The following is a 138,760-nucleotide window of genomic DNA, read 5'->3' on the forward strand; positions in this document are numbered from 1 at the left end:
TTGTGGCAGCCTTTTGGTGCCGAAAGCCTCATTTGCCGCATCATGCATAGCAGTTCTCAGGTTCTTCCAGGCTTCTCCTGTCCATGCTGCCAGTGGCAATTTTCTTCTCGAATGAATTCCTAAATGTTGCAACATTTTCTGCACATTTCATGTATGCAGTATTTAAACATGACTTATCTTTTTGTTTTGAGACCAAATCCCATTTGGGCATGCTCATCTGTGCTAAGACAAGGGAGTGATTGGTGTCGCCATCAGCAGTATGATACATCCTGGAACACCTGACTCTGGAACAGCAGTATGATACATCCTGGAACACAATGTCTCTTGACCTGACCAGGGCCAGATCCAGCTGGTGCCACTGATTGGAATGTGGATTCCTCCATGTCACTCACTGCTGAACCATGTGTTTGCTATGCACAGCCCATGCTGATGCCACAGTTCAAGAACTCGCTGTTTTCATTGACTTTGACGATGCCAAAGCAGCTGATTGCATTGGCATCGGATGAAGTCGAAGATTTGAATTCCGGTTTTGGGTTTTCTGTACTATCCTTGCTAGTATATTAATACTGACAGCTGACACTGGACCCCATGCTGAGTTTCACAAAAGTAGTGTCATCAGTGTGCCCTGGCTGTGCTTCAACATCAAGTCAATTACATTTTCCACTCAGACAGTAGTTATTTTTCATTTTGCAGAATAGGTGATTGATGAGCTTATTGAACTAGTCTGTGTTATTTTATTGGAATTACAATTTTTATGCCAGCCATGGTTACCATCTTGAAAATAATGGTGATCATCTTGAATTGTGAGGTAGAAGGAAGCTTCTGGGCAATTCTACAGTTCCAAATTAGAATTCTGCACCATAAAAATGTATGATTTGTCACCAACATCATCCCTATCAGACTAGTCTACTAAAATTTATTGCAATTACAATTTTCATACCAGTTATGGCTGCCAGCTTGAAAAATGGCAGCCATCTTGAATTTTCAGTGACTTGCATGTATTAACCAAATGGCAGTTCCCAAGAATGTATGTTAACTAAATTCACTTAATTTTGGCCTCAATATCATAGTACATCCATCACTGATGAGAAAATTGATCTGCAAACAGTTGTCATTTTGAAAAATGGCTGCTATGGGTAATATATTGAAAATTCATGATGGCTCAATATTTAATTTTTTTGAATGCCTTTGGCTATAAGTGTACTAAATTATTTGCTTTTATCACAAATTGCACAGTTGTTATCTGCACCACTAAAATAGATAACAACACACACACACACACACACACACACACACACACACACACACACACACACACACTTATATAGATAAAGTAATCAGACTGGTTAATAAATGCCAAGCTTCATTACTTTACAACATGGGCTCAAATTTAAAAACAGTTTGTGTTTTGTGGCCTAAATCTTAAAGTACTGGAGTGGTGGACAAAGGAAAACCTTGGTCCAGTTTTGGAAAAGATGCTGGCTGATGTACCATTGGTGACAGAGGTTGTAGATCTTTCAAAAGAATTAAAATATTGGCTAGGGGGACTAAGGATTGGCAGAGTGTACTAGTTAGAGAATTGAAAGTGTGGATAAGGATTCTCAGGAACGAGGTCTCATGGATAAATTTGGGAGAGGCAGCAGCTCCTGGAGCAGGTGTAGGACCCCAACCGAATGGCTGATCAAACTTACAGTATAAAGGCAAAAACAATGGAAGAAATAATAACAGGTGCCATGTGGCCAGGAAACTAGTGCTTTCTGGGAAAACAGAGATAATACATGACCTGTGACCCTTACATGACCCATTTGGCTACTGGTTTGATTCCCTGGACCAGCAGGAATGGATGAAATGACCTTGGGCAAAGCACCTAACCCTCAATTGCTCGCTGGGTGGGGTGCGTCATGGTCTCTGGATAAGAGCATCTGCTAAATACCTGCAATGCAATTTTCTGGTGTCATCCTTGGACATATTGGACATTCCAGTCAATGGTACTTTCACCTTTGCTCACTCAGTGAGATGCCAGAGAAGAGGGAAACATACTGGTGCACTCATTTGCCTCCACCGGTGTGAACTTTGCACTCTGCTAGCTGTGATATTTCTCTCCAATGTGCACTCAGTATGCAATAAACTGTAGGAACTCCAGCTGACGCTGGGGAGAAACAGAGACATTTCTTTATCTTCTATTTTATGCTTCATGGAGACATGGCTATGTGGATTCATACCGGACTCTGCGTTGCAGCTGGTACGTTTCCAACTTCTCAGAGCAGACCGTAACACAGATCTCTCTGGCAAAATGAATGGTGGCAGAATCTGTTTTGATGTAAACAGTGGCTGGTGCAGTGATGTGTTAGTGATCCTGCACTAAGTCAAGTCAAGTTTATTTTTATAGCGCTTTTAACAATAGACATTTGTCGCAAAGCAGCTTTACAGAATTTTAATTACTTTAAACATGAGCTAATTTTATATCCCTAATCTATCCCCAATGAGCAAACCTATGGTGACAGTGGCAAGGAAAAACTCCCTCAGACAACATGAGGAAGAAACCTTGAGAGGAACCAGACTCAAAAGGGAACCCATCCTCATCTGGGTAAAATCAGACAATGTGATTATAACAGTTTTAACAGTTTTAACATGAAGTCTGTTTTGTTGATGTTATAACTCTTCATTGATGAACACTTGAGTGCAAAACTGTTCATGACAACTGCAGTCCTAAAGTTAGCAAGTCAACTGTAGTCCTCAGCCATAAAAGCATTACTGTAAGTATCCAGAGCATCTTCCAAGTGTGACTTTCAACTGTCCATATGGGGCTGCCCTCCAGAGGAGCGATGTGATGAGACTCCGACCAGACATAGGGCATCAGGATGGATCAGGCAGGTCCGAGGAGCAGAAGAGATCAGCATCTCAATCTCAGGATTGACATGTAACTCAGAGGGACAGACAGAGGGAGGGGGGAGAAAGAGAGAGAAAACACAGGGTGTTAGGTATGCCCAATGTCACCTGATGAGTAGGAACAATATACATTTTGCACTGAGTGCAAGCAGGGACTCCGGCAAAACAATGACAGCATAACTAAAAGGGGAGAGCCAGAAGGTAACACAGACATGAGGGTGCCCTGAGACATAAAGCAGCCAGCCACTACACCGTCAACAAACTCCAGTGAGCAAGTGAGTGGGGGACTGACAGCATCCATTCATCCCAGTTTACCAAAACACTCTATGCCTGAGGACCCTCCAGATCTACACCTTTACCTCATAAACACCATTAACAAAAGGCTTGACTAAACAGATATATTTTCAGCCTAGACTTAAATGCTGAGACTGTGTCTGGGTCCCAAACACTACTTGGAAGGCTGTTCCATAACTGTGGGGATTTATAAGAGAAGGCTCTGCCCCCGATGTAGCCTTCACTATACGAGGTACCAGCAGATAGCCTGCACCTTTTGATCTAAGTAGGCATGGCAGGTCATAAAGAACCAGAAGTTCACTCACGTACTGTGGTGCAAGAACATTCAGTGCTTTAAAGGTCAATAGTAGAATTTTATAAACAACACAAAGTTTGGGAGCCAGTGCAGTGTGGATAAGATAGGGGTGATGTGGTCATATCTCCGAGTTCTAGTAAGGACTCTTGCTGCTGCATTTTGAACTAACTGGAGCTTGGTTTATGCACTTATTGGAACATCCAGACAGTAAGGCATTACAATAATCCAACCTTGAGGTAACATAAGCATGAACTAGTTTTTCCACATCATGTACTGACATTAAATTTCTTATCTTAGCAATATTCCTGAGATGAAAGAAAGTTATCCGGGTAATGTTATTGATGTGAGTTTCAAATGAAAGACTGGGGTCAATAATTACCCTGAGGTCTTTTACTGCTACACGCGAAGAAACAGAAAGGCCATTCAGAGTTACTGTGGAATCAGAAAACCTACTTCTAGCTGCATGTGGTCCTAGTACAAGTACTTCTGTCTTGTCAGAGTTAAGTAGAAGGAAGTTAATAAGCATCCAGTGTCTAATGTCCTTCACACATTCCTCAATTCTATTAAGCTGGTGTCTCTCATCCAGTTTTGCAGAAACATACAACTGTGTGTCATCAGCATAACAGTGGAAACTAATACCATGCTTATGAATAATATCACCCAGAGGTAACATATACAGTATAAAGAAAAAAGCAGTGGGCCTAAGACAGAACCTTGTGGAACACCAAACTTTACTTCAGTATGTCTTGAAAAATCACCATTTATATCAACACACTGATAGCGATCAGTTAAATAAGAGCTGAGCTAGGAGAGGGCTGTTCCCTTAACTCCCACAACATTTTCTAGTCTATCCAGAAGAATGGAATGATCAGTGGTATCAAATGCTGCACTAAGGTCAAGCAACACAAGCAGTGAGACACAGCCCTGATCAGATGCCAAGAGTAGGTCATTTACTACTTTAATCAGAGCTGTCTCTGTGCTATGATGAGGTCTAAATCCTGACTGATATATTTCATGGATGTTATTCCTATGTAAATATGAGCATAACTGCTGTGCCAAAGCTTTTTCTAGGATCTTGGAGATAAAGGGGAGGTTTGATATTGGCTGATAATTGGACAGCTGACAGGAATCAAGGTCAGGTTTTTTAATCAGGGGCTTGATAACTAAGTTTAAAGGATTTGGGTACATAGCCAATCCTAAGAGAAGAATTTATTATTTTTAGAAGCAGTTCAATTACTTCAGGTATTATCTGTTTGAATAGATATGTAGGTAAGGGATCTAGTACACAAGTTGAGGCTTTTGATGTGGAGATGAATGAAAGTAGTTTGATTTCTCTAAGGGGAGTAAAACATTCTAATTGCTGATCTGATACAGTTATATTGTTAACCACAGGGTCACTTAAGTTGTCTGAGCTTAAATTAGTAGTTTGAATTTTTTGTTGGATATTTTCAATTTTGTCATTGAAAAAATTCATGAAGTCGTTGCTACTATATACTACAGGTGTGCATGTGTCTAGTCAAGTCAAGTTTATTTGTATAGCACTTTTAACAATAAACATTGTCACAAAGCAGCTTTACAGAATTTGAACGACTTAAAATATAAGCTAATTTTATCCCTAATCTATCCCCAGTGAGCACGCCTGTGGTGACGGTGGCAAAGAAAAACTCCCTCAGACAACATGAGGAAGAAACCTCGAGAGGAACCAGAATCAAAAGGGAACCCATCCTCATTTGGGCAACAACAGACAACATGACTATAACATTAACAGTCCTAACATAAAGTCAGCTTCACTGATGCTATAAACCCCCCACCGACGGAAACCCAAGCGCAAAACCGTTCATGACAACTGCAGTCCCAAAGTCAGCAAGTCAACTGCATTCCTAAAGTCAGCAAGTCATCTACAGTCCCCAGCCACAAAAGCACCACTGCAAGAGTCCAGAGCATCCTCCAGGCATGACCCTCAACTGTCCACATGGGGCTGCCCTCCACAGGAGCGATGCGATGAGACTCTAACCAGACACAGGGCACCAGGATGGATCAGGCAGGTCCGAGGAGCAGAAGAGGTCAGCATCTCGATCCCAGGACCAACATGTAACTCAGAGGGACAGATTTTTTTTTTTGGGGGGGGAGAAAATAAATAAATAAATAAATAAATAACACAGGTTATTAGGGATGCCCAATGTCACCTCAATAAGTAGGAACAGTATACATATAGCACTGAGTACAAGCAGGGACTCCGGCAACTAACTATGACAGCATAACTAAAAGGAGAGAGCCAGAAGGTAACACAGGCATGAGGGAGCCCCGGGACATAAAGCAGCCAGCCACTACACCGTCAACAAACTCGAGTGAGCAAGTGAGTGGGGGACTGACAGCATCCATACATCCCAGTTTTACCAAAACACTCTATGTCTGAGGACCCTCCAGATCTACACCTTTACCTCATAAACACCATTAACAAAAGGCTTGACTAAACAGATATGTTTTCAGCCTAGACTTAAATGCTGAGACTGTGTCTGATTCCCGAACACTATTTGGAAGGCTGTTCCATAACTGTGGGGCTTTGTAAGAAAAGGCTCTGTCCCCTGATGTAGCCTTCACTATGCAAGGTACCAGCAGATAGCCTGCACCTTTTGATCTAAGTAGGCGTGGTGGGTCATAAAGGACCAAAAGTTCACTCAGGTACTGTGGTGCGAGACCATTCAGTGCTTTAAAGGTCAATAGTAGTATTTTATAATCAATACAAAATTTGATTGGGAGCCAATGCAGTGTGGATAAGACAGGGGTGATGTGGTCATATTTTCTAGTTCTAGTAAGGACACTTGCTGCTGCATTTTGAACTAACTGGAGCTTGTTTATGCACTTATTGGAACATCCAGACAGTAAGGCATTACAGTAATCCAACCTGGAGGTAATGAAAGCATGAACTAGTTTTGCCGCATCATGTAGTGACATTAAATTTCTTATCTTAGCAATATTTCTGAGATGAAAGAAAGCTATCTGGGTAATGTTATCAATGTGAGTTTCGAATGAAAGACTGGAGTCAATAATCACTCTGAGGTCTTTTACTGCTGCATGTGAAGAAACAGAAAGGCCATTCAGAGTTACTGTGTAATCAGAAAACTTACTTCTAGCTGCATGTGGTTCTTGTACAAGTACTTCAGTCTTGTCAGAGTTAAGCAGAAGGAAATTAATAAGCATCCAGTGTCTAATGTCCTTTATAAATTCCTCAATTCTATTAAGGTGGTGTCTCTCAGTTTGCAGAAACATACAACTGTGTGTCATCAGCATAACAGTGGAAACTAATACAATATTTACGAATAATATCACCCAGGGGTAACATATATAAAGAAAAAAGCAGTTGGCCTAAGACAGAACCTTGTGGAACACCAAACTTTACCTCAGTACATCTAGAAATATCACCATTTACATCAACATACTGATAGCGATCAGTTAAATAAGACCTGAGCCAGGAGAGGGCCAGTCCCTTAACTCCCACAACATTTTCTAGTCTATCCAGCAGAATGGAATGATCAATGGTATCAAATGCTGCACTAAGGTCAAGGAACACAAGCAGCGAGACCCAGCCCTGATCAGACACCAACAGTAGGTCATTTACTACTTTAACCAGAGCTGTCTCTGTGATATGAGGAGGTCTAAATCCTGACTGATACATTTCATGGATGTGATTCCGATGTAAATATGAGCATAACTGCTGTGCCACAGCTTTTTCAAGGATCTTGGAGATAAAGGAGAGGTTTGATATTGGCCGGTAATTGGACAGGTGACAGGGATCAAGGTCAGATTTTTTAATCAGGGGTTTGATAACTGCTAGTTTAAAGGATTTGGGTACATAGCCAATCCTAAGAGAAGAATTTATTATTTTTAGAAGCGGTTCAATTACTTCAGGTATTATCTGTTTGAATAGACATGTAGGTAAGGGATCTAGTACACAAGTTGAGGCTTTTGATGCCGAGATTAATGAAAGTAATTCAGTTTATTTTAGGGGAGTAAAACATTCTAATTGATGATCTGATACAGTTATATTGTTAACTACAGGGTCACCTATTTTGTCTGACCTTAAATTAGTAGTTTGGATTTTTTGTTGGATATTCTCAATTTTGGGCGGCACGGTGGTGTAGTGGTTAGCACTGTCGCCTCACAGCAAGAAGGTCTGCGTTCGAGCCCCGTGGCCGACGAGGGCCTTTCTGTGCGGAGTTTACATGTTCTCCTCGTGTCCGCGTGGGTTTCCTCCAGGTGTTCCGGTTTCCCCCACAGTCCAAAGACATGCAGGTTAGGTTAACTGGTGACTCTAAATTGACCGTAGGTTTGAATGTGAGTGTGAATGGTTGTCTGTGTCTATGTGTCAGCCCTGTGATGACCTGGTGACTTGTCCAGGGTGTACCCCGCCTTTCGCCCATAGTCAGCTGGGATAGGCTCCAGCTTGCCTGCGACCCTGTAGAACAGGATAAAGGCAAGGCAAGGCAAGGCAAGTTTATTTATATAGCACATTTCATACACAGTGGCAGTTCAATGTGCTTTACAGAAGTAAAAGCAGAACAGTAAACAATAGAAAATAAAATTACATAAAATAATTGGGGAAGAAAAATAATAAGAATTAAACAATAGTAGAAATAAAATAATAAAATGAAATAAAGTTCAAAAAAGGAATCAACCTTGAGATTAATTATTATTATGGGTTTAACTCATAAAGCGCGCTCTTCCCGTGGCTCTTCCACGAGGATCACCAAAAATCGTCCCGCAGACAAAATCTATGAGGATCACCAAATAAAATCGTCCCACAGACAAAATCTACGAGGATCACCAAAAATCGTCCCGCAGACAAAATCTACGAGGATCACATAAAGCGCGCTCTTCCCGTGGCTCTTCCACGAGGATCACCAAAAATCGTCCCGCAGACAAAATCTACGAGGATCACCAAATAAAATCGTCCCGCAGACAAAATCTACGAGGATCACAGTAACAAAGAATTAAAGTAAAAGTAAAATCATTAAAATCCAAGATTAAAAAGAAATTAAAATAAAGAAAGTAAAATCATTAAAATCAAAATTAAAAGAAATTATGTTAAAGGAAATTAATTACTTAGGTAAAAATTAATCAAGTGAAAGCATCTGAAAACAGCTTTGTCTTGAGCCTGGATTTAAAACTAACAACAGTAGGAGCATTTTTGATATCATCTGGAAGTTGGTTCCAAAGCTTAGCAGCATAGCAACTAAAGGCTGCTTCACCACACTCCGTTTTGACAGCTGGTATTACTAGCAAGTTTTTCTCTTGTGATCTTAGAGACCTAGTTGGTGCATATAATTGAAACATATCCAGTAGGTAGCTGGGTCCCATCCCATTTAATGTTTTAAATAGAAGAAGTAGTGCTTTAAAGTCAATTCTGTAGCTCACTGGGAGCCAGTGCAGAGACCTTAGGATTGGAGTGATATGGACTACCCTTTTTGTTCTTGTAAGAACCCTTGCTTCTGCATTTTGAATTAGTTGAAGCTCTCTGATGGTCTTTTTTGGAAGACCTGTGAAAAGGCTATTGCAGTAATCAACCCTACTGGAGATGAAAGCATGAATAAGTTTTTCTAGATCATGTTTTGGCATGAGACCCCTGAGTTTAGAAATGTTTTTTAGGTGATAGAATGCAGACTTTTTTACCACTTTCATATGACTGTTGAAGTTAAGTTCGCTGTCAATAAGGACACCAAGGTTTTTGACAGTATCCTTTGATTTTAGCCCCTTAGTTTCAAGAACAGTGGCAATCCTAAGCCTTTCCTCCTTTTTGCTAAATATAATTGCTTCAGTTTTATCTGCGTTCAGCTGAAGAAAATTGTGAGACATCCATTTGTTAATTTGGTCAATGCATCTATGAAGAGACTCAAAAGGGGCATAGTCATTAGGTGACATAGCTAAGTAAAGCTGAGTGTCATCTGCATAGCTATGGAAGTTTATTGAGTTATTCTTAATAATTTGTCCAAGTGGGAGCATATAAAGGTTGAATAGTAATGGTCCCAGGATTGAGCCCTGGGGAACCCCACAGTTCAAGGACACGGGTGATGAACTGTGGCCTCCAATGGCCACATAAAAAAATCTTTGTTGTAGGTAAGATTTTAACCAGTTGATTACTATACCAGTAAATCCAACCCAATGCTCCAGTCGATGTAACAGTATGGAATGATCTACCGTGTCAAATGCAGCACTTAAGTCTAAAAGCATCAAGACTGATGTTTTAGCAGCATCAGAATTAAGACGTAGGTCATTCATGACTTTAGTAAGAGCTGTTTCAGTGCTATGATTGGCACGAAAACCTGACTGAAACTTATCAAAACATCCGTTTAATGTCGGGAAGGCAGTTAATTGATTAAAAACAATTTTTTCAATTATTTTACCAACGAATGGCAAATTGGATATGGGCCTGTAGTTGTTGAATACTGAGACATCCAGGTTATTCTTTTTCAGTAGGGGTTTTACAACTGCTTTTTTCAGAGATGAGGGAAACATGCCAGTTCGTAAGGAGGTGTTGATAATCTGAAGTACCTCATCTGATATTAGGTGAAGAACAGATTTGAAAAAGACTGTAGGTAAAATGTCCAGTTCAGATGTGGAGGAGCTGAGACTTTGTACTGTTTTTCTCAGTCTCAACATCAATTAAACTAAATGTTGACATTGTATTATGACCCCCTCTCTCGTTATCCAATGGTTCCAGATTTTGAAGTGTTTGCACCTGTGTGGCTATATTCATACGTATTTTATCAATCTTTCCTTTGAAAAAAGATGCAAAGTCGTTGCATGTATTAACTGAGAGAAATTCAGAAGGCATTTGTTTTGATGGGTTTGTTAGCTTTTCAACTGTAGAAAATAGCATACGGGCATTGTTGATATTCCTATTAATAATGTCAGCAAAAAAAGACTGTCTTGCTTTAGAAATTTCTAAGTTGTATTTACATAACATCCCTTTGTAGATTTGATAATGAATCTGGAGTTTAGATTTACGCCATTTTCTTTCAGACTTTCTACATTCCCTCTTTAACATTTTAACTGTTGGATTTAGTTTCCAGGGTGCTTTTCCTTTGTCTATGACTCTTTTGGTTTTTAAAGGAGCAATAGCATCCATAATATGATTCATTCTTGAATTAAAAATTTCCATTAGATCATCTGCACAATCTGAAGATTGACATGGGAGTTCTGAGAGTGCCTGCTCAAAAAGAGCTGCTGTGCCATTGGTAATTGCCCTCTTTTTTACAGTCACATACTTGTTTTGAAAGTGAGGGGAAATGGAAACATCAAAGAAAACACAGAAATGATCAGATATACCCAGGTCCATGACACTAGTAGATACATTAAGACCCTTAGTGATGACAAGGTCGAGGGTGTGGCCATGGGAGTGTGTTGGCCCTTGTACATGTTGTGTTAGGTTGAAGGCATCAATCAGTGTAAGAAATTCATTTGCATATGTGTTATCTGGATTATCAACATGGAAATTAAAATCCCCAGAAATAATAAGATTGTCAAACTCTAAACAAATATTTGACAACAGTTCCCCAAACTCCTCTAGGAACAGTGGTGCAGAAAGTCTTGGTGGTCTGTAAATAGTCAACACTAATATGTTAGAAGAACATTTTAGGATTGCACTTAGGTATTCAAAAGATGTAAAATCACCAAGAGTTGTATGTTTGTACTGAAAACATGCCTTGTATATATTTGCTATTCCTCCTCCCCGTTTATTGGCTCTTCCAACACTCATGAAATCAAAGAGTGGGGGAGTTGCTTCAATAAGAGTAATAGAGCTACTTGATTGTTCAAGCCAAGTTTCAGTAAGAAGCATAAAATCCAGTTTGTGTGTACCGATGAAGTCATTAATTAAAAAAGGCTTATTAAGTGATCTTACATTCTGAAGAGCTAGTTTTACAGTGAATGTGGGGAAAATTTCCACAGAAGCGTTCTGTGGTTGTTTTGGAACTGGAAGGAGATTTGACGAGTTTACCCCATTGATAGGATGAATTAGAACACCTCTCCTTCTTGTTAGCACAGGAATAGAAAAGTACGTCATGGGTCCCAGCTTATTTTCAAAACTACCATCTGGACCCAGATTATATCAGTTCGTTCCAACATGTAGGTCTTCACTGCTGCTGGTGAACTGTAGCTGTGCACATGGTCCTTGAGTCTTATCTGTAATCACAGGGGGAGGTGGTGCCCTCTGTTTCTTGGGTGCTGTGGCAGTTGGATATATCATTAGAGATTTTGGGGTACACAAGGCCTGACCATGAGACAGCTCTGTGTACGGTACTTGATTTGAGTGTCCTCTTGGGCTTGCCAAAGACACTCGGCTTAAAGACAATAGTCTCTCCATTTTCTCAGGAAAACACAGTCTGGGGGGTGAAGGAGATACAGAGGGGCTTGGGGTTACATCCACTGCTGTTGTTGGTGATTGCCTATTGCCAGTCTCAGGAGGTTGTGGTGATGCTTGTTTATCTGATTGTCTTTCTGATAGTTCTGCCAGCTTACCCGTTAGCTCAGATATCATGTTGCTAGCCTTGGAAAGTGACGGGGATGTGTGTGGTGATAGATCCACCCTCTGATCATTTTCCTGAACTGTATTGGGGGCAGATGAGTCAGCATGATCCTCTGTAGTTGCTGGGGGCTTAGTTGCCTTCGTTGATGACAAGGAGTTTTGCTTGAATCTATCAGAGTGAGCATTAGTCCCGTTTCTTTCTGCCTGCAGATTCACTGCTTGAGTTTGAACCTCAACAGTGTGTTTCCGTACTGTTTTTGAGCCTTTGTTGATGTCCCTGGGAGGTTCAGTTTGTTCTCAAACAGAGTTCGTATCAGTGTTGTTAGCTCCTTTCATTGCAGCTACAGAGCGCTTATCAGAGAGTGTACCCAAGGTCGGCATGGAATGGTGGACAGAGTGTTGATAATAGTCTGCCAAGACTTTGGCACCAGTCCAGCTGAGTCCTGTGCTATTTGGGCTGAAAAAGGCTTTGCGTTTCCAGAAAAGGTTAAAGTTGTCAATAAAATTAATGCCAGAGGAAAAACATGTCTTTGCAAGCCAGGTGTTGAGACTGAGCAGTCGGGAAAACCCGTAATTGCCGATCACAGATCCTGGTAATGGACCACTGATAAAAAAAAAAGGCATTCCAAGTCCGTTTAGGGCAGAAAAAAGGTCTTTGAAAGATTTCCTCACAGTGAGCTGTTCCCTGAAAACATCATTTGCTCCAACATGCACAATAATGCGTTTAATTGATTTGTAGTTTGACAGCATTTTTGAAATGTTGTCTGTAGTCTCTGAGATGGAAGCGTGAGGAAAACAGCACACAACCATGGACTCCCCTCCAATATTTTCCACAGTGAAATCACCCACAACAAGGGTTGTAGGATTAACAGGTGTTGGCGGCTGCTTTCTACCTCTACTGCGAGCTTTATTTTTGTTATTCAAATTCTGGCACTTTCTAGGAACTACTGGTTCCATGTCTGTAAGGCACTGAAATCTGTTCTGGAGTGTAATGGGCTGTGTATATCTGTAGTTTTCAGCCTGGTGGTATTCATAGACTGTAGGTTTGACAGCATCAGACCGCAACGGAGTTGAAGTTAATGCCCTTTTGTTTTTGGGTCTAGCACCTTGTCTTTTCCAGCAATCAGTACTCACATTTTGCTTTGTGAAGTCAACCGATTCATCCAAGTTCCCATCATTCAGATGCTGAACATTCCCCGCATTCCCTTTAGCGGTATCGGCTGCTGGACTCCCTTCAATCCTTAATAGATGGGCATTAATCATAGATTCCAGGCTAGAAATTCTTTTTTCAAGCTCAGTCCATTTGTTACTAGAGTTCCTTGGTTTCCCCATTTTGCTATAATCCAGTCTTCTGTGTCACTTGCTTTGTCTAACTTCTAGGTTATCTTGTTGAATGTAAGTAAAAAGAAAGCAAATTAAAAAAAATAGAGAAATAGTGAAAAAAGCAGAAAAGAGGAGTTCAAGCAGGAGCAAAGCAGAAAGCGTCCTACTCGCTTGAGTAGGAGGAGCAAAAAAAAAGCGGCTAGAGATAATGAGATGAGATGAGATAATAATAATGGGGCGGCACGGTGATGTAGTGGTGTGGCAGCGGGGGCGTGGTCAAGCGCCAGTCTGTGACAGGAGGGTGGAGCCAGGGAAGGTGAGTGGCAGAATCGCTACACCTGACTGTAATTAACCTGTGTTTTCCCAGTAACCGCTCCCTATTTAAGGAGGCAGAGAGAGAGGAGAGGGAGCGCAACCCGGGACGAGATTACAGTGTGTGTGTGTTTGTGTGTTATGCCGCATACGAAAAACGGGCGATTAGACTGAAAAGTTGTTTAATAAAAGCCCCCTCTGTATCTCAAGCATTGTCCTGCCATCTTCTGTGCTCCACCCACACTCGATACGTGCTACAGTGGTGCTGAAACCAGGGATTAAGGTGGAGCACCAATGCAGCAGCCCCATGGAATCCTCCCCGTTCGCGGACTTGGTCCACGTCCTCGTCACGGCTCAGCAGAGCCAGCACCAGGCACTTGTCATGCTCCGAAAGGAGCAGGAGCGCCGCTTCGAAGCCCTGGTGCTGGCCCAGCAGGAAGATCGAGAGGCGTTCCGGCGTCTCCTCGCGTCGGCGGGGTCCACCAGCGCCCCGGCCACGGGCCCTTCTCCCCTCATCTTGACCAAGATGGGCCTGCAGGATGACCCCGAGGCTTTCATCACATTGTTTGAGCAGGTCGCCGAAGCCTCGGGGTGGCCGATGGAGCAGCGCGCGGCGCGCCTCCTCCCCCTCCTGATGGGAGAGGCACAGCTGGCCTCACTACAGCTCCCCGCCGACCGCAGGCTGGCCTACGCCGACCTTCACCGGGCTGTCCTCCTGCGCGTGGGGCGCACACCGGAGCAGCAGCGCCAGCGCTTCCGCGCGCTGCGGATGGAGGAAGTCGGCAGCCCGTTCGCGTTCAGCCAGCAGCTCCGGGACGCCTGCTGGCGGTGGCTGAGGGCCAAAGATCACGACGCCGAGGGAATCATCGACCAGGTGGCGCTGGAACAGTTCATCGCCCGCTTACCAGCTGGAACCGCAGAGTGGGTCCAGTGCCACCGCCCGGCGTCGCTGTATCAGGCCGTGGGACTGGCGGAGGATCATCTGGCGGCTGTTCCGGCGGCAGGACAGCGGATGACATCATCTTCTCTCTCCTCTTCTCTCTCTCTTTCTCCCCCCCCTCCTCCCGTGTCCCATCCTAGCCCCGTTCCCCCACCGCAGAGGCGGGGGCCGGCTCCACCCCAGCCGGCCCGCCGCACCCGTGGTGCCCTCCCATTTCTGCCTTCTGTGTCTGTCTCTTCTCCCCCCTCAGGTGAGTGAGCCCCAGAACACAGCTGCAGAGAGAAGGCCCGGGCTGGTTTGCTGGCGCTGCGGGGAACCGGGCCACCTGCAGCAACAGTGTGCAGTGATGGAAGTGGGGGCAGTGGTGCGGATCCCCGACGCGCCAGAGGCTGCCCTCGATCGGGCCGGAGCATATTGCATACCGGTAAGTGTACAAGGGGCTACATATCAGGCGTTGGTGGATTCGGGTTGCAATCAGACCTCGATCCGCCAAAGCCTGGTGCAAGATGAGGTATTGGGGGGAGCACAAGGGGTGAAGGTGTTGTGTGTGCACGGGGATATTCACAGCTACCCGTTGGTGTCGGTCCACATACATTTCAGAGGGGAAAAATCGATAGTGAAGACGGCGGTTAATCCTTGCCTTACCCACTCTTTGATCTTGGGGACTGATTGGCTGGGATTTCGGGGTTTAATGGCATGCCAAGTAAAGAGTGGGTCCTGCCGGTTAACAGGGGAGGGTCCCGGTGTCGCTTTGGCTGGAGCTGTGGTCGCAGAGCCGTCTACATCATCTCCACGACAGAGTGAGGAGCCACCAGCCCCTCCTCTTTCTATTGGGGAATCCCTCGCGGATTTCCCACTGGAACAATCGCAAGACGAGACTGTGCGACACGCGTTTGACCAAGTGAGAGTAATCGATGGTCAGACACTCCAGCCGAACGCCACCCCGTCCTTCCCCTATTTTTCCATTTTGAAGGATAGGTTATACCGAGTGACGCAGGACACTCAGACGAAAGAGCGAGTCACCCAATTGTTAATTCCAAAGATCCGCCGGGAATTGGTATTTCAGGCGGCTCACTTTAATCCCATGGCTGGATACCTCGGGCAGGATAAGACACTCGCCCGGATAATGGCCCGATTCTATTGGCCGGGGATTCGCGGCGACGTCCGTAAGTGGTGTACGGTGTGCCGCGAATGCCAGTTAGTAAATCCAGCGGCCATTCCAAAAGTGCCCTTGCGCCCCCTACCATTAATCGAGACCCCGTTCGAAAGAATTGGGATGGATCTCGTCGGGCCATTAGATCGGTCAACATGAGGGTACCGCTTTATATTGGTTCTGGTGGACTATGCAACGCGATACCCGGAAGCGGTGCCTCTTCGCAATATCTCAGCATGCAGTATTGCGGAGGCCCTCTTCCACGTCATCTCCCAGGTTGGAATCCCGAAAGAGATTCTGACTGACCAAGGCACCTCGTTTATGTCACGAACACTGAGCGAACTGTATGGGCTACTGGGTATTAAGCCGATCCGCACCAGTGTTTATCACCCACAGACGGACGGTTTAGTTGAACGGTTCAATCGCACCCTCAAGAATATTATCAAAAAATTCCTAAGTGAGGACGCACGTAACTGGGATAAGTGGCTTGAACCCTTGTTGTTTGCAGTGCGAGAGGTCCCCCAAGCCTCCACAGGGTTCTCCCCATTTGAATTATTATATGGGCGTAAGCCGTGCAGCATCTTAGATGTACTGCGGGAAAATTGGGAAGAGGGACCTTCACAGAGCAAAAACGAAATTCAGTACGTTATGGATCTGCGTGCAAAACTCCACATGCTCACCCACCTAACTCAGGAGAATTTGCGGCAGGCCCAGGAATGGCAAGCCCGCCTGTACAACAAGGGCACGCGCCTTAGAGAGTTCACTCCGGGAGATAAGGTACTCGTCCTGTTGCCCATGTCGAGCTCCAAATTAATCGCCAAGTGGCAAGGACCCTTTGAGGTCACACGGCGAGTCGGGGACGTCGACTATGAGGTTAGGCGAACGGACAGGGAGGGGGCACTACAGATCTACCACCTCAATCTGCTGAAACTCTGGAATGAGGAGGTCCCCATGGCATTGGTGTCGGTAGTTCCGGAGAAGGCGGAGCTGGGGCCGGAGGTCCAAAAGGGGTCATTAGCATCACGTACCTCTCCGGTCCCCTGTGGAGACCACCTCTCCCTGACCCAACTCATGGAGGTCGCCCAGTTGCAGGCCGAGTTTTCGGATGTGTTCTCGCCCCTGCCCGGTCGCACTAACCTCATAGAACACCACATAGAGACGCCCCGGGGGTGGTAGTGTGGAGTCGTCCTTATAGATTACCCGAACACAAAAAAAAGGTGGTTCGGGAAGAACTTCAGGCCATGCTCGAAATGGGCATCGTCGAGGAGTCCCACAGTGACTGGAGCAGCCCGGTGGTCTTGGTTCCCAAGGCCGACGGCTCGGTCTGGTTCTGTGTGGACTATAGAAAAGTCAATGCGGTGTCTAAATTCGACGCGTACCCAATGCCTCGTATTGATGAGCTGCTCGATCGACTAGGCACGGCTCGCTTTTACTCGACACTGGATTTGACGAAGGGATATTGGCAGATCCCCTTGACTCCATTATCCGGGGAAAAAACGGCCTTTTCCACACCGTTCGGCTTACACCAGTTCGTCACACTTCCGTTTGGGCTGTTTGGGGCGCCCGCTACGTTTCAGCGGCTGATGGACCGGGTCCTCCGGCCCCACGCCATCTATGCCGCCGCTTACCTAGACGATATCATCATTTATAGTAATGATTGGCAGCGGCACCTACAACACCTGAGGGCCGTCCTTAGGTCGCTGAGGCGGGCGGGACTCACTGCCAACCCGAAGAAGTGTGCGATTGGGCGGGTGGAAGTACGGTATCTGGGCTTCCACTTGGGCAACGGACAGGTGCGTCCCCAAATTAATAAGACAGCAGCGATTGCGGCCTGCCCGAGGCCCAAGACCAAAAAGGGGGTGAGACAGTTCCTGGGGCTGGCTGGCTACTATCGTAGGTTGATACCCAATTATTTGGACGTCACCAGCCCGCTGACTGACCTCACTAAAAAGGGGGCGCCAGATCCGCTCCAGTGGATGGAGCAGTGCCAGCGGGCTTTCTCTGAGGTAAAGGCTGCACTGTGTGGGGGGCCACTTTTACACTCCCCTGACTTCTCTCTCCCTTTTTTGTTGCAGACCGATGCGTCAGACAGAGGGCTGGGGGCCGTTTTGTCCCAGCAGGTGGAGGGGGAGGACCGCCCAGTCCTATACATCAGCCGGAAGCTGTCAGTGTGTGAGGGGCGCTACAGCACAATTGAGAAGGAGTGCCTGGCGATCAAGTGGGCGGTCCTTGCCCTCCGTTACTACCTGCTGGGGCGCTCTTTCACCCTCTGTTCAAACCACGCGCCCCTCCAGTGGCTCCACCGCATGAAGGATGCCAACGCGCGGATCACCCGTTGGTATCTGGCACTCCAACCCTTCAACTTCAAGGTGGTCCACAGGCCGGGGGCGCAGATGGTCGTGGCGGACTTCCTCTCCCGTCAAGGGGGGGGGAGTCGGCTGCGGGCCGGACGGGTGCCCGGCCTGAGTCGGGCGGTGGGGGTATGTGGCAGCGGGGGCGTGGTCAAGCGCCGGTCTGTGACAGGAGGGTGGAGCCAGGGAAGGTGAGTGGCAGAATCGCTACACCTGACTGTAATTAACCTGTGTTTGTGTGTGTTTTCCCAGTAACCGCTCCCTATTTAAGGAGGCAGAGAGAGAGGAGAGGGAGCGCAACCCGGGACGAGATTACAGTGTGTGTGTTTGTGTGTTATGCCGCATATGAGAAACGGGCAATTAGACTGAAAAGTTGTTTAATAAAAGCCCCCTCTGTATCTCAAGTGTTGTCCTGCCGTCTTCTGTGCTCCACCCACACTCAATACGCGCTACAAGTGGTTAGCGCTGTCGCCTCACGGCAAGAAGGTCCAGGTTCGAGCCCCGTGGCCGACGAGGGCCTTTCTGTGTGGACTTTGCATGTTCTCCCCGTGTCCATGTGGGTTTCCTCCGGGTGCGCCGGTTTCCCCCACAGTCCAAAGACATGCAGGTTAGGTTAACTGGTGACTCTAAATTGACCGTAGGTGTGAATGTGAGTGTGAATGGTTGTCTGTGTCTATGTGTCTGCCCTGTGATGACCTGGTGACTTGTCCAGGGTGTACCCCGCCTTTCGCACGTAGTCAGCTGGGATAGGCTCCAGCTTGCCTGCAACCCTGTAGAACAGGATAAAGAGGCTAGAGATAATGAGATGAGATTCTCAATTTTGTCATTAAAAGAATTCATGAAATCATTGCTACTACATACTACAGGTATGCATGTGTCTATAGTGGACTTATTCCTGGTTAATTTTGCTGCAGTATAAATAGGAATCTAGGATTATTTTTTTTATCTTCTATTAGGGAGGGGAGATATGTTGATCTAGCAGCACTAAGAGCTTTTCTATACTTCAGGAAGCTCTCCTTCCACGCTAATTTGAACATTACCAATTTTCTTTGATGCCATTTACGTTCCAATTTTCGAGTGGTCTGTTTTAATGTGCGAGTGTCATCATTATACCAGGGTGCTAATTTTTTGTCTCTGACCATTTTCCTTTCAAGAGGAGCTACATTATCTAAGGTATGGCAGAATGTTGACTCTAAGCATTCAGTTGCCTGATCAAGTTCTGCAGGGGCTGACAGTGACCCAATCAAAGTTGATAACTCTGGGAGATCATTTATAAAGCTCTGTGCAGTAGTTGACGTGAACGTACGTTTAATACAGTAGCGTGGTGAGGTGCATATATTATTACTCAGACATAGTTTGAATGAGATGAGATAATGATCTGAGATAACTTCAGACTGTGGAAGTATGACTATATTTTCTACGTTTAACCCGAATGTTAGTATTAGATTGCGGGTGTGACCACCATTATGGGTCGATCCTGTGACATTCTGATTAATCCCTACTGAATCTAAAATGGACACAAACGCTGTTTTCAAAGGGTCTTCTGGGTTATCAAAGTGAATATTAAAATCTCTGACAACTAAAGCTTTGTCTAAGGAAATAACCAGACCTGAGATAAAATCTGCAAATTCAGAAAGAAACTCAGAATATTGCCCCGGGGGCCTGTAAATAATAAGTAACGGAATTAACTGGGTAGACCTATTTTCCGAGGCTACATACACTATATTAGTATGAAGAACTTCAAATGTATTAAATTTATAACCAGGTTTTTGTGTTACACCTAGATAATCATTATAAATAATTGTAACGCCTCCTCCTCTGCCAGTTAGATGAGGCTGGTGTATATAACTGTATCCAGGAGGACTCGATTCATTTAATGCTATATACAGTGGTGCTTGAAAGTTTGTGAACCCTTTAGAATTTTCTCTATTTCTGCATAGATATGACCTAAAATGTCATCAGATTTTCACACAAGTCCAAAAAGTAGATAAAGAGAACCCAGTTAAACAAACGAGACAAAAATATTATACTTGGTCATTTATTTATTGAGGAAAACGATCCAATATTACATATCTGTGAGTGGCAAAAGTATGTGAACCTCTAAGATTAGCAGTTAATTTGAAGGTGAAATTAGAGTCAGGTGTTTTCACTCAATGGGATGACAATCAGGTGTGAGTGGGCACCCTGTTTTATTTCAAGAACAGGGATCTATCAAAGTCTGATCTTCACAACACATGTTTTTGTAAGTGTATCATGGCATGAACAAAGGAGATTTCTGAGAACCTCAGAAAAAGCATTGTTGCTCATCAGGCTGGAAAAGGTTACAAAACCATCTCTAAAGAGTTTGGACTCCACCAATCCACAGTCAGACAGATTGTGTAGAAACAAACAAATTCAAGACCATTGTTACCCTCCCCAGGAGTAGTTGACCAACAAAGATCACTCCAAGGGCAAGGCGTGTCATAGTCGACGAGGTCACAAAGGACCCCAGGGTAACTTCTAAGCAACTGAAAGTTTCTCTCACATTGACTAATGTTAATGTTCACGAGTCCACCATCAGGAGAACACTGAACATCAATGGTGTGCATGGCAGCGTTGCAAGGAGAAAGCCACTGCTCTCCAAAAAGAACATTGCTGCTCGTCTGCAGTTTGCTAAAGATCATGTGGACAAGCCAGAAGGCTATTGGAAAAATGTTTTGTGGACGGATGAGACCAAAATAGAACTTTTTGGTTTAAATGAGAAGCGTTATGTTTGGAGAAAGGAAAACACTGTATTCCAGCATAAGAACCTTATCCCATTGGTGAAACATGGTGGTGGTAGTATCATGGTTTGGGCCTGTTTTGCTGCATCTGGGCCAGGACGGCTTGCCATCATTGATGGAACAATGAATTCTGAATTATACCAGCAAATTCTAAAGGAAAATGTCAGGCCATCTGTCCATGAATTGAATCTCAAGAGAAGGTGGGTCATGCAGAAAGACAATGACCCTAAGCACACAAGTCGTTCTACCAAAGAATGATTAAAGAAGAATAAAGTTAATGCTTTGGAATGGCCAAGTCAAAGTCCTGACCTTAACCCAATCGAAATGTTGTGGAAGGACCTGAAGCGAGCAGTTCATGTGAGGAAACCCACCAAAAACCTAGAGTTGAAGCTGCTCTGTATGGAGGAATGGGCTAAAATTCCTCCAAGCCGGTGTGCAGGACTGATCAACAGTTACTGGAAATGTTTAGTTGCAGTTATTGCTGCACAAGGGGGTCACACCAGATACTGAAAGCAAAGGTCCACATACTTTTGCCACTCACAGATATGCAATATTGGATCATTTTCTTCAATAAATAAATAACCAAGTATAATATTTTTGTCTCATTTATTTAACTGGGTTCTCTTTATCTACTTTTAGGACGTGTGAAAATCTGATAATGTTTTAGGTCATATTTACGCAGAAATAGAGAAAATTCTAAAGGATTCACAAACTTTCAAGCACCACTGTATTCATTTGGCTTAATCCATGTTTCAATTAAACAAAGTACATTAACCTCCTGATCAGTAATAAGTTCATTAACCATTAGCGCTTTAGATGTAAGAGATCTAATATTTAATAGCCCCACCTTTAGATCAAAGGTGCTGGCAGCGGCTGTACAGTCAGTATGATCCAATTTTATATTGATTAGGTTACTGGAACAAACTCTCTGAATATTTCTACCTTTTTGTTTCACTCAAGGAACAGACACAGTCTAGATGCACTGGACCCTGAGTGATGACTCTGTGCTGCTAACAGACAGTCGGTTTAGCCTGTTCATCTGCTCCCTGGCCTTGGCTCTGGATTGTCAGAAATTAACTAGGCCTGTTCTGAGACTTTGACCTATGCTGCAGGAAATGAGAGCAGCACCTTCCCGAGTGGGATGGATACCGTCCCGCCCTAACAGGCCAGCAGTGCCCTCAAAATTAGCCCAATTATCTATAAAGCCCACACTGTTTTCAGAGCACCACCTGGACAACCAGCAGTTCAGTGACCATAACCTGCTGTAAGCTACATCGCCACGCCGCATTGGGATGGGGCCAGAGCACACTACAGCATCGGACATCAACTTCACTAATTTAAACACCTCTGCAAAGTTACTCTTAGTAACCTCAGACTGACGAAGGCATATATCATTAGCTCCTGCATGGATAACTATCTTTAGGTTAGGTTAGGTTTCTTTATTAGTCTCCACCAAGGAGAAATTTGTCTTAGAGACAGGGTGGTTGCAGCACCATAAAAAGACAAAAAAGACAAAACACCAAAAAAAAAAACCCCAGATAAAAGTAATGTGCAATACGTTACCAGTGAGACATACAAAAGACAGGGATATATGTAAGGTACAGAGACATTGGATGTCCTAACCCACTGCCCCTGTCCCATCAAGACCATACCATCCCTCCCTCCAGCACTCCCACACCACTCCCATCACCCCCCCACCCCACCCACCACCCCATCCTCCAACCATAAACACATTCATACTATAATAAATATCTAAAATTACATTCATTCCATAATTAAAAAAAAAAAATTATAAGAGCAAGGATACATTCATTCATGCATACCCCCCACCCAACTAACACCCTCACAGTCATTACTTCATTTCATCACCAACTGCGGTACAATCCCTAACTAAAGAGGTCCATTTTGTCCCACTCAATCCCCTTCCTTCCCTGTTTATTCAGTAGTTTAATAGACTGGGGTATAAAGGAATGTTTGTAACGATTGTGTTTACACAGAGGGAGTCTAAATCTCCTCCCAGAGTTCAAAAGGATATTCTCCATTCAGTACATGATCACAATCTGATGCAATGACATTCGCCTGTCTAATAGTGGCCTGCTCAAAGAGCTCCTGTGGATTAAGGGGGGGTGTCACCCCCATAATCCTGCCTGCAGTTTTGATGAGGCTTGAGATTTCCGCCCTGTGCTTTACTGTTAAATTGCCAAACCAGCAGGAATGCCATAACGAAGAACAGACTCAATTGTAGCTCTGTAGAAAATTAACATTATGTTTTTACATACTCCAAAGGCTCTGAGTCTGCGCAGAAAATGAAGACGCTGGTGGATTCTCGTACAAACATTAGTCACCTGGGTGTGCCAGCTAAGGTCGCTGTCTATATGCACCCCCAGGTACTTAAAAGTGCTCACCTGATCAATGGCCTGGCCATGTATAGCCACTGTGCCCTGGCCACAGAGGGATTTGGGATCTAGCACCATCTCTACTGTCTTTTTTGTGTTAATATGTAAGAAATGTGAATCACACCACTTAAACTTATCTAGTGCTGTTTGGTGAATGTTCAAATCACCATGTTTCGTGAGGAGGCTAAGAATAACAGTGTCTCGTCTCGTCTCGTCTCGTCTCGTCTTCTTCCGCTTTATCCGGGACCGGGTCGCGGAGGCAGCAGTCTAAGCAGGGAAGCCCAAACTTCCCTTTCCCCAGACACCTCGGCCAGCTCCTCGGGAAGAACACCGAGGCGTTCCCAGGCCAGCCGAGAGACATAGTCCCTCCAGCGTGTCCTGGGTCTTCCCCGGGGCCTCCTCCCGGGGGGACATGCCTGGAACACCTCCCCAGGGAGGCGTCCAGGAGGCATCCGAAAAAGATGCCCGAGCCACCTCAGCTGATTCCTCTCGATGTGGAGCAGCAGCGGCTCTACTCCGAGCTCCTCCCGAGTGACTGTGCTTCTCACCCTATCTCTAAGGGAGCGCCCAGCCACCCTGCGAAGGAAACTCATTTCGGCCGCTTGTATCCGCGATCTTGTCCTTTCGGTCATTACCCAAAGCTCATGACCATAGGTGAGAGTCGGAACGTAGATCGACCGGTAAATTGAGAGCTTCGCCTTTTGGCTCAGCTCCTTCTTCACCACAACGGACCGGTAAAGCGACCGCATCACTGCGGAGGCTGCACCGATCCGCCTGTCGATCTCACGCTCCATCCTTCCCTCACTCGTGAACAAGATCCCGAGATACTTAAACTCCTCCACTTGAGGCAGAACTTCTCCACCAACCTGGAGAGGGCAAGCCACCCTTTTCCGGTCGAGAACCATGGCCTCGGACTTGGAGGTGCTGATTCTCATCCCAGCCGCTTCACACTCGACTGCAAACCGCCCCAGTGCATGCTGAAGGTCCTGGTTTGAAGAAGCCAACAGGACAACATCATCCGCAAAAAGCAGAGATGAAATCCTGTGGTTCCCAAACAGGATTCCTTCTGGCCCCTGGCTGCGCCTAGAAATTCTGTCCATAAAAATTATGAACAGAACCGGTGACAAAGGGCAGCCCTGCCGGAGTCCAACATGCACTGGGAACAGGTCTGACTTACTGCCGGCAATGCGAACCAGACTCCTGCTCCGTTCGTACAGGGACCGGACAGCCCTTAGCAAAGAGCCCCGAACCCCATACTCCCGAAGCACCCCCCACAGAATACTACGGGGGACACGGTCGAATGCCTTCTCCAGATCCACAAAGCACATGTGGACTGGTTGGGCAAACTCCCATGAACCCTCGAGCACCCTATGAAGGGTATAGAGCTGGTCCAGTGTTCCGCGACCAGGACGAAAACCGCATTGTTCCTCCTGGATCCGAGGTTCGACTATTGGTCGAATTCTCCTCTCCAGTACCCTGGAGTAAACCTTCCCTGGGAGGCTGAGAAGTGTGATTCCCCTATAATTGGGGCACACTCTCCGGTCCCCTTTCTTAAAAAGAGGGACCACCACCCCAGTCTGCCACTCCAGAGGCACTGTCCCTGACCGCCACGCGATGTTGCAGAGGCGTGTCAACCAAGACAGCCCCACAACATCCAGAGACTTGAGATACTCAGGGCGGATCTCATCCACCCCCGGTGCCTTGCCACCGAGGAGCTTGCAAACCACCTCAGTGACTTCGGCTTGGGTAATGGACGAGTCCACCTCTGAGTCATCAGCCTCAGTCTCCTCAGTGGAAGACATGACGGTGGGATTGAGGAGATCCTCAAAGTATTCCTTCCACCGCCCGACAATGTCCCCAGTCGAGGTCAACAGCTCCCCACCCGCACTGTAAACAGTGTTGGCAGAGTACTGCTTCCCCCTCCTGAGGCGCCGGACGGTTTGCCAGAATTTCTTCGAGGCCGACCGATAGTCCTTCTCCATGGCCTCCCCGAACTCCTCCCAGTTCCGAGTTTTTGCCTCCGCAACTGCCCGAGCTGCAGCACGCCTGGCCTGCCGATACCCGTCAGCTGCCTCGGGAGTCCTGGAGGTTAACATGGCCCGATAGGACTCCTTCTTCAGCTTGACGGCATCCCTTACTTCTGGTGTCCACCACCGGGTTCGGGGATTGCCGCCACGACAGGCACCGGAGACCTTGCGGCCACAGCTCTGAACAGCTGCGTCCACAATGGAGGTAGAGAACATGGTCCACTCAGACTCAATGTCCCCCGCCTCCCTCGGAAGCTGGGAAAAGCTCTCCCGGAGGTGGGAGTTAAAGACCTCCCCGACAGAGTGCTCGGCCAGACGTTCCCAGCAGACCCTCACCATACGTTTGGGCCTGCCAGGTCTGTCCAGCTTCCTCCTCCGCCAGCGGATCCAACTCACCACCAGGTGGTGATCAGTTGACAGCTCAGCCCCTCTCTTCACCCGAGTGTCCAAGACATAGGGCCGGAGATCAGATGAAACGACTACAAGGTCTATCATTGACCTCCGACCTAAGGTGTCCTGGTGCCACGTGCACTTATGGACACCCCTATGCTCGAACATGGTGTTCGTTATGGACAAACCATGACTAGCACAGAAGTCCAATAACAAAACACCACTCGGGTTCAGATCGGGGAGGCCGTTCCTCCCAACCACGCCCCTCCAGGTGTCACTGTCATCTCCCACGTGAGCATTGAAGTCCCCCAGTAACACAATGACAGAATAACAGTGTCATCTGAGAATTTAACAATGTACTGATTTGGCCCAAGACTCACACAATCATTGGTGTACAAGGTGAACAAAAAAGGTGAGCTGACGCAACCCTGGGGCGTGCCAATACTGCATGACGTCATATCAGACAACGTAGAATTAAACTTGACCTGTTGTGGTCTATTTGATAAGAAAGAATAATACCACCTAATTAAAAACGGATTTACATTCAGCTGATTTAACTTTTCAAGAAGAATGTGTGGCTGGATAAGATTAAAAGCGGAACTAAAATCAACAAAAAGAAGTCTGACATATCCAGTGGGATTTTCAAGATTTTTAAGCACCAGATGCATTATTGTTGCTATAGCATCGCCTGTGCTGCGATTCTCGGTGTAGGCAAACTGATATTTATCAAGGGCAGGTTGCACATCTGTGCGAAGTTTCCCTATCATTATTTTCTCAAATAATTTAAAAACGTTTGAGGTGATGGCCATGGGCCGGTAGTCACTATCCTCTTGAGGACTAGCCTTTTTAGGAATGGGTAAAATAATGGAAGTCCTCCATAGCTTTGGTGTCCTATTGAGGTATTTCACCTGACGTCACAGGGTCACGTGACGCCCCGGTGTCCGCCATTTTGAACATCAAGCTACATACTAACGCTGCAGACAGAGAGGGAGAACCAGCTTGAAAAAAAACGTGTTACAGACACCTAGAATAGATTAATTTGTCAATAAGCACTCTATAAATAACCATGGTGTTTGCTTGTTGTGCTGTGGGCTGCCACAACAGACAGGGACAGCGTGCAGGACGCTCCTTTTACCGGTTTCTAGTGATGGGAATTTCGGCTCTTTTTCGGGAGCCGACTCTTTTGGCTCTTCTTACTATAAGGAGCCGGCTCTTTCGGCTCCCCAACTCAGCTCCCACCGAAGAGCCGGCTCCCGTCGTTCACTTCAAAGAGCCGGCTCTTTGAACCGGATCGTTCGCAACCGACATATGACTACCGGTTTCCTACTGACCCAGACAAGAGGGCCAAATGGATTGCAGCTGTGAAAAGACAGGATTGGGAGCCAACAGAGTACTCCAGACTTTGCAGTGATCATTTCATTTCAGGTTAGTTTATCAGTTAACGCAATTTTGATAAAATATATAGCAAAAAGTAAATGGGTCAGTGTTTGTTAACCCATCTGAGCAGTGAAACAAGGCATTGTTAATTTGTCTAGGGTTGCATGTAGCAGACATCAGACATAAAATGCAATAACAGAGGCTAGAAAGAAACGGGACACAGAAATAAATAAACAGGGCTCCATACCAAGGCTGGGTACAGTGTTTGTGATAAAAGACAGATCCAATTTAACATGAATCACAGCTTACTTTCTTGTTAAAATGTGCAAAGGTCTCCACCACCTCATACCGCCTTGCACTGAAGGACTTAAGCGTGCCGTCCAAAATGGCTGCGTCACGTGACTTGGTCACGTGGGTGAAATACCTCAATAGGAGTCAATAGATAACTGAAATAGTTTTTGCCAAGCTGGAGATAATTTGTCCGCAAAAGACTTCAGAATAAAGGCAGACAAGCCGTCTGGCCCTGTAGCCTTCTTAGTATTAATACATTTAAACATCATAACTACCGTTTCCAGCTGAATTTCAATCCTATGCACATTGAGGTCACACACCACATTTTTCAAAACATCGGCACATTCTGCACTATTGTCCACATTAAAACGCATATAAAAATTATTCAGTTCGTTTGCCCTAGCCCTTTCATTGAGAGCAGACAAGGGCTTCCTTTTTGCAGTCATATTTGCCATTTGTCTGATCAAGTCCCACAACTTCTTTGCATTGCATTCCGCCAAGTCTTGTTCTGCGCGCTCCTTGTGTTGCTGCTGCGCTGTTCTTATGTGAAAGTTCAGATCCTTTTGGGCCGCTCGAATTGCAACCTTGTCCCCCACCTTAAAAGCAGCTTTCTTTCTTTTGATACACTGGTTAATGTCATTGTTAAAATACGGTTTGTTGTTGGGATACCGTTTAACAGTTTTGGACGGTATGACAGCATCAATACAAAAATTGATATAATCAGTGATAGTGCGACGGAATCTATCTATATCCGTGTCTTTGAGGAAAACGTCCCAGTCAGTGCAGAGAAAGCATCCCTTTAATTCCTCCGATTTTTCACTTGTCCATAGCTTAAAGTCCCATTCCACCATTGGATGTATTCTTTGGCATAAAATACAATATATTTTATGACAACATGACTAGACAGAGAAGTCTTTGCGCTTCAAAATGATATATCAAACATAATTTTTTGACAACGACAAGTATATTAATTTTGCGACCAAAGTCACCTACCCTTTTAATTTTCGCGCGGTAGTGAAACGTGATGTCATCGGCAGGTTCCCCTTCTTGTGTACCACGTGTCGGTCTATTTTTAGACCAGGAAACCCCCAAAGTGAGAGAGTCATTTCTCCTTGTATATGGGGGCCAAAAAAATTGCGAAAAATTTTGAGTTAATCTTTCAGTTAGCTAGATTTATTGGTATTAGCTAGATTTATTAGTATTATTTTTATCACGTTCTATCCGCCATTGCTGATAATGTGTGCCACGTCACACGTCATGTGGTACACAAGAAGGGGAACCTGCCGATGACATCACGCGCAGAAATTAAAAGGGTAGGTGACTTTGGTCGCAAAATTAATATACTTGTCGTTGTCAAAAAATTATGTTTGATATATCATTTTGAAGCTAAAAGATGTCTCTATCTAGTGATACCATTTATATATGTTGTCAAAATATATTGTATTTTATGCCAAAGAATACATCCAATGGTGGAATGGCACTTTAATCATGTGTATTTCGGGTTTAGTTGATTTGAATACAGAGCGGTATGTGGGCAGCAGGTGAATTACATTATGATCTGAGTCCTTAAATGATGGTCTGACAGGTGACAGGTTTGAGAACCTGTGCTTGCCTAGGACCCTAAGATTACCTGCTATGTCCAGTGCCCTGGCTCCTGGTATACACCTGACTAAAGCTGCTGGTGCCCCTAAAGGTTGAGCTAATTTCACATGCCGTATGATAGAGTCCCCTATAATCAGAGCTCTTTCAGGTTTCTCAGTGGGTGCATCACTGAGGAGAGCAAACCTGTTTGACACGTGAAGTGGAGAGGAGTGGTGCTCCCATGGACAAGCCTCTGTGGTAGTTTTGGCTCTACATTTATGCTGCCGAGTCATTACCCCACTGTGAGAGCTCTAATGCCAGAGTTGGGAGATTACTAACTCCACCTAGGGCATCCAGACTTTCCCCTGCAGAAACTACACTGTTCTCATTCTCACTAGCCCTCTCTAAAGTCTGGATACGCACCTCCAAAACTGCAATCTTCTCCATCAGAGAGCTAACTAATCTGCACTTATCACAAATAAAGCTATCACTAGTGAAGGAGGAAGAATGACTAAACATCCTGCACTCAGCACACTGAACAAGCTGAAGGTGTGCTATAATGAAAGGATTCACGTACCTTAACTGAGGATCTGTTGATATTAAAGCAGATCCGATGTGGATGGCCTCCACTTGTGGTCTTTATGCAGGAGGAGAAAAAAAGAAAGCTTCCAGTCTTTGCATTCTTTCAAAAAAATTTTAATTGCAGAAAAGGGAAAGTGAAAGTACAATAAAAATTAAAAGGATACTGGAAAATTATTTGTAGAGAAAATAAAAAAGATTTGTGATTAATGCCAACACTTGCAGAAAAAAGACTCATCACAAACAACTCAGAAACCAGGAAGTACATCGCACAGAATGAACATGCGCCAACTCTCATACTCGCACCAACTGTACAAACACCAACTGTACAACACCACTGTTCTCCCAACCTGAAATCCATCCATCATCCATAACCACTTATCCTGGAGCAATCTGGAGCCTATCCCAGCTGACTATGGGTGAAAGGCAGGGTACACCCTGGACAAGTCACCAAATCATTGCAGGGCTGACACATAGAGACAAACAACCATTCGCACCTATGGTCAAATTAGAGCCACCAATTAGCCTAACCTGCATGTCTTTGGACTGTGGGGGAAACTGGAGCACCTAGAGGAAACCCATGCAGATACGGGGAGAACATGTAAACTCCACATAAAAAGGCCCCCGTCAGCCGCTTGGCTCAAACCCAGAACATTCTTGCTGTGAGGCAACAGTGCTAACCACTACACCACTGTGCTGCCCTGACCTGAAATCCTTTTTCATTAAATTGTAAACCCTTCTATTCTCACCATGAGTTCACTTTATTCATCCTGGTTGGTGTTTACATTCCATCATAGGCCAACATGCAGGATGCACAATGCATGCTGGCTGACCAGATCCTGGGTGTGGAGCAGACTACCCTGGACTCTCTAGTTATTATCCTCAGTGGCTTTAATAAAGGTAACTTAAACCATGAACTACCCAAATACAAACAGTTTCTTTAATGCCAGACCAGGAAGGTGAATAGTTTGGATCATTGCTATACTACGGTCAACAATGCCTATGACATTGCCCCCCACACTGCACTGGGCCACTCTGACCAGGTCATGGTTCACCTGATTCCTGTATACAGTCAGAAATTAAAGCTGAGGAAACCTGTACAGAGGACATCAAAGAAGTGGAGTAATAAGGCTGCGGAGAATCTTCAGGTGTGCTTGGAAACCAGGATGTGTTCAGGACTGCTACCAACAGTCTGGATCATTTCACAGAGGCTGTGACATTCTACATCAGCTTCTGTGAGGACTGCTGTGTACCATCATGCATCAGGGTGAGTTACACCCCGGTTCACAGATAAGATCAGACAGCTAAAGTTGCAAAAGGAAGAATCATTCAGGAGTGGGGACAGGGACTGATTTAGGCTACATCCACACGACAACGGCAAGGAGATGTTATTTAAAAATATATCGCGTCCAAATGGGCAACGATCAGTAAAATATCAGGTCCATATGACAACGCAACGCTTGCTGAAAACGATGCAATACACATGCCACACCTCTAGGGGCGCTGTAAGATGGTCCCTTCGGAGACACCAGAACAATAGAAGAAGTAAGGACGCATGCGCATAAACTATTGTGCGCGAGACTTCATATTAGCCACAAAGTCAGGAAAATCTGTTCGTAAAATTACATTATAATGACCAAATACAATGAAAAGTATTTTTCCAGTCTCACCTGTGAAAGGTAATCCCATGTGATCTCATTTGGATGGCAAACCTGTTGGTACAGTTAAACGCAGCTAATCTTTATTCTCCGCTTTGACCTATCCAATATGGCGATGAGGATGACGTATGATTCTACGTGGAAGGCGGCGTCTTTAATGGTCCGGAATAAATTGAATGCTACGCATTGATGGATTAATTTGCTCTTCTACGCCCTTTTTGAGGAATGAATTGTAGGACTTAAACCAATATCCGAAGAGGTGAGATCACTCCTTTTTTTCCCTATTTTTGCTGGCGGGATTGACTCTGCCCTAAGGGCAGAGTCTCTCTCTCTCTCTCACTTTGCACCATTACACAATAAATATTCACAGTGAAAATATTTTGTAAGCGCGTTTCATGAACCAAGTTATAGGATTTGTTGACAACTCGCATCGAGTTCGTTACACTTCTACCCGGCGTGAAGCACTGACAGTCATGTGGTTGTGACGTCATCATAAACAAATACGTTCTACTCATCCAGATGACTTCGCAACAGCAACGTTGCCAGATCTTTCCACTCTGGAACCCGTTCTCAAAAAGATTGCGTTTTGGGCACCCAAAACACCGGTGCCGTGTGGACGCCAGGCCTAAACAATAAACAATTGTATCGGAGTCACCTGAATCCGTTGCCGTGTGGACAGGGCCTTAGAGAGTCAAGGAACAGGCTTAGCAAGGTGGTGAGAAAAGCTAAATGACTGTACTTGGAGAAAGTCCAACACCAGTTCTCAGCCAATGACTCTACGTCTGTTTGGAAAGGGCTCAGACAGATCATAAATTACAAACCTACAGCCTTCCATTCTATTAACGACTTGCACCTGGCCAAGCAACTGAAAAAGTTCTACTGTTGCTTTGAAAGACAACCGGTCTATCCTGATATTATCCCCTGTGACTCCACACACCAGCTCCTACCCCCCACCTCCTCCTCCAGCTCAACTACTGCTGGGACCTTTTTACAACTTCACACCTTGGAGGATCCCACCACCATAATCACAACTCTCTCCATTCTGGAGAGGGACATTAACAGCCTCTTTAAGAATCTGAACCCCTGCAGTGCAGCATGTCCCAACTCTGTCTCTCCATCCACCCTGAAGCACTGTGCTGATCAGCTGTCTCCAGTGTTCACAGACATCTACAACACCTCACTGGAGACATGTCATGTGCCAGCCTGCTTCAAGGCCTCCACCATTATCCCCATCACCAAAAATACCAAGGCTCACAGGACTAAATGATTACATACCCATCACCCTGACTTCTGTGGTTATGAAATCTTTTGAGTGGCTTGTGCTTTCCCATCTTAAAGCCATCACTGATGCACTCCTGGATCCCTTGTAGGTCACCTACAGAGCCAACAAATCTGCAGATCTGTTAGGACCAAAATCTGGCCCTCTATTTCATCTTCCAGCACCCAGACTCCCCTGGAACCTATGCTAGGATCCTGTTTGTGGACTTCAGTTCCATCTTCAACACTTTCATCCTGGCTTTTCTGCAGGACAAACTCTCCCACCTAAGTGTTCCTGACTCCACATACAGCTGGATCACTGACTTCCTGTCTGACAGGAAGGAACACATAACATGTGACACTGGGGAAACATGTCTCTGACTCCTGGACCATCACCATCAGATCCCCCCAAGGCTGTGTCCTCTCTCCTCTGAGCCATTCCACCAAATCGGTGCCATTGCCTAGAAAATTATATGTATAAATGCACATAAAAATGTACTTTAAAATACACTTCCTTATTACGCAGAATGTCCTGCACATTGATCTGATTTCAAATTTAAGATATATAATTGTAAGGATTAATAAAAACTACCTAAAACACTGAAAAATAGCATGTGTTACCTGTCCCCGCACTCTAACTTTATGCTTAACTATGAAATATTATGATTAAAATCCTTCAGAAACAGTATTTCTTTTACACTGTTGTGTGACTCCGTATCCTATCCATGGTTTAAATATATTTTTTTCATAAGAAATCCACAATATCTTAGTTAAAGTACACATTTTAGTTGTGTCCCTGGGTTTTCACTCAGTCCTGTTACCCAAACATATTACCCCATCTGACAAATTTGGAACATTCCATAAATCACATGCTCAACAGGAAGTTACATCAGTTGTGTCTTCTGAAGGCCATGGGAAGACCAAAAGTTAGTTCTCTCATTTACTTTTCTGTATACTTGATGATTTTTTAACTTTGACTGATAAGGTCAAAGTCAACATACTGTCCTGTTACTTAAATTATTTCTTAGATGATATTTGTTTAGGGGCGGCATGGTGGTGTAGTGGTTAGCACTGTCGCCTCACAGCAAGAAGGTCCAGGTTCGAGCCCCATGGACGGCGAGGGCCTTTCTGTGCTGAGTTTGCATATTGTCGGCGTGGGTTTCCTCCAGGTGCTCCAGTTTCCCCCACAGTCCAAAGACATGCAGGTTAGGTTAACTGGTGACTCTAAATTGACCGTGAGTGTGAATGGTTGTCTGTGTCTATATGTCAGCCCTGTGATGACCTGGTGACTTGTCCAGGGTGTACCCCGCCTTTCGCCCGTAGTCAGCTGGGATAGGCTCCAGCTTGCCTGCAACCCTGTAGAACAGGATAAAGAGCCTAGAGATGATGAGATATTTGTTTATTTTAAAAATACAGATTTTTGGTAAATCACTAGAATGTGCTAAGTGTGGTCATGCTATTAGCGATGACGCCATGTGGCTTAATTCCATGTATTAGCTAATCCTAGGCTAAAAACTCAGTCCTGTTACTTTCAGAGTTGTGGTAACAGGACTGAAAAAAATGCAGCCATCTTTGACTTCCAAACCTTGTAACGTACCAATACACATTTTGAATAGTCAAATATGTGTGTTATTATAATCAGTGTTGAAAAGTTATAACAAATTAAGTTTAATTTGGGAGTGGTACAACAAGCAAATGGCACCCATTCAGTGGAATGTGCCCTCTACTCTTCTCCCTGTACACCAACAGCTGCACCTCCAGTCATCTGTCTGTCAAACTCCTGAAGTTCACAGATGACACCACCCTCATTGGACTCACCTCTGATGAGGATCAGTTTGCCTACAGGTGGAAGATTGACCATCTGGTGTCCTGGTACAGACAGAACAACTTGGAGTTCAATTTTGTAAAGACAGTTGAGATGATTTTAAACTTCAAGAGGAGCTCTGCCACACCATCCTCCATCACCCTGGTTAACTCCCCAGTAACCTCTGTGGAGTATTTTCACTTCCTAGGCATGACCATCACTCAGGACCTCAAGTGGGAGATAAATATCTGCTCTCTCACCAAGAAAGCACAATGATGCCAAGGATGTTCTTCCTATGGCAGTTGAAGAAGTTCATTCTGCCAAAGTCAATGATGGTACATTTTTACACCACCATTATCAAGTCCATCCTCATCTCTTCCATCACCATCTGATATGCTACTGCCACTGCCAAGGAAAAGAGCAGACTGCAGTGTATTATTTGCTCTGCCGAGCGGATGATCAATTTCAATCTTCCATCTCTTCAGAACCTACATGAGTTCAGGACCCTGAGGAGGGCAGGAAGGATTGTGGCCAACCCCTCCCACCCTGGACACAAACTTTTTCAGACACTCGCCTCTGGTAGGAGGTTGCGGTCCATTAGGACCAAAACCTCATGCCATAAGGCCAGCTTTTCCCCCACTGCAGTTAGCCTCATTAATAAGGTTAGAGACCCCCACTGACTCTAAATTCACTCTCAATGCATAACATTAATGCGCTTCCTCTCTGGACTGCTATTTGCAGATTTCATGGTCATGTCATGCCATCTTCATTCTGTGAACTTTTATTGCACATTCAGGCACACATTGTACAGTTGGTTATTTAAATAACCCATTGCACATACTCTCTTCTTCTCACACATTTCATGTCATGACTCTTCAACTTCATCCTGTGAGCTATTATTGCACATTCCGGGACATACATTACAGCTGGGACTTTTAATTAATCCATGCACATACTCTTTAAATATGTCTCATTTTCCAATTGTATATTTTAGATCTACATATTTTTATTCTATTCATATTACTACTTTTTGTCTCTTACTAAATTCTTTTCTCTTAACTGATCATGCACCGACCACGAAAGCAAATTCCGTGTGTGTGAGAACGTACTTGGGAATGAACTCAATTCTGATTCTGAAGGAGATAGCACAAGAGGAGCTGGGGAGAAAGCAGATAATGAGATATTACATTAGATTACAGGCATTTAGCAGATGCAGACAAGCTTGTTGAGATGATGCAAGGAGGAGAAGGTAGAGAATGGGGGTGGTTATCTTGGCCGTTTTCAAGAAGTTAGAGAAGCATTCTAGCAAGAATAGGAATGGTATTGGGAACTATTCTGGCCATAATGGTACTGGTAGTGTGTTGCGTGCTCCTTTTAAGTGAAGTATTGTTTCGGAAAGCAACGACAACATTGATAGGGGAATGTGTGACAATGTCAGTGAACCAAGAGGAAAAGGCCATATATGAAGAAGTAAAGATTGAGGATAGAACATGTATAAAACAATGCATGAGATAATTTTTGCATATAGTAATCATTTAGCCAAAATGTGCCTTTATTTAGCCAGTAGAACAATGTAACTATGGTCATGTATGCTGTATTTTTTTCTTTTTCTGAATGGGTAACCATGTGCTTGGTGGCATGGTGATGTACTGTTAAGTACTGTTGCCTCATAGCAAGAAGGTTATGGATTCGAGCCCAGCAGCCAATAGGGGCCTTTCTGTTGCCCCTTTTCCACCAAAGCAGTTCCAGGGCTGGTTCGGGGCCAGTGCTTAGTTTGGAACCGGGTTTTCTGTTTCCACTGACAAAGAACTGGCTCTGGGGCCAGAAAAAAACGGTTCCAGGCTAGCACCAACTCTCTGCTGGGCCAGAAGAAAGAACTGCTTACATCGGGGGGGGGGGGGGGGAGTTGTTAAGACCAACAACAATAACAAGACCGCGAAAGATCGCCATTTTTAAGTGGTGAGAAGCAGCAGCTGTACAAACGCGAAGTCATCCATTATTATTATCGTTGTTGTTGCTGCTGCTGCTTCTTCCGTGTTGTTTTTTCTTTGATATTCGCGCTAAGGTTTATGTAAACATAGCGCTATAACTGACGTATACAGCGACGTAATGACGTATACAGCGACGTAATGACGTGGCTCCGCTTAGCGCTGCAAGCTATGGAAAAGCAAACTGGTTCTCAGCTGGCTCGCAAGTTGAAAGAGTTGTGAACCAGCAGCAGCACTGGCCCTGAACCAGCCCTGGAACTGATTTGGTGGAAAAGGGGTATGTGTGGAGTTTGCATGTTCTCCCTGTGTCTGTGCGGGTCCCCTCTGGGTGTTCCAATTTCCCCCACTGTCTAAAGACATGCAGTTAGGTTAACTGGCTACTCTAAATTGTCCATAGGTGTGTGTGTGTGTGTGTGTGTGTGTGTGTGTGTGTGTGTGTGTGTGTGTGTGTGTGTGTGAATGATTGAGAGGAGAAAACCTCTATGATAATTTGGTAGAAGGCAATGGGAAACCACTACTATAACGTTCCCTAGAAACTGATGGATGTCAGAGATGGACCTGCCATGAGGCAGAACAAGAACCATGTGCCTATAAGTTGCATTTTACTCCACATGTGAAATTACTGATGAAGTGTCAGTTACCAAAACAAGTGTGGTGTGGTGTAGAAAAATACAAAAAGAAGAGTGTAATTTCATATGTCTGACATCACTTAGAGGAGGATGAGTTTCATTCTGAGCCAGGATTCTCACAAAGTTTCTCCCTCAAGATTGAATTGGCACAAAGAGGGGATTTTTTCCTGCGCAAAGGCAGGGGCCCAATCTTTGAGCTCTCGGCGCATGCAGGAAACATCGCGAAAATAAACGCCAACGGAGTGAAGGGGATTTGGTGAAATTCTACCGTGGGCTTTTTGTGTGGAAGTGTATTAATGTGTTTGAGTTGAAAGTTTGCAGGTTGTCGCGCCGGACGGGATTCGATACCGCGACACTTCTACATGGGGATCTGGTGAACTGTGTATATTAATAGTAATGCTTTCCCATGTTCATGTTAATTGTTTGATGGTAATAATAAAGTGGCACAGACACAATATGCTGGTTTTTTTTAGCTGCTACAACTGTTGACTTAGGATGATACACAGGATACAGTAACTTTATAGTAGACCTAATAGGGAGAGGTGTTTCTCCTTATATTAGTAGAATTACTACTAAAAGTTTGCCAATAATAATTATCTTCATATAGTCAGTCCATTTAATGTTCAGGTTGTTTGATGGTGAAGTTAAGTGCACAAAGACAGTAACACAATATGTGGTGTATTTTGTATGATAAAGGTTTTTTTTTTTTATGATGATACACAGGCCGAGACAAATACATCTGAGTGCAATCAATCACTTTTAATGTATCTGAAATTGGACAGTAAAAAACAAGATATGAAACATCAAGTTTAAAAACCAAGCATGTATTTAATCACTCACACAAACCAATGTACAATTTACAGAGAGAAATGTGCATGAGTAAAGGGGGAAGGTTGTCAGGAAAACTATGTACATGTAAAAACTACATAATATATGTGGTATATACACACACACACACAAACACACTATATACAAGCAATAGCAGCAGAACTTATACACACACTATATACATATTGTACAATAGAAGAACTACTTTTGAGCTCTCTGTTCTTCCAACCACTCTTCAACAGACTTGCCACCTGAGGCCTGGGAACAGAAAGTCGCGCTCCCAAAGCGACTATGCCCATACTCTTTAGTCTTGGGTTTGCCACATTGGCTACACATGTTATATGTCGCACCCCTTACATATTTTCTTTTCTCCGCACTACCACTGGCCTCTTCAGTGGCTCGCCGACGCCTGTTCCTCTCTGTGTACCGTGAAACAGGAGGTGGTGGGCCAGCGGGAGGAGGCGGCGGGCCAGCGGGCGGAGGTGGCGCAGGTACAGATGGGGCTGCACCAGGTGTTGAGGCAGCCAAAGTCGTGGCTGGGAGCTGGAGAAAGGGAACAGGTGGTGCAGGAACAGTCATTGCTGGGAGCTGTACCAATGTGAAGGGAGTTGGCACTGGCAGTGCACTGGTGCCTAATGTTGCAGGGAGAGGAAAAACAGGTGGTGGGGTGGGGGCAATTGGACGGTCTTGGCGTAGCAGAGGAGCCCGGCCCTCCAGATTCGGGGGGAACACAAATTCATGTCGTTGCCCAGATGATGCAGGAGGGACGATCAGTTTTTCCTGCGGCTGCGGAAGCTGGGCAGGGGCGACGGGAATTTGGGGTGCTGGAGTCAGTCCCTGAGTGAGTGTACTCATCTCCTGACCTTTCAGCCGCTGTTGAAACCTGAAATGAGAGAGTTTGTGGGAGGGTCATTTGTGTGTTCATGGGACAATTATGAGACCATTATTGTGTAAATTTGAGGGAAATCAATAAAAAAGGGGGAGACCTTAGCCTTGGCTCAGTGAGGTAGGCGGCATCTCGCAGGTCCACCAGGTAAGCAGCCAGCTCTTGCACTTTGTCCCACCCAGGAATGCCATCCGGTCCAACGACGACGCCCTAAATAAAAAAAAATTAAAAAGTATTCATTAGTAGTGGTAAATGTAAAATGTAGTAACATTAACTTGGAATTGAAATATCTGTTAGTGTCTTACCTGAGCCCCTGAAGTGGCAGCAGCAGTAGCAGCAGGGTGCAGTCCTTGACCCGACGTGGACGGAACGGCGGCAGCAGCAACTGGACACTGACCTCCACCCGTGGACGTGGACGGCAGTTCTGGTAGAGGTGGTGGTGAAGGTGCCCGACGCCTTGTGGTTGAGGGCCTCCTTTCAATGTCATGGTCATCGTCAGTCAGCACAGGAACTGTGATGTCCTCTGTCTCCTCCTCAAAGCCTTCATCCTCAATGTCCTCATCATCAATGTCCTCCACCAGCTGGTCCTCGGTTGTGGAGCGTTGGAGTAAGTGATATGCCAGTCTGGCTGTACAGGTACTCCATGGCCAACAATTCACCTATGAAAAGTAAAACAGAAAAACAGAAAATTGTTCATATTCAAGTAATACATTAAAATGTAACTATATGATACACTGCCTGAGGTAATTTTGTCCTTTTTGAATAAGTGATCAGTGCTAACCTGTGTAGACTCCAGGACTGCGGTACTGCTCATCCCAACGTTTTCCCAGAACGGCTTGGCTGAGCCGATCCACGGCCTCCTGCAGAACACTGCCGTAGGTGCGCATGGAAGTGTGTGCTTGAACAGAGTCCTTCATTCTGTCCTCGTTCCAGCGCATCAGTCCTTCCAGAAGATACGCCTGGAAATGCGAGGCGCTGGCACTGGTTCCTGATGGATAAATACATGAACACAAAAAAAGTCAGGACCCCAGGTCACAGAATTATATGCCATGCTCCTCCTGTTATAACACAATTTCCATTACAACCAGACATACATTACAAAAGGAGTGTTACACTCACATCACAAGTGAGAAATAATGTGGAGGAGGCATGGAGCCAGTTCACTTATTTTACTTTTAGTTAGCAGAGCTGTGAACTGGCTGCGGTGGCCAACATCCAGCTGGGCCAAGATATCCTCAGACCACGCAGGATATTTCTTGGAGCACCGCTTGCACTCCAGGTACTCAGTTGCAAGGTCATACCACCCGTCTATGTCCAGGACCTTGCGCACGGTCCTATACAGTCCGGCTGCTGTAAGGCTGTACTTTTGGCATGATGGACGCACGCAGACTAGTGGGTACCTCCACAAACAGCCCGTGTCTCCTGTTGCCTGCGCTTGAGCCTGAAGCTCTTTCTTCTTGGCGTATTTCTCCACTTCTCCAGGCAACTCTTTAATGTGCGATGTGTACTGAAGCAACAGTTGCTTATTTTCTGACAGAGGGTTTGGGAGTGCTGTTTCATTGGAAATGCTATGCAGCAAGGCTAATGCGTAGCCAAGCGAGTTCTCCAGATGCCAAATGAATCTCTGACCCTGGTATTTACCAAACTGTAGCAGACAGTGAGCCAACACCAAAAACTGGTCAGATGGATCTCCCCCATTGCTCCTGACAAAGTTGGATGCCTCCTTCAGTACCTCCTCTTTGGGTTGGGCCCTTGCAGACACTTTGTTTTCCACGCGGTTGGCCTCGCTTGTGGGTGCCATGAGGAGCCGGGCTGATGTGGCTGACTGCCGACGGAAAACTGGATACGCATGCATTTTCTGAAAGAAAGTGAACATAGGCTGTTAGCTGTAGTCATCTTCAAAACAACTATACTATACTACAATAAATGTATTACGCCATGTAATTTAATTTAATGTCATTTCTACTGATTACTTGTCTACCCTTACTCTTAAAATAGCTGGACCTGTATGGGGTAGTAGTAAATCATGTAATGATTTAACCAGCTGGCATGCATTCTATTTAAGTGTTTAAGCACATTCCTCATTGAATCGGCTAAACCATGGTCGGTTTTAAAACAAATAAACCGTTTTGAGTACATACAAATACATTTCAGTACGCAGTTTGCCTTTTACATTTAATCGGTTTAGTCTGATTAAACAAATGCGACAATTTCCCCCTTCCTCATACAAGTAAGCCAGATTTCAGGTGGGCAGGCTGTTTGTTTGACCATTTAACCCGTTTTCACCAGAAATGAAGCACAACAACAAATTTTAAACCGTTTGGGTTTAATATCTTTTCGTATAAGTAAGAGATTTCCTTTACAGCCACCTACGTTAATGGTAGTCAATTACCACAGGCAGGTGTATCACGAAACTTTACGAATTTTACGCTCAGCATTTTATGTAAAATCAAGAATCAGTAGCGACTACATTTCTCCGTATCATCCACCAAAAATCTCAAAGTTACATATACATTTACCGAGGAGAAATGCAAGTCCACCTACCTCGTTGAATCGCTGTGATGTTCCGATCACGAATGACAAGAGAAAGAGCGGGCAGGGCCTAAAGTAAGCCCATGGGAGGCAACCTCATTGGTCAAAAGTAAGCCCACTGGCCCAAAGTAAGCCCATGGGAGGCAACCTCATTGGTCAAAAGTAAGCCCATGTCGGACCTGATTGGCCACTGTGGGCTTACTTTGGGCTTACTTTAGCGGTAACAGTGAGACACAGTAGGCGCAACAGAGCTGGTCGCCGGCTAAGCTGAAGCCAGTGGGTAGCTCAGAATGGACCAATGCTATATGACATTGGTATGGACCAGACTGATAGTAATAAGAGTTATGTGCATCTTCACCTTATATATATATATATATATATATATATATATATATATATATATATATATATATATATATTTAATATACTGGTACTCATATATCCTTAGTTGTAGGCCTATCTATGATGAATAAAATTTAGATAAAGTTTGGTTGTAGACTTATGTTTCTGAGGCTCATATTTATACTTTACTGTTCACTGGTATGCATTTTACTATTTTGTTACATTTATATTGTAATGTAACTCGTAAGCTGTTGCAAACTGTGGGTGGTAAAAGAGAGCAATTGGACTTGCTTGAAGATTCTTGAAGACGTTTCACCTCTCATCCGAAAGGCTTCTTTAGTTCTGTCTGACTAATAGAGAGTATCAGGTATTTATCCTCTCATGGATGAAAAGCAATCCTAAGGTGTCGTTGAGTCATCCTGTTGGTGTGGGTCACTGGGGGCTGGATGTGAAGGCCTCGAGAGTCGTTGGGGTGATCAATGGATTGCTGGTTCTCTCTGTCCTCCTGTGAGTCACTGAAAACAGCTGGGTTTTGGTGTGCATTCAGTTGTCTGGGAAGTGTGCCAAGGACTGCATTGTAGGTGGCTGATAAATGATGTCTTAGACTCCCACCTCTGTTCAGTGATAGCCGTTCCAGGTTGACAAAAATGGCTTCTTTAACTCCTTCCTCATACCAATGATCATCTCTGGCTAAAATGTGTACGTTGCAATCCTGAAATGAGTGTCCTTTGTTGTTAAGATGAAGATAGACAGCAGAGTCCTGGCCTGAGGAACTGGCTCTCCTGTGTTGAGCCATGTGCCTGTGAAGCCGTTGTTTTGTTTCCCCAATATACGAGACCATGCATTCCTCACTGCACACAATTCATTGGGGAATATATTGGGGAAACAAAACAACTGCTTCACAGGTGCATGGCTCAACACAGGAGAGCCAGTTCCTCAGGCCAGGGCTCTGCTGTCTATCTTCATCTTAACAACAAAGGACACTCATTTCAGGATTGCAATGTATGCGTTTTAGCCAGAGAGGATTGTTGGTATGAGCAAGGAGTTAAAGAAGCCATTTTTGTCAACCTGGAACGGCCATCACTGAACAGACATGGGGTCTAAGACATCATTTATCAGCCATCTACAATGCAGTCCTTGGCACACTTCCCAGACAACTGAATGCACACCAAAATCCAGCTGTTTTCAATGACTCACAGGAGGACAGAGAGAACCAGCAATCCATTGATCACCCCAACGACTCTCGAGGCTGTTCACACCCAGCCCCCAGTGACCCACACCAACAGGATGACTCAATGACACCTTAGGATTGCTTTTCATGCATGAGAGGATAAACACCTGATACTCCCTATTAGTTAGACAAAACTGAAGAAGCCTTTCGGATGAGAGGTGAAACATCTTCAAGAATCTTCAAGCAAGTCCAATTGCTCTCTTTTACCACCCACAGTTTACTATGACCTGGATGACTGATGCCCCTTTTCCACCAAAGCAGTTCCAGGGCTGGTTCGGGGCCAGTGCTTAGTTTGGAACGGGGTTTTCTGTTTCCACTGACAAAGAACTGACTCTGGGGCCAGAAAAAAATGGTTCCAGGCTAGCACCAACTCTTTGCTGGGCCAGAGGAAAGAACCGCTTACGTCAGTGTGGGGGGCGGAGTTGTTAAGACCAACAACAATAGCAAGACCGCGAAAGGTCGCCATTTTTAAGCGACGAGAAGCAGCAGCTGTACAAACACGAAGTCATCCATTATTATTGTTGTTGTTGTTGCTGCTGCTTCTTCTTCTCCGTGTTGTTGTTGCTTCGATGTTCGCGCCAAGGTTTATGCAAACGCAGCGATGTAACTGACGTATACAGCGATGTAACTGACGTATACAGCGATGTAATGACGTGGCTCCCCTTAGCACCCTGAGCTATGGAAAAGCAAACTGGTTCTCAGTTGGCTCGCAAGTTGAACGAGTTGTGAACCAGCACCAGCACTGGCCCCAAACCAGCCCTGGAACTGATTTGGTGGAAAAGGGGTATGAGAATCTTCACAGACAAGCTGTTGCAAAGTATTTACTCAAGTAGAATGGATGAGCAATGTAATGTGCTACCAGGTACTTGCAAGGAAATTAATGATAGGGTGGAGCTTTTCTCCAATAGAAGAAGAAATCTTTATTTGTCACATGCACACTTCAAGCACAGTGAAATTCATCCTCTGCATTTAACGCATCTGAAGCAGTGAACACACACACCCAGAGCAGTGGGCAGCCACACCAGAGCCCCCGGGGAGCAGTCAGGGGTCAGGTACCTTGCTCAAGGGCACCTCAGCCCAAGGCTGCCCCACATAAACCTAACTGCATGTCTTTGGATTGTGGGGGAAAATCGGAGCACGTGGAGGAAGCCCACGCAGACACGGGGAGAACAAGCAAACTCCACACAGAAAGGCCCTCACCAGCCATGGGTTCAAACCCAGAACCTTCTTGCTGTGAGGCAACCGTGCTAACCACTACACCACCGTACCGCCTAATAATTAGGCAAAAAGAGAAAAATTGGAGTTTTTCAGCCACCACAGCCCCTGTTTAGGTATTGTTGTTGTTATTGGTTGTACCATATTAACGTTGTGATTAAGCTTAAACTGAGCTATGCTGTGTATTATAAAAAGGTGTACCCAATCTGTTTCCTGGAGGTGTTATGACTTAACAAGTCATAAAGGGGGAAATGTGGAAGGAAAATTAGGGAAAAATATAACACCAAAAAGCAAATATTGTTAGAAGGCATATATTTTTATATCAGTTAAATATCAAGAAATTATAAGGGAAGAAAAAGAAAGGGAAAAAAGCATAGTTCACATGAGAACGAGTTATAATGGAAGGAGGGGAGAGTTGTTTCTCATGTGAAAAAAGCATAGTAGCAGGTATGATTGACAGAAAATAACTACAGAAAGTTGTAATGGTGGGAAAAGCTTGAAACATGAGCATGGGATAAGATGTGAAAATACTAGATAATGGTGGAAAACAAGTGAAATAGAGAAGGGGATGTTGATTAGAAACTACTGAAACAGCATCTAGAAAACAGGAGGGGTCACCAAGAAAATAAAAAAAAGAAGGTAACCAGCAATTGACAGTTCAGTTCGTTTTTGTTTGCTGTGCATTTTGCTTTCAGTAATTCTCTGTACAAGCCTTCATCTGGATGAACATTTTGTTGTACTTTGAATTCTGCCTTGCAGCAATAAATCTATGTTTTTCTGCCACCAAGAAGACTTCAACCTTATTTTATTTCAGTGAATAGTTTAACTTTTATAATTTAATTTAATCATTGAATTGATAGTGATCATTGAGTAAGAGCCATTGAGACCAACCTTGACCTTCCCTTTCAAGATGACCTCTACAACCTGCTGACCATGTGGTTAAAGTCTTGCAAGCTTCTCTGGTTGTCTTTTGAATCTCTGGACAACTTTGATGTCAAGACAGAATGGCATGGGCAGATGCCAGCTCCAACTGGGACCACACCACCATTACAGATCCCACAGTGAAGCCAAATGGTTTCAACCTCCCCTGCAAGCAGTGGCAAACACTGAACTGCATATGCACCCTTCACATAAGAACAGAACACTGTCTGCATAAATGGGGGATGGCAGACAGCTCTGCCTGTGACTGTGGCCACCAAGACCAGACAATTCATCACATTGTGAATGATTTGTTACATACAGAGTTTCACTGGGGGATTCAACAAACTGAACAGAACAACCGATGCTGCCCTTGCCTGGATATCTTCCCTGGATTTGGCTTTGTAGATTTTGTAGTTTGTGTACATTGGGGGCAGCACGGTGGTGTAGTGGTTAGCACTATTGCCTCACAGCAAGAAGGTTCCAGGTTCGAGCCCAGTGGCTGATGGGGGCCTTTCTGTGTGGAGTTTGCATGTTCTCCCTGTGTCTGCATGAGTTTCCTCCGGGTGCTCCGGTTTCCCCCATAGTCCAAAGGTTAACTGGTGACTCTAAATTGTCCATAGGTGTGAATATGTGTGTGAATGGTTGCTTCCTAAGCCCAGGAATGGGAGGGTTGCAGCAGGAAGGGCATCTGGCATAAAAATATGCTCCAATTAACATGACATGGATCAATAGGGTCCACATGGACCCCGATCTGGCAACAGTGCTGGACAAGAATTTCAAATTCAAATTTCGAAGTGTTTATTGTCATATGCGCAGTAATGAACATGTCCTCTTGCACAATGAAATTCTTAGTTTGCCATCCACCATGAATGCCAAATTGCAACAATAACTAGGTGGAAGAAATAATACAAAGTAAAGGCAATATAGTGCAAAATAAAAGCAAAAAAAAAAAACCCAGTATGGTACAAAATAATGGTAATGTAGTGCAAAATAGGCAGTATAATAAAAAAAGGTAATGATAGAATGTAGCAGCGAAAAAGGGCAGTAGTGTGCAAATATGTGCAAACAAATGTAAACAGATGTAAACAGTCAAAGACAGTTTACAGGGAGATAGTCCATGGTTATAAATTCCTGTCAGCTGTTCAAGAGTCTGATGGCAGTGGGAAAGAAAGAGTTCTTTAATCTGACAGTCCTGCATTTCACACTTCTGTACCTCTGGCCTGAGGGTAGAAGTGTGAACAGTCCATGCTGGGGGTGGGTGGAGTCTTTGAGGATGGAGGCAGCTATCCTGTGGACTCTGCGGTGGTAGATGCTCTGCAGAGAGGGCAATGGAGTTCTGGTGATCCTCTCAGTAGTCTTCTTCACTCTCTGCAGGCATTTGCGGTCCATAGCCGTAGTGCTGCCATACCACACAGTGATGCAGTTGGTCAGGATGCTCTCAATCACGCAGCTGTAGAAGTTGCTGAGGATCTTGGGTGACATATCAAACTTCCTCAGCCTCCTCAGAAAGTACAGCCACTGTTAAGCCTTCCTAACCAGCTGTGTGGTGTTAGGTATCCACGTGAGGTCCTCACTAATGTGAACACCCAGCTGCTCACCCTCTCCACCTCAAACTCCCAGATGAACAGTGGCCGATGAGATCTCCTCTCCTTCCTCATGTCCACTATCATCTCCTTTGTCTTGTCCATGTTGAGGGTGAGGTTGTTGTCCTCACACCATGACACCAGACTGGCCACCTCCCTCCTGTAGGCCGTTTTGTCTCTGCCAGTGACATGTCCTATCACTGTGGTGTCATCTACGAACTTCAGGATGATGTCTTTGTGGGAGGCGACACAGTCATGGGTGAACAGGGTGTAGAGGATGGGGCCAAGAACGCATCCCTGTGGGGTGACAATGTTTGTGATAATGCTGGCTGAAGTCCTATTACCAATCCTGATAGTCTGGGGCCTGCCAATCAGGAAGTCAAGGAGCCAGTCACAGAGAGTGGGGTGCAAACCAAGTGTGGACAGTTTATGGGTGAGTTTGTGTGGGATGACCGTGTTGAAGGCAGAGCTGTAGTCAACAAAGAGCATCCTGATGTAGGAGTCTTTGTTTTCCAGGTGGAAGAGGGTATAATGGAGGGCAGCAGCGATGGCATCTGAGGTGGACCTGTAGGCATACTGCAGGGGGTCCAGTATACTGCTCTGAATGTGGGCCAGTACCACTCTCTCAAAGTACTTTGAGATGATTGGAGTGAGTGCTATTGCCCTGTAATCATTCAGGCAGGTGGGTGGGCTCTTCTTGGGAAGAGGGACGATGGTTGTGGTCTTGTAGCAGGAGGGAGCAGTGCTCTGGCTGAGAGAAAGGTTGAAGATAGCGGTGAAAACATCAGCCAGCTCATTGGCACATACTCTGAGGGCCCACCTAAGGATGTTGTCTGGTCCTGCTGCCTTCCTGGGGTTGATCTTCCTCAGAGCTTTGTGTACCTGGCCTGATGAGACTGTTGGTGGGGAGGAGGGGGGTTGGGTGGTCCAGGTGTGTGTGTGCCTCCTCTCTGTGCTGCAGCTGGAGGTCTCAAAGCAGGTGTAGAAAGTGTTGAGGTCATCCGGCAGGCTGTCTTTGGAGCTGATGGTGCTGGTGGTGGTCCTGTAGTCTGTGATGTACTGCAGGCCTTGCCACATCTGCCCGGGGTCAGCAGTAGAATAGAAGCTGTCCAGCTTCTCTCTCTACTGCCTCTTGGCCACTGTAATGGCTTTCCTCAGTCCATACTTCACCGCTTTGTAATCCATTTCATTGCCTGATCTAAATGCAAGAGAGCGAGCATGCAACATATGTCATACCTGACTGTTTACCCAGGGCTTTTGGTTGGGGAACTTCCTGATCTGTATGGTGAGCATGATGTTGCAGACACATGCGCTGATGTACCCAGTCACATACTCAGCATAGTTCTGTATGCTGACAGAAGAGTCCTCCAAAGTGGCTGCAGCTTTAAACACATCCCAGTCTGTCTGAGCAAAACAGTTGTAAGAATATAATCCTGAATACTCCTAAACCTACTCTTGTAAATGCGCGGCCCAAGGGTGACTGTCGTTTAGTGTAGCAGTTTAGGGTTTACTTTAGGCCAGCTACAATACGTGCTGCTCTGTACATTTTGCACTTCCACATGTTCTGTTCCCGTTTCATATCCTGATTTTGTCTATGTTTTTGTGTGAAACATCCTGTTAAGACTGTGCATAACTCTTGTGTGACCTTGATACTGAGTGTGCAAAGCACATTCTGTAATTTTCCACTGCTGATACTCCCTGCGAGGAGTGTATATATAACGCCCCGACGCAGCTGCGCGTTGGGCACGGCTGAGAATAAACCAGATTGATTTAACTCGTGTGGTTTGTCCTCCTTTGTCCCAGGAGTACTCCTTGGTAACGCATCTGAACAGCACGCAGCGCAATCCTAACAATTTGGTGACCCCGACGTGATACTCTCAATCAGGTAAGACATGTTTGATTGACTACCTGGTTGGCAGTAGCTCCGTAGCGCCCTAAGGAGGGCTTTGTTTTCCCTGGTTCGAGTCCAGGAAGAGCGCGCTATAGAAATTTGGATAAATATCTGCTGTTTGTTTCTGTTCAGATCCGTTTGCTTTACTGTACAATGGGGGGCTCGTATCCTAAACCTGAGGTCACAGACACCCCGGCGGAATGGATGAATAAGTGCGGTTTAGGCTATTACGTTACGCCGTGGCTGGACAATTTGGCTGGGTGGACGGAGGCAAATCCTCAGATTCCATCGTATCCCCGTGATGGGACGTTTAATCCAGGCTTCCTTGCTTCAGCGCACCATATGATTTACGAAAGCTTAGGCGATCCGGATTGGGATCGCCCTTATATGCGCGCAGGGTATGGTAAATGGTTTGACATGAAGAAGGTATGGGATAAATCAAAGGGTGTTTACACCCCGAGACCTGTTTTAAAGGCTATTCCAAATGTTAAATCTCTCTTTTAGCTCTCCTCGTAACGCGGAGCTCCCTCTTGTGCCTCTGTGTCTGGCAGGAAGGGAGTATCCGTTTCTACTTGATACTGGGGCCACTATGTCCTCAGTAGGGAGGGATTATGAGGGTCCTTTATCTAGACGGTTTGTTAGCTCTGTGGGGATAGAAGGGGTTCCTTTTGACTCTAGTTGTACACCACCCTTACCTGTCATCTGCACTCTGGACCCTTCATTGCGTTTTTCACACTCTTTCATTTTTATGCCAGAGTGCCCCTTTAATCTTTTAGGTCGCGACCTCATGAGTCTTCTCGGACTCTCGATCTCCTTTAGCGGCTCACACATGATTGTTGATACCCCGGACGGTGCTCCGCCTGATGTTTTTGCCCTATCCAGTTCTGTGCTGCCACATACAGTCGGAGGAAAATGTTTGTACACCCTTTGGAATTTTTTACATTTCTGCCTAAATTGGTCATAAAACATCGCCTGAACTCTCCAGCAATCTTAAGAATGAACAAACAGTGTCTGCTTGAACTAAAACCACTCAAACAATTACGTTATCATATTTTTATTGGCCATAAGATGGAAATATTGACAGGATAGGGAGGCATAAGTAAGTACACCCTTAGCTAAGGCTCATCCAAGAGCTAATTAGACTAATTAGATGATTAAACAATTTGACTCAGGTGTGAGCCAACCTGATGTCCAATCACTGAGGTGTGTCGTAAGCTACCCACCCCACTGGAAAACCAGTTAAAAGGTGTGTTTTGATGAGAGGCATGTTCTGTGCATCATGCCTCACTCAAAGGAGCTGTCTGAAGACTTAAGACACAAAATAATTTATTTGTATAAAGCTAAAAAGGGTTACAAAACCATCTCTAAGACCCTTGGTGTTCATGTGTCTACAATTAGAAAAATTGTGTATAAATGGAGACAATCTGGAACGGTTGTTACTCTGCCAAGGAGTGGCCGCCCTGCGAAGATCACTCCAAAGGCACTGCGAGTCATCATCAATGAGGTAAAAAAGAATCCAAGAGTGTCCGCTGAAGACTTGAGGAAATCACTGAAACATGCAGACATCTCTGTGGACACATCTACTATAAGAAAGACACTGAACAAGAATGGGATTCATGGGAGAAGGCCACGGAGGAAGCCATTGCTGTCCAGAAAGAACATTTCTGCTCATTTGGAGTTCGCGAAAAAGCATTTGAATGCTCCTCAGCACCACTGGAAAAACATATTGTGGTCTGATGAAACCAAAGTTGAATTGTTTGGGGGGGAACACACCACATCATGTGTGGAGGAAAGTCGGTACAGCACACCATCAGCAAAACCTCATCCCCACCGTCAAGTATGGCGGCGGTAGCATCATGGTGTGGGGGTGCTTTGCTGCCTCTGGGCCTGGACAACTGGCTATAATCAATGGGAAAATGAATTCTCAAGTATATCAAGATATTTTGCAGAAAAACCTGAGGCAATCTGTCAAAAAGTTGAAACTCAAGAGAGGATGGGTCCTGCAACAGGACAATGACCCTAAACACAGAAGCAGGTCGACATTAGAATGGTTTCAGAAGAACAAAATTCACGTTCTGGAAAGGCCCAGTCAAAGCCCCGACCTCAAACCAATCGAGATGTTGTGGCATGACCTCAAGAAAGCCATCCATTCCAGGCATCCCAGGAATCTTGCTGAATTACAACAGTTTTGCAAAGAGGAATGGTGCAAGATTTCTCCTGATCGTTGTGCCCGTCTAGTCTGCAACTACAGGAAACGTCTGGTTGAAGTTTTTGCAGCCAGAGGAGGGTCAACCAGCTACTAAATCAAAGGGTGTACTTACTTATGCCTCCCTATCCTGTGAATAATTCCATCTTATGGTCAATAAAAATATGATAAAACGCAAATGTTTGGGTGGTTTTAGTTCAAGCAGATACTGTTTGTTCATTCTTAAGATTGCTGGAGAGTTCAGATGATGTTTTATGACCAATTTAGGCAGAAATGTAAAAAATTCCAAAGGGTGTACAAACATTTTCCTCCGACTGTAACATTCTTAACACTGCTTGTACGTCCCAAGCTCCTTCCCCTGTTCTCTCTGCTCTTCCTAACACCCTGTGGGTGGATCATAAGGACGATGTGGGCTCTGTGAGCTGCTCTCCGTATGAAGCTGTTATTAAACACTCTACACCTGTTTATGTTAAACAATACCCTCTGTCTCCTAGTAAGCTCAATGGTATTGACAATATTCTAAAATCTCTTTTGCAGCAAGGTGTCGTGGTTCCTTGTGTCAGCCCGTATAACACCCCAGTGAACCCGGTCCCAAAACCGGATGGCACATGGCGCCTCACTCAAGACCTACGTAAAATAAATGAACTCATCGTTCCCGTGGCTCCAGTGGTCCCTGACGTTCCTTCTCTTATGTCTTCTATTCCGTGTGACCATGCTTATTTCTCTGTGATTGATTTGTGCTCTGCCTTTTACAGTGTTCCTGTGGGCCATGAGACTCAGCCCCTGTTTGCTTTCACACACAGGGGAAGACAATACACGTGGACGCGGTTGCCACAGGGTTTCATTGACTCACCGGCGGTCTTCACTGCCGTATTGCGGGACGCGCTGGCTGATCTCTGTCTTCCCCGGGGCTCCATGGTGCTCCAGTACGCGGATGATCTCCTGGTAACGGCGGAGGATCAAGACGCTTGTGCTGCCGCCACATTGTCTCTCCTCACACTCCTGGCGCAGAAGGGTTTCAAGGTCTCCCGCACGAAGTTGCAGTTTTGCCTCACAACTGTTCGCTACTTGGGACATGACCTCTCCCAGGGTTCCAGGAGGCTTAGCCCGGAACGCGTTCAAGTCATTATGGACACTCAGGTGCCTGCAACCAAGCACGCTCTCATGGCATTTCTGGGCCTCATCAATTACTGTCGTCAATGGATCCCTGACTGTTCAATCTATGACAAGTGTTTGCGTTCAGCTATAAGTCACTCAGATCCTTTGACTCAGCCCCTGGTCTGGACTGAGGACATGCTAATGGCCTTCAAGGCTCTGAAGCAAGCTTTGTGCTCCGCCCCTGCTCTCGGGCTGCCGAACTATCGTTTGCCGTTTCACCTGTATGTGTGCAATCAGAAGGGGACCGCCTCTGGGGTGCTGGCTCAGGAGCACGGGGGGGGGCATGCGACCTTGCGCGTTTCTATCTAAAACTCTTGACGCTGTGGCACAAGGGCTTCCTGGCTGTCTTAGGGCTGTTGCTGCGTGTGCTCTCATGGTCACGGACGCTGAAAAACTTGTTTTGTTGCATCCGCTCATTTTACACACTTCACATGACGTCGTGTACATTCTGCGGAATCTTAGCACTCAGCATTTGTCTGCTCAGTGTCGCTCTGGCTATGAGTTTATTCTTTTGGCCACAGAGCATCTCACTGTTAAGCCCTCCTCGTCGTTTGATTCTGTCGCCCACGCTCTTCAGCGTCTTCTTAACTCACAGGATGACGATGTTGCGTTTGACTCACATGACTGTCTTTCTAATATCGTTTTTGAGACTAGCATCCGCCCAGACTTACACTCCACCCCTCTTTCCACAGGCGATTCTCTTTTTGTAGATGGTTCCTGTTCCCGCCCTGCGGATGGTGTGTTCCTGTGTGGTTACTCTGTTTGTCGCCTCCCTGATGAAATTGTTGAAGCTCATTCTTTGCCTTTTTCTTCTGCTCAGGCTGCGGAGCTCTATGCTTTGACTCGCGCGTGTATTTTGGCTCAAGACACAGACGTTACTATTTACACCGACTCACGCTACGCTTTTGGCGTGGCGCACGACTTCGGCCGCATTTGGGCGTCTCGGGGGTTTACGACAGCCGACGGTAAGCCCATTTCTCATTCTTCACTTGTTACTGATTTAATCACCGCCTGTCTCCTTCCGTGCACGTTGGCCATTGTTAAGACACGCGCGCACACAAGAGGGGACTCATTTGAAGTAAAGGGCAATTCATTCGCTGATCGAGTCGCTAAAGCTGCAGCCGCATCCGGTGTCCTGCCTCCAGGCTTTAATTGCGCTTTAGTTTCTACTGATCGCATGGTTAGCGCTGTCTTACCTGACATAGATCTCATTTCTATCCAGGCCTCGGCCTCTGTGGCAGATACGCAGTTCTGGGACGCCCAGGGCGCGACAGAGAAGAGTGGCGTTTTGCTTGACGCACAGGGCCGTCTTTGTTTACCTCGTCACTGTACTCCCTTTCTCGTCCGCGAGTTCCATGGTCCCACTCATCGCGGCCGAAGAGGGGTAGTGGAGGATATGAACAGAACATTCTGCATCAATAATTTGCGCACAGACGCACACAACATTCTGGACAAGTGTTTAACGTGCGCCCAGAATAATCTATCTAAACCAGGCGCGGTACATCAGCACCTTCCCATACCCGACACGCCTTTCCAAGAATGGCAGATCGACTTCACTCACATGCCAAAGCAGGGCCCGTTCAAATACCTTTTGGTCATGATTGACAAATTTTCACGGTGGATTGAGGCTTTCCCGTGTAGCAAAGAGAACGCCCGAACAGCAGTGAACAAACTTACACAGGAAATTATCCCACGTTACGGTCTTCCGGTAGGAATTGACTCTGATAAGGGAACGCCGTTCACCTCTAAGGTAACGTAGGAGCTATGTAAAGACCTCAAGATCAACTGGCGTTTTCATATCCCATACCATCCACAGTCCTCTGGCATTGTGGAGCGCGCGAATAGAACAATTAAGGGTAAGTTGCGTAAGGCTATGCAAGACGCAGGCACGAAAAATTGGGTCCAAGTTTTACCGTTGGTCCTCGCTGATATGCGCATGACTGCTCAGGTCGCTCTCGACAATTTATCTCCGTACGAGCTTGTCATGGGACGCCCCTTTCCTGTCCCTTGGCGTAGAGGCATGCAGGTTATAGGAACGGGTGATCTTGAAGTACATCTCAGCGAGTACGCGGTGGGTCTCATGCGGGTGCTGGATGAGTATTGGGCGAGAGTAAATTCCAAAAAGCCTCCCATTCCAGAGGCACACACTCACCCCTTTGAGGTAGGGGACAGAGTTTTAGTAAAGAGATTTGCTAAACTAAACGCTCCCATGGAGGAGTCACCCTACAGTGGGCCCACCGATGTACTCGCTGTAACTCGCACGGCTGTGCTAACGGACCTTTTTCCACAGTGGATCCATGCCAGCAGAATAAAGAAGGCTCCAATGTAATAGAAATCTATATTGTTGATGCTTAACAGACTTTTGTGTTTCAGAAAGTTGCTGTGACAATAGCTGACGGCCTTTTCAGGGATCCCCTTCCAGCATCTGGAGCAATCCAGTTTCGGCTGATCTACAAAGAGGGGATGGTTGGTGAGTCTTGCAAAGTTCTGGGCTGAAGAGTCTGAAATGCACGGGAGCCTGTGACATTTTTCGCCGTCTGCACCCTGTGAGCATTAGAGAACAAAGTCAGTGACCAGTATGACTTTCTTCATCATCATGCTGATCTCAACGCTTGGGGCAGGGTTACCCGCACAAGCAATACACCGGGACCCAAGGGATAACGAGTTTTGGAAATATGTAAACTTCACTGTAAAAACATCAATGAATATGAGTAAACCCTGCTATGTGTGTTCTTTGTTACCCCATGACAGCAGCGCTCCTTTTCCGGTCCGAATAGCCCCGTCTAACTACTCTGAGGTTAATATGACATGGCTCAGCCTGTGGCCCTCGTATACTCAAACTAAGGTTTTCCTGACAGACAATACAGACCCAGAGGTAAGGTTGTCAATACACTGGGATACCTCTATGAATTATTCAGTATGCTTTCATCGATATGAAGGTAACGGTACGGAAGTAGACCGAGAGGCGTTCAATCACTGTAGTCTTTCGAACCCAACCGTATGTATCCGGAAAAATGTTTCTTCCCCCTGGCAGAAAGGTCTACCAGGCTGCCGTTGTCAATATACCTTTAACCTGAAACAGGACACGGCGGGACGTACCATGTTTAATTCTGACTACCCGATCTGGCTACCAGATTGGTATTGGGATTGCGACCGGGGTAAGTTGTGGTCTTACCTTCCCTCTCTTCAACGTGGCCTGTGTGCCCTGGTTCAGGTCCAGCATGCATTTACTGTTGTGCCCGTCCCTGAGGTTCTCAATACGGGCCGAAGGCGGCGATCCGTAGACGACGATTTTTTCCCGCCTTGTGAACATCAATTAGAAAGCAAATGGAATAAATTTTGGCAATCGTTGGTCCCACAATACGGTCTAACACAGGTATGGAACCAACTAGAAGTAACTCACTATCGTCTTGCTACCTTTGTTAATGCTACTAACGCCGCTATGGAAGGCATCTGCGTCGAACTAACGGCGCTGCGCTTAATGACAACCCAGAATCGAATGGCTTTAGACATACTTCTCGCTAAAGAGGGCGGTGTTTGTGCAATGATAGGCGACTCTTGCTGTACCTTCGTTCCTAATAAGGACGACGAAAGCTTCGGGGAGATTGCAAAACAATTAGGAAAGATGCGACAGGTAGCTCACGATTTACATATGGACGAGCAAGCTAGCTCGCCCTGGGGATGGGGGTGGTTGCACGTTTTGTTCGGAGGTCTGGCTCCTTATATCTCTATGATCATTCCCGTTGTGTTTATTGGCCTTCTGGTGTGCCTGTGTGGCCCGTTTCTTTTCCGTTGCTGCATGGATCGTATATATAATATGATGATCTCGCACACAGGTTATGTCCCTGTGTCGGCCACGACTGGGGTGTGAATAATACTCTGGGCTTGCGTCAGAGTATTAAAGAGGGGATTGTAAGAATATAATCCTGAATACTCCTAAACCTACTCTTGTAAATGCGCGGCCCAAGGGTGACTGTCGTTTAGTGTAGCAGTTTAGGGTTTACTTTAGGCCAGCTACAATACGTGCTGCTCTGTACATTTTGCACTTCCACATGTTCTGTTCCCGTTTCATATCCTGATTTTGTCTATGTTTTTGTGTGAAACATCCTGTTAAGACTGTGCATAACTCTTGTGTGACCTTGATACTGAGTGTGCAAAGCACATTCTGTAATTTTCCACTGCTGATACTCCCTGCGAGGAGTGTATATATAACGCCCCGACGCAGCCGCGCGTTGGGCACGGCTGAGAATAAACCAGATTGATTTAACTCGTGTGGTTTGTCCTCCTTTGTCCCAGGAGTACTCCTTGGTAACGCATCTGAACAGCACGCAGCGCAATCCTAACAACAGTCCTGAAGGGTGCTCTCAGTCTCTGGGCTCCAGAGTTTGACTTGTTTGGTGACAGGGTTTGTTTATTTTAGTTTTTGTCTCTAGGCCAGGTACAGGAACAAAGAGATGTGGTCCGAGTGTCTGAAGTGGGGGCGAGATGCAGCCCTGTATGCACCGCATATGTTGCTGTAAACATGGTCCAGTGTGTTCTTATCATGGGTGAGGATGTCCACATGTTGATAATAGTTAGGGAATACAGTCCGTAAATTGCACTGATTAAAGTCGCCGGCGATGATAAAAACAGCGTTGGGATGAGCCGTCTCTAACACGCTGATGTCATTATGTAGTTTGCTGAGTGCTGCCATGAAGTTAGCTCGTGGGGGGATATAAACAGTGGCTAAAAACACAGCAGTGAATTCCCTTGGTAGATAATAGGGGCGGCATTTCAGCAGTAACAGCTCCACATCTGGCAAACAGTGCTTATAGACAGTCTGTATATCTCCACATCAAGAGTTGTTAATAAACACACACACTCCACCCCCTCTAGCCTTACTGGAGGCTGCGGTCTGGTCTCCTCGGTGTACTGAGTGAGTTTGTAGCTGAATGGCACATTCTGGGACTTTGTCTGAGAGCCAGGTCTTGGTGAAAATTAGAGCGTAGCACTCTTATTTCCTGCTGTGCTGTGATTCTGGCTCTTATCTCATCCAGTTTGTTTTCCAGAGACCACACGTTGGCTAGCAGGAGGCTGGGTAGTGGTGGTCGGCTAGTGCAAGCTTTTAGCCTAACATGGAGCCCCCCCCGCCTCGCTTGCATCACTGTCTCCGGAGAACTCTCCTAGGGTCAGCTTGCTCACTTGGGCTCGGTGCTTCAGGGCCTTCCTGGGGCTGGCTGCGGGAGCGAACAATGAGTTGTAGCTCTGGTGGTATAAAACCAGTAAATTCCAAATGGCTGTGTATGTTAGCGATGTCCAGCAGTGCCTGTCTGTTATATGTTAGCAGTGCAAGACATTTGTGCACTGCAGAAAAAACAGAAAATACACAAAAAAGAAGAAAAAGCCGGCATTCAAGAGCGGAGCGAGCAAACACATCTGCCTCGAGGGGAGCCATGTTCTAGAAGATGATGTAGTTTGTATACATCATACAAAAGAAGAAGAAGATTGAGTCAGGGCAACAGTGCATCAGAGACACCATCTTGTCTCCACGACACTATCTTATTGATATGTCTTTTCTCTTATCTTTATTTTCATATTCGATATTGAGATAGGGCGGCACGGTGGTGTAGTGGTTAGCGCTGCCGCCTCACAGCAAGAAGGTCCGGGTTCGAGCCCCGTGGCCGGCAAGGGCCTTTCTGTGCAGAGTTTGCATGTTCTGCCCGTGTCCGCGTGGGCTTCCTCTGGGTGCTCCGGTTTCCCCCACAGTCCAAAGACATGCAGGTTAGGTTAACTGGTAACTCTAAATTGACCGTGAATGTGAATGGTTGTCTATTGGCCCTTTTCCACTACCCTTTTTCAGCTCACTTCAGCCCGACACGGCTCGCGTTTCGACTACCAAAAACCAGCACGACTCAGCTCGTTTCAGCCCTGCTTAGCCCCTAAAACTCGCACCGTTTTGGAGTGGGGCTGAAGCGAGCCAAAGCGAGCCGAGTGAGGTTGGGGGCGTGAGCAGACACTCCCCTGTGCACTGATTGGTGAGGAGGAGTGTCCTCACATGCCCACACACGCCCCGCGAGTGCGCTGGGATCTGTAAACACCGCAAACCCGGAAGGAGAAGAATTACGAATTACGAGAATTTCTGAAGCCTTATGCGCCTCGCCTCATCTATACGCTTGTAAGAATATAATCCTGAATACTCCTAAACCTACTCTTGTAAATGCGCGGCCCAAGGGTGACTGTCGTGTAGTGTAGCAGTTTAGGGTTAACTTTAGGCCAGCTATAATACGCGCTGCTCTGTACATTTTGTACTTTTCATATGTTCTGTTCCTGTTTCATATCCTGATTTTGTCTATGTTTTTGTGTGAAACATCTTGTTGAACTGTGCATAACTCTTGTGACCTTGATTGAGTGTGCAAAGCACATTCCATAATTTTCCACTGCTGATACTCCCTATGAAGAGTGTATATATAAAGCCCCGACGCAGCTGCGCGTTGGGGGCATGACTGAGAATAAACCAGATTGATTTAACTCATGTGGTTCGCTCTCTTCTTGTCCTCGGAGATCTCCTGGTAACGCATCTGAACAGCACGCAGCGCAATCCTAACAATTTGGTGACCCCGACGTGATACTCTCAATCAGGTAAGACATGTTTGATTGACTACCTGGTTGGAAGTAGTTCCGTAGTGCCCTAAGGAGGGCTTTGTTTTCCCTGGTTCGAGTCCAGGAAGAGCGCGCTATAGAAATTTGTGTAGTGCCCTAAGGAGGGCTTTGTTTTCCCTGGTTCGAGTCCAGGAAGAGCGCGCTATAGAAATTTAGATAAATATCTGCTGTTTGTTTCTGTTCAGATCCGTTTGCTTTACTGTACGATGGGGGGCTCGTATCCTAAACCTGAGGTCACAGACACCCCGGCGGAATGGATGAATAAGTGTGGTTTAGGCTATTACGTTACGCCGTGGCTGGACAATTTGGCTGGGTGGACGGAGGCAAATCCTCAGATTCCATCGTATCCCCGTGATGGGACGTTTAATCCAGGCTTCCTTGCTTCAGCGCACCGTATGATTTATGAAAGCTTAGGCGATCCGGATTGGGACCGCCCTTATATGCGCGCAGGGTATGATAAATGGTTTGACATGAAGAAGGTATGGGATAAATCAAAGGGTGTTTACACCCCGAGACCTGTTTTAAAGGCTATTCCAAAACCAAGACCAACGCCTGTTACTAAAGAGGCGGCCGTCTCTTTACCCTCGTCGTCCGCCGATTTAGAAGCACAAACTAAAGTTCCACCCGCCCCTGCCGTTTCCAAGAAAGGCAAGGGTCCCAAGGGGAATAATGGGGAAGATCACGATGAGGAAGAGGGGGGCGACGATGACTGGAATGATCCTGATGACGTGGGCCCAGACGCGGGCTCCAGACCATTTCCCCCAGGCAACGTAGCATGTGTCTGGAAAGTGAAGCGCAGTGGGATTGATGTGGAGCCCCCGTCGCCATCAGCCCTTAAAGATATAATTTCCCTGCTCCCTTCGCCCGACAAACCGCTTCTTTTTGTCGACATGTTAATTAAGGCATCCCGTAACTGTCAGTTAACTGGTGCTGACTATAGGTTTATATTACAGAATCAATTAGGGGACTCATATGATGAGGAGCGTTTGCTCGAAATAGTCGATGTGTTGCAAGCTAGAAATGACGTCGCTATGAATATAAAGGAAGAAATAGCTCCGGCTCAGGAAGGTGGCCGTCCGCGTCAGCGCACCGTGTCGACATTTTTTTGGAGGGACACACCGAATGCTTTGCAGCTCCTGCGTGAGCAGTTAACTAGGTATTTCTCCGCCTGATGTTTTTGCCCTATCCAGTTCTGTGCTGCCACATAACATTCTGAACGCTGCTTGTACGTCCCAAGCTCTTTCCCCTGTTCTCTCTGCTCTTCCTAACACCCTGTGGGCGGATCATAAGGACGATGTGGGCTCTGTGAGCTGCTCTCCGTATGAAGCTGTTATTAAACACTCTACACCTGTTTATGTTAAACAATACCCTCTGTCTCCTAGTAAGCTCGATGGTATTGACAATATTCTACAATCTCTTTTGCAGCAAGGTGTCGTGGTTCCTTGTGTCAGCCCGTATAACACCCCAGTGAACCCGGTCCCAAAACCGGATGGCACATGGCGCCTCACTCAAGATCTACGTAAAATAAATGAACTCATCGTTCCCGTGGCTCCAGTGGTCCCTGACGTTCCTTCTCTTATGTCTTCTATTCCGTGTGACCATGCTTATTTCTCTGTGATTGATTTGTGCTCTGCCTTTTACAGTGTTCCTGTGGGCCATGAGACTCAGCCCCTGTTTGCTTTCACACACAGGGGAAGACAATACACGTGGACGCGGTTGCCACAGGGTTTCATTGACTCACCGGCGGTCTTCACTGCCGTATTGCGGGACGCGCTGGCTGATCTCTGTCTTCCCCGGGGCTCCACGGTGCTCCAGTACGCGGATGATCTCCTGGTAACGGCGGAGGATCAAGACGCTTGTGCTGCCGCCACATTGTCTCTCCTCACACTCCTGGCGCAGAAGGGTTTCAAGGTCTCCCGCACGAAGTTGCAGTTTTGCCTCACAACTGTTCGCTACTTGGGACATGACCTCTCCCAGGGTTCCAGGAGGCTTAGCCCGGAACGCGTTCAAGTCATTATGGACACTCAGGTACCTGCAACCAAGCACGCTCTCATGGCATTTCTGGGCCTCATCAATTACTGTCGTCAATGGATCCCTGACTGTTCAATCTATGACAAGTGTTTGCGTTCAGCTATAAGTCACTCAGATCCTTTGACTCAGCCCCTGGTCTGGACTGAGGACATGCTAACGGCCTTCAAGGCTCTGAAGCAAGCTTTGTGCTCCGCCCCTGCTCTCGGGCTGCCGAACTATCGTTTGCCGTTTCACCTGTATGTGTGCAATCAGAAGGGGACCGCCTCTGGGGTGCTGGCTCAGGAGCACGGGGGGGGCATGCGACCTTGCGCGTTTCTGTCTAAAACTCTTGACGCTGTGGCACAAGGGCTTCCTGGCTGTCTTAGGGCTGTTGCTGCGTGTGCTCTCATGGTCACGGACGCTGAAAAACTTGTTTTGTCGCATCCGCTCATTTTACACACTTCACATGACATCGTGTACATTCTGCGGAATCTTAGCACTCAGCATTTGTCTGCTCAGCGTCGCTCTGGCTATGAGTTTATTCTTTTGGCCACAGAGCATCTCACTGTTAAGCCCTCCTCGTCGTTTGATTCTGTCGCCCACGCTCTTCAGCGTCTTCTTAACTCACAGGATGACGATGTTGCGTTTGACTCACATGACTGTCTTTCTAATATCGTTTTTGAGACTAGCATCCGCCCAGATTTACACTCCACCCCTCTTTCCACAGGCGATTCTCTTTTTGTAGATGGTTCCTGTTCCCGCCCTGCGGATGGTGTGTTCCTATGTGGTTACTCTGTTTGTCGCCTCCCTGATGAAATTGTTGAAGCTCATTCTTTGCCTTTTTCTTCTGCTCAGGCTGCGGAGCTCTATGCTTTGACTTGCGCGTGTATTTTGGCTCAAGACACAGACGTTACTATTTACACCGACTCACGCTACGCTTTCGGCGTGGCGCACGACTTCGGCCGCATTTGGGCGTCTCGGGGGTTTACGACAGCCGACGGTAAGCCCATTTCTCATTCTTCACTTGTTACTGATTTAATCACCGCCTGTCTCCTTCCGTGCACGTTGGCCATTGTTAAGACACGCGCGCACACAAGAGGGGACTCATTTGAAGTAAAGGGCAATTCATTCGCTGATCGAGTCGCTAAAGCTGCAGCCGCATCCGGTGTCCTGCCTCCAGGCTTTAATTGCGCTTTAGTTTCTACTGATCGCATGGTTAGCGCTGTCTTACCTGACATAGATCTCATTTCTATCCAGGCCTCGGCCTCTGTGGCAGATACGCAGTTCTGGGACGCCCAGGGCGCGACAGAGAAGAGCGGCGTTTTGCTTGACGCACAGGGCCGTCTTTGTTTACCTCGTCACTGTACTGCCTTTCTCGTCCGCGAGTTCCATGGTCCCACTCATCGCGGCCGAAGAGGGGTAGTGGAGGATATGAACAGAACATTCTGCATCAATAATTTGCACACAGACGCACACAACATTCTGGACAAGTGTTTAACGTGCGCCCAGAATAATCTATCTAAACCAGGCGCGGTACATCAGCACCTTCCCATACCCGACACGCCTTTCCAAGAATGGCAGATCGACTTCACTCACATGCCAAAGCAGGGCCCGTTCAAATACCTTTTGGTCATGATTGACAAATTTTCACGGTGGATTGAGGCTTTCCCGTGTAGCAAAGAGAACGCCCGAACAGCAGTGAACAAACTTACACAGGAAATTATCCCACGTTACCGTCTTCCGGTAGGAATTGACTCTGATAAGGGAACGCCGTTCACCTCTAAGGTAACGCAGGAGCTATGTAAAGACCTCAAGATCAATTGGCGTTTTCATATCCCATACCATCCACAGTCCTCTGGCATTGTGGAGCGCGCGAATAGAACAATTAAGGGTAAGTTGCGTAAGGCTATGCAAGACGCAGGCACGAAAAATTGGGTCCAAGTTTTACCGTTGGTCCTCGCTGATATGCGCATGACTGCTCAGGTCGCTCTCGACAATTTATCTCCGTACGAGCTCGTCATGGGACGCCCCTTTCCTGTCCCTTGGCGTAGAGGCATGCAGGTTATAGGAACGGGTGATCTTGAAGTACATTTCAGCGAGTACGCGGTGGGTCTCATGCGGGTGCTGGATGAGTATTGGGCGAGAGTAAATTCCAAAAAGCCTCCCATTCCAGAGGCACACACTCACCCCTTTGAGGTAGGGGACAGAGTTTTAGTAAAGAGATTCGCTAAACTAAACGCTCCCATGGAGGAGTCACCCTACAGTGGGCCCACCAATGTACTCGCTGTAACTCGCACGGCTGTGCTAACGGACCTTTTTCCACAGTGGATCCATGCCAGCAGAATAAAGAAGGCTCCAATGTAATAGAAATCTATATTGTTGATGCTTAACAGACTTTTGTGTTTCAGAAAGTTGCTGTGACAATAGCTGACGGCCTTTTCAGGGATCCCCTTCCAGCATCTGGAGCAATCCAGTTTCGGCTGATCTACAAAGAGGGGATGGTTGGTGAGTCTTGCAAAGTTCTGGGCTGAAGAGTCTGAAAAGCACGGGAGCCTGTGACATTTTTCGCCGTCTGCACCCTGTGAGCATTAGAGAACAAAGTCAGTGACCAGTATGACTTTCTTCATCATCGTGCTGATCTCAACGCTTGGGGCAGGGTTACCCGCACAAGCAATACACCGGGACCCAAGGGATAACGAGTTTTGGAAATATATAAACTTCACTGTAAAAACATCAATGAATATGAGTAAACCTTGTTATGTGTGTTCTTTGTTACCCCATGACAGCAGCGATCCTTTTCCGGTCCGAATAGCCCCGTCTAACTACTCTAAGGTTAATATGACATGGCTCAGCCTGTGGCCCTCGTATACTCAAACTAAGGTTTTCCTGACAGACAATACAGACCCAGAGGTAAGGTTGTCAACATATCTTTAACCTGAAACGGGACACGGCGGGACGTACCATGTTTAATTCTGACTACCCGATCTGGCTACCAGATTGGTATTGGGATTGCGACCGGGGTAAGTTGTGGTCTTACCTTCCCTCTCTTCAACGCGGCCTGTGTGCCCTGGTTCAGGTCCAGCATGCATTTACTGTTGTGCCCGTCCCTGAGGTTCTCAATACGGGCCGAAGGCGGCGATCCGTAGACGACGATTTTTTCCCGCCTTGTGAACATCAATTAGAAAGCAAATGGAATAAATTTTGGCAATCGTTGGTCCCACAATACGGTCTAACACAGGTATGGAACCAACTAGAAGTAACTCACTATCGTCTTGCTACCTTTGTTAATGCTACTAACGCCGCTATGGAAGGCATCCGCGTCGAACTAACGGCGCTGCGCTTAATGACAACCTAGAATCGAATGGCTTTAGACATACTTCTCGCTAAAGAGGGCGGTGTTTGTGCAATGATAGGCGACTCTTGCTGTACCTTCGTTCCTAATAAGGACGACGAAAGCTTCGGGGAGATTGCAAAACAATTAAGAAAGATGCGACAGGTAGCTCACGATTTACATATGGACGAGCAAGCTAGCTCGCCCTGGGGATGGGGGTGGTTGCACGTTTTGTTCGGAAATCTGGCTCCTTATATCTCTATGATCATTCCCGTTGTGTTTATTGGCCTTCTGGTGTGCCTGTGTGGCCCGTTTCTTTTCCGTTGTTGCATGGATCGTATATATAATATGATGATCTCGCACACAGGTTATGTCCCTGTGTCGGCCAAGACTGGGGTGTGAATAATACTCTGGGCTTGCGTCAGAGTATTAAAGAGGGGATTGTAAGAATATAATCCTGAATACTCCTAAACCTACTCTTGTAAATGCGCGGCCCAAGGGTGACTGTCGTGTAGTGTAGCAGTTTAGGGTTAACTTTAGGCCAGCTATAATACGCGCTGCTCTGTACATTTTGTACTTTTCATATGTTCTGTTCCTGTTTCATATCCTGATTTTGTCTATGTTTTTGTGTGAAACATCTTGTTGAACTGTGCATAACTCTTGTGACCTTGATTGAGTGTGCAAAGCACATTCCATAATTTTCCACTGCTGATACTCCCTATGAAGAGTGTATATATAAAGCCCCGACGCAGCTGCGCGTTGGGGGCACGACTGAGAATAAACCAGATTGATTTAACTCATGTGGTTCGCTCTCTTCTTGTCCTCGGAGATCTCCTGGTAACGCATCTGAACAGCACGCAGCGCAATCCTAACAACGCTCTTGCCAGTATCTGTCCGCGTTGTCGGTGACAACAAGCCACAGCACCAAGACCAGCAACACTAACGACTCCATGTCCTCCATGTTTATTGTTTACTATCCGGGTCGTGAGACTACCGCTTAAAAGCTCACTGATGTCACTGTTTGCGCTGCTTAACGACATCACCTGACGTCCACCCACTTTCGCTAACTCCACCCAATGTGTCCACCCACTTCCAGCCAGCACGGTTCAGCGCGGTTGTAGTCGAAATGCAACTCCAACAGCCCCGCTCAGCCCGACTCAGCACGGCACGGCTCAGCCCAACTCAGCCGCGTTTGTAGTGGAAAAGCGGCATATGTGTCAGCCGTGTGATGTCCTGGCGACTTGTCCAGGGTGTACCCCGCCTTTCACCCGTAGTCAGCTGGGATAGGCTCCAGCTTGCCTGCGACCCTGTAGAACAGGATAAAGCAGCTGAGATAATGAGATGAGATGAGATATCGAGGTAATCCAAAGGTACCAGAAAGTAATCAGGCTACATTAGTTTAGTGATACTTAAATTAAGTTACTGAATTCTTTTTTAACAGGTAATTAGGAATTGTATTGGGACACATTTCCAAAGTTACCCTCCCAAGCCTGTCTGTGATCCACCGTCTGTTCAGTTGTTTCAAAGATAGGTTTCGTTTATGTTCAAATTAAAAGCCCGAACGCATTCGGATTGGTTGTGACGTCACGTGGTGGGCGGGGATATAGCACGGACCTTGCAAGCAGCCCGAGAGATGCTGCTGTTTTAAAAGTGAAAGACACAACGGGGACCAGAGATTTTGTGTGTGTGTGTGTAGGACACGAGCTGGATTATGCTTTTACCTGGACTGTAAGATAAAGCGGAGTTTGTAAGTAAACGACACATTTATTTATTTATTGATTGATTGATTTAAACGCGACTGCACGAGCCCCCCCCAGCCGCGTGCCGCACCTACTGTGCAGATGTGTATGCGGGAGGACAGATGTGCGGTTTGATCTGATCACTGTTCACGCGTTTCTGAAAGTACTGAATGAACTCATAACGCCGCGCACTGACAGGAAACTGTAGTGTGAAAACATTTCACATCTGTAGAATGTTTACTGCGGTAGTATTATCACCATGCGTACACACACACACACACACACACACACACACACAGAGCGCGAGAGAGAGATTTTGGTGACGTTTGTGGTGATTTTATATGCATATATGTAATCACACACACACACCTTGATGTAATCACACAATAATTTATTTTATATGATGATTGTATTTCGATTCAGAGCCAGTCATGTTAATTTTCAGTAAAGAGTTAGTGAAGTTGATTTTACTTAAAAAGAAATTACAAATAGATTGGCTAAAGCATTATATGGTTATAGAACCTTGAAACATGTGATAAACCAGAATAACCTTGAACCAGAATAAAGTCTTGTTTCGGTGAATATTTTTTTAGTTAGCTCAGGGAGGCCTTGGACATTTTGGAGGAGTGAGACTGGAATGTATCCTCTTATTAGATAGTGCAGTATGGCCTGGAAATTTTGGAGGAGCAAGACCTGGAAGTACCTTTAAAAAAAAAAAGACATCAGTGCCACGCTGGAAATATTGGTGGAAACGAGGTCTTGAATGTTGAGATGTGTGAACCAATCAGTATTCATTATACTTATCAAACTTTATGTGAGAACACTATAAAAATGAATGATTTGTGACTTGGAGTCAGATCACTCTGCAGATTGACTCGGCTTTTGTTAATCGATTTAATAAACTTTTCTGTAAACTGCTGGACTTTAAATTATTTTTGCATAGGAGAGTTTCCATGACACGTTCACACTGCAGAGATGTTTCATGATATAATACACAATGGGACATGATTGTTTTTCTGTAAAGGCATCTCATCTCGTTATCTCTAGCTGCTTTATCCTGTTCTACAGGGTCGCAGGCAAGCTGGAGCCTATCCCAGCTGACTACAGGCGAAAGGCGGGGTACACCCTGGACAAGTTGCCAGGTCATCACAGGGCTGACACAGACAACCATTCACACCTACGGTCAATTTAGAGTCACCAGTTAACCTAACCTGCATGTCTTTGGACTGTGGGGGAAACCGGAGCACACCCACACAGTGAACATGCAAACTCCGCACAGAAAGACCCTCGTCGGCCACGGGGCTCGAACCTGGACCTTCTTGCTGTGAGGCGACAGCGCTAACCACTACACCACCGTGCCACCCCTCTGTAAAGGCATGTGTTTTATAATTATTATTTATTACAGAACAAAACGTCATACTTTTTATCCATTTATGGTTACAGTTAATGGTTTAGTACATCTATGAAACAAGTTAGTCATGTTTTCCAGTTCTCACTTAAGTTATAGAGGGCTACCGCGTGACGTCACCGCCGTACCGCAAGATTTTGTTAGGGCACCATATTGGAAGACCAAGTACATACATATATACATACATACATACTCACAATATAAAACAAACTACGAGCGAGAGTGAAGTGACACGATGGCTGATAATTCTGGTTATGTGAGTACATTACCAGCTGCAGAAAGGGCACGGTATGTGGAGAAACTGGCTGTGATTGATGGGTTTGACCCATATGATAAGACTCGGGGCAAGGGAGAATGGAAACATAAGGAGGACCTGACACCAATTCTGCCATCTGTTTGCTACCCAGACATTGTAAACATTCATATAATAATCAGTGCAGATTAAATGAAATTCTCCACTATCATGTTAAAAAAATTATAGCACTTGACCACTATTGCAATCTGTATTCATGCTGTTATGGATTTTTTTTTTTTATTTCATAATTTATTTTTAATTTACTACTTATCTGTTTTTATTTATATATCTTTGAATTATTTGGACATGGGGAAAACTATATTTAAAATCCAAAGAGGGATGGAGGGAGGAAAATTAAAACAAAAGAAAGAAATGAAATATATAACATAAATGTGATAAAATTAAGGATGTTTTTATTCAGTAGACATTTAAAAAAATGTTCTACAACACTCTAGCCTAGTGACTTACCAGTAACAAAATGGTCTGAACATATTCTGTACTGTTGTAGACTTGAAGTATTCAGATCCGCTCTGCATAAAGCAGCTAAAGCCGCTTTTCCACTACCAACGCGGCTGAGTTGGGCTGAGCCGTGCCGTGCTGAGTTGGGCTGAGTCGAGCTGAGCGGGGCTGTTGGAGTTGCATTTCGACTACAACCGCGCTGAACCGTGCTGGCTGGAAGTGGGTGGACACATTGGGTGGAGTTAGCGAAAGTGGGTGGACGTCACGTGATGTCATTAGGCGGCGCAAACAGTGACATCAGTGACCTTTTAAGCGGTAGTCTCACGACCCGGATAGTAAACAATAAACATGGAGGACATGGAGTCATTAGTGTTGCTGGTCTTGGTGCTGTGGCTTGTTGTCACCGACAACGCCAACAGATACTGGCAAGAGCGTATAGATGAGGCAAGGTGCATAAGGCTTCAGAAATTCTCGTAATTCGTAATTCTTCTTCTTCTGGGTTTACGGTGTTTACAGATCCCAGCGTGCTCGCGGGGCGTGTGTGGGCATGTGAGGACACTCCTCCTCACCAATCAGTGCACAGGGGAGTGTCTCCTCACGCCCCTAGCCCCACTTGGCTCGGTTTGGCTCGCTTCAGCCCTACTCCAAAACCGTGCGAGTTTTGGGTGCTGAGTAGGGCTGAAGCGAGCTGAGTCGTGCTGCTCTGAGGTAGTCGAAACGCGAGCCGTGTCGGGCTGAAGTGAGCTGAAGTGAGCTGAAAAAGGATAGTGGAAAAGGGCCATAAATACTCTCTCTGTCTCCTGGCAGAAAGCTCCTTGGTTTGCTCCCCTTGTGTCTCAATCACAGCTGGTATTCTGTAGAAAGACTTCTTTTCACCTTTCCCATCAGCTTTGTTAGAACACCCTAACACAGCACAAAAGTTTACCATTGTAGATGAACTTGGTTTTTGATGAACCAAGTGCCTCATGGGTTCACATACCGCGCGCTGCCGTTATTTCCCCCTAATCATGAGTTTGTTGGTCTTCCAATATGGCGCAGGGTTTGTTTACTTCCGGTTTCGGGTGACGTCAGTGCAAGGGGTCTGTACCTGCGATAACCTGGTGACTTGTCCAGGGTGTACCCCGCCTCTCACCCATAGTCAGCTGGGATAGGCTCCAGCTTGCCTGCAACCCTGCACAGGATAAGCGGTTACGGATAATGGCTGGATGGATGTCGTTGAGAAATTGCAAAATGTAAACTCCTCTGTCCTGAAGATGTCTGAAAACTGAAAGTTACAGCTTTACCTCTGACTGTTACAATGTGCTGACACTGAAGACTCCTTCCACAAATGTTAAATAAACAGAAAAGCTCACCATAGCAATGATTACACATGCCTATATTCCGCTTATGTGGTGCATCCAACATTCAAGGTACTGTGAATGAGCTGTTACAATACTAGTGCATCTCAAACAATTGGAATATCATGAAAAAGTAAAATTTTTTCTTAATTTATTTCAAAAAGGTAAACTTTTATATATTCTATATTCATTACATGAGGTGAACTATTTCAAGCCTTTTTTGTTTTAATTTTGATGATTATGGCTTATAGCTCATGAAAGTCAGAAAGCCAGTGTCTCAGATAATTAAAATATTTCCTAAATTCAATCCAAAAAGGATTTACAATCCAGAAATGTCCAACTTCTGAAAAGTGTGTTCATTTACACACTCAGTACTTGGTTGGGGCTCCTTTCCCATGAATTACTGCATTACTAGGGCGTGGCATTGATGCGATCAGCCTGTGGCACTGCTGAGGTGTTATTGAAGGCCAGGTTACTTTGATAGCAGCCTTCAGCTCGTCTGTATTTTTGGGTCAGGGGTTTCTCATCTTCCTCTTGACAATAGCCTGTAGATTTTCTCTGGGGTTCAGGTCAGGTGAGTTGGCTGGTCAGTTAAGCACAGTAATATCATGGTCAGCAAACCATTTCATAGTAGTTTTGGTACTGTGGGCAGGTGCTCAGTCCTGCTGGAAAAGGAAATCAGCATCTCCATAAAGCTTGTGAGCAGATGGAACCATAAAGTGCTCTAAAATGTCCTGGTAGACATTGCATTGACTTTGGACTTGATAAAACACAGTTGAGATAATTGCTGGGCAGCACGGTGGTGTAAGTGGTTAGCACGGTCACCTCACAGCAAGAAGGTTCTGGGTTTGAGCCCAGCGGCCGGCGGGGGCTTTTCTGTGCAGAGTTTGCATGTTCTCCCCGTGTCTGCGTGGGTTTCCTCCAGGTGCTCTGGTTTCTCCCACAGTTCAAAGACATGCAGTTAGGTTAATATGGGATGGCCTTGGGCTGAGGTGCCCTTGAGCAAGGCACCTAACTCCCAACTGCTCCCCGGGCGCTGTTAGCATGGCTGCCCACTGCTCTGGGTATGTGTGTGTGCTCATTGCTCACGTGTGTGTGCTGTGCATGTGTGTGTTCACTGCTTCAGATGGGTTAAATGCAGAGAGGAATTTCACAAGTGTGTGATGAATAAAGTTCTTCTTTCTTTCTTTCTTTCTTTCTTTCTTTCTTTCCCAATACCAGCAGATGACATGGCACACCCCAAATCAACATAGACTGTGGAAACTGCACACTGGACTTCAAACACCTTGGGTTCTGTGCCTCTCCACTCTTCTTCCAGACTCTAGGACCTTGATTTCCAATGAAATGCAAAATTTACTTTCATCTGAAAAGAGGACTTTGGATCACTGTGCAACAGTCCAGTTCTTTCTCTCTTTAGCCCAGGTAAGATGCTTCTGATGTTGTCTTTGGTTCAGGAGTGGCTTGATATTAGGAATGTGACAGTTGTAGCCCCTTTCCTGAAGAAGTCTGTGTGTGGTGGCTCTTGATGCACTGGCATCAGCCTCAGTCCACTCCTTGTGAAGCTCTCCAAAGTTCTTGAATTGACTTTTCTTGACAGTCTTCTCAAGGCTGCGGTCATCCCCATTGCTTGTGCACCTTTTCCAGCCAGCCTTTTCAGCAATGACCTTCTGTGGCTTACCCTCCTTGTGGAGGGTGTCAATGATCGTCTTCTGAACAACTGGCAAGTCAGCAGTCTTCCCCATGATTGTGGTTGCATGAAAAGAAAAATACTTGAAATATTTCAATTACATGTAATGAGTCTAGAATATATTAAATATTCACTCTCTTAAGTAACTGATGGAAAATATGGAACTTTTTCATGAGATTCTAATTGTTCTAACATATTTTAGTAGGAATGATAATGTATTAGAACAGGTGCATTAAAGATGTATTTCTATGTCTTACAGAGCATTTTCTTTATTTTTCCTCCAGTAATTTAGAAGAAAGAGTGTGAATGTAAACTTTTTTGCACTATTCATGTTATGTGCAGGGCAGCATGGTGGATAGGATAGGTTCTGGGTTCAATCCTTGTGGTCGACTGAGGCCTCTCCGCTGGTTTCCTCCTACAGTCCAAAGACAAGTGGATTAGATCACCTGGCTACTCTAAATTGCCTTTAATAGGTGTGAATGTGATGGTTGTTCATTTCTGTGTTAGCCTCGTGATAGGTTGGCAATTTGTCCCACCTCGCCAGTATCAGCTGGAATTGACTTCAGCTCCTACCTTCAGTAAGATAAGTGATACTGAAGATGGATGGATGGATGGATGGATGGATGGATGGATGTTGTGTGCAGTCTCAAATTATCTCAACTTATGTTGTGTCTGGATGTTGTTCTATCGATTACACTTCATGTTAGCTGCCTGAGCATGTTACTATAGCACGAGAAATTCATTGTATTTGTATACTCTGATACATATCACTAGAATACTGATTATAAAAAATTATTGATGTTTTTAATAGTTGTTGTGCCATTTATCTAACCAACAACAGCAGACAAACTTGGTGCAATGTAAAAGGACATAGACGTCTATTTCTGGTTCAATCGTTGACTTGAATATACATGGGATAATCAACATCACCATGTTAAAAATGTTTTTTCATTATTACACAACTTTTTTTTTTTAATCCATGAGATTAACAATGGTATCTGCTGAGTCAGGCAGCCATGAATGGAATCCAGAGGTGGACAGTAACAAATTACATTTACTTGAGTACGTTACTTAAGTAAATGTACTTTGTTACTGTCCACCTCTGGATTCCATTCAGATGTTCTTTTCTTTTCTAAAACATGGTTGGTTTCTTCGCAGGTGACACTGAGACAGCCTATCAGTAATCACTAGGGTCACGTCATGTCCATAGACTGGATAAAATCAAGTTCAATGATTTCTCAGCAGCATTGTTTAACATGATGGCAGAATGGAAGGAGGTGGTTCTTCTGGGGAATGCATGTACCCATGGCTATACCTGGAACCCATGTTTCAGTTTTCTGAAAGGATTAAAGATTCGTTTCATTTTAAATATTTGCTTTGTTTGCTGAAAATGAATCACATCATGGCCTACAAAAACTCGCCATCCAACTTGCGGAAGCATATTGAAGTCTGTAAGCGTTTTATTCCATGAGAAAGCTTGCAACGAAGTTGCCTGTGCTTTTAGAGCTAGCGATAACGTTTCAATAGCTATGCAGTCTGGTTAGTCAAATGACTTTCTATGGATTTTCCTGCCAAGTTGCCATCGCCTTGTCCACAGCTAACGATAACATATAGCTAGTTAATTTGGACACTGTTAGGTAGCATGTAAAAATGGAGTTACGCTAACATGGATAACTTTAACTCATCTGAAGTCCTTTCAGAAATATGTTTTAGCATAATCTTGCCAAGTAAACAGAATGTAGAAATCTTTCTTTTCTAGTAGCATTAGCTACCCAATATGATTTTGAGTTTGAAAAGAGTTTGCTAGCATGTTAGGTGGAGCTTCACTGACTAGCTAGCTTAACTTTAAACCACCATGATTGCACAGCATGTGTTCATTTTGTGAATTCACATTTCTGTCTTTGGTAACGGTATTAGATTTTGTAAGCGTTGTGGCAATAATACAACGATGCGTTGACAGAAAATTTACTTTTAATACTTAAGTATTTTTAAAAGCAAGTACTTCAGTACTTTAACTTAAGTAAAAATTTGACTGTACAACTTTCACTTGTATTGGAGTAACATTTGAACAGTGGGATTTGTACTTTGACTTAAGTAATGAAGTTGGATACTTTGTCCACCGTTGATGGAATCAGACCAATTATCAAAGGATTACTAGGAGCAAGGGTGTTAATTGAGACTAGAAGTCCAGGCAATACTCCAAGTTTTCCAGTATGCAAGCCAAATTCGGGGGGGGGGGGGGGTGAATATATGTATATGTAAGTTATGTACAGTGTCTTGCAAAAGTATTCATCCCCCTTGGTCTTTGTCCTATTTTGTCGCATTACAAGCTGGAATTAAAATTGATCTTTTGGGGGGGTTAGCACTATTTGATTTAAACAACATGCCTACCACTTTAAAGGTGAAAATTGGGTTTTTTTATTGTGATACAAGCAATAATTAAGATGAAAAAAAAAAACTGAAATATGGAGTGTGCATAGGTATTCACCCCCCAAAGTCAATACCTTGTAGAGCCACCTTTTGCTGCAATTGCATCTGCAAGTCTCTTGAGGTATGTCTCTATTAGCTTAGCACATCTAGCCACTGGGGTTTTTGCCCATTCCTCAAGGCAAAACTTCTCCAAATCCTTCAAGTTAGATGGGTTGTGTTGGTGTACAGCAATCTCAAGTGAAGCCACAGATTCTCTATTGGATTGAGGTCTGGCCTTTGACTCAGCCATTCCAAGATATTTAACTGGGGTCGAGGTTCAGAATGAGTAAGCAGGGCTCGACATTAACTTTTAAACCCACTTGCCCTGGGGGTCAAGTGGGGGTAAATTTCCACTTGCCCCCCAATATTATTACTCGCCCCCTATTTTGCAAGTACTACTTTTTTTTTTTTTTTTAGGAAAACCATAGAATCGTTCTGAATTGCAGCATAAAATGAAGATCACACATTGAGTTGAAGTTTGGTCATTGATTTAGTTTATTATTAAGTTTGGTTATTGGTTACTTTTTACTTATAAAGGACAATAACAATTTTATCCAAAATAATTTTTCCTGCCTTAGTCGATTTATTTCCGTTTCACATGCATGCAGCTTTTGTAACGTCAAGTGTGCTTGTGTAGAACTCTCTGACTGTAGGTTCATTACTCAATAATTTAGAAATCATTAAATAGAAATCTATAACAAAGTTTGTATGAAGAAAACAATAGGGTGCCAAATCTTTTGAACAGTACTGTGTTTGAGAAATTTTTTTTTTTTTTTTTTTTTTTTTTTTTTTTTGCTACATCCTCCACTGGGTGGCACGTGGTGTAGTGCTTACCGCTGTCGCCTCACAGCAAGAAGGTCTGGGTTCGAGCCCCGTGGCCAGCAAGGGCCTTTTTGTGCGAAGTTCGCATGTTCTCCCCGTGTCCACGTGGGTTTCCTCCAGGTGCGCCAGTTTCCCCCACAGTCCAAAGACATGCAGGTTAGGTTAACTGGTGACTCTAAATTGACCGTAGGTGTGAATGGTTGTCTGTGTCTATGTGTCAGCCCTGTGATGACCTGGCGACTTATCCAGGGTGTACCCCGCCTTTCGCCCGTAGTCAGCTGGGATAGGCTCCAGCTTGCCTGCGACCCTGTAGAACAGGATAAAGCGGCTAGAGATAATGAGATATATCATCCACCTCTAGGTTAAAAAAAAACAAAAACGTGCTGCGTCATGACAGACAGGATAATGTTTGAGTTTAAAATTATTGTTTAGTGTGTAGGTTATGGTGTATTATACAGACCTGGCAACCTGTAACTGAATCAGTGCAGCCCATCTGTCATGATGCAGCGCGGGTTTTTTTTTTTAAATAAACCTAGAGGTGGATGATATAACAAAAAAAGAGAGATATAAATATTTTGCACAGGACTGTGTTCCTCTGATAATAGAAACAAAGCTCCATCTCTCTCTGCTCTTAATCTGTTCTGTTCTTTCAGGATTTATCGCGCATGTTGTTCCTTGTTGAGTTTTTTATTCCTGAGTTGTCTGAAACCAATCTGGGTTTTCTGTGTCGAATAAGGAAGCTGCTTCACCTATAAGAAAATCAAACACTTTCATGAAGGCACTAACTTGAATGTGAGCAGAAAAAAATTAAATAAAACGAGATTCTAAGCAAATTCTTCCATCCTCACTTCCAACTTTGTGTTTTTGTAAAATACATTTTAAATATAATCGTGAATTTCTCTGGAGGTTTCAGGCTGAGCTCCTCTCCTCGTATTCTTTAACCACTCATTTCCTCATTGTTCTTGAAGCATTTGCTTCTATTTGTTATCATTTTTCTTGATAGCAGGGAGACGGTAATGCCTTTTATCTATTTCTCTGTTTGAACAAGCAAAAACAGTGCAAAAATTAACCATATTGAAGATGGATTAGGCCTTGCTTGCATGAAAGACGGTGTCTGTCTGACCCCAGCTGTAATTATCACGTGATGCATGACGTCATGCACAAGGGGTCTATAAACAGTACGCGTACCATACTACAACAGCGGGGGTATATAAAATAACTTGCAAAGCAGTAAATGAAACCGAGACTAAGAAAACAGCCAAGACATAATGGTGGATACGTAGTGAAGGATACTTTTAGGAACCGAAATAAAAGATCAAAAAGCCTAATTTTTGTGGTACTAGTTGGTAATATATGCTCATTCCAACTTGCCTGGTCGGGCATGTCAGGGACATATCCCACTTGCCCGAATGCATGTTTCACTTGCCCCAAGCAATCAGGCGGTGCGTAATGTCGAGCCCTGGTAGGTCATGTATTTAGATAAATATCTTTGCAAATTTTTCATCATACGAGCATGATAAACATATTGACAGAAACTTTATACTTTACACTTTAAACCTTTATAGTTTTTAAATTACCTACATTAGATGAAACAAAAAACTTGTCACCTTACTCAGTCACACCAGAGTCGGAGTGCTGAGCGCCCACTTCTGCATTCATAAAAGACTGTTCCCATGGTAACAGCATGATAATCACTTACACTCTTTTGCTTTCAATTGGCTTCTCTTTCGCGGTGGGAACGCCCACCATAAACAGGATAAAATCTGTCAGACAAAGTTCAGGCTAATTGGAGGTAAAACTTGTTGCAAGATGGCAAACGGATTTTATGCACTTTGGATGATTCAGGACAGCGATTTTTTTTTTTTTTCTAAAACTATTTTTATAACATTTTCACTTATCTGTCATTTTTTTAAAAGTACAATCTTGACATACATACTACATAGATATTATTGTAGCTGAACTTGTGCTGAATACAAAAAAGTCATATGACTTTGAACATACTGCTTAGATTTGTTGAAATTGACAACAAAATCAGAGCATGCCAAAATCATTAGAGTGCCAGAAAATACCCTCAGACCTCAGAGGGTTAATTATTGTTTGTGTCATAATAATAATAATAATAATAATAATAATAATAATAAAAAATTGCACATTTAAATTGGTAGGCATGTTGTGTAAATCAAATGGTGCTAACCCCCCCCATAATCCATTTTAATTCCAGCTTGTAATGCAACAAAACAGGACAAACACCAAGGGGGATAAATACTTTTGCAAGGCACTGTATATGTAATATAATAAAAAATGTATATATGTATATGTAATGTACAATATGGACAATATAGACATTACACAATATAATAAATATGCAATCTACAATAAGTATTATAACTATTATATAAAATATCTGTCAGTAATGCTGTTGAGAGCGCCAGTCCGAACCCAACTACAAACATGGCTGCTCAGAACTACAACACCCACGAACCACAGTGCCCTCTATCACCTGCTTATTAAATACACCTGCCACTCGTTTCCTGGTTCATCAGCCCCTGCTATATAAACACCTCTCCCACTCTCACTCGATGCGAAGTATCGTTCAGTGTTCATTCCTGTCATACCAAGCCTTTTTTCTACTGCCTGCTTTGTGTTCTCGACCCTCGCTCTCGTATCTTTCTCATTATTCTCTAGCCCTGTCCGCACTACCCCGTCTACTGATTGATCGACCCTCACTTGTCCCATGACCTTGATTCTAGTCTCACATTTTGGTTTTGTTTCCAGTTTGCTTTCCCTGCTCTCCCCTGCACATACATCTGTAAGTGCCTGCATCCTGACAGGATATTTCGCCATGATCTATGCAGCAGGGGAGGCAAGGCAAACTGCTCTGAGTGTTCAGGGGCGCCTCTTGGGGGAACATCAGCAGATGCTCACTGATCTCAACACTACGATGGCTCAGCTAGCTGCTGTGATGTGATTGGCCCTCCCAATGTGCCCCAAAATCCCCCCAAGTTCCATGCTTTCACTTCCATGCCTGGAGGCCAGGGATGACAGACATGCACGCAACTGTAAGGGATTTTTGCTTCAGTGCTCCATGTACTTCTCTACAATCCAACACATCTCTGATGAACGTAAGATCACAAGGTTTCTTTCATTCTTGACTGGCAAGGCGATGCAGTGGGCCAGCGTGGTGTGGAGGAGTGGAGGGGAGCTCACAACCTCATATGATTGTTTCCTTGCACTTTTCAAGCATGTGTTCGATCATGATCCTGAGGGGATTGAGGTCGCGAGAGCCTATTGACCATCATGCAGGACTCTAGGAGAGTTGCAGACTATGCCCTAGATTTCCGAATTCTCACAGCAGCCAGCAGATGGAACGACCCAGCTCTAAAAGCTGTTTTCTGCCAGGGGCTCTGCCCTGCTGTATTGAGTGAGCTGGCATGCCGTGATGAACATCTTAGACACCCTGAGTGAGCTCGTGATTCACCCAGACCGTCTACTATCCAGTCACCCGTCACTCAAGGAGGAGACCGTGCCCACTTCAATCACCGATGCTCCCACACCCATAGAGGTCTCACAAACTCACCTGAAATGCTCCAAATGAGATCAGAGGAGGAGAGAGAATCTGTGTTTCTACTGCAAGAGTGCCAACCTTCAGATTATTCAGTATCTAGTCCACCCACTGTGCACCAGCTCTGTGGAGACCGAGGCTGACCCAGTGAGTCCAGTGAGATCATTAAGAGCTCAGTCTTTCAAGGTTCCTGTATTGCTGAAACAGCCTTCCTTGACCCATGTGCTTTCTGCATTTGTTGACTCAGGGGCAGAGGGGAATTTCATCGACAACTCAGTTGTCCAGAAGTTCAGTTTGCCCAGAAACCCTCCGCAGAGCCCACTCAGCACCAGAACAATCAATGGAGGCCCAATAGGGGTTGGCCTCGTCACCACCCGGACCACTCCTATGCACATTCAGGTGGGAGCCCTCCATTCAGAGCTAATCTCACTCTGAGTTACCACTACCATACATCATGACATCATTTTGGGTTATCTTTGGCTGCAGCTTCATGACCTGCTCATCTCCTGGCAGAATGAGGAGATTCTCCAATGGTCCCCATCCTGTTTTCAGAACTGTCTTCAGCATCCTCAGCTAAGTCTCTCCTCTACCTCTGTAGAAAGTCCCCAGCCTGACTCCCTCAAAGGGGTCCCAGAGCATTACTTGGACCTAAGGGAAGGTCTTCAGTAAGGGTAAGGCATGTGGCCTACTGCCACACTGCCCCTATGACTGTGCCATTGACCTCCTACCGGGTACTTCTGCACCACGCAGTCACATCTATCCTCTGTCCCAGATGGAACAAGTGGTGATGGAGCAGTACATACAAGAGGCCCTCAAGCAGGGGCACATACGCCCATCTACATCACCTGCATCAGCAGGATTCTTCTTCTTGGAGAAGAGAGGGGGCAGCCAAGGTGTTTTCTAACCTAGACCTACACAGTGCCTACACCTGGTCCATATCTGAGAAGGAGATGAGTGGAAGATGGCCTTCAGCACCAACGCTGGCCATTTTTGAGTACTGGGTGATGCCATATGGCCTCTCTTCAGCTCCAAGCGTGGTCCAGTGTCTCATCAATGATGTACTTTGGGACATGTTAGGAAGATATGTGGTGGCATAGATTGATGATATCCTGATCTACTCCCCAGATGAAGAAAGCCATCTCCAACATGTCTGATCAGTGCCCAACTGCCTGTTAGAAAACCACCTTTATGTCAAAGCCAAGAAGTGCGAGTTCCACATGCATCAGATCTCCTTTCTGGGGTACATCATCAGTGCACAGGGGGTCAGTATGGACCCCTCCAAGGTCTTTGTGGTGACTTCCTGGCCAGTGCCCACTTCAGTCAAGGAGCTCCAATGCTTCCTATGTTTCACAAATTTCTATTGCTGTTTCATTAGAAATTTCAGTACTCACATGGTGCCCTTGACCTTCCTGTTAAAGAAGGGACCAAAGCGCCTCCACTGGACCCCTGCAGCTGAAGAGGCCTTCAACAAGCTCAAGACTGCCTTCACCACAGCCCCGACCCTCCAACACCCTGACCTGACCTGACCTTTCACGGTCGAGGTGGATGCCTATGAGGAGGGAGCCGCTCACAGTGCTTCAGCGAGAAGCCCAAGCTCCACCCAGTTGCATTCTTCTCAAAGAAACTTACCTCAGCAGAGAGGAACTATGACATTGGGAACAGAGAACTACTTGCTATCAAGCTTGCTCTAGAGGAATGGAAACACTGGCTGGAGGGAGCCACTTACCCCTTAGTCATATTTACAGATCATAAGAACTTGGAATATCTTAAGAAGGCCAAGAGACTTAACCCATGCCAAGCCTGATGGGCTCTGTTTTTCATGCGCTTCCACTTCACAATATCCTATCATCCAGGCACCATGAACACTACGGTGGATGCCCTGTCACATGTCTTCAGCCCATCTCCTCAGGACCCTGAACTTCACCACATCCTCATGTCCAAATACTTCATCCAAACGATTTCATGGGATCTAGACAAGGAGATAAGGGAGTTGCAACCACAGACTCCTCCAGCTAACTGCCCACCTGACCACCTATATGTCCCCAACCATCTCCGAGGTAAACTTATCACTTGGGCACGTGTATCTCCTGCCACCATTCACCCAAGCAGTCATCATACTCACCAACTGCTGCAGAACAATTACTGGTGGGAGAATATGTTGAGTGAGATCATCCATTTCATCTCCTCATGCACAGAGTGCGCACAAACCAAGGTACCTTGAACACCTCCCACTGGTAAACTATGTCCTCTTCCTGTGACTCAGAGACCCTGGTCTCACCTGGCCATTGACTTTATCCTACCACCATCCCAGGGTAACACTACCACCATCCCAGGGTAACACTACCATCCTGGTCATCATCGACAGGTTCTCCAAGGCACTGAGACTCATCCCGTTACCCGGCATCCCTACAGCTTTCCAGACCACCAAATTGTTATTCCAGTGTGTGTTCAGATACTTTGGCATCCCAGAGGACATAGTCAACGACCGTGGCCCTCAGTTCATCTTTTGTCTATGGGCCAGTTTCATGGAGCAATTAGGTGTCTCTGTGAGCCTCATGTCCGGGTATCACACCCAATCCAGTGGCCAGGTAGAGAGGGCTAACCAGGAGATAGGATGTTTCCTCAGAATCTTCTGCATGTGGAACCAGGGGGACTGGGCTCATTTCATCCCATGGGCCGAGTACGCACACAACTCTCTGAAGCACTCTGCTATGCAACTAGCACCTTTCAGTGCATGCTTGGCTACCAATTCCCCCCGTTCTCATGGGATGACTCCCCAGCATGGGTACAGGCAGTAGAGGAGTGGTTCTCATGCAGCCAGTCCATTTGTGAGGAGGTTCATCAACGCATTGAGTCTGTCATTGCCAAGTATAAAGAATACGCTGACAAGCACAGGAGCGGTAACCCTGAGTTTTCTCCTGGTGACCGGGTATTGGTGTCAACTAAGGACCTCAAAGAACCCAATACTTGTAGGAAGCTACAGGCATGCTACATCGGACCTTACAAGGTGCTCAGACACATCAACGAAGTCTCCTACAGGCTTGAGCTTCCACCACATAGTCGCTTGTCACCCACGTATCATGTCTCCTGCCTAAATCCTGCCATTCAAGGTCCTCTGTCCACAAACATGCTCACCCCAGACCACCCGTCACCTTATCCAGAAGGGGATCCCATCTACCAGGTAAACAGAATCCTAGACTCTAGGTGCAGAAGAGGTCAGCTTGAGTACCTGGTAGATTGGGAGGGCTATGGACCTGAAGAGCGAAGCTGGGTAGGAGCAAGGGACATTCTGGACCCTCTCCTGACTCAGGAGTTCCACAGCCAACACCCCAACAAGCCTGCACCCAGAGGGAGAGGGTGTCCTAGAAAGAATATAGCTCCTGGAGGGAGCTCGTGGGGGGTCTGTCAGTAATGCTGTTAAGAGCGCCAGTCTGAACCCAACTACAAACATGGCCGCTCAGAACTACAACACCCACGAACTACAGCACCCTCTATCACCTGTTTATTAAATACACCTGTCACTTGTTTTCTGGTTCATTAGCCCCTGCTATATAAACACCTCTCTCACTCAATGCGAAGTATCATTCAGTGTTCATTCCTGTCATACCGAGCCTTTATTCTACTGCCTGTTTTATTGTGTTCTCAACCCTCGCTCTCGTATCTTTCTCATTATTCTCTAGCCCTGTCTGCATTGCCATGTCTACCAATTGATTGACCCTCACCTATCCCATGACCTTGATTCTAGCCTCATGTTTTGGCTTTGTTTCCAGTTTGCTTTCCCCGCTCTCTCCTGCACATACATCCATAAGTGCCTGCATCCTGACAATATGCATAATATACAATACCTAACTATAATCTAAATATCTATAATATAGAGTATACATTATATATATGTATGCTATCAACAATATAAACAGTACACCATACAGAAAATATGCAGGGTATTTAGAGACAATACATAATATAATAAAAATATACACGACAGTCAGAATACACAGAGGGTTAAATGTTTCCCTTTAAACCACTCCAGCGTAGCTTTAGCAGTATGTTTAGGGTCTTTGTCCTGCTGGAATGTGAACCTTCCTCCCAGTCTCAAACCTCTGTCTGACTCAAACAGGTTTTCTTCTAGAATTGCCCTGGATTTGGTGCCATCCATCTTTCCAAAAAATCCTGACCAGCTTTCCTGTCCCTGCAGATAAAAAACATCCCCACAGAATGATGCTGCCACCACCATGCTTCACTGTAGAAATGGTGTTCTCAGGGTGATGGGAAGTGTTGGATGTGCACCACACATGGCGTTTCCCACGATGGAAAAAAAACTTCAATGTTTGTCTCATCTGACCAGAGAATCTTCTTCCATGTGTTTGGAGAGTTTGCCACATGCTGTTGGGCAAAACTCCAAACGTGTTTTCTTTTTTTTTTTAAGCATACTGTATATGCAGAACCATGGCCTCACTTTCGTTTATAAATTCCTTGAGACCTCAAGAATGGCATAGGAATAGTTTTAAGCATTAACAATAAATCTAATATAGTAATTTTTATGATTAAAGTGATTTATATAGGGAGCAGTCTGAGTGAATGACCTTGATGTCCATAATGTCACAGCAGGAAGTCTATCAGTCTCCTCGCCATTTCCACTATACTAAAACACAGAGCTGACTGCAACTCTGATCCTCCATTTTGAGCTAATTTATCGCCATGCCACATAGATGTGTTGCTGCACCTGCCAGCAACACGGCAGAAAGTGGATTTACATTGCATTCATGGTCCAAGAATGTTCAAACTGCAAAGATTTGGACGCGTGTTGCGAGAAGTTCACGGGCACATTGGGCGCCTTTGAAGTGGTCTCTCCTCTGCTCTGCGCATTTTACTGAAGACTCGTCTGAGACCTCTGATCTGTTGAGGAGCGTTGGCTATAAACCCATATTGAAAGAGGGTGCAGCACCAACAATTAAAAAGAAAACTACAAGAAAAGGAAAGTTTTATTTTAATTTATTTTTTTTTAAAACCAAAGTTCAGTTGCACCAGTCCTCCCAGAGTGAGCCGAGGGTTGTTGCTAAAACCCGGGATGGAATGGGACATGACATATTGCTCGGGCAGTGACCTCCCCGCGGTTGTTGCTAAAACCAGTGACGTCCCGTTCCGTCCCAGGTTTTAGTAATTGCCTGAGCCAAGCAGTAATGGTGGAGTACTCCATATGGACAAAACAGAGAAAGCGTGGAGCAGCCATCTGATTTCTAAACTGGATATTGCTGCCATCTTGCCCTTACGTGGAAGAAGCGAATGAACGGAGAACTGAACAAACAACTGAAAGTCAGATTGTTTCAAAACAATCGGCCACAAGATCGGCCTTCAAGAAGCGAGAACACAGATGGGTAAGCTCCGACTCTCATTTGGATAAAGAAAACATGTTGTTTACCTGCATTTAGATTAATACATGTAACTTGTATTGTGTTTAAGTTACCAGAATAAGATTATTTAATTTGCTTCAGAATGTGATTGTCTCAGTTCATCTGATTATTTAATTAGCCTTTTATGTTTTATCAGTGAAAATGCATGCATGTACATGTACCTATGTTGCATAAGTTATAACACCTATCCTGTTTTAATGAGAGTCAACCCACAATCAATGAAGTCAAATCAGTCTTAGTTGAGCAAGTCGGTAACGGTATTTCTTACTTTCACCATAAATTTTTATTTATATGACTTTGGTCTATAGCTGTAAAAGGCCTCGGCCTTAAAACTGTTTACTGCAGTGACGTCACACACTCAGGGCTGGCTGGCTCAGCGGGGCAGCTCTAATGCCAACTTTGTGGTCGATTTTTACTCTCAAAAATATATTTTTTATTCCCATTTATGCAGCATACAAGAGTCAAGGATGGAGATACTATCCACTCAGAAATGTATTTAAAAATAAAGGTTCTGTATATCTGCTTTAAGCAGTGGCTTTTTTTCTGGCCACTCTTCCATAAAGTGCCACTCTGTGGAGTGCATGGCTTAAAGTGGTCCTATGGACAAATACACCCATCTCCGCTGTGGATCTTTGCAGCTCCTTCAGTGTTATCTTTGGTGTCTTTGTTGCATCTCTGATTAATGCCCTCCTTGCCCAGTCTGTGAGTTTTGGTGGGCAGGGCCTTCTCTTGTCAGGTTTGTAGTGGTGCCATATTCTTTCCATTTTGCTATAATGGACTTAATGGTGCGCTATGGGTTATTCAAAGTCTGGGATAGTTTTTATAACCCAACCCTGATCTATACTTCTCCACAACTTTGTCTCTGACCTGTTTGGAGGTTCCTTGGTTTTCATCTTGCTTGCTTAGTAGTGTTGCAGAGTCAGGGTCCTTCCAAAACAGGTTGATTTATACAGACATCATGTGACAGATCATGTGACACTTTGATTGCACACAGGTGGATCTTAATCAACTAATTATGTGACTTATGAAGTTAATTGGTTGGACCAGCTCTTATTTAGGGGTTTCATATGAAGGGGGGGGGGGATACCTATGCACACTCCAGATTTCTCTTTTTTTCATCTTAACCCTCTGGGGCTGAGAGCTTCGCCGGCAAAGCTTGGCAGGTTTAGAATGAGTAGGTCATGTATTTACATAAATATCTTCACAGGTTTTTATCATACAAGCATGATAAACATATTAACAGAAACTTTATACTTTCAACTTTCCTATGTGCCCACTGCGAAATAATATGTTTTTTTTTTAATTACCTCAATTAGGTGAAACATAAAACTTGTCACCTTACTCAGTCACACCATAGTCGGCGCATTGAGTCTCCACTTACTCATTCATAAAAGATTATTCACATGGTAATGGCATGATAATGACTTTCACTCTTTCAGTTTCGATTGGCTTCTCTTTCGTGGTGGGAACGCCCACCGTAAACAGGATAAAATCCATCAGACATAGTTTAGGCTATTTGAAGATAAAGCTTGTTGTGAGATGGCATGCCAATTTTATGCACTTTGGATGATTCACAACAGCAATTCAGTTCATGATTCAATTCATGATTCAGTTCAGTGAATCCATTTCAGGAGAGTGAATCAATTCATGATTCAATTCATGATTCTGGACAGCAATTCAGTTCAATCTTGAGAACTGCAACACTGATGATGAACAGTGCCTTTTTTCTTTATTTCGACTTGATCCAGCCTAAGATCAACTTAAGTAAGTGTAAATATTTCTTCTATTTATTATGAGCAGATTGATTGATATGCGTGCACTGTAGTGCATACACAGGAAAAATGACTGAGCAGTTTTTCCAGAGTTAAAAGTATTTTCCTTAAAAATAGTTAATTTTGCTCTATTTTGAGTTTAGAGAGTAAAATTTGGAGTTGGAGTGGGAGCAAAATTACAGAGTAATTGTGTAACAGAGTTGGTTGTGGCTCTGAACTGAGTAAAATAGTACAAGAATTTATTTCAAGACACACTGAATAGAGTCAAATATCAAAATAAAGTCAAATACCAGATAAATGAAGATGTTTTAAAAAGCAGTTTTAGAACTGTGTTGGAATGTGTGAAAAAAGATTGCCTTACCCATTGTGACTTGACCTGATGGGATTAAGAGTTGGTAGTGGGAGGGATTTTCACTCTTCTCATTGAATGGAATGGAAATTTTTACCCTTCTCATTGAATACCTCTCCCACTGCCAACCCTTTATCCCAAAACAATAGGACATACATTTTTTGATGGCCAGTTAATTGTCCAAATCAATGGAGCAGATTTCAGCTTTTGTGCTTGATACATTCCTAAAACTGAACAGAATCACCTCAAGTGACCAAAATGGTTCGACACAATGGGTAAGGTCATGTTTTTTTCACACATTCCAAAACGCTTCTAAAGCTGCTTTTTATAACATCTTTATTTATCTGCTTTTTTAAAGTACAATCATAACTTACACACTAGAGATATTATTGTAGCTGAACTTGTGCTGAATACAAAAAAGTCATATGACTTTGAAAATACTGCTTAGATTTGTTGAAATTGACAACAAAATCAGAGTATACCAAAATCATTAGAGTGCTAGAAAATACCCTCAGTTTGTGTCACCTATTGTTTGTGTCACCCCCCAAAAAAGACAATTTGCACATTTAAGGCATGTTGTGTAAATCAAATGGTGCTAACCCCCCAAAAATCAATTTTAATTCCAGCTTGTAATGCGACAAAACAGGACAAACACCAAGGGGGATGAATACTTTTGCAAGACACTGTATATGTAATATAAGAAAAATTTATATATGTATATGTAATGTATAATATGGACAATATAGACATTATGCAATCTACAATAATTATTATAACTATTATATACAATATGCATAATATACAATAGCTATGATCTACAATATGTCTAAAATATCTGTATTATATCTATCTATAATCTAAATATCTATAATATGGAGTATACATTATAAATATGTATGCTATCAACAATATAAACAGGACACCATACAGACAATATGCAGGATATTTAGAGACAATACACAATATAATAAAAATATACACGACAGTCAGAGTACACAGAGTGCAGTGAAATCATACATACAGGAGGTACAAGTGGTACAAAAGTATAATGGCAAGGCTGGATCAGGTCAGATATTTACCTCACCAGCGATGGAGTAAGCAGGGCAATTGTAATCAGTGCGGTTTGTTTGTGTGTCTAGATGGTTGCATCAATTGATTTCTAATTTTCAGGGTAGGTGGGCAATGGTCTGTCACTGGGCGAGGTTTGTTTTGCCTGGCAACACTTATGAGGTTGATGGCATAGGGAAAGAAGCTGCTCTTTTTTTTTAAAGATTTTTTTTGGCTTTTTTCACCTTTATTGGATAGGACAGTGTAGAGACAGGAAATGAGTGGGCGAGAGAGATGGGGAGGGATCGGGAAATGACCTCGGGTCATTTCATCATCAAACCTGGGTCCCCGGATTTATGGTATGGTGCTTTATCCACCTGAGCCACGACGCCCCCAAGAAGCTGCTCTTACAGTGGTGCTTGAAAGTTTGTGAACCCTTTAGAATTTTCTATATTTCTGCATAAATATGGCCTAAAACATCATCGGATTTTCAGCACAAGTCTAAAACGTAGATAAAGAGAACCCGGTTAAACAAATGAGACAAAAATATTATACTTGGTCATTTATTTATTGAGGAAAATAATCCAATATTACATATCTGTGAGTGGCAAAAGTATGTGAACCTTTGCTTTCAGTATCTGCTGTGACCCCCTTGTGCAGCAATAACTGCAACTAAACGTTTCCGGTAACTGTTGATCAGTCCTGCACACCGGCTTGGAGGAATTTTAGCCCATTCCTCTGTACAGAACAGCTTCAACTCTGGGATATTGGTGGGTTTCATCACATGAACTGCTTGCTTCAGGTCCTTCCACAACATTTCGTTTGGATTAAGGTCAGGACTTTGACTTGGCCATTCCAAAACATTAACTTTATTCTTCTTTAACCATTCTTTGGTAGAACTACTTGTGTGCTTTGGGTCATTGTCTTGCTGCATGACCCACCTTCTCTTGAGATTCAGTTCATGGACAGATGTCCTGATATTTTCCTTTAGAATTGGCTGGTATAATTCAGAATTCATTGTTCCATCAGTGATGACAAGCCGTCCTGGCCCAGATGCAGCAAAACAGGCCCAAACCATGATACTATCACAACCATGTTTCACAGATGGGATAAGGTTCTTATGTTGGAATGCAGTGTTTTCCTTTCTCCAAACATAATGCTTCTCATTTAAACCAAAAAGTTCTATTTTGGTCTCATCCGTCCACAAAATATTTTTCCAATAGCCTTCTGGCTTGTCCATGTGATCTTTAGCAAACTGCAGACGAGCAGCAATGTTCTTTTTGGAGAGCAGTGGCTTTCTCCTTGCAACCCTGCCATGCACACCATTGTTGTTCAGTGTTCTCCTGATGGTGGATTCATGAACATTAATATTAGCCAATGTGAGAGAGGCCTTCAGTTGCTTAGAAGTTACCCTGGGGTCCTTTGTGACCTCGCTGACTATTACACGCCTTGCTCTTGGAGTGATCTTTGTTGGTCAACCACTCCTGGGGAGGGTAACAATGGTCTTGAATTTCCTCCATTTGTACACAATCTATCTGACTGTGGATTGGTGGAGTCCAAACTCTTTAGAGATGGTTTTGTAATCTTTTCCAGCCTGATGAGCATCAACAACGCTTTTTCTGAGGTCCTCAGAAATCTCCTTTTTTCGTGCCATGATACACTTCCACAAACATGTGTTGTGAAGATCAGACTTTGATAGATCCCTGTTCTTTAAATAAAACGGTGCCCACTCACACCTGATTGTCATCCCATTGATTGAAAACACCTTCAAATTAACTGCTAATCCTAGAGGTTCACATACTTTTGCCACTCACAGATCTGTAATATTGGATCATTTTCCTCAATAAATAAATGACCAAGTATAATATTTTTGTTAGTTTTTTGTTTCTTTTTTATCAGACATCTAGTTTTTGGGTTTGTTTACCTGACATGTTTCGACGTACGACTGTCGTCTTCCTCAGAGTGTCACCCCAGATGTCTGATAAAAAAGAAACAAAAAACTAACTATATTTAATATAAGACATAATGAACGTAATCAAAAGATTAAGAATATAATATTTTTGTCTCATTTGTTCAACTGGGTTCTCTTTATCTATTTTTAGGACTTGTGTGAAAATCTGATGCTGTTTTAAGTCATATTTATGCAGAAATATAGAAAATTCTAAAGGGTTCACAAACTTTCAAGCACCACTGTATATCTGGTGGTTCTGGTTCACAGTATTCTATAGCTCCTGCCGGAGGGAGGAGTTGGAATAGGTTGTGACCAGGGTGTGAGGAGTCCTTAATGATTTGAAGAAGAAAGAAGAAACCTTTATTTGTCACATGCACACTTCAAGCACAGTGAAATTCATCCTTTGCATTTAACCCATCTGAAGCAGTGAACAGCCACACTAGAGTGCCCGGTTAGGCACCTTGCTCAAGGGCACTTCAGCCCAAGACCACCCCACATTAACCTAACTGCATGTCTTTGGACTGTGGGGGAAACCGGAGCACCCGGAGGAAACCCACACAGACACAGGGAGAACATGTAAAAGCCACACAGAAAGGCCCTCGCCGGCCACTGGGTTCGAACCGGAATCTTCTTGCTGTGAAGCCACCGTGCTAACCACTACACCACCGTGCCTCCTGGTTCATGAGATGTACAAATCCTGGTGGCTGGGCAGGGGAGCACCAATGGTCCTTTCTGTTGACCTTACTGTTCGCTGAACTCTGTTCCCGTCCTGTTTTGTGACCGCTCTGAATCAGACTGTGATGGAAGTGCACAGGACGGATTCAGTGACAGTGGTGTAGAAACATTTCAGCAGCTCCTGTGACAGACCAGACTTCTTGAGTTGCCACAGAAAGTACATCCTCTGTTGGTCTTTTTAAAGGATGGAGTTGATGTTGGAGTCCCACTTCAAGTCTTGTGAAAAGGTAGTTCCCTGGAACCTGAACATCTCAGCAGTTGACACACAGCTGCTGGATATTGTGAGGGGGAGTATTGCAGAGGGGTGTCTCCTGAAGTCCACTATCATCTTCACCATCTTGAGCATGTTTAGCTCCAAGTTTTCCTGACTGCACCAGAGCACCAACTGTTTGACCTCCCGGTTGTATGCAGACTCGTCGCCATCTTGGATGAGGTCTATGACTGCAGTGTCATCTGCAAATTTCAGGACTTTTACAGTTGGGTCCATGGAGGTGCAGTGGGGAGAGGATTCATCCCTGAGGAGCACCAGTGCTGACTGACTACATGCCAGACGTGACTGCCCCCAGCCTTACTTGCTGTTACCTGCCTGAAAGGAAGCTGGTGATCCACTGACATGTGGCAGGTGAAACATTGAGCTGGGCCAGTTTGGAGGAGAGGATGTTTGTAATTATGACATTGAATGCTGAGCTGAAGTCTACAAACAGGATTCTTGTGTAGGTTCTTGGGCAGTCAAGATGTTGCAGGATGTAGTGCAGTCCCATGTTGACCGCATCATCCATTGACCTGTTTGTCCTGTAAGTAAACTGCAGGGGGTCTATCAGGTGACCTGTAATGCTCTTTGGGTGGGCCAACACTAGTCAGTCAAAGGACTTCATGACCACAGATGTCAGAGCGACAGGCCTGTTATCGTTTAGTCCGGTTTCTGGCCTGCTTGTTTCTTGGGGACTGGAATGATGGTGGAGTGCTTGAAGCAGGAGGGGGCTTGACACAGCTTGAGGGATCTGTTGAAGACCTTTGGAGCCAGTTGGTTAGCACAGGCTTTAAGACAGGAGGGAGAGACTCCATCTGGGCCTGGTGCTTTCCTTATTTTCTGACTCTGGAAGAGACGTCTCATGTCCTCTTCACATACCCCGAGTGCAGCCTTAGCATTAGGGGAGGGGGTTGGGGGGTTGCCAAGGGTGTGATAAGGGCTGTTGTTGATGGGCTGGGACGGGTGAGGGGTGTTAATGTGTTCTCCTTAAACCTGCAGTAGAAGGCATTCAGGTTGTCAGCCAGGTCTTTGTTTTCCTCAGCAAGGGGTGGGGGGTTGTTTCCTGTAGTTGGGGATGTCTTGCAGGCCTCTCCACACTGATGCAGGGTCATTGGCTAAAAACCTGTTTTTCAGCTTTTCATTGTTACTTCTCTTAGCTACTCTGATTTCCATTGTCAGTGTGTTTCTGGCCTGCTTGTACAGGGCCCTGTCCCCACTTCTGTAAGCATACTCCTGTTGGAGTTGCCTTAGTCTGGATGTGAACCATGGTTTATTATTGTACAGTGGTGCTTGAAAGTTTGTGAACCCTTTAGAATTTTCTACAACCCCGATTCCAAAAAAGTTGGGACAAAGTACAAATTGTAAATAAAAACGGAATGCAATAATTTATAAATCTCAAAAACTGATATTGTATTCACAATAGAACATAGACAACATATCAAATGTTGAAAGTGAGGCATTTTGAAATTTCATGCCAAATATTGGCTCATTTGAAATTTCATGACAGCAACACATCTCAAAAAAGTTGGGACAGGGGCAGTAAGAGGCTGGAAAAGTTAAAGGTACAAAAAAGGAACAGCTGGAGGACCAAATTGCAACTCATTAGGTCAATTGGCAATAGGTCATTAACATGACTGGGTATAAAAAGAGCATCTTGGAGTGGCAGCGGCTCTCAGAAGTAAAGATGGGAAGAAGATCACCAATCCCCCTAATTCTGCACCGACAAAGAGTGGAGCAATATCAGAAAGGAGTTCGACAGTGTAAAATTGCAAAGAGTTTGAACATATCATCATCTACAGTGCATAATATCATCAAAAGATTCAGAGAATCTGGAAGAATCTCTGTGCGTAAGGGTCAAGGCCGGAAAACCATACTGGGTGCCCGTGATCTTCGGGCCCTTAGACGGCACTGCATCACATACAGGCATGCTTCTGTATTGGAAATCACAAAATGGGCTCAGGAATATTTCCAGAGAACATTATCTGTGAACACAATTCACCGTGCCATCTGCCGTTGCCAGCTAAAACTCTATAGTTTAAAGAAGAAGCCGTATCTAAACATGATCCAGAAGCGCAGATGTCTTCTCTGGGCCAAGGCTCATTTAAAATGGACTGTGGCAAAGTGGAAAACTGTTCTGTGGTCAGACGAATCAAAATTTGAAGTTCTTTATTTAAATCAGGGACGCCCTGTCATTCGGACTAAAGAGGAGAAGGACGACCCAAGTTGTTATCAGCGCTCAGTTCAGAAGCCTGCATCTCTGATGGTATGGGGTTGCATTAGTGTGTGTGGCATGGGCAGCTTACACATCTGGAAAGACACCATCAATGCTGAAAGGTATATCCAGGTTCTAGAGCAACATATGCTCCCATCCAGACGACGTCTCTTTCAGGGAAGACCTTGCATTTTCCAACATGACGATGCCAAACCAGATACTGCATCAATTACAGCATCATGGCTGCATAGAAGAAGGGTCCAGGTACTGAACTGGCCAGCCTGCAGTCCAGATCTTTCACCCATAGAAAACATTTGGCGCATCATAAAACAGAAGATACGGCAAAAAAGACCTAAGACAGTTGAGCAACTAGAATCCTACATTAGACAAGAATGGGTTAACATTCCTATCCCTAAACTTGAGCAACTTGTCTCCTCAGTCCCCAGACGTTTACAGACTGTTGTAAAGAGGAAAGGGGATGTCTCACAGTGGGAAACATGGCCTTGTCCCAACTTTTTTGAGATGTGTTGTTGTCATGAAATTTAAAATCACCTAATTTTTCTCTTTAAATGATACATTTTCTCAGTTTAAATATTTGATATGTCATCTATGTTCTATTCTGAATAAAATATGGAATTTTGAAACTTCCACATCATTGCATTCCGTTTTTATTTACAATTTGTACTTTGTCCCAACTTTTTTGGAATCGGGATTACGCTTCATTTTTGTAGCTACTGCCTCATAGAGTAAATATATATGTTATATTTACTGTATGGACATGATATCAGAAAACAGTTTTATTTATAAGCAGTAGCCACATGTACCCATAGGGTACCTACTTTTGAGAATGGCAGGATACAGTCGACAGTGGATATGTGATTTTGCCCTAATAGTGACTCAATCCATCCATCCATCCATCCATCCATCCATCCATTATCTGTAGTCGCTTATCCTGTTCCACAGGGTCGCAGGCAAGCTGGAGCCTATCCCAGCTGACTATGGGCGAGAGGTGGGATACACCCTGGACAAGTCGCCAGGTTATCACAGGGCTGACTTATACCCTGTCCACACTAGGGATTTTGTACCGATATGATACTACTTTCGTACCGCAACACCTGTCCACACTAGCAACTATACCGGTACTGTAGCGGTATAACTGTATCGGTACGAAACCCACAAATGTATGGGTTTCGTACCGGTATAGCATCGGTACTGTAGCGCTTCGCTGGAGTGCGGACAGATGAAGCGGTTCTGTATCGATACAAATATAATGCGCATGCGCAATGAACCATTCCTACTTCTTCTGGGTTATTCATACAATACAATACGCACGTGCTTTCCAGCTGTAAATAAAACGTCAAAATGGCTCAAAACGACCGTGGAGCTACATGGAGCAAAGACGAAGTTATGTGTTTGTTGGAGCTTTGGGGAGACGAGCGATGCCAGGAACAGTTGAGGGGTACACGTACGAGTCTTTCTCAACTGCCTCGCACGTTTTATACGATTCGACTGAATAAATGACCACCAGAAATACAGACTGAACATTGACAACAAAAAGCACACACACGTTGTTTCATCCGCCATATTCTCGGAAGGAAGTTACTCGGTAACCACAGAAACATTTCGCGCACGCGCATTTCAACTACCGTGAAAGAAAACCGCAAACATTTCTCGCTAGTGTGGACAGATGCACTAAACTGTACCGGTATACTTTGTATCGATACAGTTATACCACTATCGTACCGGTATATATGTGAACACAGCTTTAGAGACAAACAACCATTCACACTGAAACCTACGGTCAATTTAGAGTCACCAGTTAACCTAACCTGCGTGTCTTTGGACTGTGGGGGAAACTGGAGCACCCGGAGGAAACCCATGCAGACACGGGGAGAACATGCAAACTCCACACAGAAAGGCCCTCGTTGGCCACTGTGCTTGAACCCAGGACCTTCTTGCTGTGAGACGACAGTGCTAACCACTACGCCACCGTGCCGCTCCCTAATAGTGACTCCATTAAGAAAAATGACTGCAGAAGCTGGACAAACCAATTTAAAAAGTGAGCTAAATTGGACAGATGAAGCAGAACAGGCATTTACTTTGACCTCAAAGTAAGCATGTGCATGAGTCCAACATTAGGAAATCCAGATTATTCAAATTCTTTCCATTTGTTTGTGGCAGACAAAAATATGTTGTGTCTGTTATATTGATTGCACTTCATGTTAGCTGTCTGAGCATGTTACTATAACACGAAAATTTCATTCTATTTGTATCCTCTGATAAATATCATTAGAATACTGATTATAAAAATATTGATGTTTTTAATAGTGGATGTGCCATTTATCTAACCAACAACAGCACACAAACTTGGTGCAATGTAAAAGAACATAGACGTCTATTTCTGGTTCAACAGTTGACTTGGAATATACATGGGATAATCAACATCACCATATTAACAATGTTTTTCATTATTAAACATTTGTGTTGTTTTTTTTTAAATTCCATTAGATTATGTGGAACATCTGCCATACAAGTCCCTGTGAATTAACTGTTACTACTGAAGCAATAATGTACAACTGTATGGTATAATAATAGTGCATTATTATGAAGCTATAGTTTATGATACAGCCAAAATTAGTGTCTCAGCCATGCAGTTATATAAAATAATACACACCTTCTGACCAGATGCACTGTGGTGCAATTGGGTGATAACATCAACCATTGTTAGCTACCATTGTTCACTATACAGTTCTTTTACTTTTTTTGAGTAAAGCTGTCAGTGTTTGATGTTTTGCTCTTGCTGTAGCTCAGACCCGTTGCAACAAGGTAGGCAGACTTGGCAATTGCCTAGGGCCCCAGCCCTCGAAGGGCCCCCGCTGCCGAACGACTGGTTATGTATTCAATAGCAATGACAACTTTTTGAGCGCGGCAGCGCAGCGCCTAATGACACTTGTTGAAATACCCTAGTTCCAAGAGGGGCCCCCTAATGCACAACAGCGCCTCCCTACATGCTTTGGCCGAAAAGTGCAATGACAGTCTGTTGTCAACCCCTCAATGCCCATCTCCATCCAGTCAAGTGGTTGCAGAGCTCCGCGGCAAAAAAAAAAACAAAATCAAATGTGAAGCGAAATTACCCCTCAGGGAGAAAGAAGAGAAAGAAGAAAAGGGAAGAGGAAGACAGAAAAAAACAAGACACTGGTAAGTGAGAATATACACACTCATTAATACCAAGCGGGTCGACAAGCAAATTTGGTAGCTAGCTTACGTTAATGGTAGTTATCTTGTAGACAGTGTTTATAACAGTGATGTAAACGTTGTCATGCACAACAGGCTTACAAACTTGCAAGGACTGGCTAAAAATTCTAATATGTGCCACACAAATAGGTGAAAGACTGTCAACTTCTCCCAGATTAACTTATTGTGTTTATCAAAATGTCATAGTCAGAGTTAGTTTCAGCGAGCTGCATGGCTTTCATCAGAAGTAGCTAGTGTGTCAGGAGCATGAATGGAGTAGGACAGGGGATGGCTCACAAGAAAGCTCTTTTTTACATAAATAGGCTACGTTTGTGACCTTGGTCGGATATTAATGCAGTAATTCAGCTAAGAAACCCAAACTTTCTGCAAGGAAGCCCTGCTGCGATCAGCACGGCTAATGGCTACATAATAATGGTAGTTATCTTAGACAGTGTTTATAACAGTGACTTGTACAGCAATTTAAGCATTGCACTACGTTTACTACTTACACTTCCTGTGTCAGTTGCCTCAAGTGAGAGGAGCTTTTCAGCTCTGAAGCTTATTAATAACTATATGAGGTCCGCCATGGGCCAAGAGAGGCTCTCCGGACTGGCACTGATGTCAATTGAATGTGATGTCCGCAGGTCTTTGGACATGGAGGGTATTGTGGCTGCCTTTGCTGAAGCCAAAGCCCGCAAGCAGCCGTTTTAGACATTTTGCCCATGATTCTAGTTGTGTATTCTTAAATTTTTATGTGTTTTTCTATACCTTTTGCACTTTTCTGTGTGTGCTGGTTCTTATTAAGATTCTTATTCATGTTTGTAATCATTTAATCACCATTTGAAGTTATTTCTACTTGTGTATATACTGTAAATATTTAGTGTTGTGTTATTTGCACATTTTATATTACTTTTGCCGCTTTTCCACTACAAACGCGGCTGAGTTGGGCTGAGCCGTGCCGTGCTGAGTCGAGCTGAGCGGGGCTGTTGGAGTTGCATTTCGACTACAACCGCGCTGAACCGTGCTGGCTGGAAGTGGGTGGACACATTGGGTGGAGTTAGCGAAAGTGGGTGGATGTCACGTGATGTCGTTAGGCGGCGCAAACAGTGACATCAGTGAGCTTTTAAGCGGTAGTCTCACGACCCGGATAGTAAACAATAAACATGGAGGACATGGAGTCGTTAGTGTTGCTGGTCTTGGTGCTGTGGCTTGTTGTCACCGACAACGCGGACAGATACTGGCAAGAGCGTATAGATGAGGCGAGGCGCATAAGGCTTCAGAAATTCTCGTAATTCGTAATTATTCTCCTTCCGGGTTTGCGGTGTTTACAGATCCCAGCGCGCTCGTGGGGCGTGTGTGGGCATGTGAGGACACTCCTCCTCACCAATCAGTGCACAGGGGAGTGTCTGCTCATGCCCCCAGCCTCACTCGGCACGGTTTGGCTCGCTTCAGCCCCACTCCAAAACGGTGCGAGTTTTAGGGGCTAAGCAGGGCTGAAGCGAGCTGAGTCGTGCTGGTTTTTGGTAGTCGAAACGCGAGCCGTGTCGGGCTGAAGCGAGCTGAAGTGAGCTGAAAAAGGGTAGTGGAAAAGGGCCTTTTGTCTTATTTTCACATTTGATAGATAGATAGATAGATAGATAGATAGATAGATAGATAGATAGATAGATAGATAGATGTGTGTGTGTGTATTTTGTCTATTCTTGTGTTTAATTGGGTTTGATAATTATTTATAATAATGTAAAGAGTTCATTTATTAAGTAAAAATCGTAAGAATGATTACAATATGTGTGATGTTTATTTATTAAGTCTTCAGTGGGTAGGCGGCCATAAGGCCTTTCGTTGAGGGGGGGATAATTATGGGCCCCAGATCCCCCTTTGCCTAGGGCCCCCAAATAGCTTGAAACGGGCCTGCTGTAGCTATTCAGAGGGGTGTGTGTGTGCAATTTCTTCCGTGGTGTTGTATGTGCATGTAGTAGGTGTGAAGAAGAGAGTTTCCTTGTCTTGTTTTACATGAGCTCGACATCAATGACATGCAACTTTTTTCTGTCTGTTTTTTGTATGTTTTAAACTTATTGGTTTATATTTATGATAAGTGGGCTTGAAAACAGTTTTCTACACAGGGCTAATTTGACTTGTAGGGGGAAAAATATAATTTTTAGAGAATCTATGATTCTTAGATCCTTAGAAGGAAGGTCAGACACTGTGTCTCATGTTTATATAAGATGAAGTATGTTGTTTTGTGTTATACTGTTCTATCTTACAAGGTTATCTTAAGTTTATCTATGTGCAGAGATAGAAGAAAAGATGCCCTTGACTGTGAAAGGAGATAACAGGGGAACAGCTAATAAGTCTGTCATGCTGACCTGTATTTAAAAAGTGTGTTGATAACAGGGGATGCTTCTCTGGGTGAAACGCCTGTGATTTTCATTTCGGAGAAGCCCTCTTGCAAGGAGGATAATAAACTCATATTTCTGCCTGCTTTTTCTAACAGCCTTGAGTCATTACGTTTTTCCACCACAGACTACACACTGCATATTTCATTAAAGTTCAAAGACATGCAGATTAGGTAAAATACCCAGCCACTAGGGTTGTACAAGGCAGTGCATACTTAGTGCTGGTCCCAAGCCCAGATAGAAGGCCCAGTGTAAGATTAACGTGAGCTAAACTGGTTATTAACCTTTTGAAAATAAAGTCTCATCAAAGTAAAGATACTTTGATAAAAGATTATGATTGATATTTTTGGGGCAGCATGGTGGTGTAGTGGTTAGCACTGTCGTCTCACAGCAAGAAGGTTCTGGGTTCGAGCCCAGTGGCTGATAGGGGTCTTTCTGTGTGGAGTTTGCATGTTCTCCCAGTGTCTATGTAGGTTTCCTCTGGGTGCTCTGATTTCCCCCATAGTCCAAAGACATGCAGGTGGCTCTAAATTGACCCGGAGTGTGAATGGTTGTTTGTCTCTGGGTCAGCCCTGCGATGACCTGGTAACTTGTCCAGGGTGTACCCTGCCTCTCACCCATAATCAGTTGCCCATGACCCTCCACAGGATAAGCGGTTACAGATGATGGATGGATGTCGTGGAAGTTTGCTCATCTCAAGAAGCGACAAAAGCTGAGGAGTTGCAGAAAATAGACTTTTACTGGATCGAACAACAAAAGCTGAGTCAGTCTGCAGCGCAATCTAATCAATAATGATAGAATTTCTCACTTTATCATCTTCTTCACCCATCCAGTGTGTTCTAGGTTGGGTCCTTTGGCTAAGTAAGTACAGCCAGCTAGCCAGTCCTCTGCTGCACTGCTTTTGGTCATGGACAATTTAGAGTAGCCAATTAGCCAAATTGCATGTGTCAGTCTTTGGACTATGGGAGGAAACCCATGCAGACATGGGGAGAACCTGAAAACTTCACCAAGGTCCCTCACTGGCTGTGAAGTTTGAACCTGGAACCTTCTTGCTCTGAGGCAATAGTGCTAACTACTGCACCACCATGCCACCCACTCAGGTAACAGTTATAAAATATCATTCTTCATGTGCAACCATGTGCCAAAACAGTGTGACATATGCATCCACCGCCATGTTGGATGGTATACAAATCCAAAATACCGTTTCGTGCGAACGATAACTGAGGCATCTCTGACTTTCTCGAAATATTATGATTCTCTGGAGTCCGCTGCCAAGTCAAGATTCAGAGAAAAACTTGAAATTTGTGGCTTTGACCCGTATATGTTAAAGCCATCCATTTATACAGAGGATTTAGCCTCACTACTTACCACTGATTGAATACCCTGATATTGTGAACTATCTCATTCAGCAAACCTTGTGGACAACCAATACAAAAACGAAGGCTTACAAGAGCTGAGATGCCTACAATTGCTTTGCTTCTGGCTGGGTTGGTTGGTAGTCTTCTAACCAAACAGTTAAAATATGACAGGGTGCTTGTTCATGCTCGTGTAAACCATTGTCAATGATCTCGAGAAACACTGTTCAAAACTCCAGCAAAAAACATGGCTTTAATTACTAATGAACTCTTACCAGATATAAAGTGGTCACCACACACACGGGCATAATTAGCTTTCTCCTCAGTTAAGTCTTTACGATGTATGTTTTTGAACCATCGCATACGCATGACGTTCTTTGGACAGTTCTTCATCTGTTTTGTTGCCGTTTTTAATTATTTTGGGAATTCTGAAAAAACGTTTCTCTTTGTCACGAGTCGCATTATTATCGCAATTATATCCCACACACAAAGTAGGCACTATCTTTCTTCAAAGGCAGTGAAATCAAAATAAGATCACGAAGTGTTGCAGCAGCTCACATGTGAAGTGCCGCTATCTTGGTTGCTGTTATCATCCAACATGACTGACTTCCGGTTTGGAAAATAAGTGTGGCGTCACATGCACACAGAGAATAGTTCACACCCATTTTGATATCACCAGTAATCTTACTGGCTGGCATTTCACATCAACCTTTGCCAGATTTCCACTATTATTTTCTACTGGTCAGTATATCTCTCACGATCCATCTTAATATTCATCATGTTTCATTCTTCCATGCTTTCTGACCCAATACTCCAGTATATGAACGCATGGCCTTGGGTACTTTTCTGATAAGACCAGCGCTACATGGTGCGGTGTAGATAACTGCCTAATTAAAAGTGCAGGTGCAAAGCTGTAGCCATGTCATTATGACATATCAGGAGTGCAGGTGCAGAGAAGTTACGATACAATACAATACACGATTCAGAAGAAAACAGATAAGAATATTTTTAGCAGAAAACAACCTCTCAACTTCAGTTTATAAGCAGGCCAAGACAAAATGTGCAGGTGCAGAGAAGTTACAGCACACAATTCAGAAGAAAAACAAATCAGGATGATTTTTAGCAAAAAACAACCTCTCAACTTCAGTTTATAAGTATGCCAATACAAAATATGGTTTTATACGTGATTACATATGAGATACACTCACTGGCCACTTTAATAATAAGAACTTGTTGATTCAAAGATCCCTGTTCTTGAATGCAGGAGGGGAACCCAATGTGTTCTTCTGCTGTTGTATGCTGAGATGCTTTTCTGCTCGCCACAGTTGTAAAGAGTGATCATATGAGTTACTATATCCTTCCTGGCAAAAAAGCTCAAACCAATCTGGCCATTTTCCTCTGACCTCTCTTATCAACAAGGCATTTGATTCCACCCGCAGAACTGTCGCTCACTCAATGTTTTTTTGGTTTTGGCACTGTATAAACTCTTTTTATGTGATTAAATATGAGATATATGATTCTGTATGTAATTACACATGAAATATTCCATAACACCCATATATAAATGTACAACCCCGATTCCAAAAAAGTTGGGACAAAGTACAAATTGTAAATAAAAACGGAATGCAATGATGTGGAAGTTTCAAAATTCCATATTTTATTCAGAATAGAACATAGATGACATATCAAATGTTTAAACTGAGAAAATGTATCATTTAAAGAGAAAAATTAGGTGATTTTAAATTTCATGACAACAACACATCTCAAAAAAGTTGGGACAAGGCCATGTTTCCCACTGTGAGACATCCCCTTTTCTCTTTACAACAGTCTGTAAACGTCTGGGGACTGAGGAGACAAGTTGCTCAAGTTTAGGGATAGGAATGTTAACCCATTCTTGTCTAATGTAGGATTCTAGTTGCTCAACTGTCTTAGGCCTTTTTTGTCGTATCTTCCGTTTTATGATGCGCCAAATGTTTTCTATGGGTGAAAGATCTGGACTGCAGGCTGGCCAGTTCAGTACCCGGACCCTTCTTCTACGCAGCCATGATGCTGTAATTGATGCAGTATGTGGTTTGGCATTGTCATGTTGGAAAATGCAAGGTCTTCCCTGAAAGAGACGTCGTCTGGATGGGAGCATATGTTGCTCTAGAACCTGGATATACCTTTCAGCATTGATGGTGTCTTTCCAGATGTGTAAGCTGCCCATGCCACACGCACTAATGAAACCCCATACCATCAGAGATGCAGGCTTCTGAACTGAGCGCTGATAATAACTCAGGTCATCCTTCTCCTCTTTAGTCCGAATGACACGGCGTCCCTGATTTCCATAAAGAACTTCAAATTTTGATTCGTCTGACCACAGAACAGTTTTCCACTTTGCCACAGTCCATTTTAAATGAGCCTTGGCCCAGAGAAGACATCTGCGCTTCTGGATCATGTTTAGATACGGCTTCTTCTTTGAATTATAGAGTTTTAGCTGGCAACGGCGGATGGCACGGTGAATTGTGTTCACAGATAATGTTCTCTGGAAATATTCCTGAGCCCATTTTGTGATTTCCAATACAGAAGCATGCCTGTATGTAGGGCTGGGCGATTTTACGATTACGATGTTATTCACGATATAAAATCTCTACGATTAGAAATTAGACACGTACGATATGCCTACGATAAGCCTACGCCTTCAATAAAATTACTTCATCCGAAGTTTTGACAGACACGCGAATAGCCAATCATAACTAAACAGTACCGCACGTAACCAATCAGTTGGAAGAGAGCCACGTCAAGTTAGGTTGCGTGCACACACAAACACACACACACACGTGTAGCAGCAACGCACAGCATGGCTGTGGTGAAGTTTGCAGGAGCGCGGCATTTCTCCAACAAAGCGTGAAACAAAGCGATTATAACGGGGTTCCCGCGGGGTTTTAAAAGGTAGTTAATTAAAATAGGCTAAATTATGGCCAGTAAAAGGTAGTAAACGTAATCTGACGTGGTAGTAAATTTTTTTGACCCCCATCCAACTGGGCCTATATGTTTTCTAATTCGTTTAATTAACCTGCATGCCATAATATCCATAAATTACTACATTTGGGCGAATTTATTTTTATGTATCGAGGAGGACCGCAGTGAGGAGTTGGTGGCGCATGCGCATTGAATTCCAATAACGGTTGAATCCAGTATAAATTTATACCAGAGATTGTTTAGTACGAGACTGACTTTGTTTATACGGCTCTAGTCGAATCTATCTGTTGACCCGACTGGCGACATCTGCACGAGAATTAAACAATGGGGAAATGCAAATTTTCAGACCTCTGGCTGGAGGAACCTGATTTTAAAGACTGGCTAAAGGCGGTAGATGGCAATCGGCGAGAGGCGTTCACTGAAAAGTTGATCGAGGCACATGTAATGCGTTGTGCGCGCGCGCCTGGTGCGTTTTGTTGTGTGTGCGCGCGCGCGCCTGGTGCGTTGTGTTGTGTGTGCGCGCGCGCGCCTGGTGCGTTGTGTTGTGTGTGCGCGCGCGCACCTGGTGCGTTGTGCGCGCGCCATTTGAGGCATCCAAAATGTGATGAGCAAATCTGTTGAACTGTTGAAATGATGAAGATTAACCCTCTAAAACACTGATCTCTGGGAGGAAGGTGTTGACTCTGCCCACGGGCCTTCACCACTACAGGACTGCTGCAAACTTGGCAATGTGTTGAGAGACTGCCAAAATAGGGCTTGGGTTATGTGTGTTTTGTATCTTTAGGGTGTGTGTCTTGTCTTTGTCATGTGTGTGTGCGCTGTGTGTGTGGGTTCGTGTTTGCCATTTGACCTGATCTAAATGTAATGAGTTGATGTACCTAAGCATATAAGATTTTTTGTGCAAATCTGTTCACCTGTTCAAAAGATTATTCCACAAACAAAAGGTTGGCCATCTTGAAAGTGTTGGCCGACAAAATGTAATCAGATCTTGTACCTAATGTGAAGTGTTGACACACAAGGTTTAGTCCAAATCTGTGTACCCGTTAAGAGGTTATGGGCCACAGTTTCACAGTTCAATAAAATTATAACTTGTATGTGGAAGTTTGTTTTCTTTTATGCAAATATGCATTACTCCATGTGTAGCCCTAGCAATGGGAGGTTCTATTATGCATCCAAAGGGAAAGAGTTACACTACCGGTACGTTCAGATTTTCTTTCTATCTTGTCTCATCAATCCAGCTCTTTGGGTAGAGTTGTCACTAACTTATATGTAGCACATTCACTTGGACTAACACATACACTCAAAGATTACCTTGTTAAATTGTGAGAAAATGTCCAAATCCAAATTGTCGCTGTGGTAGTAAAAAAAATTGTGAAGGTAGTAAAAAGGTAGTAAATTCAACATAAAATATCTGTAGGAACCCTGTATAAAAATGAGCGAGAAGCCGACTGACCGGAGTTCTGAACAGGAAAGTCAGAGCACTGCCCTGGAGGACATCGTTGAAAAGAAGGGCCAGAGATCTTCGGTTGTGTGGAGGTATTTTGGATATTTAAAATCGGACATACAACAAAGTGTTACACAAAACCTTAAACACACTGACGTACAAGATTGCACTTTTTTTCTCCTTGCAGCATAAGGTTTACACGTCAATATGTCTTTTATGTTTATTTGAAAGCTGCTAGAATTTGCACAAATGATTAACAATGGTATATAGTTTTTATTTTTCAGTTTCAATTTATTAATTTGAACAAAAAGAACAAAAGAATGTGCATCCAGTTTGTTTTGGTTCTGTGAAACTTGAAGGCTTGTTAAGCTATTTTTGTTAATTAGGAAGGAACTACTAATTTGTAATGTTCATATTTTGAGCAGAAAATTAAAGAAAATACAAAAATGGTGATTTGATTTATATCGTGATATATATCGTTATCGAAAATTTTGGAAAAATATATCGTGATATAATTTTCTCTCATATCGCCCAGCCCTACCTGTATGTGATGCAGTGCCGTCTAAGGGCCCGAAGATCACGGGCACCCAGTATGATTTTCCGGCCTTGACACACAGAGATTCTTCCAGATTCTCTGAATCTTTTGATGATATTATGCACTGTAGATGATGATATGTTCAAACTCTTTGCAATTTTACATTGCTGAACTCCTTTCTGATATTGCTCCACTATTTGTCGGCGCAGAATTAGGGGGATTGGTGATCCTCTTCCCGTCTTTACTTCTGAGAGATGCTGCCACTCCAAGATGCTCTTTTTATACCCAGTCATGTTAATGACCTATTGCCAATTGACCTAATGAGTTGCAATTTGGTCCTCCAGCTGTTCCTTTTTTGTACCTTTAACTTTTCCAGCCTCTTATTGCCCCTGTCCCAACTTTTTTGAGATGTGTTGCTGTCATGAAATTTCAAATGAGCCAATATTTGGCATGAAATTTCAAAATGTCTCACTTTCGACATTTGATATGTTGTCTATGTTCTATTGTGAATACAATATCAGTTTTTGAGATTTGTAAATTATTGCATTCCGTTTTTATTTACAATTTGTACTTTGTCCCAACTTTTTTGGAATCGGGGTTGTATTTCTAAAACAAAATATACATTTAACTAAGTAGTTTTTATAAAAATAATTTCCCAACATGTTTGGAAGTTAGGTAATCCAATGGGGAGCTTGTGTTTATTTGGGAAGTTTAAGATTATGTTCACACAAGTTTTGATTTTTTTTTTTTTCAGATTTTTGGAGAGTTCAGGAGTCAGGCCATTTGGTTTACATGTGAAATCAGTCATGTGGCAAACTAAAATGGAAAAAAAAACCCAGCCCTCTTAGCTATATTTGAAATTGTATGATTCATTGTTGAGAAAGACAAGAAGAAATAACGAATCACTGTTATGAACAAATTTAGACATAACACAATAGAACTACACTTTAATAAGACTGGAGTGCTGTAACTAGCTCAGATCTGTGGTGTGAGTGCTCACACTGAGAGCTTCATGAAAAATGCACATCGAGTGTCGTTCATGACTGAAAATTTCCTGAAATGAGAAAGGCCATAGAAAACACAGAGGACAGTAAATGCAAAACACAGCAAATGGATGAACCCAGTGCTGACCATTTTGCAGACATACGGTATGGAAGAAGCAGCCTTTATTTGTCACATGTCCTGTACACTCAAGCACAGTGAAATTCCTCCTTTGCATTTAACCCATCTGAACTAGTAAACACACACATGAGCAATGAGCACAGAAACATACCCAGAGCCGTGGGCAGCTATGCTACAGCACCTGGTTAGGTGCCTTGCTCAAGGGCAGTTCAGCTACAGAGGCAGGGGAAAGTGCTGTTCATTCACTCGACTCCTATCACCTTTTTCCTGCCGATCCAGGAATCGAACTGACAACCATTTGGACCCAAGGCTGCTTCTCTAACCTTCAGGCCCTGACTGCCCCCTGTGGAATTGCACTATTGAGCCAGGGTTTGGAAGGAATTCCTTGATGATCTCTGTCCTTAAACAAGCTCAGAATTGGTCATGAGTGCAGAGTCAAGTATTTGTGCCAAGTGTAAAAACGCTATGAGAAAGACCTTCATAAAGCTGGTTCTGAAGATTGTGCAAAACATCAAGGAATACTGTCAGGAACTTGAAATATAAAATAGTTTTGTTTAAGATTGTATTACATTGTACTCAGAAATAGACGTCTATGTTCTTTGACATGACACTAATTTTCTGTTTTTGGTTACGTAAATGAGGTCAAAATCCACATCAGTAATTTCTTATCATCAACATAATGTGGACTTTTCATTGCAGTCCTACTCTGAACAATCTATCTCTAACTTATTTGTGTTTTCAGATACATTTTGACAACAATCCTGGCTAAAACAGACAGGTGAACATGACAATTGCTGTGATCTCAACAATCCCAACACACATAAAGGGAAATTGGGAAGCTGTCACAGAGAGCTGTGAGACCGTGGTGGTAGGATACGCCACCCAAGAGCCAAATCAGCAGTAAGTTATTGTTCATGTGATTATGAAGTGAAACTGTGTTATCTGTGCTGGAAATAGAGCTTAACATTACATGTGTTGTACTTACATCTCATTTAAATACAAACTGATCATTTTGACCTTTATTGTAAGTGCATGCTGTAGAGGGTGTGGTCAAGCAAGTTGCACTTGATCATCAGTAGGCTACATGATCATAACATGTCTATAGGTGTACTTGTGCTAGGAACTCAATAACTCACCTTAAAACCCTGTCCTTTTTTGGTACCTATATTTTATTGTTCTGTGAGTTAAACTTTTACTTTTGGCAGTAAGACAACAGAAAAGTTTGAGTGCTTCTCACACTAGTTTCTTAATCTAATTTTAATTTAAATAAGCATCACAAGTGATTAATTGTGATATAATTAGTGTGATTAAGTGTTGCTTGAGCTTGCTTGACAGGGTGGCATGGTGTTGTAGTGGTTAGCACTGTTGCCTCACAGCAGGAAGGTTCTGGGTTTGAACCCCTCAGCCGATGGGGCCTTTCTGTTACCCCTTTTCCACCAAATCAGTTCCAGGGCTGGTTCGGGGCTGGTGCTGGTTCACAACTTGTTCAACTTGCGAGCCAGCTGAGAACCAGTTTGCTTTTCCATAGCTCGCGGTGCTAAGGGAAGCCACGTCATTACGTCGCTGTATACGTCAGTTACGTCGGTGTATACGTCAGTTATGTCGCTACGTTTGCATAAACCTTGGCGCGAATATCGAAGCAAAAACAACACGGAAGAAGCAGCAGCAACAACAGCAATAATAATAATAATAATGGATGACTTCGCGTTTGTACAGCTGCTGCTTCTCATTGCTTAAAAATGGCGACCTTTTGCGGTCTTGTTATTGTTGTTGGTCTTAACAACTCCGCCCCCCCCCCCACTGACATAAGTGGTTCTTTCCTCTGGCCCAGCAAAGAGCTGGTGCTAGCCTGGAACTGGTTTTTCTGGCCCCAGAGCCAGTTCTTTGTCAGTGGAAACAGAAAACCTGGTTCCAAACTAAGCACTGGCCCTGAACCAGCCCTGGAACTGCTTTGGTGGAAAAGGGGCATGTGTGGAGTTTGCATGTTCTCTGAGAGGGTTTCCTCCAAGTGCTCCAGTTTCCTCCCACAGTTCAAAGACATGCAGATTAGGTGAAATGCCCAGCCACTGGGGTTGTACAAGCCAGTGCATATTTAGTGCTGGTCCCAAGCCCGGACAGATTGGGGAGGGTTGTGTCAGGAAGGGCGTCTGGTGTAAAACCTATGCCAAATCAAATATGTGGAACAGATCCATTGTGGTGACCCCGAATGTACAGGAGCAGCCAAAAGAAGAAGTAGTGGTGCTTGATTGTTAACTCTGACCAATCATGAATCTACCAGTGTAGTTTTTATGCATTGTACAATTCCCTTTCAATTTTGGTTCATTTGCTACAGCCCTTATGCAACTATATTAGCTTTATTGGACTGTCCATAACCCATCCATAACTGCTTATCCTGTGCAGGGTCGTGGGTAAGCTGGAGCCTATCCCAGCTGACTATAGGCAAGAGGCGGGGTACACCCTGGACAAGTCACTAGATCATTGCAGGGCTGACACATAGAGACACACCATTCACACTCACACCTACAGTCAATTTAGAGCCACCAATTAACCTAACCTGCATGTCTTTGGACTGTGGGGGAAACCGGAGCACCCGGAGGAAACCCACATAGACACAGGGAGAACATGCAAACTCCACACAGAAAGGCCCCCATCGGCCACTGGGCTCAAACCCAGAACCTTCTTGCTGTGAGGCAACAGTACTAACCACTTCACCACTGTGCCACCTGACTGTCCATAATGATAATCTGAATGTTGTTACAAATGACCTCAGAAAACACTTTTGATACAGCTTTGGTAGTATTGTCATTTTATAATAATTTCATTTTTCCTTCATCATCTTTATCATCATTGAAAATGTCTTCAAGTATCATGATCAGACTTTTCTTTAATGTCATCCAGGTATCAGTGGGTGTCACACACAGGTTTACCGTCTTGCCACTATAGTTATATAACCATTATCAGTTCAGTATGTTGCCTACCTACAGCTCTCTCTTTTGGAGTAGAACAGAGTCAACTCCCTTTCTGAAGAATGGAGAAGTGGGAAAGGAGTTTGAGGGTCTGATTTCGTAAAATATGAGGTCATCACTCTCACTTTTAAACCAAAATAGCTGCAATTACAGCAAAGAAACAGAAGTTGAGAGGAAAGTTGTATATTTTTTTCAAGGAATTCTAGCCACTCCCATCTGCTCATGCAATTTTTATTTTTGGGTCATGTTCAAAGTAATGTTTTTCACCAGAGGCTTTCACCAGATTGTTGTTTTCACAGTAAACTTTTTTACATTTACATCCGCCTCATCACCACCACCACTGACATTGGGGTAAGTGGTGGTGATCACGAATCCTTTGGGATTGGGAGTGGTAATTCGTTGTTTGTAATAGAGGTCACTTCTGGTAGTGATCCACCTCATTATGTATTCAGATTTCCAGCTGACAGGCAGGCATTGTATTTGTTTATAGTCGCTTTATAGTAGTTTCTTGTGTTTTGCCTCCAAATATGCCAACTTGTTGGTCTGTATTTGGATGTTCAAATTGAGAAAAAGACAAAAGGTATTATAGGATACCAAAAGAAGTCATGCACAAGAGTGAAAGAACGAAAAATCTCTCAAAAAGATGCTGTGAAAAATGGCTCGCAAACCTTTCACTGTGTTCAAAAGGAATCAAAAGTCCACCTGCTCGTGTTTGCAGTGATTATTTTGTTAAAGGTAGACTGATTTTTCAGATTTTTCAAGTGTAGGTTATAAAAAGAATTTTCCCGAGACCCAATTGTTTTTGTTTAGTGGACCGAAAGCTACTGAATTCGAATCACAGACTTCCAATTTTATTAGTTTTTTTTTTAAAATAGAACAATTAATGAATTTAGGGCCATGTGGCCCTAGATTCGCCACTATTTTTTCCTGCTTCACCATGATCCTATTCAAGATACTATGTCATGCGTCATGTGGTAGGCTTTCCCCGTTCGCGCAAGGCATTGTGGGATACAAATTTGAAACAGGAGAGAAAAATGGAGGACGTGAGTGTGCGAATGAAACGTGAAAGACTGACTACAGTAATGGAAAGCGAGAAGAAAAGACATTGTTATATAAGAAGGAAAGGAAACGCAGGATCAAACTAATAAATATTGACAGTCAGCGAGCACCTTGGTGTGATCGGCTGTCTGTTTAGCGACAGAATGACGTAACTGTCAGTGCACGGTCAAAGGTAAACCTGTAGTAATGCAACACTGTGCATGCCAACTGCCGTAAAACCCAAAAGAAGAAGAAGGTAAACCTGTGCATGCGCACATGGACTTCCTCTGTCTGCTTGACTGTGCAAAGCAAGCGATTTCATGCACATTATTTGCTTTAATCCCCTCAAATTAAATAATTTCCCAGCCACAGAATGGCTTTTTTTCTTGAGATATTACAGAAATAAACATATATTACAATGACCAAATTTCAGAGGGAACTAAATTTCACTGATTTTATGAAATTGAAAGGCCGTCTAGCTTTAAAGGTACGTACATCAGCTTTATGGGTCTAAAATCAAAACTTCTAATGTTAAAAGAGTTTTCTGACATTTTGGATGTCATAAAACAAACCGTTGATGAAATGATGAAACTAGTTTGTTGGTCAGCCTCGACTGAAACGCGATTATTTATGAATTTTTTCAGGTTGCTCAATGATGTCAGTTCATAAGTCTGAGCTACGTTTGAAATGTCATGAAATAAAATGTAAGTTATCACTGCAGAAATGTCTACAGCAGCTCTGACTCAAATCACATACTACATTTAGTATAGTACTTACCCTTGCAAAAATAAGATGGTTATTGTCCTTTAAAAGTCTTATTCCAGTGTCATGAACCCAGCTATAAATGAAAAAGTTATCAGCTTCAAGACTTTTGAAAGCTTTCATTTGATTCTTTGTGTAAAATGATGTTTGGACTACCAGATAATTGGAAATATCTGTAAACTGTATATTTGGAAAGTTGTTGAAATTGCTTGAAAAGTTTCTTTTTTAAGGTGCAAGAGTCCAATCCATCACATAAATATATTTCTCATTATCTCTAGCCGCTTTATCCTGTTCTACAGGGTCGCAGGCAAGCTGGAGCCTATCCCAGCTGACTACGGGCGAAAGGCGGGGTACACCCTGGACAAGTTGCCAGGTCATCACAGGGCTGACACATAGACACAGACAACCATTCACACTCACATTCACACCTACGGTCAATTTAGAATCACCAGTTAACCTAACCTGCATGTCTTTGGACTGTGGGGGAAACCGGAGCACCCGGAGGAAACCCACGCGGACACGGGGAGAACATGCAAACTCCGCACAGAAAGGCCCTCGCCGGCCACGGGGCTCGAACCCAGACCTTCTTGCTGTGAGGCGACAGCGCTAACCACTACACCACCGTGCCGCCCATAAATATAGTTTTACTTGATATTTTTCTTTTGCTTTTCATTCTAGTCCATTAACATAGTCAGATGTAGAATGTTTTCCACAAGATGTTGATGGATGCATACTTGGCTTGGATGCCATCTTTGATTGCTATCTGTCGCTTGGAAACCGGAAGTGAACCAAGAGGCAAAAAATCATGTGATTGCCAGCAAAGAATTGTTGACTGTCTGTCTGGCAGCTTCAATTCAATTCAATTTTATTTGTTTAGAGCTTTCCCTTCGCTAATAAAATAACTATAGAATAACTATGGACTCTGTGGGGCTGCTGGTGGAATTTGTCAAAAATCTTTGGCACTGGCAGTGATGAGTATGAACTCTGTGGGGCTGATAACAAGTATTGGTTCTTTCAGGCTGACCGTGATAACCGTTAATACCATGTGCTATGTGGGTCAATTTGGAAATTTATGGAGCTGCCAATGGCATATGCTGAATCTGTTGGGTTGGCAAGGGAAACTACTGCCTGTGGGGCTGATGGTGGGAACTGTCAAAAATGTGTGGGTGGTGGCAGTAACTGCTGGCTCTGTGAGACTTGTACAACCTGTCATGATATGAATGTCTTTACACGGTAAGATATACCGCAGCCACTGCACCTGGCAGGCATTAAGGCCTGCTCCTTCTGTGTGATGGCTAGCATAGAAGTCGCTCCCCTCAGACGTCTTCAACTGAGAACAGAGCTGCACGACGAAGACCTGTAGACTTCACAGGGTTTTCAAGTGGGCACCCCACCTCACTGGTGTTTCGTCAACAAGCCCACAACACCTCAGTGGGGCTTGACAGCAGAACCGGCATCCTGGAACTGCTCCCTCTGTCATTCAGGACCCTGCCGTGCAACTCTGTCCCCCCTCTTCTCTGCCAGCTTGGCTTAGCCACCGGTCACTTCTCTTTAGCCACAGCCACCTGGATGCCTGTTCCGCCTGCTTTGAGATGCTGTTCACCAAGTTCTTACGGGTTACACCCCTAACCCCAAGCCATCCTAGTGCTCTCCAAAGGGACTGCCCTGGGAACCCCCTGCAACCCACCTCCACTGGTACGTTCCAGGTTCTCCACCCCCTCTGCTGGCTCTCTACAAGGAAGGGCTGGTACCTCCCCAGCTTGCGTTCATGTGCCTCCTCAATCCTCTCCTCCCAGGGTACCATTAGCTCTATCAAGGCCACCTGTTTTGTTGCATGGGACCAGAGCACGATATCTGGTTGGAGGCTGGTGACAGCAATCTCTTCAGGAAACCTGAGTTGCCTACCCAGGTCAACTCTCATTTCCCAGTCCTCTGCCGTGCCAAGAATACCTGCGCACCTGTCCTCCTTGCCTGCCTTCTCCCCAGGCCTGAGAAAGCTGATGAAGCAGGGGCCTTTGTTGTGGGCCTTGGTTCTTTTCCGCTTCCTCTCCTTCTCCAGGCCATCGGCCAGTTGTGCCCGCACTTTATCATGGTGCCACCTAAACCTTCCCTCGGTCAGGCTTGCTTTGCAGGATGACAGGATGTGCTCCAGGTTTGCTGGTTTCTTACACTGTGCGCAGAAGGGATCCTCTGTCAGCCTCCAACTTTGCAGGTTAGTTGGTGTTGGCAGCACATCATACACAGAGCTCAGAAGGAACTTCAACCGATGCCCCTCCATGTTCCAGATGTCCTTCCAACTGAGGTATCTTCCCCAGACACTGTCCCACCGGGTCCAGCTGCCTTGCTGCTTCATCGCCACTGCCCTAGCTTGCCTGTTCTCTTCCTCCACAGCCCGGATCTCTTCTTGTACCATTCCCCTACGGTCCTTTGCCTTCGCCTTCTTCCAGCTTGCTCGGGTGATGACTCCAAGGCCCAACCTCCCCTGGGTCACAGTACCCAAGATGTCAGCATGTTGCAGTCACTCCTCCGCTTCCCTCAGCACTCCACTGGCTCTCCACTTCCGGCCTGTCTTCACAGTGATGTCGGCCTGTCACACTGCCTGATCATCACTGTCGCGCAACATCATGACCAACCGGACTTTGGCTGCCTTAAATTCCTCCACGACAGATGTGATTGGTAGTTGTAGTTTACTCCCAGAACTATATAGCCCTAAAGAGCAAAAACTCTTGGGGACTGCCAACCATCTTCTAAGGAAGTTATTGATCTTCCTTTCCAAAGTTTCCACTGTTGTCAAAGGAACCTCATACACAAGCAGTGGCCACAAAAGCCTTGGTAGGATGCCGTGTTGGTAACCCCATACCTTATACTTCCCCGGTAGGCCACTCCTCTCCAGGGCTTGCAGCCACTCTTCTGCCTGGCTGAGCATCTCCTTTACACTTGCCTTGTCATTCAGGTCAGCTCTGTACCACCTCCCTAAACTCTTAACAGGCTTCTCTGTTACCGTGGGGATGGTGTCTTCACCTATCTTGAACCTGAAGCGATCTTGGACACGACCCCGCTTCAGGACCAAACTCCTTGATTTTGACGACTTGAACTCCATCCTGGCTGCAGCAGTGAGCTCCACCAAGTCCTCCAAGATCCACCTGCCCTCCGGGACTGACCTTACCGTGATTGTCAAGTCGTCCATATAGGCCCTAACTGGGACCTGTTGGATCCCACTTGACAGTATAGCTCCCTGTCTTGGCTTCTCCACAGACTTAACCAGGAGATTCATCGCTGCTGCAAAGAGGATCACTGAGATGGTACACCCTGTTGCGATTCCAACCTCCAGCCTCTGCCAGTTGGTAGTGAAGTCTCCAGAGGAGAAGCGCATCCTGAATTTTCCAAAGTAGTTCCGGAGGAGCAGCTGAACCTGTCATGATATGAGAATTAAGTTAGATCCAACTTTGCTAGTGATCAGTTTCTAAGCCTCTGGGGTCAAGAGCTTCGCCAGCGAAGCTCGGCAGGTTTAGAATGAGTAGGTCATGTATTTAGATAAATATTTTCAGGAGTTTTTTATCATACAAACATGATAAACATATTGACAGAAACTTTATGCTTTACACTTTCCTATGTGCCCACTGCCACATAATATTATAGTTTTTAAATTACCTAAATTAGATGAAACATAAAACTTGTCACCTTCCTCAGTCACACCGGAGTCGGAGTGCTCACTTACACATTCATAAAAGACTATTCATATGGTAACAACATGACAGAGATGGGACCAAGTCACACATGTGCAAGTCTCAAGTAAGTCTCAAGTCTTAACCTTCAAGTCCCAAGTAAGTCCCAAGTCTTTTTTGTCTTGGGCAAGTCAAGTCAAGTCCTATAATAAGTCAAGTCAAGTCCAAGTCAAGTCACCTTAGGCGTATTGGCGTAATTTTAGCAGCAGAATATGAATTTAATACATTGAAAAGGCAATACATAAGTAAATGTCAGTAAACATCCCTGGCACATGTGCCCAACCTGTTAAATATTTGCATTTTAAATACTCATGTTCTGTAAAATACATAAAACAAAACAGTAATAATGTCACAAAGTTATTTATTGATGGCAAAATTGATTGCAAGATTGAAAGCCAACAAAGTTTCTCACATTGTCATCAGCCAACAAGAAAAATAAACAGAGAATTGGCATTGTGTTATGTGCGTAGTTAAAAGAGGGTAGGACGACACCTTGGGTTAACAGGGGCATGAACTCCTCCAATCTCTAATCACGTCAGATGAGATGATTATTATTAATAAGATACACGTGGAGAAACCTGAAGTGACTTCGATGTATGTTTGCGCCAGTAAAAAAAAAAAAGAATAGAGAAATGTGTCAGACATAATTTAGGTCTCAAAAAGAAGACCTGTTCGCCTGTGCAAAAGTGACATCATCTTACCCCATATGACAAGCTACAGAGGTGTGTGCAAAAGCGCTCTCTCGCTCTCTCCCTCTCCGAGGCTGGCTCAGCCTGTGCGGAGCGTGGACATACGACTTTGGCGCGGGAGTCTTGGTTCCCGCTATAATAGATTGTTACGAAAATAAATGTTAAATGAAATATGCATCCTGCGCATTCCTTTCCACAGGAACTTTGCTCACAATGTTTCGGTCATGGCTAATGCACTGTCCTCCTTACCACAAGTGCAACGTTTCAGGAACAATACGGAAAGGACAGTGCGCGGGATTCATCTTTCCTTGAACAATTACCCAGAGACTTTTTAAATTACCTCACTGGGAAATATCCAATGCACCTGTTCAGTTACAGAGTTGTGCTCTCTAAATTGTAGTCATTCAAACCATTGTTTTGGCGGCCTGGTAGCCTGATATACTAAATGTAAATTCATGGTTTGGATGACTGCACAATTTATTTTCATAACACTGTGTTACAGCGGGAACCAAGACTCCCACGCACAGTCAGCCTATTTTGCAGAGTTTAGTATTGCTGCTAGCCTGTATTCAAACAGCGAGTGGCATGCCGGTGAATCCAAATTGTGGCGCTTTTTTCAATAGTGCATGATAGGCAGTGGGACGGAGTTTTCTTTTCTTTTTTGATTGGGTAGTGTGACGAAAAAAATGTGCAGGTTGCTGCACTGCTATTTGAAATGGCTATGATAAACTCCCCTGCCTCTCTGCCCTATGGACAGTCTGGCTAATGTACACAAACACACTTACACGAATTTGTACTGCTCATGAACGTGTACATGTTCACAAGCTGACCATTAGCTTAACCCTGAAACAGAACAACAGGGTAGGAAGCTGCTTATGTTATTCAGCATCATGACTGAAAAGTGCACAATCAACTTATTACTACTGATATACAATATCATTAAACTTGACGTAACTACATTGCTTACCAGCATTCACATAAGAATTTCACAATAATAAACTGAATCCCTAGCTACATCTGCAACGGCTAAAATCCTCCTACCGCTCACTCTCGTGGCTAACATTGGCTAACGAGGAGTTTAGCTGCTATCACCAAATAACAACACATTAATAAACTTACTGGGCAGAATGGATCTTCAAATGCCGTACGAAATTGGAGGTCGTGGTCTGGCTGTCAGAAATCGTCACGTTGCAAATCTTGCACTGCGCTGTTCGTCGTTTACCTTCTAGGCAGTAGCCCTTGAAGCCGAAAGTGATTACTCTTGGGATGGCTGACATGATGATATGATGTGAAATCTGTGAACACATCGTGGCATGGGGCGTGGTATATAGCCCACACAGAGAGCGTGCCTGATGGACAGGGTGGTGACAACGCAACGGCAGTGCAATCAAAATTACTGAAGTATGTGCATATTACATTTTATTTTCACAATAAAAACACGATGGAGCCCTGTGATGACCTGGCGACTTGTCCAGGGTGTACCCCGCCTTTCGCCCGTAGTCAGCTGGGATAGGCTCCAGCTTGCCTGTGACCCTGTAGAAGGATAAAGCGGCTAGAGATAATGAGATGAGATGAGATGAGATGAGATGAAAAACACAATGGAAATAACACTCAAGTCACTCAAGTCATCGTGTGTCAAGTCAAGTCAAGTCCCGAGTCTTAAACTTCCAAGTCCGAGTCAAGTCTCAAGTATTTTCATGTTTTGTCAAGTCAAGTCACAAGTCATGAAAACAGTGACTCGAGTCGACTCGAGTCCAAGTCCCCAAGTCTCAAGTCCCCACCTCTGCAACATGATAATCACTTTCACTCTTTCTGTTTCCATTGTTTCTCTTTCATGGTGGGAACGCCCACCATAAACAGCCATAGTTTAGGCTATTTGGAGATAAAACTTGTGAGATGGCACGTGGATTTTATGCACTTCAGATGATTCAGGACAGCGATTCAATTCATGATTTATTTCATGATTCAGGACAGCAAATCAATTTCAGGACAGTGGATCAATTCATGATTCAGTTCAATCTTGAGAACTGTGACACGGTACCTTTCTATCTATCCATCCATCCATCTATCTATCTATGAATGACTCAATCCAGCCAAAGATCAACTCAGGTAAATATTTCTTCTATTTCTGATGAGCAGATCGGCTTAATATGCGTCCGCTGTAGTGCATACACATTCCAGAGTTAAAAGTATTTTCCTCAAAAATAGTTAATTTTGTTCTATTTTGAGTTTAGAGAGTAAAATTTGGAGTTGGAGCAAAATTACAGAGTAATTGTGTAACAGAGTTGGTTGTGGCTCTGAACTGAACAAAATAGTACAAGAGTTAATTTCAAGACACACTGAACAGAGTCAAATACCAAAATAAAGTCAAATACCAGATAAATGAAGGTGTTGTAAAAAGCAGTTTTAGAACTGTGTTGGAATGTGTGAAAAAACATGACCTTATCCTTTGGGACTTGACCTGATGGGATTAAGAGATGGCAGTGGGAGGAGTTTTAATTCTCCTCATTGAATGAATCTAAATTTTTTTACCCTTCTCATTGAATACCCCTCCCACTGCCAACCCTTTATCCCAAAACAATAGGACATACTTTTTTGATGGCCAGTTAATTGTCCAAATCACTGGATCAGATTTACATTTTTGTGCTTGATCCATTCCTCAGACTGAACAGAATCACCTCAGGTGACCAAAACGGTTCGACACAATGGGTAAAGTCATGTTTTTTTCACACCCTCCAACAGAGTTCTTAAACTGCTTTTTACAACATCTTCATTTATCTATTTTTTCAAAAGTACAATCATGACATACATACTACATTGATCTTATTGTAGCTGAACTTGTGCTGAATACAAAAAAGTCATATGACTTTGAAAATAGCCCTGTGATGACCTGGCGACTTGTCCAGGGTGTGCCCCGCCTTTCGCCCGTAGTCAGCTGGGATAGGCTCCAGCTTGCCTGCGACCCTGTGGAAGGATAAAGCGGCTAGAGATAATGAGATGAGATGAGATGAGACTTTGAAAATACTGCTTAGATTTGTTGAAATTGACGACAAATCTAAGAGCATACCAAAATCATTAGAGTGCCAGAAAATACCCTCAGACCCCAGAGGGTCAATAACCAATAAAAGAAATAATTCAGCAGGCTACAAAGATGGCCAAAGAAGGAAATTTCAGGAAAAGGTAAACATTTCTGTCTTCAGGCATCAGTTTATACTGACAGTATGGCCCATGAGGTTTGTATTTTAGGATGTTACTTTTATTACTGAAGGTAATGGCTAAAAGTATAATCATTAATGGCAGGCATTCATGAAAGTATTGTCACTTTCTTTAAAAAAAAATAAATAAAACAACAAATTTGGGGAAGCTATGGCTTAATGGTTAGAGAACCTTTTGGGACCAAAAGGTTACTGGTTTGATTCCCTTGACCAGCAGGAATGGTTGAAGTGCCCTTGAGCAAGGCACCTAAGCCCCGACTCCTCCCCAGGCTGCTCTGGGTATGTTGTACATAACTCTGGATAAGAGCATCTGCTTATTCCCTGTAATATAATGTAATTTAGTATGCAAATTGTTTGGATTATTTGCTTGGTACATAATGCATAACTATTTATTATTATGTGTTTTGTGAAGATTTTCTATTTGCTCAGTGTACTTATTTCTCTTTCTTTCAGATAAGTCAGTGTCTACCTCATCATCCAAAGAGCAGAAGGGAAGGAGATCATCTGCAAAAATGCACATAAACACATGGACTCCACCTGTCAAACAGAACAATCTGGCTAGTCCACCTCAGACTCTCTCTAATATGCAGTTTGACCCAGCATCGCAGATGGGATATTATGGTCTACAGCAAAAAAGCTTTGATCAACAATCTGTCAGTTTAAGCAATCCCCAGGCTTTCTCCCAGACTATATCTAGTTCAGCAAATTTGCAGTCGAACCAGGCTCCCCAGATGTGGAGCAGTGGATACAAGAGTCATTTGCCTTCCGTATCTCCAGCTTTTGGCAGACACTATCCACCAAATATTGTACCATATGCATCTTTGCAAGTTGGACCCCTTACTGCAAACCTCGATTATGATCCACAAGCCTTAAATACGACTATTCAGAGGAATTATAAGGAGCTGGACTCCATGCAAAATGTCAGTTTTACTGCTCCTCAGTTCTCAGTTATGCCTGTTCCTAGTAATTCAAGTGGTGTATTTGAAAATAGTTATGGTATGTATGATTCAGTTTCACCTTGGCAACACCCTTTAAATAGACAACACCATACTACCCACCAAACTGCAGGCGAATCACAGCAGGCAGCTTTAACTGCTCGGAATAGTCATGCAGCACCGAAAATTAACATGAATCAAGAACAAATGAGTGTAGTAGGACAACATAATGAGACACCCAGGTCTGTTGTACACTTTCCTGATGCATCTCATGTACCAGTAGGTTCAAAGTTTAGAATTTACAGCAGTCATATGAGTCAGAGCCACGTTCAAAATACATTACACCAACCTTCGCCATGGACAACATATAAAGATAGATCAAAGCATAGTTCAAGCCAAACTCCACCCCTGCCATATAGCTCCAGGTTGAAGTCCGCCATTCAAAACCAATCTAACCAAAGACGGGACCAAGCTTTGCCTAACTTAACTCAAGACAAAATTCAGTCCCAGACCACACCTTTTTCTGGCTATCACAGCAAGACAAACTTTGAAACATTTTCTGCTATTCAGAAAAATATACAGCCACAAGACCTACAATCAAACAACACAATGAGTGGGCTGACTAAGAACTCCCAGGAAATAACCTCTTTTAGCACTTCCAACAGTCAAACATCATCTCCCACTTCAGGTTCAAGATCTATGAAATACTCTCTATTAAGTCTGTTACTACAAAAGGACAACAACCAGTTAAGTGGTCTGACTTCCCCCAGTAACAGTTTGGGGTCCCAATTTGCTAAGAGAAAAAGGAGATACCAGCAATCTACACATGACAATACAACTGGTTGCATTACCACTGGAGAAAACTACACTCAAGGCAGCACAAAGCAAGGCAGGAAGTACAAGGAACCTGCCAAAGAAACAAGTGTTTCAATGGGGAATGAAACTGGAACTGGTCGTCATCTGGTCAAAACACAAACGTCAAGTCAGGATGAGATGACTAATTGGAAAAAGACAAACGAAGAGGTCCAGTCCTGCATAAACCCAGTTGATTCCCTAAAGCTGGAAATATCACAGCTCAGAAGGATTCAACAAATCAGTGAGGCAAAAGCTGTAGTTCCACCCATTTCTAAGCAGGCTTCCAGTCATGGATACCAAAATGATGTTACCACAAGTACTCATGACAGCCTCCACTTGAAAACTGATACTATCAAGAATCCTTTTGAGGAGCATGAGAACATGGAGGAGACATATGTACTAAATAGAACTTTTAAGCTCATTGAGGATCTGCCCTATGTACCTTCATCAAGTTCTTTACCACGACTGGGATTTGACACCTCAGTTAACATCTCTGAAAGGCCTGTGTCTGAAAACAAACCAACATCCATCTTTCAAAGTGGTGATATTTCTCAGTGTAAAAATGGCACTGTATCTACAACCCAAATCTCTCACAAACATCAAGATGCCATCCATGTTGTTGGCTTGACGTCAAAAAGTTCAGTGAAACAAAATGATGATTTGTTTGATTTGTCCACAGTTCCTGTTGTTGATTATACTTTGAAGGACCTGAAAGATTTAGTGAGCTCTTTAGAGGTCAAACCAGCAGAGAGAGAAAATCTGATGATAAAAGATGTTGTGAAGTGCATTATAGAGCTGTATTATGATGGGAACAAGCAAAACTTCATCAATTTAGTATCGTTAAAGGAGCTTTTCAAAATTTTATCATCTGAATTGTGTGTAAAAGAAATGCATGCTCTTGTTCTTCAGTACCTGCTACCTAAACACTTAAAAATGTTTGAAAATTGTTTCCAAATCCTGATAAATGAAACCACCATACCATCTGAGGACTTTAGGTCCTCCTGGTTGAATGTGGATGGACAACCAGCCGATGTGGAAAAAGTTCTCGCAGAGCCCTTTTCAGACTATAATCTCACATGGTGCAAAAAGGATTCACAGTCAGTATCTGAAAGTGTTGTGAGTGGTGTAGACAGTCTTTCCCAGATTGGTACACATAATGCTGAAAATCTGGATGTGAATGCTCGTAAAAACATACCTAAGACCACAGTAGGTTATATTCCTGAAGGTATCTGTCACTCAGATCCTGAACATTCTACAGCGATATTTGCAACAACTGACTGCACAACAGACACAGGGATCCTGGAGAAAGGTTGTGAAAGTAAACCCCCCAGTGAACTCTCTAGGATACAAACAGAATCAAAGAAGCAATGCAATCAGCAACTACATGATGAAGTAGATATGGTAAAAGAGAACAAGCGAGCATTCACTGAGCCATCACTTACATGCAGTTCTGATAAATATGTACCAAATAATAGTGATGTATTTGAGAAGACAGATTCTTCTGACAATGAAGATTCCACCAGTGACTTTCCTAACATTATACTTCTCTCATCTGAGGAAACTAGAAAACTCTTCAGTGAGTGTTCTGAATGTGACCAGAAGAGAGAGCCTCATCGGATATGTCAAGAGAAAAGGAAGGATTTGGTCACACTTTCTGTCAAAAATAAATCAGACTCAGTCAAAGTGAAGCCACTTGATGACTTCAAATTTACTTGCCCTCATGTGACTGGCTTAGCCTGTGTCAGTGACTTCTTCTGCCCCATTTGCTGGAATGAGACCCCATTACTTGATATTGATCAAGATGAGACTCTGCTCACCCCGATGGAGGTGGAACATAATATAGACTACCAGAGACGAAGTTGTAGTCCACAGTCTGGAAAACCAGTCAAATACCCAAGTGCGCCGATATGTCTAGAGAGTAGCAGCATAATCAATTCCATCATATCCACCTCAAAATCTGATGGATGTGATGTGACGAGAGATCCTAAACTTGGCGATTGGACACAAAGCTCAAGTCCATTACCTGCTCGAGAACTACACCATGGAATAGCAGGCACCAAGAACAGCAGTATGACTAAGCCAGTTGCAGAGGATCGCCAAAAAATTACATCTTCAGCAAATACAGACCTGACAAAGGAAGATGCATACTCTCCATCAGGGGCCAAAATTTTACCAGGAATGGTTTCTTTATCAAGGAATTTGAATTGTAAACATGTAAAATCTCCCAAGACTAATGTAGTTCCTGATGCAGATGACATCCTATTCAGAACACCAAAGGTCAGTGGGACACCTAAATGCAAGAATGCAGTACCCCATAAACAAAAGGAAGCAATCATCAAGGAAATAGGACATGATGGACAAAGCAAAGAAGCAAAGACATTTAAATTTGAATTGTATGGGTCCAAAAGTAGTGACTCAAGCTGCCACAATCAAGAAAAGTCACCCTCAACTCCTGTTTACCTCACAGTTTCTTCTAGTCCAAATACTGAAAAGAGTTACACAGATGAGCCATCAGCTAGGCAAAAGGTCTACAGGCAGTGGAGTACCACATTCATACATCCACAAAAGAGTTCATCTCCATATAAGACAAGCCAAAAGCACATGGAGGATCAACTAAAGTCGAAACTAGAAACACTGAAAATCGCTCTGGAAGACAGAATCATGGCTCTTTCACAGATGCAATCAACTAAGTGAGCCTAAAGCACAAAAAAGACTGAAGAAGATGAGAACAATGATGGCGCACAAGAGAGCAAAATGTTGAAGCACACCACTGCTGATGATAATCGGGGTGGATGAATAAACTGAGTGGAATCACTGGACCTGATTTATGAATTTTTTAGTAAAGTGTGTAAATGTTTGTGTAATTAAACCAAACTAAAAATTTCCACTGGATTTTCCAGCATTTCAGAAACACTGTTTTTTTTTTTCTTTGCACATGTACATGTTGATAAATGCCAACTGCCTAGAAATTATTGGAAATTATTTTGACTTACTACTTTCCCAAAAATTTTTTCACAATGTATAATATTCATAATAAAAAGGGAGTGCTTAACCGTCTGTCAGCTGAGGCAATTGTTTATGGTTTATGGTTCTGCACAGACAGGCCAACTCATCCTCTGTTTATACACCGCCATTCCTTTTGCCATAAATGAATGATTTGTTTAATTTGTCTTAATTTATTAGTTTGTGTTGGCTCGCTTTCTTTATATTTTATATTCTTTAATTAATGCCAATAATATGAAACAGCTGCTTTTCACTAAATGTTCTGGATGGTCCTCTTAGTTCCTAAACAAGCTTGAGGATGTGTTTTTGATAGAGACTCCAAAGCAATTTTGTAAGTTCCTCTGCAAAAGAGTGTCTGCTAAATGCTGTGAATGCAACAAAAATAAACTTAAGTGCCACAGTATATTCCAAATATTGAAGTGCAGTTATCCATGCACATCATATGATCTGAAGTTGATCAAGTCAAGGTTTACATTAGTTAGTCTTCTTACGTGTATATTTACACACACACACACACACACACACACACACACACACACTCAGGAACATTAACAGGATACAAACCTTTTTTTTTTTTTCCAAATTTACAGGATTTTCATGAATACCAAATTTCTTATGTAAGCGCTCATACTAAAGATTTACGCATAAATCAGTTCAGATCCAGCTCGAAAATTCAGGCCCCTTGTTTGGAAACCAGACAATAATCTTGCTTCTAAAAGTCAAAGTTAAATTGTATGACCTAATACCTTGTGTTTAAGAAGTAGTAAGCTGTATGGTGTTGATGACTGTAAGGACATTTTAGACCCTAATATTAGATCAATTCTAAATGCAGTCAGTGACATGGATGGAGACTGTTTTGGGGATCGTTCTGTGTTTAGAAATTTTTTTAATGATAAATCAAATATAAGTAAGCAACAGTTTATGGTACCACATGTCTGAAAGGAAATAACTTGAGGTAACTATAGAAGCATGCCTCTATTGTACCTCCTTAGACAGATTTTTTTTCTTCATTTTTGTATATAAAAAGATATATTTTGAATCAGGGCGGCACGGTGGTGTAGTGGTTAGTGCTGTCACCTCACAGCAAGAAGGTCCGGGTTCGATCCCCGTGGCCGGCGAGGGCCTTTCTGTGCCGAGTTTGCATGTTCTCCCCGTGTCCGCGTGGGTTTCCTCCGGGTGCTCCGGTTTCCCCCACAGTCCAAAGACATGCAGGTTAGGTTAACTGGTGACTCTAAATTGACCGTAGGTGTGAATGTGAGTGTGAATGGTTGTCTGTGTCTATGTGTCAGCCCTGTGATGACCTGGCGACTTGTCCAGGGTGTACCCCGCCTTTCACCCGTAGTCAGCTGGGATAGGCTCCAGCTTGCCTGCGACCCTGTAGAAGGATAAAGCGGCTAGAGATAATGAGATGAGATGACATATTTTGAATCAGTTGTCTGCGTGGATTAATTGTATGGTGATAAGTTATATATTGAGCCAGTTAATTAAGAACAAGTTAATTATTACTCAATAATTAACTACTAAAATGAAAGTTTACAAGATAAAATTTACTAAAATAAAACATTACACAATGTGAAATTGTTAAATGAAAGATTACACAGTAATAAAAACAAATTGTAAAAGATTCCAAATTAAGAAACTTAGAAAGATCATAAAAAATTCTAAAATTAAAGATTACACAAAGAAAAACATCTTCTCATCTCATCTCATTATCTCTAGCCGCTTTATCCTTCTACAGGGTCGCAGGCAAGCTGGAGCCTATCCCAGCTGACTATGGGCGAAAGGCGGGGTACACCCTGGACAAGTCGCCAGGTCATCACAGGGCTGACACATAGACAGACAACCATTCACACTCACATTCACACCTACGGTCAATTTAGAGTCACCAGTTAACCTAACCTGCATGTCTTTGGACTGTGGGGGAAACCGGAGCGAAAAAACATCTTATATGAGATTACACTATTAAAAACTGCTAAAATGGAAAACAACAATTAAAGACAACCAAAATGAAAAATAAGAACATGTTAAAATTAAACAAATCTTTTTCCCATTAGGGTCACTACAGCTGATCTGTTCTGCATATTTGATTTGGCATAGGTTTTACACTGGATGCCCTTCTTGATGCAACTCTCTTCAATCTATCCAGGCTTAGAACCAGCGCTAAGTATGCACTACCTTGTGCAACCCCAGTGGCTGGATATTTTACCTAACTTGCATGTCTTTAAAGTGTGGGGGGAACCGGAGCACCCGGAGGAAATCCATGCAGACATGGGGAGAACATGCAAACTCTACACAAAAAGACCCCCATCGGCCGTCAGGTTCAAACCCGGAACTTCCTTGCTGTGAGAGGACAGTGATAACCACTGTGCCAGGGTCCTGGAGTCATACAGGTCTTGGAGAGATGGAAAATTGCAGATGATCACCTTCTCGGCAGAGTGAATAATGTGCTGTGGTCTGCCCTTGTCCTTGGCAGTGGCAGCAGCATACCAGATGATGGAGGTGGTGAAGATGGACTCGATGATGGTGGTGTAAAAGTGCACCATCATTGTCTTTGACAGATTGAACTTCAACTGCTGCAGGAAGAACATCCTCTGCTGTGCTTTCTTGGTGAGAGAACTGATGTTCATCTCCCACTTAAGGTCCTGAGTTATTATAGTGTCCAGGAAGCAGAAATACCCCACAGAGGTCGCTGGGGGATTCAAACTGGGTGATGGAGGTGGGTGTGGCAGAGCTCCTCTTGAAGTCGATAATCATCTCCACTATCTTTAGAGCATTGAGCTCTAGGTTGTTCTGTCTGCACCAGCACACCAGATGGTCAGTCTCGCACCTGTAAGCAGACTCATCCTCATCAGAGGTGAGGGTGGTGTCATCTATGAACTTCAGGAGCTTGACAGACTAATAACTGGAGGTGCAGCTGTTGGTGTACAGGGAGAAGAGTAGAGGTGAGAGGATGAAGCCTTGGAAAGAACCAGTGCTGATGATCTGGGAGTCAGAGATGTGTTTCCCCAGCTTCATGTGCTGCTTCCTGTCAGACAAGAAGTCTGTGATCCACCTGCAGGTGGAATCAGACACGCTCAGCTGGGAGAGCTTGTCCTGCAGAAGAACTAGGATGATAGTGTTAAAGGTGGAACTGAAATCCACAAACGGGATCCTAGCATAGGTTCCTAGGGAGTCTAGGTGCTGGAGGATGAAATGCAGAGCCATGTTGACAGCATCATCTACAGACATGTTGGCTCTGTAGGCAAACCGCAAGGGGTCCAGGAGTAGGTCAGTGGTGTATTTAAGATGAGAAAGCACAAGGCGCTCAAATGATCCTTGGTCCTTGTTCTTTTGGGGACAGTGATAATGGTGGAGGCTTTGAAGTAGGCTGACACATGGCATGTTTCCAGTGAGTTGTTAAAAGTGTCTGTGAACACCAGAGACAACTGATCAGCACAGTGTTTCAGGGTGGATGGAGAGACAGAGTCGGGACTTACTGCTTTGCAGGGGTTCAGCTTCTTGAAGGGCCTGTTAAAGCCAGACAAAACCCAAAAAATAAACTTTTTGCCAATCACGGCAAGTGCCCTAATGATGTTGATTTTGTTTGCCTTTAATGTCTCTCTTCCAGATGAAGAGAAATGTGGCTCTTCCAGATGAAGAGAAATGTGGGAGGAGGGTCTGCAAAGGTGTGAAAGCTTCCAAGGTGAGGCTCCAGGTACAGCTGAGGTGGGGGTGGTGTACAGGAGCTGGTGTATGGAGTCTTGGGGGATGTTATCAGGACAGCCCCATTATCTTTCAAAGCAATAGTAGAACTCATTAAGTTGGTTGGCCAGGCGCAAGTCATTAACAGAATGGTGGGGTTGAAGGTTTGTAGTTAGTGATCTGTCTGAGCCCTTTCCAGACAGATGCAGAGTCATTGGCTGAGAATTGATATTGGAGTTTCTCAGAGTACAGTCATTTAGCTTCTCTCACCACCTTGTTAAACCTGTTCCTTGACTCTTTAAATTGGTCCCTGTCCCCACTCCCAAATGCTTCTACCTTTTGCAACCTTAGCTGTCTGAGCTTAGCTGTGAACCAGGTTTTGTCATTATTATAACCTCACCCTGGTGCATGATGGAATGCAGCAGTCCTCAGAGAAGTTGATGGACATCACAGCCTCTGTGTACTCATCCAGACTATTGGCAGCAGTCTTGAACACGTCCCAGTAAGTACAGTCCAAGCACAACTGAAGATCCTCTACAGCTTCACTGCTTCACTTCTTTGATGTCCTCAGTACAGGTTTACACAGCCTTAATTTCTGCCTGTATGCAGGAATCAGGTGAACCTTGGTATGGTCAGAGTGGCCCAGTGCAGCAGAGGTGATGACATGATGGGTATTGTAGACTGTAGTGTAGCAGTGATCCAAAATATTCTCCTCCTTGGTTGGGCATTTAATAAACTGTTTGTATTTGGGAAGTTCGTAGCTGAGGTTAAATTTTTATTATTAAATAAAACTTTATTAAAACTTTATTAAAGTTGCTGAGGACAATAACTAGGGAGTCCGGGGTAGTCTGCTCCACACCCAGTATCTGGTTGGACAGCATGTGTTATGTATCCTGCACGTTGGCCTGCGGTGGAATGTAAACACTGACCAGAATGAATGAAGCAAGCTCATTGGGAGAGTGGAAGGTTGACAGTTAATGAAAAATGATTCCAGGTCAGGAGAACAGTGCTCCAGGATCACTGACACATCACTGTACCAGCCACTGTTTGCATAAAAACAGATTCCACCACACTTCGATTTATTGGAGAGTTCTGTGTTACGGCCCCTCCGAAAAGTTGGAAGCCGGCCAGCTGCAGTGCAGAGTCCAGTATGCATCCACATAGCCACATCTCTTTGAAGCATAAAATGGAAGATGAATAAAAGTCTCTGTTTCTCACCACCAGCAGTTGGAGTTCTTCCAGTTTATTGCATAATGAGTGCAAGTTGAAGAGAAATATTGCTAGTAGTGGAGTCACATGAATGCACAAGCACACCAGCACATTTCCCTCTCCTCTGGTGTCTCACTGAATGAGCAAAGGTGAGAGCACCCTTGACAAGAATATCCAATAATTACATTACAGGAATTTAGCAGACAGACAGTCTTATCCAAAGCAACATACACCCTACCCAGAGCAGCCTGGGGAGCAGATGGGGGTTATATGCTTTTGAAGTTCAACCATTCTTGCTGATCCAAGGAATTGAACCAGCGACCTTGAATTGACCCAGAGCTGCATCTTTAACCATTAGGCCATAGCTTCCCCTGTAACTCATGGATGACATCAGAAAAGCGGGAAATAAATCTGCTGGAGTTGTTCCCCTGATGCCCATGAGTTCTTCTCTGGTGAAAGAGATTCAAGTATCACAGCAGAAAACTGAGTTTACAGGCAAAATTAGACAAAACAATGCACACCAACACACCAAGGCAGCCATCCATGGCACCATCTTTTAACAAGGAACTAATTACTAAATGAACTCAAAGCAGGTGTGTGAAAGCAAGGACATGCTATGAAGTGCAGGGGCTGCTGGAGAACATGGTGCAGAGTGGGAACTGAAGTCCCAAAGTAACGTTGGGAAGTACAGATCAGAATCGCTGTTTGGAGTTGCACTGTTTGGTGCCGACTTGACATATCCCCCTCTGATGTGAGGCTCCTGATGTATCTACCATGGTTTAGAGGGGGTCCTGTGCCACTCATCAGTGCCTTCACAGTGACTCCAGCACCAGATGCAATGAACCTGGTGGGACTTAAGGAGCTGGGTAGATGGGCAACGATGTCCCTGCTGGCCCTCAGGGTCAGGGCAGGTCAGATATCTAGGTTGATCATCACTGGGGTGGGTGCCCCCAGCAGTTCTGGTCTAGGCACAGTGCTGAGGCTCATCACATCAGTCTCAGGTGGAGGCATGGGACAGGGAACCTCCCCATTGGCCTCTAGCATGAGCATGATTTTGGCAGCCACAGTGTCAGACTCAGGCAAGGGTTTGGCATCAGAGATTGCAGCATCAGAGATTGCTATGTTGACCTCCGGCAGAAGCATGGCATCGGAGGTCTCTGTAATGACCTCCAGCAGGAGCAAGACCCTGGATACTGGTCTGTCTGTCTCTGGCTATAGAGATCTTGCAGTCACGTGACCGGAAAGTACACAACCCCCATCTTGTCGGTCAAAAACACCGCTGAATACTGCTGCACTCGTGTACAGAATGGATCAATTTCAACCGACGGACTACACGGCTCATTTTTCTAATGAACAGATAACTAGATATATGTCTAAAATAAACGATCTACAGATTTGTGACCCTTATGGCTTTCCGGACGGAGTTTTCACGACCGGATTTTGAACTGCCAGTGGAATACCCGGACGTGTATGATTACCTCATTAACTTTCCCTCGCTGTTCAGTGGTGAAGCACTGCGTGCTTATAAATCTCTGGACAGTTTTCTTTACAGAAATTCAGGATTTGTCAGCGACTAAGATGTGGCATCTTGTAAACAAGAAAATAATCCTCATTGGATGGGTAAGTCACTTAAGTATTGAGTATAGCACTGACCAGCCGATTATAGAATAGAATAAGGTAATTCCAAATCGTCCGTCTTGTTTACATGGATCTGGCGTTGGAGAGGTAGAGGTTTGGCAGTGGAGGTTTGAGTGGCTGTTTTCTGAGCTTAGTCAACAGGCCGGCTCTGCCTGTAGCCTCGCTTTTGCTTCGGCTCCCGGCGCCGCCTCCTTCCCTTTGCTTCCAATAACAATCCACGGAGACCCCGCTGGTCTCGCCATCTCGTCCGGAATGTTTTTTTTTTTCTCGTCCGGAATGTTGTGCATGCGATGGAAATCGCTACAAACCGTCATTTTCTGCTGGAAACCAATGTCCAGTAAGTCCATACGGTTGTAGTGGATATTGAAGTCCGGTACAGACGAACAACACGCAAAAATACACACAAAAAACATAAAAAACCGTGCACAGGTAGGGAGAGCTTGTAGCCGCAGCCGTTGTAGTAGAATTGTATATAGTAGGGTTTTCCAGAAGAAAAGGTAGAAGTAAAAGCAGAAGTAGAACCAGAAGTAGAAGGCGGAATATGGCGTTTGACTGACACGATGGCGTCTGTCACAATCTGGATTGGCTGTGACGTCACATGCAAGTGCTCCATAGGCGAGAGGCAGGGTATACCCTGGACAAGTCGCCAGGTTATCGCAGGGCTGACACAGAGACAAACAACCATTCACACTTACATTCACACCTACGGTCAATTTAGAGCCGTCAATTAGCCTAACCTGCATGTCTTTGGACTGTGGGGGAAACTGGAGCACCCAGAGGAAACCCACGCAGACACGGGGAGAACATGCAAACTCCACACAGAAAGGCCCTTGCTGTGAAGTGACAGTGCTAACCACTACACCACTGTGCCACCTGGTTAAAAGAAATATTACATAAAAATAAACTTCAAAAAGAATTGCACAGTAAAAAAAAAAACTGTGAAAAATTACAAATTGAAACTTCTAAAATAAAAGACTTGGTAAACAAAAATGTTTGGTCAAGGTGAATCTTGCAAAGAGACATTTTAGCCAAATATTAGGTGTGCTGTATGTATATTTTAGTGTTTTTTTTAAATTAAAGATGTATGCAGTACAATCATTGCACTACAGAAAAAGAACAGTTCAAAGAAATCACTGAAAGCCCAAATATTGCCATGACATTCATATCCAAGATGACATTCATGTCACTGTATGTAAACTTCTGACCACAACTATATCTCTCTCCAACTGTTACATGGGTATGCAAGATAAATGGAGCCTTTTCTCAAAACAACTTCAAGTTAAACTCCCTCATGATGCTGTAGTCATAGCAAGCTTGTCTTTTCAAGGTCACAGAAAGCCCTATATCTCTTCAGTGTTATACAGTGTTAGACTGTTGTGTTAAGGAAAACTGAGCTGCTAGCCTTCATATTCCTCATAAAAAATATGTATTGTAATAACTCTCAAAGAAGTTACAGGAGGTAAGAATGAGCACTTCTTTGGTTGTGCTTTCAATTTTGCTGTAACTACATTTTTTGACTAGTGAATAATTATTCATGAATTAATTAGAGCAATCTTTATGAATGTAACTACATATAAAATGATCTTTAAAAAAATCCCAGCAGACAGGTTGAAGAAGAGACAAATGTTTTTTTGTTTTTGTTTTTTTTTTACTCACATGGGAAAATTCAGTGAATTTAATTTTTATGAGCATCAGTTAGCCTTGGACATAACTTTAACATTATCACTGCTGTGTTTAGATTTTAAACATAGTGACTGTACGCAAGAAACGGCATCATGCACTGCATCTACAGTGGTGCTTGAAAGTTTGTGAACCCTTTAGAATGTTCTATATTCTTGCATAAATATGACCTAAAACATCATCAGATTTTCACACAAATCCTAAAAGTAGATAAAGAGAACCCAGTTAAACAAATGAGACAAAAATATTAAACTTGGTCATTTATTTATTGAGGAAAATGATCCAATATTACATATCTGTGAGTGGCAAAAGTATGTGAACCTCTAGGATTAGCAGTTAATTTGAAGGTGAAATTAGAGTCAGGTGTTTTCAATCAATGGGACGACAATCAGGTGTGAGTGGGCACGCTGTTTTATTTAAAGAACAGGAATCTATCAAAGTCTGATTTTCTCAACACGTTTGTGGAAGTGTATCATGGCACGAACAAAGGAGATTTCTGAGGATCTCAGAAAAAGTGTTGTTGATGCTCATCAGGCTGGAAAAGGTTACAAAACCATCTCTAAAGAGTTTGGACTCCACCAATCCACAGTCAGACAGATTGTGTACAAATGGAGGAAATTCAAGACCATTGTTACCCTCCCCAGGAGTGGTCGACCAACAAAGATCACTCCAAGAACAAGGTGTGTAATAGTCGGCGAGGCCACAAAGGACCCCAGGGTAACTTCTAAGCAACTGAAGGCCTCTCTCACATTGGTTAATGTTCATGTTCATGAGTCCACCATCAGGAGAACACTGAACAACAATGGTGTGCATGGCAGGATTACAAGGAGAAAGCCACTGCTCTCCAAAAAGAATATTGCTGCTCATCTGCAGTTTGCTAAAGATCACGTGGACAAGCCAGAAGGCTATTGGAAAAATGTTTTGTGGACGGATGAGATCAAAATAGAACTTTTTGGTTTAAATGAGAAGCGTCATGTTTGGAGAAAGGAAAACGCTGCATTCCAGCATAAGAACCTTATCCCATCTGTGAAACATGGTGGTGGTAGTATCATGGTTTGGGCCTGTTTTGCTGCATCTGGGCCAGGACGGCTTGCCATCATTGATGGAACAATGAATTCTGAATTATATCAGTGAATTCTAAAGGAAAATGTCAGGACATCTGTCCATGAACTGAATCTTAAGAGAAGATGGGTCATGTAGCAAGACAACGACCCTAAGCACACAAGTCGTTCTATCAAAGAATGGTTAAAGAAGAATAAAGTTAATGTTTTGGAATGGCCAAGTCAAAGTCCTGACCTTAATCCAATTGAAATGTTGTGGAAGGACCTGAAGCAAGCAGTTCATGTGAGGAAACCCACCAACATCCGAAAGTTGAACCTGTTCTGTACAGATGAATGGGCTAAAATTCCTCCAAGCCGGTGTGCAGGACTGATCAACAGTTACCAGAAACCTTTAGCTGCAGTTATTGCTGCACAATGGGGTCACACCAGATAGTGAAAGCAAAGGTTCACATACTTTTGCCACTCACAGATATGTAATATTGGATCATTTTCTTCAATAAATAAATAACCAAATATAATATTTTTGTCTCATTTGTTTAACTGGGTTCTCTTTATCTACTTTTAGGACTTGGGTGACAATCTGATGTTGTTTTAGGTCATATTTATGCAGAAATATAGAAAATCCTAAAGGGTTCACAAACTTTCAAGCACCACTGTGTAACACATTGCTAGCATATTTTCTAGAACTATAAAAAGTGGTCCATATTTCATATATTTAATTTAGCTATTTATTAAATAGCTACCTAGATTTCATTTTCTTTTTAAGGTTAACTGGTGTTTCCTAAAACGATATCTGGTTCATTCCACTGTTACAAGTAATACACCAAAACTTTTGATGGAGCATTATACCACCAAGATTTTGCAAGGTCCTAAGGTGCACATAGATTGCATGACTTTAAATTTTGCACATCTGTTTTAGTGGGTAAAGTGCTTCCTTTAACAGGATGTTTTTGCTTATGTGTTAAAAAAAAACCAGGCTGATATTGGGGTTAAACAGACAGAGGATGTTCATTTAAACAGTCTCAGTGGTCTAGGATAAGTCAAGTCAAGTCAACTTTATTGTCAAATATGCTATACATGCTCGACATACAGCACAGATGAAATATCAGTCCTCTCTGACCCACAGTGCAAACAGGCAATGTAATAAATAAAAATAGAATAATTGAAAAAAACAAACAAACAATATAAAAACAGTATAAACACTCTAGATAGGAACTAGACATAGACTAAACACTCAAACAATATAAACAGTGTAAACACTATAAACACTAGATATGAACTAGACATAGACTAAACACTCATATATACACACACACACACACACACACACACATAAATTGGTTCAAATAACCAAACAGTCAAGGGCACTTGAGGTATAGCAGGTAAACATGAAACATCAAATAAGATTATGATAAGATTATGTCTTAATGAAATTCTGTCGCCCTGATATTTATGTCAATATAGTTCAAATTATTGAGGCTCAATTGTCAATTTGATGCCACCAAATTTGTAATATACTTCGATGAGGAGTGTCTGAAGCACCTTGCTAAACCTGGTTTGAAGTATCCTCTAGAGGGTGCGACAACAGTGGCAAAAATATGCTGAAACAAAAACAATGAGATAATCATGAGGACAAATGACACAAATCCTTATGTAGAACTTTGCCAGTTATTTTTTAATCTGTACAATTCATAAGACATTTGATGTATGCATGTACACTCACTGGCCACATTAATAGGAACTTGTTGTTGATTCTAAGATCCCTGTTCTTGGCTGCAGGAGTGGAACCCAGTGTGTTCTTATGCTGTTGTATGCTGAGATGCTTTTCTGCTCATCACAGTTGTAAAGAGTGATTATATGAGTTACTATGTCCTTCCTGGCAAAAAAGCTCAAACCAGTCTGTCCATTTTCCTCTGACCATCTCTTATCAACAAGGCGTTTGTTTCCACCCACAGAATTGTCGCTCACTCACTCGATGTTTTTCGTTTTTGGCACCATTCTGTGTAAACTCTAGAGACTGTTGTGTGCGAAAACCCCAGGACAGGGCTCGAAATTCTCGGTGGTCCGGTCGCCCGAGGCGACTTAATTTGTCATTTGGCAGGTAATTCCTGCACTAGCCAGCCCGGCTGGCTAGTTGAAAATAAAAAATATATATGAAACGAAGATTCAGAGACACCGTCAACTAAAGCCGCCACATATTAAGCGTGCGCCGTGTCTGTGTTAATCGATGTGTTTATCGGCAGGACGGAAACTACCGAAGAATTCCGAATCATATCGTGTATGAGTCAGGCTGTCGTTTTTTTCACTACTGCGCACGCATATAACGCATCTCGTTGAATATCGCGGTAATCACGTGTAGTATTGGACCAGGTGGGTGGAGCACAGAAGCACGGCAGGCCAGAAGTGAGTTCTCAATGAACTATTTATTGCTAGCTTTTCAGCCTTTTATCACTTCCCAGCCGCGCACGCACGCACGCACACACACACACACACACACACACACACACACACACACACACACACACGTGTTCTGGTTGGGGAGAGCTCCCTTTCTCTGCTCTCCTCTCCTTTAAAAGGGCGCAGTCACTGGGGAAGACACACAAACACAGGTTAATCCCCATCAGGTACAATGATTCCACCACTTACCTTCCCTGACTCCGCCCTCCATTCACAGACCGCCACTTGGCCACGCCCCTGCTGCCACATCACGTTATCAAATTCAATAGATGTGGCCACATTATCACCCATTTAAACACGTGTTTTTGTTGTTGTTTACATCTGCCAAAGCTACGCTGCGATGTGGAATTTTCTGAAAGGTGTACAGAAACCGCCAGAGACGGGGACAAAGCGACCTCGGTCTGAGGAGGAGAAAAAGGCCGCCGATAAAGCGTACGAGAAGGAGAAACGACAAAGGACTTATAAGCAAACGTGGGTGCAGGCTAGGCCTTGGCTGCGATACAATTTTTATGGAATAATTAATTTTTTTCAAGTTGAGTCCTAGTCAATATGAAGCTCCTAATGCTTTCTCTCTCATAAATGGTTAAATACAGAAAGCATGTTGGACATATTTTGGGTGCTATAGTCATGATAGTAAGTATATTTGCTATCAATACTCATATACCAGGGCCCTGTACTACGAACGGCGGTTAACCTACCCAGAAGTAACCCAGGGTTCCCCCGCTAAACCGGGGTTGACAAAACCTGGTTATCTTGTTTGGGGTTAAACGGTACTACGACGCCAGTTATGAAGTTGATTTGTTGAACCTGGTTTAACTTAATCAGGGTTAATGCGCATTCACGTTAAAGGGGAGGTTATCAGCGCAAATCACCACTGTTCACAATGGCACGGTCGCCGTACTTCACGGAGGAAGAATGCGCTGTCATAATGCAAAGCTACGAGGAGTTCAAAACAACATTAAGAGCAAAATCTAACACAGCGGCTGCCAGTAAGGAGCGGCAAGCATGTTGGCAACGAATTGCCGATCGGGTAAATGCGCAAGTACATTCTCCCTTCTACATGTTCCAGAACAGAAGTATAGGATGAGAGAAAGCTTCATGATCAATCACAAGTCACAGAAAATGGTCCTTCGACGTGGCCCCAGTCATATATAGCTTGTTTAATGTCCGAAAAATCCTGAATAAAATTTGGTATGGTAAATTCATGGAGTAGCCTACTTAAGCTGATATGTGCACAGAGTCACATGAATTAGGATGACTGACTGTTCAGTCCCTTTGACTAAGTTGGTGTATGTCCTGTGAACATTTCAGAGGCAACAGCAGTGCCAAACGCACCTGGCAACAGGTGAAAATGAAATATATAAAAACATCATTCATAATGGGGTGTGTGTGCGCGCGTGCAAGCAAGCATTCATTTGCCTTTTATTTATTCAAGTTTTATCTGTTTGCCTAATAGTTCAAATTGTTTTGTATATAGTTTATAATGTTGTTGTGTGATATTAATGATAATATTGTGGGGAAACTACTTTGCACGGACGTTCATTTAATTTATTCTATCGTCATTTTGTTTGTTCTATTTTTGTGTATTTTATTTATTTATCTGTTTGTCTAGTTGTATCTATTTTTCTAATAATATATTTTTTGCATTAATATTTTGTTTTTTCCTATTAAAATAATCTTGTGTTCTTGTTATAACTTTATCTATTTATCTGACTGTTTAGTTGTATCTATTTTTGTTACAATTTCAATATTTTTAATATAGAAAGTTTTTTTTTATTAAAATGTTCTTGTGTGATAACTAGTTCTTGTGTTATATTTATTGTAGTTGTATCTATTTTGTATCTCAGACTTAAATATTTTTGTAAAACAAGTGTTTTTTTTATAAAATATTCTTGCGTTCTTGGTAACTATGTTCTTGAGTGGGTTCTTTTTTTTTTTACAGAAAAGCCGTTCTGCATGGACATTCATTGAAGCCCTCATTGTTTTTAAATGGTTATTTATGAGCGTTTAGGGGTTACAATAATGTAAGTCTAGGTTGCTTTATATAAAAGGTATGTCCAGAAATATTGATGTCACTGTCTAAGCAGAGGGATCTGGCTTCTTTAGATGCTGTCTTCTTAAAACTGAATAAATATTTAAAAAGAGCCAAATGAGCCAGTCTTTTGAACGGCTCTTTTCAAAGAACGGATCACAAAGATGCGGATCCCATCAAAGAGCCATAAATCCCATCTCTAAACTGCGCTCCGATATCGCACGGGTCATCCAGGTACGCTGGCATTGTCTCTAGAGGAAGTGTCGGTGGAGAGGTGGTGTTTAAAAAGGGTGTGGTTAATCGGAAACCTCGGGTTAACCAAGAACATAACCTGAGACGAGCAGGTTTGAGATGCAGCGTAAGTTGCCATGGCAGCATACCTCGGTTTGAACATAGCCAACTTTCGTAGTATGGGTTAATCGGGAAGTTACGCTGCACGTGATCAAGTTACTCTCGAAGTTACCCTGGTAAGCCAGAAAACCCGCTTCGTAGTACAGGGCCCAAGTTGCCAAATTTTCCAATATATTATTACTTGTTGATATTATATTATGGTGCTCTGTGTTGTTCTCATTTATGTATTTAACAACAGTATCAAAATATCTTTCGATTACGTTCATTATGTCTTATATTGGATATTGTTAGTTTTTTTTTCTTTTTTATCAGACATCTAATTTTTTAGATTTGTTTACCTGACATGTTTCGAAACATGTCAGGTAAACAAACCTAAAAAATTAGATGTCTGATAAAAAAGAAAAAAAAACTAACAATATTCAATATAAGACATAATGAACGTAATCGAAAGATTAAGAATAAGTTATGGAGATGAAAGCATCAAGGAGTTTCGCCGCCTTGAAAGTTTGACACGGAAACGGGCACGCTACAGGAATCACCTGAGGTTCAATCTGCGCTGCCGGGATGAGGAAGTCGTACCGGCCAGCCTGAACATCAAGAACCCGATTCCAACCAGAAACGTGGAAAAGGTGATCAGGAAAGTGCGGATGACTCTGGTAAAAGAACGGATACGGTGCACAACTGACAAACTCAAGAATATCAATAGAGAACTACATAGGGAGACGGAAACTTTCAAACGCCGGTTTCCCCAAAACAAGGAAATGGAAATAGCAATACACGGACATTTGGTAGACATACACGAGCAGGAATTCACAGAGACAAAAACCCCACAAATCCGAAAACTGGACAGACTCATCGCACAGAAAAAGAAGGCAGAACCGGAGCACGCACACATCAACGACAAATGGATTCACAACATATCAAGGTACAAACTCTCACAAGCAGAACGCAGTATATTAGCAAAAGGACTCAACTACGCTGTCACACCGAACAACATACCACACAATGAATTCATTCTGGCAACTGAATTAGCATGTGAGAAAATACAGGATCAGGGACAAAAAGCAGCACTAAGAAACACAATAGCTGGTATATTGAAAACGGCCAAACCACCACCCAGTAACATCACCAAACAGGAAGCCAAAGCCATGAAAACATTAGCAAAAAATAAAGACATCACAAGCCTCCCAGCAGATAAAGGCAGAACAGTAGTTATCATGGACACCGAAGAATATGAATACAAAATGAGGGAATTACTCAGTGACAATGCCTTCGAGATATTAAGAAAAGACCCAACAGAAGACAAGAAAAAGAAGCTAAAAGCATGACTCAAACCACTACTTGATGAAAATAAAATAGATAAACAGGCATATAATCATTTAGTACCCACAGCCAATGTCATCCCCAGGATTTACGGCACACCAAAAATACACAAACCAGGAACACCATTACGCCCCATAGTAGATAGCATTGGTTCAGTTACATACAACTTATCAAAAGCACTCACCGAAATAATTAAACCATTACTAGGACTCACAGACCAACACTGCAAAAACTCAAAACAACTGGCAGAAGAACTAAAAAACATAAAAATGCAACAAGACGAAGTTTTCATTTCACATGATGTCATATCTCTTTTCACCAGAACACCCACGGAAGCCACCATACAGATAGTACAAGACAAATTAAAAACAGATAGGACGCTCAAGAAATGCACAAACCTCACCGTACAAGACATCACTCAGCTCCTTCAATTCATCGCCACATCCACATACTTTCAGTTCAGGAACACAATTTACAGACAAAAGGAAGGGTTTGCCATGGGAGACCCACTATCAGCCATCATGTGCGGCTTTTTCATGGAAGACCTGGAGCAGAAAGCACTCACTACAATACCAGTGGAATACAGGCCAACACTCTGGAAACGGTATGTGGACGACATATTGGAAAAAGTAAAGAGGGGACACACTCAACAACTCACCGACCATCTCAATACTATAGACAATACCGGCAATATAAAATTTACACATGAAGAGGAAACGGAGCAGTCAATAGCATTTTTGGACTTAAAAATACATCACACAGAAGAGGGGGATATAAAAATAAAAGTACACAGGAAACCCACATACACCGACCAATATTTAAACTGGACTTCCGAACACCCCATAATGCACAAAATATCCGTAGTTAGAACATTGCATGAACGCGCAGCAATAATTACAGATGCACAGGACAAAGAACAGGAAGAACAACATATACAACACGCACTGAAGGCATGTCAATATCCACAATGGGCAATATCCAAAGGGGAGGAACAGGTCAAAAACAATAAAACACAGAAGAAAGAGAAAAAACAAACCAACAAACAAGAACACAGGGGAGTAGTGACATTACCATACATCAGAGGAATAACGGAACGCATTCAAAGAGCAATGAGGAAATACAACATTAACACACCTGTCAAACCACACACAACACTCCGTCAGATCCTGGTTCACCCCAAAGACAGAATACATCCGGACAACAGATGCAACACCATATATGAGATTTCATGCCAATTATGCAATAAAACTTACATCGGGGAGACAGGAAGGAGTTTCAACACAAGAAAAAATGAACATAAGAAAGAGTGTGAAAAGGAGACAGCTACAAGACAAACCCGAACAATAAAAGAAAAGGCACAACAGGAAAATTATAAGTCAGCTATAACAGATCACTGTAAAAGGGAAAATCATGTTATGGACTGGGGGAATGCCAGAGTCATCTGCACAGAAGATAATAAACATCAGCGCTGGATCAGGGAGGCCATAGAGATCCGTAAGCGAAGTCCGAGGACCATCAACCGAGATGAGGGAGCATACATGCTCTCCCATACCTGGAGTGCCATCTTGCAGGGGACGAACTGACAGTAGAAGGCGTGACCGACCTGTCAATCCAGACAGGAAGGCCATGCCTTCGGAAACATCAGCTGATAAAAGATGCGTCACCAATAACATCCGGTGACACTCTGAGGAAGACGACAGTCGTACGTCGAAACATGTCAGGTAAACAAACCTAAAAAATTAGATGCTTGATAAAAAAGAAAAAAAACTAACAAGTATCAAAATACTCGGGTCTTGAAATAAATGCACATTAGTCATGAACAATGGTAACTACTTTCTTTTGTGTTATTTTTGACAGAAGTAAAATTCATACATGAACAAATTTTGGCTAGTTGATTTTCTGTTTGGCAAGTTACTTTGGAAGGTAACTAGTCCGGCTGGCTGGTGAAAAAAAAAAAAGAATTTTGAGCCCTGCAGGAGATCAGCAGTTTCTGAAATA

General features: G+C 43.8%; 4 protein-coding genes and 1 long non-coding RNA gene across 6 annotated transcripts; 4 read left to right on the top strand and 1 right to left on the bottom strand.

The window, feature by feature from the left end:
• Positions 1-37,849: 37,849 nt before the first annotated feature.
• LOC132870765 (uncharacterized) lies at positions 37,850-39,624 on the bottom strand. The gene is made up of 4 exons (XM_060904608.1): positions 39,316-39,624; positions 38,840-39,193; positions 38,635-38,744; positions 37,850-38,531 (listed from the first exon to the last, which is right to left on the bottom strand). Exons 1-4 carry the CDS (start codon positions 39,346-39,348, stop codon positions 37,850-37,852), a joined length of 1,179 nt encoding a protein of 392 aa, XP_060760591.1. The 5' UTR covers positions 39,349-39,624.
• An 11,177-nt stretch (positions 39,625-50,801) lies between these two features.
• LOC132882131 (protein NYNRIN-like) lies at positions 50,802-55,054 on the top strand. Its single transcript, XM_060915396.1, has 2 exons — positions 50,802-51,595; positions 52,434-55,054. Exons 1-2 carry the CDS (start codon positions 51,146-51,148, stop codon positions 53,370-53,372), a joined length of 1,389 nt encoding a protein of 462 aa, XP_060771379.1. The 5' UTR covers positions 50,802-51,145; the 3' UTR covers positions 53,373-55,054.
• Positions 55,055-58,102: 3,048 nt separating this feature from the next.
• LOC132882134 (uncharacterized) lies at positions 58,103-63,013 on the top strand. Its single transcript, XR_009654109.1, has 2 exons — positions 58,103-58,231; positions 62,671-63,013. It is a non-coding gene; the product is annotated as an uncharacterized LOC132882134 (long non-coding RNA).
• Positions 58,229-63,013, top strand: LOC132882132 (protein NYNRIN-like). Its single transcript, XM_060915397.1, has 2 exons — positions 58,229-59,408; positions 59,944-63,013. The coding sequence occupies exons 1-2, from the start codon at positions 58,459-58,461 to the stop codon at positions 62,624-62,626; spliced, it is 3,633 nt and encodes a 1,210-aa protein (XP_060771380.1). The 5' UTR covers positions 58,229-58,458; the 3' UTR covers positions 62,627-63,013.
• Positions 63,014-65,255: 2,242 nt separating this feature from the next.
• On the top strand, positions 65,256-121,516 carry LOC132875032 (uncharacterized). 2 transcript variants are annotated; one of them, XM_060911611.1, is made up of 4 exons: positions 65,256-65,340; positions 70,053-70,253; positions 104,885-105,042; positions 116,991-121,516. In XM_060911611.1, the coding sequence occupies exon 4, from the start codon at positions 117,050-117,052 to the stop codon at positions 121,019-121,021; it is 3,972 nt and encodes a 1,323-aa protein (XP_060767594.1). In that variant the 5' UTR covers positions 65,256-65,340; positions 70,053-70,253; positions 104,885-105,042; positions 116,991-117,049; the 3' UTR covers positions 121,022-121,516. The 2 variants fall into 2 exon arrangements, with proteins under 2 accessions (XP_060767594.1, XP_060767600.1); XM_060911617.1 differs by lacking the exon at positions 70,053-70,253.
• Positions 121,517-138,760: the final 17,244 nt, after the last annotated feature.

This window comes from Neoarius graeffei, chromosome 2, assembly GCF_027579695.1.
Source record: "Neoarius graeffei isolate fNeoGra1 chromosome 2, fNeoGra1.pri, whole genome shotgun sequence".
In the NCBI taxonomy this organism is placed as follows: Eukaryota; Metazoa; Chordata; class Actinopteri; order Siluriformes; family Ariidae; genus Neoarius; species Neoarius graeffei.

What these genes read in the sequence shown, in the direction of transcription:
- LOC132870765 (XM_060904608.1), bottom strand. Translation starts at nt 39,348, where the DNA reads ATGAGCAGTACCGCAGTCCTGGAGTCTACACAG. An exon ending in CTGCCACTTCAGGGGCTCAG is followed by an intron (nt 38,745 to 38,839) that starts GTAAGACACTAA and finishes TTTTTTATTTAG; the next exon opens with GGCGTCGTCGTTGGACCGGA. An exon ending in CTCACTGAGCCAAGGCTAAG is followed by an intron (nt 38,532 to 38,634) that starts GTCTCCCCCTTT and finishes CTCTCATTTCAG; the next exon opens with GTTTCAACAGCGGCTGAAAG.
- LOC132882131 (XM_060915396.1), top strand. Translation starts at nt 51,146, where the DNA reads ATGTCTTCTATTCCGTGTGACCATGCTTATTTCTCTGTGATTGATTTG. An exon ending in AAGTCATTATGGACACTCAG is followed by an intron (nt 51,596 to 52,433) that starts GTGCCTGCAACC and finishes TCTTCTGCTCAG; the next exon opens with GCTGCGGAGCTCTATGCTTT.
- LOC132882132 (XM_060915397.1), top strand. Translation starts at nt 58,459, where the DNA reads ATGGGGGGCTCGTATCCTAAACCTGAGGTCACAGACACCCCGGCGGAA. An exon ending in CTGCGTGAGCAGTTAACTAG is followed by an intron (nt 59,409 to 59,943) that starts GTATTTCTCCGC and finishes TTTCACACACAG; the next exon opens with GGGAAGACAATACACGTGGA.
- LOC132875032 (XM_060911611.1), top strand. Translation starts at nt 117,050, where the DNA reads ATGCACATAAACACATGGACTCCACCTGTCAAACAGAACAATCTGGCT.